At 44.3% G+C, this 106,582-nt stretch overlaps 1 protein-coding gene and 1 long non-coding RNA gene across 6 annotated transcripts; both read right to left on the reverse strand.

Annotated features, from left to right (window-relative positions):
• Positions 1-2,773: 2,773 nt before the first annotated feature.
• SLC15A2 (solute carrier family 15 member 2) lies at positions 2,774-65,335 on the reverse strand. Of its 5 annotated transcripts, none has more exons than XM_071810821.1 (24): positions 65,249-65,335; positions 55,006-55,540; positions 40,712-40,758; positions 37,083-37,170; positions 36,317-36,458; positions 34,377-34,469; positions 33,368-33,467; positions 28,247-28,337; positions 26,032-26,109; positions 23,331-23,413; positions 22,009-22,095; positions 21,588-21,677; positions 21,191-21,235; positions 18,918-18,950; positions 17,766-17,854; positions 15,953-16,034; positions 13,969-14,094; positions 13,006-13,170; positions 10,522-10,568; positions 9,214-9,324; positions 7,735-7,831; positions 5,158-5,304; positions 4,057-4,161; positions 2,774-3,208 (listed from the first exon to the last, which is right to left on the reverse strand). In XM_071810821.1, the coding sequence occupies exons 2-24, from the start codon at positions 55,070-55,072 to the stop codon at positions 3,029-3,031; spliced, it is 2,193 nt and encodes a 730-aa protein (XP_071666922.1). In that variant the 5' UTR covers positions 55,073-55,540; positions 65,249-65,335; the 3' UTR covers positions 2,774-3,028. The 5 variants fall into 5 exon arrangements, with proteins under 5 accessions (XP_071666922.1, XP_071666924.1, XP_071666923.1 ...); XM_071810823.1 differs by lacking the exons at positions 55,006-55,540; positions 65,249-65,335 and adding exons at positions 43,808-43,995; positions 45,743-45,802; XM_071810822.1 differs by lacking the exons at positions 55,006-55,540; positions 65,249-65,335 and adding an exon at positions 45,743-45,853.
• A 21,623-nt stretch (positions 65,336-86,958) lies between these two features.
• Positions 86,959-92,088, reverse strand: LOC139828351 (uncharacterized). Its single transcript, XR_011739862.1, has 3 exons — positions 91,973-92,088; positions 91,640-91,709; positions 86,959-87,249 (listed from the first exon to the last, which is right to left on the reverse strand). It is a non-coding gene; the product is annotated as an uncharacterized lncRNA (long non-coding RNA).
• Positions 92,089-106,582: the final 14,494 nt, after the last annotated feature.

Consider the following 106,582-nt stretch of genomic DNA (forward strand, 5'->3'; position numbering starts at 1 on the left):
AGTGCTCCAATAATTTTCAATTGTTGCTTCACCACATATGCCCTTGAATACAAACACACTTCCAAATTCAAGGCTCATAAAAAATTAAATGCTCCAATAATTCTAAATTGTGTCTGTTCAGTGCTATTGGAGCCTGTCCATTCCTTCAGTTCGGGAATTTTTGTTTTGTTTGCAGCGGGGGAGGAAGAAATGCTTTCTATTAGTACTTCAAATTGGACGCTGCTCAAACAGCATCATAGCAGAATGATTCAGCAGGCTCTGAGCTGATTCACAGTGTGCCATAAAACAGGATTAGGAAAACAACAATGTCTGGAGGAGAAAGAAGCCAGACAAAGAATGACAGCAGGAGAACAATACCAGAAAGGAACAGAGGGAATAATCCTCACTTGGCTTCTGAGGAGCAGGTTGGATGACCTAATAGATCGCTTTGAGTGCCCTTCATTCCCCACTGAGTCATAGAGTTTGGCTGCCCGGATCCAGCCACCACAGCTTAATAAATGGCTCTGCATTGACTGAACCACATGAAGTGTTTCTGTGTGCACGCCCGCAGCCTGGTGTCATTTATCTGAGACCACGGTCCCCCTCGAGCACAAGACCCAGAAGCTATCTCACAGCAGGCAGGAGCTTATGCAGAACTTGTGGCGGAAGTTCATGGTCACTTGGGACAAGAAGCAAAGGAAACAATCTGAGGTTGCAGGTCTTCTAGTTATAAACCAAAAAGTGGGGCTTTCTCAGCCTTACTCAACATCACATTCAAGGTGGCACACTACAGTAGCAGAGATGCCAAGCTAATTGTAATCCCTAGCACTGTCCTGAACAGGAATGTAATTAAATTTGTGTTTCACAATCTCCTGAATCAAAGCATCAGTGACCACCTATGGCCAATGCCAAGATGCAAGAAGAAACATCACTTAACATCTATTCTCCATGAGCCTGAAGATCCTATTGGCCACCTTGTTGTGCTGATGACACTAAGCTGGGAGGAGTGGCTGACACGCCAGAAGGCTGTGCTGCCATCCAGCGGGACCTGGACAGGCTGGAGAGTTGGGCGGGGAATAACCTGATGCAATTTAACAAGGGAAAGTGTAGAGTCCTGCATCTGGGCAGGAACAACCCCAGGTTCCAGTATAGGTTGGGGAATGACCTATTAGAGAGCAGTGTAGGGGAAAGGGACCTGGGGGTCCTGGTAGACAACAGGATGACCATGAGCCAGCACTGTGCCCTTGTGGCCAGGAAGGCCAATGGCATCCTGGGGTGTATTAGAAGGGGGGTGGTCAGTAGATCGAGAGAGGTCCTCCTTCCCCTCTACTCCGCCCTGGTGAGACCCCATCTGGAATATTGTGTCCAGTTCTGGGCCCCTCAGTTCCAGAAGGACAGGGAACTGCTGGAGAGGGTCCAGCGTAGGGCAACAAAGATGATTAAGGGAGTGGAGCATCTCCCTTATGAAGAAAGGCTGAGGGAGCTGGGGCTCTTTAGTTTGGAGAAGAGGAGACTGAGGGGTGACCTTATTAATGTTTATAAATATATAAAGGGTGAGTGCCACGAGGATGGAGTCAGGCTCTTCTCAGTGGCAAACAATGATAGGACAAGGGGCAATGGGATCAAGCTGGAACACAAGAGGTTCCACTTAAATTTGAGAAAGAACTTCTTCTCAGTGAGGGTGACAGACACTGGACCAGGCTGCCCAGGGAGGTTGTGGAGTCTCCTTCCCTGGAAACATTCAAAGCCCGCCTGGACACATTCCTGTGCGACCTCACCTAGGCGTTCCTGCTCCAGCAGGGGAGTTGGACTAGATGATCTTTTGAGGTCCCTTCCAATCCCAAACATACTGTGATACTGTGATACCTGTTACAACTGCGGCCTTGGAGCGACAGGTGAAGACAGGGACTCTTAGGAGTTTTAGTAGATCAGCAATGACTGAATTACCTCTATGCAGAACACGAAATCACAGCTTCACGCAACCGAGGAAAATCAGACAATTATATTGCAATTCCAGTAAAATAGCTATATCCAAAGTTTGGTAGAGAGACACAATAATAGAAAGGAAAAAGAAACATCTCCTATGCCGTGGTCTCCTCTTGTAAACAGAAAAAAATGATAAAGTGCATCCTTGTTTAATTCACTGCTGGATGCCTGGAATTTTATAGAAACTGCTGCAACATGTCTCCCAGTGGAGAATAACTGAAGCATGAGATAAGAAATCAGCCATAACCTAACAGTGGCAGGTGCTGTAAAAGGAAATGCCCAATAAAGGCTTAATATATAGAAAGATGACAAATAACTGTCTGGATTTCTGAAATAAGAAAGCATAAACCAATACTGTAATTGTATCTAATCAAAGAACATCATCAGTTGCTAAAAACTTATGGAAAAAAATTGGTATCGGACGAATGGTTGCATGAATATCTTCTTCAGTAGTGTTTTGGGAATATTTTAGCCTGCAGAATTTAATTCCTTGTTATTACTTCTGAGCCTGGAGGCGAAAGTCATAAATCAGGACCATTCATAACATGCAATAACAGGGTGGAAGTACTCATAAGGAGAATTACATTATTAAATCCTTTGGGATTGTGTGTAACACTTCCAGTCCTTGATGATAGCATTAAAAATTCTTCTGCCAGTAACATCTATTCTTCCCTAATTCCTATTCTGGGTGTTCATTATTTTCTCCCAACATCTCCAATTTTTGCTGTCATATGGCATTCCTTCCACCCTTCCTCCCTGCTGCCCTAAATATAAGTTTAGAACAAAATCACAGGAAAGCATTCCATGGTTAAAAAGGATGGGCAGGTTTTGAATTACACTGTATTTACTCATAAGGGCTTTAATACCAGAGGAGCGTTCCCAGAGAGTTTTGCTCTGATTTCAGGACCCCCATTGTTTTTATAGAGGGCTATTTGGTCCCATTTAGAAGGTGGTTACATTTTGAGTAATAAAGACTGCAATGCTATAAAATAAAATAACGTTGTGCCCACCCTTCATTTACCCTCCCATCTACTGAGTTAAAAAAAAAAAAAAAATCCCAGTGTTAGAGTTTTGTTTTCTGAGTAACAAGACTGATCATGTTTCCTCTGCTGCTTGCAGTTTCTCTCTTTTCTTCCTTTTCTTCCAGGTCCTTCGGATCCACACTGACATAGAAATATCCCATGATGGAGAAAACAATGCACACAGCAAAGAGGAGAACAGTGAACAAGACAAATTCAGCCCACTAGGAAAGAAAAAAGAACAGCAGGTCAGGAGACCCCAGACTCTCAGTCCGGAGAATTTCTCTGCACTTTCAAGTGCTTTTTAAAGTGTTGAGTGAAAATTATGTTTCCGCTTCCAAGATTGCTTACATGATAGAAACTTTCTCATCCTTTTTGCTGGTAAACCCATTTACGTGTAATATAATTATTAATATGTTATATACCTTGAAACAAACCAGTTAAAATGGACTAGTTTCAATAAATCTTTTCTTACGAATCTGTCCTGACTCGAACATTCCTGTCTGGGCTTTTTGCCCACAAAATAGCTTCAGTAGAGGCAGTTTCATGTCAGCCAGCAACAAGCCGCTGTTCACACCTTGATGCCACCATCCCAGAAGTCTGATAGCCTGAATTTAGCAAGCTCTGCACCACAACCTGCCTGTGGAAGCCCAACACCTCAGGGATGCCATGAGTAGCTGGCCCTGAAGGAGTCCCAAGCTAAACAGCTGAGGAGGCTTCTGCCCACTGCAGAGATGAAGACAAGCTGCCTTTGGTGAGCAACTGCAGCACACAGCTGGCAGTGTGTCCAGGGTCCGGACCCAAATCCAGCCTGCTTCTCCAGAGCTGAGCTCCAGCAATGTCACCAAGCTGCAGGTCACAGCATTGTTGACTGCCACTGGGAGGTTTAGGGAAAGCCACTGCTGGGGACAACGCAGAGCCCTGGCTGGGATCTGCTGTGTGCAGGTTGCCACTGCTCATCACAGGAGCCTGGGCTGTGTGGAGAAGCTCTGCCTCCAGGACATGGACATCCAGAAGCACCATCCAGGGTTTGTTTTAAAGTATTACCGCTGTTTTGGAAGCTGAATCGTACCTGTGCCATTGGTGCAGCCTGGGCAACAACGAGCACAAGGGTATTCCCAATGGCCACCGTGAGCAGCCAGCCCGCCTGCAGCACCGACTTCATGCTGGCTGGAGACTGAAAAGAGGAAAAGGGCCTGATCAGTGGATGTCACACTGTGCCCTTCTGCCCTGGTTCACCCTTGCAATGTCCTGTCTGGTGTAGGTGTTCCCAGGCTCAGCTTAGGAGAAGATGGTGGAATTTCCTCTGTGCAGAGTGGTTAATCTTTGTGGCCAATCTCAACAGCTCCAGAAAGACACATGAAGAAAATGATGGATCCTGATCATCCTCAACCTACATAATCTGAAATTGTAAGATCAGGAAGCCCAGGGAGCCCCAAAACAAGCCCTGCAGCTTGGAATCTGGTGACATGTGGCTGTAACACCTTTGGAGAAGAGACTGGATCTTGATGTTGAGCTTCCTGCTGATGATAAATTTTCCACACCACATAACAGATTGTCCCACAGTATTAATTGCCCCCATTAATAAACATCTGCACTTTGCTCCAACGATAAATGTAAGCAGCTTTAGCTTTTTGATCTTGTAATGTCTCAGTCCTCTTTCCTCACAAACCATCTCCCAGACAACACAGTATACCACAATCAAATCATCCCTTGCACACTCGTTACCCTTTGTTACAGACTTGGTTAGGCTTAGACTCCTTCAGTCTCTCAGCAGTTTCCAAGCCCCCATGCCACTCTGTAGCCCTTGAGATACCTTTGCTTTTCTATCTCTGGAAAATACCCACCACAAAATATTTCACCGGGAGAAAAATCTGATATTACAGTGTTTAGAAATTACACATTAAAACGCATTTCTATCTAGTTCTGTTCTATGTTCTGTGCTTTACCAGAAAAGGAGTTTCCTGAATATAACTGAGAATGGATATCTTCAGAGCACGAATTAATTTAGCTTAAGGGCACCCAGCAAGTGGTGTTATAATCCCAATTTTAGCTGAAACACAGATAACATTGTCAATAATCATCATGCCAAACAACACATTACAAGTCAATGGCAAATGCAGGAGTAAATCCTGAAGTCTAATTGTAAGCCCCTTATCTTTAAATGGAGTACCTGAGAATAGGAGAAGGCCAGACCTGTAATGGAGAACATCACCTCCCCAGCAGATATCAATAAGTATTGTGGTATCTGCCAAGCCATATGGACATTGTTGGCTTTGATGTCTTCTGACTTCCATGTCTTAACAGCACCTCCAGAAACCTAGTGGGAAAATAAAGGTACATTGATTAGCTGCTCAAAGATCAGATCCTTCTTAGCCTAGACCGCAACAGCCAATTTACCAAAATGAAATTTTAAGTAAAGGTGGAAGCAAAGCCCTGCTCTGGAAGCAAAACTCTGGTTCTGGTCCCTGCCATTTCCAAGCCTGTTGGGAACGGGCTGACTCCTGCATCCCAGATCATTCATGCCAAGAGTTGCATGACTTATTGCAAACAAACAAGTTGCCTCTGTAGTGGGGCTGGGAAAAGCCTGTGGGGTACTTGTCCAGAGCCTGTGACCTGCTGCTGTCCCCAAGGCCAGAAGAGGACAAGAGGATAAACGGTCATTGCAACCATATGGTCACTGCTCCCATTTCATCAGCACTGTACAGCTCCCCTACAATAACTCTGACACCCAAACAAATCCAGTTCAAGAGTAACAGAGACTGTTCCATGGCAGATCTATTCAGATAGTTATGGTAACCGTATTCCTAATTATTTTTGTTTACTTCCCCAGGTGTAATTAATACTGCCTCTGATGGAGAGAGGTGGAGAGAGATTTGACAAGTAGCCAGGAAAACACTAGACTGAAATGACTTCAGGCAGAGAACCCCATGTTTAAGAAGCGTACTTGGTAAAATACAAGAGATGTTTACAAGACCTACTTAATCACCACGCTGGGAGGCAAATCAAGAGACTGTATTTTAGCAGGCTAAAAGGGGTGAGAAGAGAGCTGTGCATTGCTCTTTAGCCCATAAAGAAATGTCACAAGCACCGTACTATAATTGCACACTGAGGAAGGCTGGGTGGAAGGCAGCATCCCCATGATTTAGATATCACAGTTCAGCCACATTAGCGGACTAATATATTACATTCTTGTTTCTTCTATATAGCACTCCTGGCAGAGGAGCAGGGCTCAGTACAAATCACTGCAATAATTAAAGATTATCTTAGTCTCAGAGCAAACTCACTCTCTACAGAAGAAGGAAACAAAAAGGAGAGAGGTGGAAAAACAGAGGGTCAAAAAGATTAAAGGACTAGCATAGGATCCAGGAGAGCTGAGGTACAGAGCCACCCCAGAGCAGCCATGGCTACTGCAGGGGCTTTTGTAAACGGGACCACAAACTGGAATCCTTGCCCTCAGTGAAATGGGATATACCTACCTCAACTGGCCCTGATTCAGTTGCATTAGCAGAGGCTCTGGTGCAATATTCTTAGTGTAATATTCTCCATGCAACTTCTCTGCTCTGTTTCTCATCTGGTAAAAGAGGCTTACAGCCATGGAGGAAGAGTCTGGCCAACACCACTTCAAGTGTGTATGTGTTTTACATTCATAAATCTCTGCACTCACAGATGGCAGCATCTGTCTGTTCCTTCCAGGACTGTGCCTCCCACTCCAGCTACTGGAGTGAGGGGAAAAAAAAAAAAAAAAAAAGGCAAAAAAAAAGGCAAAAAAGAAAAGCCAGGTGCTTTGCAGCTATATTTCTTCCCCTACGTATTTGGACTCTGCAGACATGAACAGCTCCCATTAATTGCCCAGCAGGGAGATGTTACTGCCAGGGAGTAGCTGACAGCACTTTGCTCTGCTCATCACAACACAGCAGTCAAAGTCCCAGAGGGCAGCTTAACAGTGTGTCCTGTCAGACCTGGTTTGTCTGTGTGCCTGTGTAGTGGAAAGGTTAAAATAGGAGCTAAGCTGATCACGTTCATCTCCATGGCTCCTGCCAGCTGGACCAGGGTTGGAGCAGTGTGCCTAAAAGGCTGGCAGACAGGGAAAGGAATCCACCCTCTCAGCAGCGCTCACACCCCATCAGGGCTAGGTTCATAAAACCATGCCTTGACTTTACACTAGGCTCCAAACGAGCTGTACAGACAATGAGGGGAGGAAAAACAGATGCTCCATCTCACCAACCTACTCCCTCAACAGTTTGTCCCTCTTCCCTTCATGCACAACCCACAAGTCTTGGAAGATCAACAAGTTAAATGCAAGGACGCAGCAGACTGTTTCTGCAGAGTTTTTCAGGAGTGAGGTACCAGATAGAGTATTTTAAAGACAACAAGCCCTTGGCAGACAATAATAGTTATTTGCAGTGTGATGGGTCAGTGTTAACTGAACAAGGGTGGCATGAGACCAGCACAAACCACAGATCACATGATTTTCCACAGAGGATCTCCATCAAGGAAAAGATCTTGCTTCTTGTTTAACCCATGAGATCTGACAAGATCACAGTCTAAAGTGGAATGAGTACCCACCCACCTCACTTATGTAGGTGGCAAAACCTTTTATTGGCCCTTGTATAATGGACTGCCTTCAGACGGTCACTGACCAGGTCTCTCAGGGTGCAGATGGCAAGTGAGAGTCACAAGCATAAGAACAAAAGCACTGCCAGAGAGTAGAACAGAAAGAGTTTGTTACCGTCACAGAGACACTTACGTTAGTTATCACAACAGTGTATGATGCACCGAAGTCAAGCAGCCCGAGCTCCAGGGTGAACTCTCCCATTTCAGTTATGCATTTTCCATTATTATATCTAGATACAATGATGAAATACAGTATTTCCCAGTTAGTCCCACTGACTAAGAACATAGAGCTATCAAACAGGCCTTTAAAATGGGGCAAAGCTGCGGTCATGTTTATATCAGACAATTAATAGACTCCTGTCATCTTTTCTTTCCAGAAACACATGGGCACTGACTAGAGTTCACCTAATGACCTGGGCTACCGCTAACATTTTCAAATGGTTTCTGCTTCTTCCTAGCACTGATTTTTTCCCCCCTTGGGTTTAATTTCCTTCCAAAGTTTTCTCCACTCCTTGAGGAACTGTGGGCCAGAGAAGTTAGCCAGGCTCACACAGCCTTCAGGATATCAGACACATGCACCCACAAGCCACTTTGTTTCCTTTCAGTAGAGCAAATTAGCCTTCATATTTGATCTTCTGATGTTGGATGTGTGAGATGGCACAGAGGCTCAGCAACATCGCCACAACGGCTGCTGCATCCTACTAAATTGCAGTAATAAATATTTTGGATGGAGCTGATGCTGAGAAAAGCCATGAAGCTTGTTTTGAAACATTGCAAATGCCAGAAATACCCTACAAGAGCCAACTCCAGTGCTGCCAAATCAAGGCCATATGGAGTCCGTGTCTAACGAGCCCAGCCTGCAAAGCCATGTAACGTTACATGGTGTTACCAGCCCACGTAACAACGCTTTGTAGCGTGGAATATATCAACTGGCTTTTCCTGAGAGCATCCTAGCACTATGAGCTTGGGCTGGAGAGAACATCAAAATAGAGCATGCATCAAACGGTAGAGAGGGCTGGAGCATGTCCCACCTGCTGTACTCTGCATACAGATGCACAGGAATGGCCCGTTTCTTCCCTTCAGGCCTCAATGTAATGTGAACAAAAGCTCATAGAAAGTTAAGTGCTATATCTGGACTTCTTCAAAAGGCTTTTGGGGTTTTCAAAATTCCCCCAACCTGACTCTGAGAAAAGTTGAATTATAGCCTAAAGTACACTGTCATCATACTCATATCATGGAAATAAAATTTCCGTGCTTTGTCCCTTATTGATTTTATCTTACCCAATCTGTAATAGCCACAGGAAGGGAACTACCCCAGACAGTGTTTGGAGGCTGAATCTGTTCAACTGCATATCATACACAGAGATACTGATTTGCTGTCCTTTGGCTTCAACACTTTGCAGACTAAATGCATGGTGCTTCTGCACACGCACAAGTGGCCTGGAGCACCTGCTCTGTGCAGAGCTGATAATTCTGCTTGTTTTACAAACATCTGTCCCAACAACCAAATGTCAAGACAGTAGCAATTAAAGTTTTGCTTTTCACCTGAGAAAAGCCCCACTGTATCCAAGCAAAGGCTTCAGCAAGGACCTTCAGCACAAGGGAAACTTACTTGTCCCTCTCCAGCAGTGAGTACTCAGAAGCACTGTAGTTTTTCTGAACAGCAATGAACCGTTTGCTGTCAATAGTGAGGTTGACATCTTGGCTCAAACCATTAATGAATCTGCAAAGAAAGTATATTTCATTGGGTTGTCAAACAGGGCAGGAGAAACATAGTATCAGACACCCTAGAAGAACTGTGCGCCCTCTCCCAAAGCATTCTCTAGCTCCATGAGGGTATGACAGCCTCTCCTGCAAGCTACCAAAACATTCACCTGATTCATTGCCCATTTTTCAAATTAAAATTAGTTTTCCCTGCTGTGTGATTTTATTCTTCTTACTTCTGTGTAAAGTGACCCTCCTTTTTTGCGGGTTAGGACTTCTAGGCAATCTCTTCTCATAGACCTTCAAAGATTGCTCCAGGGCTGTGGGAGAGGACAGAGTGCCAGCCCACCCCAGGAAACTATAAAGTTGTGTGTCCTGATGAGTGTGCACACCACACTGGCATACATTCCAAGGAGTTTTTACCAGTGGGTAAAGAGTTTTCTAGAAAGATAAGATATTTTCATCAAAAAACCAAATCCTTTCATTTGATCTATGATTTAAAATATTTTGGTTTTCAGTTCTTAAAATGAGTGTGAAACCCCTGATGATAGGCAAGAGCTTAACAAAAGTAACTTTTCAGTGGAAATTTTTTTCTCCTAGTGAAACCAATAAAAAATTTTTTTGAAGGGAAAGTTTTGGGATTCTGTCAAAAATGTTCATGGTAAAATGATATCTTGGCATAGACCAGAACAGGACTATTCACGGACTAGCTCAAATTTGGAAAGCAGACTAGCTGCTTAAGCAGAGCCCAATGCCCAGTTGAATTATCTATGAGGATGTAAAATTGTTGCTGTATCCAATTTAGTAGGCACTCGTGCATGAGGTTGGGTGAGATGAATGAACGTCATGGCTTGGCCAGTTCACAGAGGACAAATGGCAATGGCTCCTTTCCAGTTTCCTCTTCCTTTTCTTTCCCAAAGTGGTGGGACAGGGTGAGGCGAATTTACCTCTCTTCCAAGAGAGGAGATCTCCCATGTTGCCCTCTCAGCCCAGACTGTCCTAGGCAGTAAGCAGCAATAATGCCCAGCTCTGCACAGCAAATGTGGGAGCTGACACGCTGTCAAGCCCTTACAGCTGACACCCGAGTCTTGCATGACAAGTGTGGACTAGATGCCAACCTGAGAACATCTGGGTTATGTTACACGCAGTTTGCATTAGACAAAAGCAGCTTCCCTCACCCCACCACCTCCAAATCCTCAAAAACAGTCGTTCCTACCTAACAGCTGCCAAACCATTTTCTGGCTTTGCTTCCAAGTCTGTAATCTAAAGAGGAGAACAAAACAAAACAAAACAAACATATTTATTAAAGTTGTCATATAAACAAGACGTAGCAGAAGATACTAGTGTCTGTGGAGTTACACATGTGTTGTAAAGCCCATGGAAAGCAGCTGGGCTCTCATGTAAGCTGTACATCAAGTCACAGCAGTGAAGTCCTGGTACAATGAAGCCAATGACAAAGTTTCAGCTCCACCAAGTGCTTAAGTTGAGATCATACTTTGTTTTCCTCATCTCCTGCGTAACAAACGCTACAGAGTTTCAGCCAGTCACCCTTATACTGAGACATGTAACACCCTCCAAGAAATATTTGTCTTGATCTGAAGTCAACAAAGGAGCACTATCCATATTAGCTTTTTTCAATGATTAATTACAATTAAAAATGAATGCCTTACTCCTACAAAACATGCAACTGCCTAACTTTCAGACCTTGGTTTGTGGCACAGTCATAGACTTCACAGAAGCTTAAAGCCAAGAAGAACCACTCGATTACCAGTCTGATCATCACTCATTTTTTCCCTGACCCTCAATACTCAAAATAGGGTTGTTTGAGGAGAACCTGTTTGGTGTACAATGCTGAAAAAATACAGTAAAGACACAGCCCTGCCCTTCACACAAAAAGAAAACAGAACAAGGCTCTTGGCTGGTAGAAATCCACAGTTGTGCCATGTCCACTTAAGCTGGAAGGATAATTTCAATTTGCACTGCACACAGAAAGAACCCAGGCAAGGCAAAAGAGACCAAATCTACCTTCAGAAACTGGTTTTCTCTTAAAATTTTATAGCCCTTTCTCCACACTTTCTTCCTGATGTTAAAACCCTGAGCTTCTGAGAGCAAGGATCCAGAACTTCAGTTTGATATGCTGATGCACAAATTAAATATACCCTAAATAATAAATAGCCAGAGTGAATAATAAGTGTCAGAGCAATAAATAATAAACAACAACATCTTTTTTCCATAGGAGACACATGAGATTAATACTCTAGTTTGCTGCAGACAGGCCAGCCAAATTATTACTTGTTTTCATTAATGATCCCCAGAGCTCTCTACTTCATTTCCTCCCCTCTCAACAGCCCACAAAGGAGAAGAAACCAATTTCAGCTTGGGTCCTTCTGGGAAAACACCCTCACCTGAGTGAGGGGGCCAGATCTGGCAGTGAGGGAGGCTGGCATGAGCCATGGCTCCCCCAGGGCAAGCCCTGCAACACAGCGGTGATGCTGGCAGGGCCTTCCTGGTGTTGCAAAGCTGGAAAAGTGAGCATCGCTTACCACAGCATCTTCCGCACCTCCTTTATCTACAGCTGAGGATGATGGGTCAATAGCACCGCCCAACAGCACTGCTGGTCCCTGGTGCAAGGGAATTTGTCCATGCCAGAGCAGGCATTGATTTAAGCACACGCTGAACAGCTAGAGCAGCACAGGGAAATACTGGAGCTCAGAGACTGCACTGCTCCATGCTGTCGTGGGCTTTCTCTTCTTAAGGACTGTATAATAATCACTGTATGAGCATCCATTTCTTAAGTTAACAGCACACAGTCATCAGGGTCAGAGGGAAACTTAACGACGTGTGACAACAAGCCCCAGGCTTTAAGCCGCAAAGCAGAAAAAAACCCCAATGTTATAAAAAAAATACATTCTTAAAACTCCTCATTTTTAAAACAGTTATGTGATTTCTACTAAATAATACTGAATGCTTAGTATGGCAACCCTGCAAGGTAGGAGTCTGAGGAACTGCAAAGAGAATTGATATTTTAACACAAAGGTAGATTCTGATGCTATTTACAGAGATACATATACACCTGCCACAATGTGAAATAACATCATACATGTCAAGATTGTTTCTTGGGATACGGTTGCATGTAAAATAAACCAGAATCTGACCCTATACATCCCATATGCCTCTCTCTGATTGTTGCAGCAATACACGGAAGTCCAAATGCAGCCGGCTCTGCTGCAGACCCCAGAATGAGCTTAATAATTTATTCTCTTCATCAAAACAAATGGGCCTCCCGTGCATTTTCAATAAACACTTGCAATAACTAAACACAGAATCATTCCACTGATGTTTTTATTCTATGCCCAACCCTAGAGCCTCTTTAACATCTTTGCTTTATAAAACCATCTTCTGGGGAAAATCTCCAGCTATTTCCTCGGCTTTCTCGAGCTCTGCTGCCTAGCAGGCACGACTCTGCTCTCCCACTGCAGCGTTCACTGGATTAAAGTGTGCCCAGCAACTCTCAGATGCCATAACGCCTCTATTAATCAACCAGCAGAAATGTGTACAGATCCAGTGCCGCTAGCTAAGAAGTCAGGCTTAGAGCAATCAGACACTGCAACTGAGCAAATGAATTAATGAGCCCATTACCCCATTGTATCATCACAGCCATTGAATTAATACTGTATTTACATTTCACTCCCACACTCACTAAGCGGCTTGATAGGCTTCCTTCTGCCTCAAAAACAATTAAGCTGTATACTGATTTTTCCTTCACAGTGTAGTTAAAAGCAAGAGACAATCCTTGATGTCGCAGGGTGAAACGAAGGCTCTGTTGCTCTCCATTCAATATTAATTTTGAGTACTCAGCTGGGTTCTGTAGAAAAAAACAAACAAATTTGGTTACACTCTTTCTTCCTGTGGAAAAGGATCTGGCTCTTCCCACCAAGTGCAACCCTGTAAAGGGAGCCCGTAAAGAGCAGCTAACAGTCAGAGCTGCTTTCTACAGTGAAGGATCTATGTTGACCTGTGGGTTTCAGGCTGGTCAAGCCAGAGCTTGGAGGACCTTCCCTTGCCAGATGCAATCCGAAGGCCAGAGTGCACCTTCTGTCCGCACAGCTACTCTTCCCCTGGCCCTGCTCTGCCCCAATGGGACCACATCCAGAACACTGCAGGCAGCTGGTGGCTAATGGACTGCTGGGCTGAGTCCCAAACTAGTCTGACCTGCAAAGTAATCTGGAGGCTGAAACAGGAAACAGCCCAGTGCGCCCATGCCCAGTTAACTACCTTCCCTTTTCTCAACTCCCTTGCAGCTAAATACTTCTCAGATGCCATCCAGATCCCAGCAGCAAAGCCCGGTCTGAGCACTGAGAGTTATGAGCTGAATGTCTCTACATGCTCATCTCAGGACAATTATCCTTTATTCCTAATTAAAGGTGAATGTATTCAGCCATTTCCCCCTTTGCCAAAGAAATATGTCTCCAAACTTTCTATTTCTTTCTCATCAACAGAGATAATATGCTCCATTTCCAAAGCTATTCTCATACACTTCTAGTGCTGTGGAGAAGAACAAGCTCTAGTATCTGTGGGTTTTATTAGAACTTGTCTGAAAAAAAGCCCATCCTTTCTTCAATGAGATGCAATTCAGGCCTTCCAGCCCCACATATACACTTACTTGAAAAGCCTTCACGGGCTGCTGAAACAGGTCCTGATCTTGGATCGTCACTTGAACAGGGTTCTTTGCCAAATTCAGGACTCGAATTAAACTTTCTTCTGGGACAAGTCGAGGCATATCAGTTTCCTAATTAAAGTAAAAGGCTTTAAGTGCCATCTGTATGCTTTGTTAGCACTTTAATAGATGTTCATTTTTTAGCCAGGAGAGTCTTCCTCTTTATAATGACACTTTTCCATCCCTTCCTCATCAGAAGTTGCACTCAAGGAAAACTGAATATAAATCTTCTTTAAGGAGGTTTCCTCGTAGTAGCTCAATAGCCAACCTATTGTTCCTCCCCAAAACTGCTCTTCACACCACTAAGCATCAGGCTCCACAACTGCTGGGCAGGTAGAACAAAGTTGCTGCTTTTATTATACAGCTCCCTAGTGCCTGGATTTAACCAACTGCCATATCAGAATGGAAAAAATTGTGCTTAGCTTTCAAAAGCAGTGACCAGAATAATTATTTCCCACTGCAGTCAGTGACTGGGAAAAGAATTAGGCCAGAAGCCATGCAGTTTTGCAAATCCCAGTCCAACTCCATGCCCGTAATCGGTGCTTTTGCATCACTCAACACAGTGTTATCTAACAGCCAACTGTATAGATCTTATTGCGTGTTTTCTGAGAAAGGGAGGATGATGTCTTCAGCACAGAGGTACCTCTTGCTGTTGGGAATCACTTCCTAGAAAGAGTACTTCAATCAGTGTCAGCCTTGTACTACCTGCAGATCTAAAATGATTTTTGGTTTGTTTGTTTTAAACTTCTCTTCTCTTTTTATCACTTTATTTTCTAAGGTAGCTGCCAGCAATACTTCAGAGCTTTTGCTGTGTGGGGAGACACACTGTCAAAGAAGATAGGGCAACACCAATTTCCCTGTACCCATATGCTGCTCTACACCAACAGGCCTGTTTAATGCTATCTAGCAAATCCCATTACTGTGGTTTTTTGCCTGCACTACCCACAGCCAAGCCAAGGTGGGCCATCCTATCCCCATCTTTGGTAAAGCTTTTAGTGGCCTTCAGAGTAAAATTTCCATGCAGAGGTGGGAAGAACGTCTAACTCACCTTCCCTCTGCCTGGAGAAGTCACCCACAGCCAGAGCAGAATTTCAGTGCTCAGCCAGAGCTGCAGTTGGTGGCAATGAGAGCATTTCTTTGCTCACATAAGGAGATCAGGAAAAATACTTGAACCCACCAAGTCTGATTTCAGCGGAAGACTTGTCAGTGGGTTCACCTGAGGAACCAGCAGATGTTAATCCAGGGCTGTGCACCAGCCACTCTAACAGAACATTTTAAGTATACATGGAAGTGTTAAAAATTAATCCTACAGCAACTTGTGAGCCAAAGATCAGCCAAAGTCTACAGAAGCCTGGTCATAGACCAGAAACAAACAGTACAAATCTGCAGGGGCTAACAGTGAATTTATAAGAGATTTGCTGCTGTCCTGTCTGGGATGCCTGACAGCCCCTGATGCCTGTGACTACAGCAGTGACTGCAGTCATCTGCCTCAGCGGAGAATCCATTTGGCTTGTAAAAACCGCATCCCCGCCTTAAAGTAGGAAAGGAATTACATTAAAAAAACAAAAGAGCCAAACTTAAACAGTAAAATATAGGCAAACTACAGCAAGAAAAAGGAGAGAGAACAGACTACCTTTTGGGAATTAATCACTAGCATTAACTAGATGTCTGTCAAGCACTTTGACGATGGAAATCTAGAATACAGGCCAATATAGATGAAGGCACAGCAAAACTGCAAGGACTAGAAAGAGAGACACAGAGAGAGACAAGGGGAAAGTAGACAAAGTAAGAATTGTCATTAGCAACTGGATTAGTATGCTTAATTGTAAAGAACACATCAAAATTATAATCAAGGAATACAATGGATAAATGGATTATTAACAGGATATACAGGAAAGTATTTTTGAGAAATTCCTTGTGCTATACTTACATTTATTTTGACTTCTACAATGGCTGCAAGTCCAAACGCCAGCCCTGCAAGGATCATACCTGTTGCCATTTTCCTAATAGGTCTATGGAGCAAATGAAAGAGGTGCCATTAAGTAAAAAGAAAAAAAAAAAGTAATTTAAACTATAGAATGCCATTCCTCAGAGCCAAAGATGTGCCAAAACCATATAATAAACTGTCCAACAGGTGGCACTGGGGATGATGTGCTGTTTAAATTGCCAATCATTTAACTTAAAACTGTTCTATTATTCTGCATGAGACCAGCACTGAGGCAAATTAAAACTGACATGCCATGAAAAAAGCTCTTTGCTTGCAAGTTTCATATTATCTCATTCCTAGCTCTTCTAGTGGGAACAGCTCATGGCATTATGTTAACTTGTGATGTTGGAAGGAGCACTAGAAATTATATATCTTTAAGTCCCTCTTGGAAAGGGCAAAAGAAAAGTAGCATGCTATTTAGCAACAGGAATGAGGAGAAGAAAAATGTACAGTTTGTGTCATCAATGTTTGATGCCACAGATGGTCAGATTCTGGGTTATTCCTTATACCAATTCATTTACATTTCTTGAGAATAAAGAGCTTGCTTCTTAACTCAGAGCAAGACTAGGACAAGTCTACTAGAGTGGCATGAGACAATCTGATATAAAGCAGAACAAAACAGGTTCAGAAAGGCAGGTCCAAACTGTGTATGGAGTTGTTGAGGTTTGAAAGAAATCTGGTTCTAGATTCAGTGGTCTCCACTCTTTGTAGTGGATTCACATTCCAAACTGACTGGGCTGTGGGAAATCCAGATTAGAAACACAAATTCTGCCTCTCAGATCCATATCCTGGGGTAAGAAAGTATTTACTGCTTGCATCTTGTAATTAAAAAAAAAAAAAAAAAAAGAGGAGGGGAGGCAGGATCTTCAATGCTGCACTAGGATTTTGCAGCACAAACTTTCACAGCTGCATAAACTCAGTCCCTGCAAGCTACAATGTTTCCACAGCCACTTCTACAGCAAAAGGTGACAGGAGCCCATGAGCATCCCACACCCAGGGGCCACAGAGAGTGTAGCACTTGATCCTGATGGGTGCATGAGCTTGTGCTGCGGGTGGAACTGGTCTGCGAACGGGCCACCAGGCAGGAACTTTTCTGTGGAGCTGGGGTTCAACCAGGGCTCGCACTGAGGCAGCGCGGAGAAGCACAGCTTCTGATGTGTGTCCTCCAAGGGGCACCACTGCAGGGCTGGACGATGTCTTTACTACCTCTCTAGGTGCAAGTAACTCAGCATGATGGGAGAGGGCCAGCAGGCTGAAGGGGTAGACTTCTGAGCCTCCTTCCATCCCCATTTTACCCTGGTTTTGTCTATCCAGAATTTTAGTTTGGATCAGGTCATACGTAAATTCCCTTTTGTACTTATCGGTTTAAATTTCAGTGTGGAATCTGCTTTCACAGCACCATCTGTAGCCCACGTGAGACAGTAATTTTGGCCCCACAGGCATCTTTCAGGGAGGGAATTATTTAGGAGTAATGTCAGAGATAAGGCAAAGAACTTGTTGATCAAATTCAGAGAGAACTGTTCTTTATCTGCTGCCAGGGAAAAACTGTACAAATCAGAATCCAACATCACTGAATTTTTGCCTCTAGAATTTCCAGGGCCTACGGAAGAGGGTGACACTGCCTGTTGGGGCTGAACTAGGTGCAAGTACTGGAAAGGGTGAATGGAAATTTCTATTTCTTCTCCTTAAAAGCTATTCTGCCACTTGCTGTCAAAGAATAAGAACTGAGGCATCCGCATTGTCCCCAAGTACTTACGTGAAATTAAATTTGCACAGGTTTATCAGTGGGTAGAGCCCAAGATCAAAAATTGGGATGAAGACAAGAATAAGAAGTGGATTTAAGAACTGCAACACAAAAGAATGGGAGTTTAGGGACTAGAAAGCAACTTTCAGTAATTAACCTCATAAAACACTGTCCTCCAGAAATAATTCCATTACAGAAAGGACACGAACAAACACTTTGAAACCTCCTTCTAAAACATAATCACAGTTTGCACTCTGACAGCCTCTGCTATTTAGTTTTAACAGACATGAATAAGTTTTGTTCATATCCTCCCCTCCAAGAGGTAAGCAAGCATCACTGTCCCAATTTCCCTGAAGAGAAAACAGAAACATTATGTTTTTAAGTGCAAAACCCACTGACAATAGAAGCAGGTGACCTTCAGTGCTGCAGTGGGACCTTACAGCAAATCAGCAATAATGGAAACATCCTGGGACTTCAGCAGAAGAACAGGCACTGCTCTGTGAGACTGGCAATTTCTCGCACTTCCACACGTCTTGGTAATCCCCCAGGAACTACATTTCTCCTGGGACAGCCAGAGCTTGTCTGACAGCCCACGGTGGCAGAGCAAGAAAATACAGCATAGAAATACAAGCAGAGAGAAATGCTGTTTCAGTTTTGAATTAAGATTTCAGGAACAGAACAGCTTTGAATTTCCCCAGAGCTGTTCACCATAAGAATTGTAATTAACTGTGACAACACAACACTGTCTTGGAGCCTTCACATTTTCATCTGCCCTGCAGGAAGGGAGGAAGTAAACATATTTCAAGTAATATGCTCATCCCAGAGCAGGGGCATGTTAAAAGGATACACGGCTTGTATCCTCCACATGCCAGTACTGGTTCAAGAACTGCTATGGTGGCATGTCTCCCCACACCTCTGTACTATTCTGCAGGATTCAAATTCCATGCTAGGACATCCTTTGAGTCTTCTGAACTCCAAGACTAAGCTTTCAAAACAGCTAGTGAGCAATAAGGCAGAGTCCACGCCACAGCAGTCAGCAGGAGCACTGCTATTACCTTCAAAAGGAACAGAGAAAAGCCAGCGGTCCCATAAGAAAAATAAAAATGAGAGAGAAAAAGAAAATACGTTTCTGAAGGTTATTCCCTTCCCAATAGTATCTTTTACCTGCATTTGGTCAGGCTGAAGAACATATATTCCCTGAAACAAAAAGATATTCCAAGTGATTCATAAACACCATAATATAACAGGGCATATGGCAAATAAGCAGCCAGTCCAGGAGAGGCCTCAGCAGCAAAAGTTGTTTCCTCAAAGGTTTTATGTTGGCTTTAGCAGCTGATATTGTGCTCTGGACACTTGTCATCTAAGGACACAGTGTTTGATGAGAATCATTTTGCAGGAGGAAGCTACACTCAGACCTTGATATATGGCAGCTGGGACACAGCCTGTAACAGGTACTGAGCCTCATTCTCAGACTGGCTGAGCCAGGAACCAGACAAATGGATGTGTTAGCATCCCAGCTGGGATCTGGTCTTAGAGCTTCCTCCTCCTTCCTTCTGTAATGGGAAAAATCCAAATCCTGCGAGTGCTCTCAAGCTCAGGACCTTCTGAGTTCTGTCACCGTTTCTTCCAAGCACTCCAAAAGGATGACAAAAGACCATCCCTGAGCCAGTGGGCTGCACAAACACTGCTCTCCTCCTTCCATCTGCCCAGGGCACCAAATGGTCTTGGGTCAACTGTCCAACTGTGACTTCTTGGTTTGAGCCAAGAGTCCTCGAGGCTCTAAGAGGTGCCTCCCCTTGCATCACTGTACCCAGCCCCCACAACTGGGCAAGGTCAACGGGGATGGATAGATGGATCTCAGTCCCACAATGGGCTGTTTCCATGTAAGAGCTGGTATTTGTCTGAACTCCATGCAGTGCTTTTCATATGAAGTTATGATGAAGAAAAGAGGGGGGGAAATTAGGAAGGAAATAATATCTTTCAAAGAAAGCTCTGTGGGAAGTTTTCTCCTGTCTGCCAGCCTTGTCCTGAGCTGAATCTGGAAAGTCTGTCTGTCTCTGCCTTCTGGAAGAGTGGAAACCACTGGTCGCAGCAAAGGAGGCTTATAATTAAAAATATCAGGCAAACATCCTCTCCTGCTACTTTGTGCACGCTATACAAACGTGCCATTAGGAAACAAGCCTGCGAAGATTTCATCTCACGCTCAATCATTCTCTGTTTGACTCCAGACTTCCTAGTTGAGCCCTTTTTCTACAAGAGGGAAAAACCTGGAATATTACAAACTTGAACACCAACAAGCCTAATGGCGGGATCACTCCAATATTGCAGTTTATTCTAGCCTTCATTAGTTAGGACAACTCACCAGTACAGAGGGAATGAGACTGACACACAGACCAAAAACCTATACGATTTGCTGTGATAGAAAAAATACTCCTGAACATGTCCTTCTCCACCAGTGAGAGTTTAAGAACAGACATCTGGTGATTCTTAGATGTTCCACTAAGTGCATGTGAGCAAAACAGCAGAAAATTAAGTTTTTAAATACATATCACAAAAAAAAACCAAACCAAACCAAAAAGAAACACACACAGAAAAAAACCACACCACATGAACTTTGTTTTCTCTGTCTGAGGTGGATAAATATTACTCAAGATGTAGTCTTTCTCATGCCTCATTTGAATTAATTAAGCTTAATGAGTGTCACATGCTGGGAGCACAATTTTTAGCAGGAATGACAGAGAAGAGCTCAAATTTTGGGTTTTAAGTCAATTTTAATCTGCAAAATGGGCACTTACAAGCCTAAATTCTGATGTGGGCATTCACAGGCAAGATCTAGATGTCATGTTAAAATATATATCTGTAAACCAGCCCTGTATGGTGGAATTTTTAGGCAGAAAGCTGATCCACATTTATCTGTCACTGCTCCCTGCACCATTTGCCATTCACATTTTTGAAGAACTTTACGGCTGTTAACTAATTAATCCTCATCACATCTCTACCCTTTACACAAAGATTTCTGCTGGTTTTACAGGCTTCATTAGTGTATCACCAAGTAATCCAGATCAGAAACACACAACTACAATAGCTCTACTTAAACCTCACAAGGGCTGTGTGAACTTTTCCTGACTTCTCTGTCCTCAGTGGGAACAGCAGGCTGCCAACCCTGCCTGCTGAAGGTTGCAAAGCAACTGGTTGCCAGTAGACCAGCACTCCTGGCCTTGCAGGCTACTGATGGCTCCCCAACCCTCACTCCTTGCCAAGAAGTGCTGTGATGAATTGAACATGGCTGCACAGAGCCTCTCACTTCTAATCACCAAAAGTGCAACTCACCCAGACTCATCAAGCAGATGCTCTTAGTACTGCAACACTCCGGTTAAAAAGCAAGAGCAGTGATGTTACTATTAGTCTTACCAGCCCTGGTGACATTAAGTACTTACAAAATCAGCATTCATTTTTGTGGCTTGCAAAGTCCACCTGGATCCCTAAGGAGAAAACAGACAGCTGTGAAGCCTTCAAGATGTCCTACGGGACTAGAAAACTTGGGGACAGAGAAGACAACAGTGCTGAAGATCTTATTTTACATCTATTCCTTCCCTTCCCTGTAACACCTGCCAGCAGGCAGGGTACATTCTTACTTCTCACCCTTCTGTGCCAGACACCTGTCAGGACTGTGAAGGGATGGCCAGCAGCAATGGTGGGTACCGCCTTGGCAAGCCGCTGGACACCTGGTAGGGGCACAGCACTCTGTGTCCCCAGGATGCTTTGGTGTTACTCTGGGAGGACAAGGGTGCAAATCCAGGCTGATGGGCAGGCCTGCAATCTGCTGTACTGTACCTGCTGATCAAACAGGGCCCAGAACATTGGCAGCGGTATGAAGAGGAAGAGAACGCGTGTCACCATTTTAACCTCCCCAATCAGCTGTTTCTATAAAGAGAACAGGCAGAAAGGTAAGATGAGGGTGAAAAGCCAACAGGTGATTCAGACCACAGAGCATAAGAGCTCCTTTTTCTTGCTGCATGCCAGTTATTCATTGCACTCATTCAGCATATTGGACATATTTGCATTTCTGCACTTCAGTGCAGCATCTAAACCATACATAAAGGGTCAGAAGAGTACAGAGGTGGGAGTGGACAGGACAAATGAGAACCTGGTGCAATGAGGAGTGCTGTGGCCAAGCCAGTCTTATTGTCTCCCCTGTCCATCTGCCCATCTCCCCACTTGCCCTTTCAATCTTGCCACCTAGAGCATCACTTACCGAGTATTTTTCTGACGCCCAATCCAGCCAGTGATCTCTCTTTGGAATATGACGGGAGCGATTTTTCAGTCTGTTTTTAATAGCAAACTAGGGAAAAAAACAGGCAAGTAACTCCCTCGTTGCATATCTGCCCTTGTCACATTCCCAGCTCAAGGCCGCCCTCTCCATCCTCAAACATAAACAGCCCAAGAAAATTGCAAGAGTTTTGCTAGACAATTCAAAAATCTAGCATTGGATACTTTATGACCAACTCTCTGCAGGAGATTTTCTGTGATATTGGTTGATTAAAAAGCATGATGTGGGAATGAACTACCTCATGGGCTTGTCTTCCACAGACAAAACAAACTAGCCCCCCAAAGAATGTTTCTTGCTGGATTTAAAACCTTCTACATGATAAAGCTTTAAACATAATTTCTTCATTTCTTTTCCAAAGAGCACTTGTTGGATTGACCACTGTGCTGGGGAGGAAATGCCTCATTATCCAAAACAATGTCACAGCTAGAACTCTCCTGTTCTTTAGCCCTCATTGCATACTTCTGGTGAAGCCCATGACTCATTCACTCCCAGATCAGCTTTCAGGTTGGTTTCTCACTGGAGGAGATATCAGCTACACCAGATTTCTAATTTGTTTGTTCGTGCCTGTGCTCCAGCCACTGAACACAGCCATCCTGGCAATAAGAGTGGCAGAACTCAGTTAAAAATCCTGTTCTTAAGAACTGGCCTGTTTCTCCAAGGTAAACCTGTCACTAAGATTGAGCTGGGTAAAAAGAAAACATTTGCTGTTAGCAACAGCTTCCTGAAAAACAAACATCATTATCCACCTAATAATAAGAAAGTATTTATTTCTCATACTATATTCAGCTCACACACTGTGAAAAATAATTGATAAAGCTATAATGCAACTTCAGCAGGTGTCTCTTGCATTTACATGAACATGCTTAATGTGCATAATTTGAACATGGGCTATTACTGTCTGCTGAACTGATAAACTTCGGTAAAATTATTCAGCTGAAAAAACTGAATCATATATCTGATACTCTGTGAGTTTGAGTTTTCCTTACAGTTCAGTCTCCACCAGCTTCTGCCACTAGTGATTCTACTGACATCAACTGAACAGTTCATGGCACTAGGGAAAAACAAATGAAATGTTGAAAGAACAAGCTAGGACGCAAATGTGTCTCTTATTCTTTACAGCTCATTAGCAAGATATCCAGGAGCAGCATACAGAAGAGCTCCAAATGTGACCTCCGCTTTCCCTTTGCACTTTCCTGATCTGCAGCCTCAGAATCATGCATGAAAAAGAGAGAATGGCACACACTTACACTGATGCATTTGCACACTTCAAGTAAGACGTTCCCCTGTGGTGGTGTTTTTCTGTACAGTCCACTTCCAGCAATGAACACAACTGAAAAATATTATAATCCAAATGGGAATTCATGTGACTGAAGCTTGATTTTGCGCTGTCTTCTGGGAAGGATCCCCTACCCCTGTATTCAAAAGAAATCCTCTGGCCTTGAGGCTTACAGGATTTCACTTTGAATAAAATAAATATATAGCACTCCTTTAATGCCTTCAGGTGGAAGAAAACACAACATCCTACAAGAGGCAGTGTGATCCCTAGGAAGTCACCGTCATCTTCTCCTGATCTGCACGACAAGCACCTGCACCCCTGATTCATACTGAGAATCAAAGACCTGAAATTACCCCCATCTATGCTTTTTGTTGGCTAAACTTAAAATACAACCTACATTGAATTGCTGCACCTGATGCTAGAAATAATCCCTGAACTGTTGCAACCATGTGAGATCCAAAGCAGGCTCTGTGTACTTCCATCTCACATGCATTTAAACAGAAACTGCCACGAAAGTCTCTGCATCATACACTGCTGTTAACAGAAATTATGTCCGTTTATGGTTTCCACAAAGGGATATACAATTTCAGATATTGTTTTGTCTTGGTTTTCTCCTTCAAAGCCCAAAGAATATTGGACCGAGCCTTCAAAATCCAATCAGAGTGGGGCTATCCGATGACATATCATTTGTTCTGCTCTTTGAAAGCGTCTGAGCACATTGCAATTCCACAGTCATTAGCAGGGAGAAGCATAATAAAAGCTGAGCATGAAATCCATATAACAAACCAACCTTAACCTTTTAAACTAACCCAATTGTCTGGGTCATTTGGCAGCCAGTGGAGAAAAGCAGGCACCTCTGTCCTAACACAGAAGGCCTGGGACACTGCAGGGAACTCATTTCTCTTTTCTGACTGAGAAGACCCTTTGCCTTCAGTTTCAACTTGCAGAACTGTCAGGGAGACCTCTAAAGTCAGTTTTGATTAGTGGCAGTGAAAGACACTTGTCCAAAGTCCCCTGGGGTGGGTTAGTTGCACTACCTAACTTTTAGCACCTCCCTGTGGACCTGTTGACACCTCTAAAAGGTGCTCTGAAATATCTTCTGGCAATGTCTTTGACTCCTTTGGGAACTGGGGTTCCTGCATAGGTTTGGCTTTTGGAATTAAACAGTATTAATCTTCCCCCATCTTTCAGAAACTGAAGCAGCTCAGAAAATCTTGTTCTATAAGATTTCTTTTCTGTCTCTAAATCTATCCCAGCTTTCCATCACCACAGGGAGAGGGCCAGTCACGGTTGAAAGGGTATTTTCTCCAGTTCTGCATGCTGCTCACATAGTCAAATATATCGCTTCCAAACGCATTTTAGCATGTTACAAAAGAACACGGAGTTGCTTTGCTGGGCAGCCCCTGGAATCTGGCAGCAGGACACCAGCTAAAAGCACATTTCGATTGATGCCCTCACAGAAACTGCAATATTTACACTTCCATTTTCCCCTGGGCAACTACTACCCTGCTAGAAACATTCATCACAGAGGAGCCTGTGCTGCCTTAAACTGATAGGAACAGGTCACAGGGGAAAAGAGGAGCTACTCAGGCCTGTGACCATGCACTTTTTTGAAAATAATTGCTGTAACATTAGCTGTGGTCTGATGACATTTCTCCAGTGTCCTGGCTCTTTTTTCTGGTGGAAGTTTGAGGGAAAAGAGCAATATTCACATTCTGTGGTAGATGAACTTTTCAAATCACGGATGCTGTGGTAAAAATCACATAATTGCTTGGTCTCTCAATTAAGCTAACAAGCTGAACGGTAAGTCACCCCATGCTGTGTCAAAACCTCTCAAATACAGCATAATAAGGGGACTGCTCCCCTCAGCATCTTGCAACTGCGAAACTAAAGCTAATGGGATGTTCTCTGTACTGGCTTCCAAAGACTAACAGTAAGAATGTGGAAATTGCCGAGTATTTTATAAAGGTTGAAGAAGAAATCTTGACAAGTACATTAATGGGGCTAAGATGCAAGCTTTAAGGAGGCAGGGTGATTGTGGCTGCCTCCTGACACTTGGACAATAAGAGCTTTTTATTGCAACATAATAATAACCTGTCACCGTAATTGTGGGAATTACTTCGGCTGAGCAAACTGAGACAGCTCAAAATAAAGTAACATCTCATTCAGCTCCTTCTTCAATTTCTGTGTGGTGCACAGATTCCAAAGCAAAAGCCTGAGCCATTAAAGATGGTCCCAAGCTGCAAAGAGCCTGTGGAAAGGTGAGAAATGGCACACTAAGCTTCTCTTCTGTAAGCTGGGGGACTCTGAGGTCTGCTCAGATTGTAGTTCAAAGGCCAAACCTGCTCATAGGCAAAGCTGCAAGCCATCATAAGAGTCATTTTGGTGCCTTCCTTTGCTTTACAGGGCAAGGCAACTGTGTTGTGAAACATCCACCAGACCACCATCTCATCAGTATCCCAATAAAGAATTGCAGTAAAACCACATTCCGCCCACCACTAAGTCAACTAGTGATTTTTCTTGCTGTTCTCAACTGTGGAATTGTTGGATGACCTTGATCCCTTGAGTTTCCCAACACAGTATCCATCCAGAGCTAGTGAATTTGTACATTTTCTCATCTGCCCATTGACTCAAAAATGGTAATTTCTATTACAAGCATTGTTTCCACTCACCAAGCGCCAACACCATCAGTGCTGCTGGAACACCAAAAGCCAGTGCATAACAATCCTCTCCAAAACATTTCACATCCCCTGAAAAACAAGTCAGAAATAAACACACCTCATTACAGTCAGACTTATGTTACCACGGCCTTTGATTTGCTTCCCCTAAATCAGTCTCTTCCCCTGGTTTTAAATCTTCTTTGCTGGTGCTTGACACTGTGAATTGAATCTCCTTGAAACAGTTGTCCCCCCTTGATGAAGACAATTTGGAAGCAGGGTTAGCATCTGCCAGCAAAAGTAGCAGATAATGGGATATTGATGAGGATGGTAAAAGGGAGAGGGCAGACAAATAGGTAGAAAGAAGTAGTAGGAACTGTAATCGGGAAAAAAAACCTGTAACATATAAAATAAACAAATTGAACCCACTCTGAATTTGCCTAGATCTAAATAACCAGTACTGTGTTTCCATGTTATTTGTGCCAGCTGCATGAATTATTGAGCTAAAAACCTGAATGCGATTTCATAGTGGCCTACAGTAGAAAAAGTGGAAGCCAGTGTCCCTACTATTAATAAATAAGCGAAAGCACAGGGTTGGTCATAACGCTCCAGGTCCCTTTCTCGACACCTTCCCAATCTCACTAGAGGTAGCCTGCTCCGAACGTCAGGTCTTCCAACAACCCATCACAAAGCCACGGTTGTTACAATACAGCTTTAATAGATGTGAGCTGTGATTCACAGAAACCCTGTACCTCTTGGACCAGGTCAGTTCACAGACCATATGAATTTAGAAGTCCAGTTGCAAACAGTAAGCCAGCAGTGGGCTCTGTGTTTGTATGCCAGTGGCTACAAATTACTGCGTGCTTACACGGAGTAATAACAAAATGGCTAAAACAAGCTGACATACTTAACAGGAAACCAACTCATGAAACTTTCAGTTGTTCCTGTTGTCCCTGCTCAGTCACAGTCAGCTCCATAGCTCTGTGTGTGCATAGCCTTTATTTACTCATTCTCAGCAAATTAGCTAAAATCCAACAAAGCTGGCAGTGAGACATTATGGACACACTGAACTTCTGACATGCAAAATGAGTCGGACTTCTCCACCTAAAAGTATGTATTCCACATTTCTGCCAAATGTCTATGAACAGCATTTCTTGCTCTTCCAAGACAAGCTTTCACGCTTAGCAGAAATTTTACTTTTTCCCCATCCTCTCTACCTCATTTCCTTGTTGCAACTAGTTTATTATTAGGAAGGGGACTGGACTTTCATCTGCTCACTACTGTTGGGCAAAAGCCTCTTCCCAACAGAATGCTGACCTGGGGGCAACAGTGAGAGAAAAAGCACAAGATACAGCATTTGTCTTTGCCCATATGCATGGTATAAATATGAGACAAGCACAATTGCCCACAGCCTTGTGAAATGAATGGCCTGTTAAAATACCTCTGAACAACAAAAAAAAAAAGCTTCCTGGAGGCCATGCAACCCAATGAAAAAATTGCTACAAAGTGTGAAGGCTACCTTGTCCCTGTCCCCATCACCTATGGCCTGCTGCTCTGCCTCTGTGTCTGTATTTAGAGCACGCCAACCTCCTTGGCTTCCACACACTGCAATACAATGAAGTAAGTGCAGGGAGACTCAGGGCTAAAAGGAGTTATGCAAGCTGGACAGAATGTAAAGTAGGTCTTAAGTGGGGCATGGGCCTGTGCTTTGTCTTCAAGGCAAGTTGCTCAGGGCTGCAATCTTGCAAGCAGACCCACACAGACACGCCTGGGTGCCATGACAGAGCCCTCCAGAAGCCAGCAACATCCTGTAGGAGAGAAAAGGTAGGACTTCAAAACCAGCCTTGCTGAGTTCTTCAGCCCTGACACCTGCACAGGGCAGCAGAGATCAGTTCCCATCCACAGGCTACCTGCAGGCAAGACAGGAGAATAATGCTTCACTGGCAACGGGGAGGATTAGATGACCATACAGGTCCTTCCACCTTTCATATTTTAAATCTACAGCTTAGGTTGCCTTTGAAATACAACCAGGAATATAGTTTCTGTGACTTGTCTGCTAGTACTATAAATCTGTTATGCTGCTATGGCAGTATTAACAAGGCGTAAGTACAATACAATGGTCACTCCACAGATAATGTAATTTCTGCCATTTGGTTCTCATAAGAGCCTATGTCTAGCAGAGTAGTCAGAAGGCAGCTAATTTATTGTCTTATTCTAAATCAACACTGACCTCTTAATACAGGAGTTACAAACGTGGAGATCAAACTTCCAGCATTAATGGATAAATAGAAGATTGAAAAAAACTGGTTTCTCTCCGAGGTCTAAAACAAGAGAAGACAATATCAATGTCATGGGTAACACACAGCATCAGGCTTGCAAATTGAACACTATCAATTCTCTTGTTAGGAAGGCTGGGTAAATATTGACACACAGTGCATAAAATGTTAAGCAAACAAGCTTGCGTTCAGGTGATGGTAAATGCTCCCACAAATCAGTCTATGTTACTTGAGAAGTGCTTTGGGGCTTTTTGGCATTTCAGAGGAAAAGCCACTGCTTCAAGAGTGTTGTGAGACTGGAAGGAGGGGAGAGCATTTACTTATTCACAACAAGTAGCACGATTCAGAACCTCTGTCACCTAATTCAATCCAATTTGGCAGTTTGACAAGCTCATAGTTTTTTCCCCATGTCTGAGCTCCTTTTTTTTTTTTTTTCCCCCTCTTCTCCTGTGTAGAAATAGAAAAAGAAATCTGTGTATTCTGAGGAGCTGGTAGTGACAACATGAATGAGAGAGTACCAGCAAATGAGAGGTATCCACGAGATGGATTACCAAACTGAGGCCAGTCAACCTCAAACTAATAGCGTAAATTACATCTACGGGAGTAAATTCAACAGCCTGATGGAAGAGGATGAACTGTTAGAAAAAAGAGTTCAGAATTTAACTGATGTTGTAACATATTATAGCTCATACAAAGGATTCCTGTTGATCATCTTTCTTCCTGTGGAGTTCATAACTTGGAAGGAATCAAGAACTTGATGCAGAGTTTGATCCTTTTTGTGAGATTAATGTGTGAGGGTGTTCAACCAAGAGCAGCCTCTCCTTGCTTGTAGGGGAGATGTAGATGTACAGTTGCACACACACACACACACACACAGTGCTAAATCCCTTCCCTGTGCCAGGGAAGGGGGTGGGCAGCAGACTGAACAAATAAGAGCAGGATACCTGACCTACCCCACACTCATTTGCATCACCAGCTATGGGACACCGGAGTCAGTGAAACCAGCTTTTAAGGACAGCCCAAGCCCAGGCAGTCAATACACTCTGTATGTATCTAGGCCTTGCTCCCAGCTGTCACTAGGTGCTGTAATGGTAGTGAGCAAATTCCTCAGAACATGGCTTGGTGCCTGGTAGTACACTCCTTAGAGCACCTGGAGACACATCTCTATGACCTGAGCGTCATTTGAATGCAAAGCTTTAACTAAGCTGAGTGTGACGAAGCTCCTCAGGAGCCTGGTTCTGTCCCCTCTCCTAACATGTCCTGCTTCCTTCTGCTCCCTGAGAGAACGATATTCACAAGGCTAGAAAACAGGAGATAATGTGAAGAATTCCAGGCAGCTAAAAGACAATAGCTCTTAAGGAATGAAGCCTGGGATCAAAAAATGTAACAAACTTTTCTTTGTGTCCCCTTGTGAAGCAGGTACTGGGAATGTGAATGTGAGAGCCCCATCGCCTTCTGCTGGCACCCACCACAAGCCTGGATGTCCCCTCACTCGGATTAAAGACTTTTTACCTTGGTCTAGCACATTTATGAGGACCTCACCAACCTGAGCTTTTGGGTCTTCTGCAGTTTGATTTCTTAACATGTCCCACACAATCTAATCCATACATTACTTGTAAAAGATTTATCACAGATTAAAGGATTACTAGGCCTTATAATAATCATCTCTCTGGCATGTTCCCATACTTAATAGCAAACAGCACTGGATCTTACTGTCTCTTATACTCCATTTCTGTCCTTACCAGTGTTTGAGATTACCTGGAACTTTCTACTGCTAAGCTAGTACAAGTATGTCTTCTACTTCATTCTACCCTTGTGGCTAGTTTTTTGTCATCATAAGGAAATCTAGAGAAATGAGCAGCTTCAGCAATTTCTTTCAGCCCCAGAGTAGCTCTAACATGGCTTTATTTAAGTGGCGCAGTAGAGTCCTCACGGTCCTGCCCCCTTCTGGTCAAATTCTCATGCCACAGCTCTAACCTTTCCTACCTAAGCGACTCAGATTTCTGAGAGCTGAGAAAAACTCATGATAAAGTCTAGAGCAACAATCACCAAAAGAATGTGCTGGTAAGAGGAGCGAGTAGTGATGCATAAAGAATTTGGAGCACCTTATTTCACACATTTTGAGATTTTAGTGATAGAAAAAATAATGGTCAGAGAAAAGCAGAAGTGAGTACAAAAATAATGACCCAGCAGCTTGCAAATTACACTGATAGGAAAAAAGGAATTGCCTCCTCATTTTCTTAATCTTTGAAGCAGACATACATTAACAACACGATTTTGATTAACTAATTTGAGAAAAGGTACCATACACAATAATCCTGATCTCCTTGGCAACCGAAAATAAAGAAACAAAGAGAATGCTATTTAGTACCTTAAACACCATATCACACTGTTCGAAAGCAGCTTTGGTCTTTAATTAATATGCACAGCAGCCTTTGCATTCAAGTAACATATCATAAATAAAATTTTGTTCAGGCATTTTTAGCTTGGACTCCTAATCCTATAGACAAAGATGTTTGGAAATCTCCTGCAGATAAATCTACTCTCCCTGTCTGACCTCCTGCTGAATCAGTCTCCATCACTGGTTGTAGTGGCACTGTTCTCAAAGTGGCAGATCCAAGACTTTTGTACTCATAAAGTACTTAAAAGAAAACCAGACCAATGGTATGCATTTACCTCAAAACATAAATTTGTGTCTACATGACAATAGCAGGGGCAATTTATTTATTCATTTTATATACAGAACTACCATATCCCTAGTTTCCAGATGGAACAACTAAGCCTGTGCACTTAAGGGCTCAGCTGAAGTTTATTGGTGTCCTGAAAACTAGAGGGGAATCAAATGCATCATTTCATTTGCAATTTTCAGAAACTTATTTCATCCTACCTGGAGTGGAAGATGAAAAACATGATAAGTCCTCTCAAACACCACTCTGGAGAGGACAAATATTCTGGTTGGCCCCAAACCTTTCACTCCTTACAAAATCAGAACTTCTTGTTCCAATTTTGAAGACTTAAATTTCCTGTCACATAGCATAAAACCTTTTTTTTTTTCCTTCTGAAAGGCCAACTCATTTCAAAATGGCAAAATACAAAACTGTCTATTCTGAAAAGAATGAATAGAGTAGAATACATTGTCCTTATCACAAGGCCTTTTAGAGTTTTCTTTCTCTAAATTAGTTTTTCTTGAAGGCAACACACAGGTGAATGTTTGAGCCTTAGTATTTGATAAATTTGCTGGAGATGTGTAGTCTGAATGCAGAGAATTTCCACAGGTTCACACAACTGCAGGCAGCTTAGGTTTTTCTCTAACTCAGTTGTGGTCGCAAGTTTCAGTAATAATATGTGTGTGCCTGACTGGGGTGCTGAGATTCATTAGCTGAAGTCTATAAAACACTCTGAAGATAAGTGGTACATATTATCACACTGTAATTAGGTGGTAATTGAAAGATGCTGGATAAACATTATTAATCATTAATATTCATAGAAGCAGCACTTCTGAAAAAGTTGCTGTAACACCTGTTAGAATCCTTTGGGGACAACTATCGGCATTGCAAGCTGGGATGCCCACATGCTGGCATGCACACAGCATATTCCCAGAGCACGCATGCTGTATTGCCAGCCTGCTTTTGGTCAGAATTGTGCCAGCTGGGGAGGCTGGTGACCACCACATGATTGCTGCTCCCTCTTCTGCAGCTCCCCTGAAAGCACCAAGTCCAACTGACACCACGGCATGGACTTGCCCGCTGAAGGATCTGCTTTGAACAAGCGACTGTGAACCATCTTGGGCTTTGTTATTCCTTAATAAACATGAGCTTCATTCAATTCAACATCACACAGTTCATGTGCAGAAAGTGCAAGTCTTCCCAAAATTTTAAAATAAACATTCTAGTCTGTATTATTCATTCATTAAATGCTGACTACATGACAAACACCAAACTACCCTATGAGGCTCCCATCCCTTGTCCAACTCTACTGGTGCCTTCCCTGACAGACAATTAGTCCACTGTCCTTCAATGTCTCCATTGTTGGGAATTTCCATCTCCCAAAGCTCCTAGTCTTTTCCAGTACTTCTCTAGATCTAGTTCTGGAAAATTTTTCCTATTATCAATCCCAAGTAATCCTCCTTGAATTTAAACCTACACATAACAAACCCAAACAATCATTTTTTTTCTTGTAGCAGTGGCCTTCTGCATATTTGAGAACTCGTGCCATGCACAGGAGTTGCTGATTTGAATACTGTCATTCAGAAAACGGATGTTTTTATTTGTGTATTAGGTAAACATATACTTAAGTGTTAATTTTGTGTCAATTTACAATCTATGCTCTTTTACTGAGGATTAGTACTTCCTGACCTGCTCTGCTTCTTTAAGAACTACCTTATCACTGGTTGAACCATTGTACTGCATAATTAGAGTTTGAGATTAGCATGGGTTAAACACTCATGTTGGAGAATGAGGTCACAAAGCAACTGGACTACGATTCACAGGATGCAGAGCACAAACAGAGCTAAAAAGAAAGATTTTTCTCAACTCTTCAGAACTTTCCATTTTGGAATATCTAAAAAGCATCCTGGGTAGATTTGATACCAGCACTACTTTCAAATGGCTGGAATTTCCTACAGTTCATTCTGAACAACATCTAAAACACAGGCTACAATGATTTTGAGGAAAAATTCCCAAGGAAGTGCAGGCTAGTAATACAATTGTCTCATTAATTTGCTGTATTTCATTGCAGTGCATTATAATCATCCCTGTTAAGCTGGTTCAGAAATGGCTAGAGTTGCATAATACATTATATAGGATCTTCCAACTACTCTGATGTTCAATTAATATGTAGATGATTTGATGCAATTATGACTTATCCTCCCCAATACAAGTCCTGTTCTGTGGTCATTTTCCTTTCCTGAAGCATCCAGATTCTCTCAAATCTTATACAAACCACCCTACCTCACATCTTACTACATCTTTTCTTAGAAAACTGGCCCTTATTCCAGTACAACAGGATTTGATCATATAAACAACCTCATAAAGTAAGTAGACACTACAGATTTTATGAAAGAAAAGACATCTTACATGTTCCTCTTCAAACTGGTCCCCACCAAATGCAGAGACACAGGGCTTGATACCTCCTGTTCCAAGGGCAATCAAGAACAGGCCAACCATAGACAGAATCCTTCATGCAAAAACAAAAATATCACGATTGTAGAACCTTTCCAGGTGTTATAAGAGCATTTTAGCATCACCCAACCATGATTCCTCTGGTATCATTGTGTTTTGCACACAGGTAGCGACAATGAGCCAGATAAGTGCGAAAAACAAATTAATTATCCTCATTTCTGCACTCAGTACCAGCCAATTAACCAAACTGTTTTTGTCAGTTTCTTACTGTTCTGAAGTCCAATGGACACACTAGAGATCAAAGATCCGTGGGATTGCTTTTCACTCATATGTGAACAAGATTGCAGAGATCAATTGGGAGAAACAAACAAAAAAAAAGGTGTTTTCCTGTAGCGTTTTGAGGTAAGTTCAGACAAACTGAATAATTGAATTAGGTATACTCCTGGGTGCTTTCTACCTCCTCATGCTCCTCAAAATACTATTGTTGGCCTGATAGATTACATCTGTAGGGAACAGTATGTCAGGACTGGCCAGGTCTGGGACATAAGGAAACCGTCACATCAGAAAATGTATCTTTGGGTTTGCATTTCCACGCACATAAGGGAACCTTGCTGGGCTGGGCAGCCAAGCTGATCAGGAAACAAGAGAGGAATGAGCCAGGTGTGGGCAGCTGGATGGAGCAGACCAAACTCCGGTAGCATAATATAGCAGGGAAGGGTGATCAGAGGTCCCTATCTAAAAGTGCTTAGAGTCTCTGTGATGGTTTCCAACTCCTTCTGGTACATTCACACTCTAGACCCATGCTTCTGTTCTTACTCAGATATCCCAAACCCTTCCCTGATAAAAGCAACCCATGCATAGCCCCCAAACTACTGACTTAATGGAGGTGAGAGAAATTACAGTCCTGGGTAAACCAGCTATCATTGCAACCTACTACAGCAGTGTGGTTTCAACAGCTACTTACACATGAATGACCTGGTTGCCTAGGGATGGAATTGCACCAACTGACTTTATGAGATGGCCAACCACATACACAATGGAGAGGTAGATGATCGTCCTGTAAGGAAAGCAAACAGCAGTGACTGAAGGTGCTGGGTGATGTATGATTTGAACACTTGAGTGTGGCTGTGTTTCCTGTTATGGCAGCTCTACTTGGCAGACACACAAGAAACTGGTTTGTTCAAACCACGGGTATAGCAGGCAGCTATAACTCTTTTGTGTCAGAGTGCATTGGAAGGAAGAGGTGGGCAAATGGGTTCAGACTACAGAGGCATAGCCCCTGCATTCTTTGTAGAGATTGCTGAGCAGAATAAACTGAAAATGTTCTGGTGTTGTCACATGTGAAAGGCAGCAAATAGAAGAGTAATCTTCAGGTCCAGCTCAGTTCCCAGGTTACTAATAACTGACATTTTCTATCATGCACATAAGTGAGTCCCTTGACAAGAAAACATCTATAGGGACTGTTGCCCATATTCAATGCACATGACTAACACATCTGAGCCAGGAGTGTGGTTTCCCCATTACAAGTCTGTTTTAGATCCCAAGTACCTCTGAAGGACTGAGCTCATCTACCTGCCTCCAACATCTTGGAGAGGGAGAAAAAGAAATCTGATTAAGAGGATCAGGCTCTTGTGTGTATTCTATTCCTTCGACACCTTCAGGATTAAGAGATGTTTATGTATTTATATGCAGACTAGACACATACAGAGGGAATGGAAGGACTTCTTTCAGTGCCTCTGTCCTAAGAAGTCCTATGAGCTTTCAGTATGAAAACGATCCTCTACACATCCAAACGCTGGTTTCAAAAGCTAATTGAGAACCACATCAGATCATTCCTAAAAGCCCCTCTAATCTTTTATTCTGTCCTCTGTATTGGTCAAGGTCCAGCTACTACTTCAAGAGCCACCTCCCATTAAGTTATGGGGGTTACTCCAGGGAAAGTCTCCTACCTAATGCACAGAAGTCTGCCTAAGGATTTACCTTCTTACATCATGCTGCAAGACAAATATCCTCTAATACCAATGAACATTGCTAGGTGACCTTAAATAGCAAAGTTAATAAATTGCCACTGTTATTTTTGTCATTCAAGGGGACGAAAGAATGACTACAATTGAGCACAAGGAAAAAATAACATTGATATCTCCTTAAGAACTTTCTGCTCGAAAGGCATATGGCAACTGCTTTTTTGTCATTGAGATTCTTCTGCCAGATGTGTTTGGTTCTAGAGAGAAGAGTTCAACTGCATTTCATCACTCAGAGCCAAGACTCCTCAGACAACAAACAAACAGTGCCAAGCAAAGAAAGTCTTATCCAGTTGCTCACCATCACGTTGGGGCAGATGATGGCCCCACAACTTATCAGTGGAAGGGAAGACTGTCCAACTTTGTCAGGGAATGTTTACCTGGTTGTGTACTGAGGGAGATGATTTGAGTGAATCCAGGTTTCTCTGGTGTGCTCACACATTCCTTATGCTGTGAAAGCATAAATAACTATAACGTAGTTAGTGACATTTCTTCTGAAACTGCGAGATGTAGAGGATGACACTGCTTCCTCATCCTCTTTGAATCCTTCTCAGAAGCAGATCTTGGCAAATTGAGGATCAGTTGTCCTACACCTCAGCTTCCTCAAGGTATGTAGGGAAGGACAGTGGAGGAAAAGTGTGCTTGTGACATTTAATTTGTTCCAACTTTGTTGCCTATTGGCCCTTGGGTGAAGAGGAGTACAGAACAACATGAGCAAACAGATCAGCTGTTCATCTGTTAACAGAGAGGAGCTGACCCTTGCAAGTGTGTCTCTGCTGCACTCCAAGCTAGCTCAAAACTGGGAGCACACACAGCCCTGCCCTTGCACAGGCTGCATGGTGCAGATGTATGCTGTCTGAATTAGAGAGTTGTCTTCACTTACTTGTATTTCCCCAGCCATGAGTCTGCCATGATGGCTCCAATGACAGGTGTGAAATAACATAGTGCAGAAAAGGCATGGTACACAGCGGTGGAGAGATTCTCATCCCAGTGGAAGAAGCTTAAGAAATACAGTGTCAGGACAGCTAAAAGGAAACAAACAAATCACATATGATGATTAATGTGTATCTCTGCAGGTAAGCAGGAAACTACATCACAGTGGTGAGAAAACTGCTGATTTGTCTAGCAGCTATGAGCGCTGTCATGGAAAGATCTGTGCTTTCAGATCTGTTCCTCATAATCCCTTATAGACGAAAAGTTAAAATGAGCTATATGAGTATCAGACATTCTTTGCTCGTAAAAATTTATGTTTAGCTGGAAAATATCTTTTCTAGCTTATCTTACCGTAACCTGTAGTTCTGTTTATGCACATTTTCTATTTTCAAATTAGGTGCCTGTACAATTCAGTTCCCATACACACTGATTGCATACAGCTATGGAAGATGTCACACAGTGGAAAGTCAGTTTTGAGACGAATCATATAAAAATTTAGACAGGAAGGTACATTTGGAGATCTCTAGTCCCAACTTGTGCTCAGAGCAGCTATAGCATCAATGCTAGAACACACTAGTCATACCTGCATCCCAAAATACTAATTTACTTTGAAAAACAGCCAAGACCACTTACAGCACAGTACTGGAACACCAGGCCAGTGTGTGTAGAAAAAACCCAAGGAAGGGAAAGTCCCTTCCCAGACACAGGCCACATACCTCTCATGCCATAGTAGGAGAAGCGCTCACAGAACTCATTCACCACAATGAAGGCAATGCTTAGAGGATAGTTGGAGCCACAGAGTTTCTGCAGGAGACAAAAGAGAATGTATCAGCTCTGTGGAAGCCTTTGCACCAGCAATATATCCCCACCGTGCTTGGGCAGTAGAGAGCTTCGCACCAGCAATATATCCCCACAGTGCCTGGGCAGTAGAGAGGAGTCCACTTCAAAAACCAGATGCCCACTGCTGCTTGACTGGGCTGTGGGTTGGACTCAAAGGAGGGATGGGACCCCAGACATATCTTGCTTTGGTTAAGGTTCCCCAGTGAATCAGCCCAACTGATATGGGACCAGTAAGGACCACCATGGGGGCTAGTGGGCTGTCAGCAGCTCACCACACTCGCACCTCCAGGAACTCTAGTGAAAGGTTCCCACCACCTCTCTGCTGCAATGCAAAAACTTGCCAAGATGAAAAAACACCTTTGAATGCCAGTTGTACCACACTTCACATAACGCTGCTACTCTGCCCCAAAACTGCTCCACCTCCTAGCACCAGAGCCTACCTCAGCATCTGGTAGACTCCAGGGAGCTGCTTCCTCCTGTATGACAACCGCCCTCGATCTCTGCACCTCACTCACACCAAATTGTGCCACTGCGTTCACTGAAGAGCATCAACCCTGTGTCCAGCCCTCCACCAGGCATGGCATCCATTTCATATTCCAAGAACATTGGCACAGTTATGGATAATTCAATTTATTAATCAAATTAAAAATTTATTAAATGAAACAGTGAGGGGACTGTCAAACCTGTCTGAGTGTGGTCACTCTTTCGCTGAATCCTGACTTTACTCCAGCTAAAATCAGCAGTTTCCAAGTGAAATACAAGGCTCTTAAACTGATGAGTCTTGGCATGACCTTGCATGGGCTCTGTCCTTCTTGCTACCCTACTGCGGTCCAAGCTAAGCAGCTTCCAGCTGCTTGGCTCCACTGCCTCACAACAGGGAAAGCAGATTTTCACAGCACTGCCTGACCTCTGCCAATTAGTAGGAAAGGGCTGTGCTGGCCCTTCACTTCGTGAGGGATAAAGGGGGAGTTTGATATTAACAGCTGCATTTATATTTGTGGTTCTAAACAACCATGGTACAAGCCAGTGAAGTTAGATGGACTCTTCGCATGCATTTCTGTGCTTCATGTCGGAAATAATGGATTCCTGTATTTCTTCCCAGAGTCCCAAATGCAAATACAGATACCAAAATAGATGTGTTTACTCAGGTTTATTTCACCACCAAAAGAACTGAGCTTATTTGGATTCCCAAAGCAATGGCACCAAGTTTGGAGGAGTCTAGCTGAATGATGCTGTCTTGCTCAACATTATACAAAAGCAACAAAAGAGACTTGCTGTCCAGAGAGGAAAAAACCAAAGAAACAAAACACACCACACAAATGCTTTCTGTTATTTAAACCAGCATCTCCAAAGACAAATGTTTTTGTCCTTTTCAATATATATTTCTCTGTCACAATTTATGGGATGGCTTTTTATTAAGAAACCCTTGGCCTCTTTGCTTTACCAGAGTAGATACATAATTATCCGCTTCATTATTATTTACTCTGAAACAATCATTGTCAGATAGAGTGGGCTCCCTCAGAAGCCACAATGTGGACTCCTGCTTTTAGACTAGTCTAGAAATGGTGGCATATATACCCTGTTTCCCTGAAAATAAGACACAGTCTTATATTGATTTTTGCTTTGAAACTTATTACTTTTTTACACGTATAGCTGCCTGGACACTATTTAAATTGACTTTTTTTATGAGCTATAACTATGGTTTGTTTTTGCATTAGGGCTTATATTTTGGACCATCCTCAAAAATCCTGAAAAATCATGCTAGGGCTTATTTTTGGGGTAGGTGTTATTTTGAGGGAAACAGGATAAGCTGTAAATGCTCAAACACAGAGATATATGCACACATATCTTTCTCCAACAACTTTGAAAAAAAACATAAGAGGCAAGTTATATTTCCTGTGGGTTCTTGGAGGCATTTTCTGAATTTGGAAGTAAAATTGTATAACAGAGATATTCTTTTTCCTCTCTTTCACAGACCTTGCTATCAGCACTCGTGAGATTTAATAACATTTGATGGAGATGCGGAATGTGACTGCTCAAAGCCAGACGGCCATGTGTCAAGAGCCCTGCTACCTGAACTCACCCTTCTGCACCCAGTGTGCAAGCCCTGCTGGATTTAACTGCAGCAGTTTAAAGTGTCACATGCTACACTGCAACCTGCAGGGAAAGAAAATCTGGCAGTGACCCATTCCATCCACCACTGCTCCGGGATGGGCACCTCCTACAGACAAGCAGGGAAAGGAGAGGGGGAGGTGGTGGCTTCCCAGCTAAACCTGCCCAGGTGCCTGAGCCGGCACCCTGAATAAGTGCTTACAAACACGGAGCAGCCACTTGCAAGCAGGGGTGCTTCCATCTGGCTTGTACGTCATGAGATGGCACCAGTACACACAGAAACCCTCATGCATCCTCTCTGCGATATCACTGACCTGCCTGGGGCCTGCCTGGACGTCCAAAAGCAGGCAGCTTTCATCCATGCGGACAGCCAGATGCAGTTTGCTCACTTTCACAGGGGTGGACCTTGCTCAGCATAGAGCCTCAGCAAAAGCAAAGAGGCTAAGCCTGGATTCATGAGCGCACAGATAGTCTGTTGTGCTTAGCTACCGCTGTAAGCCTGAGATCTGCGGGATTATGGAGCTCTTAAGGATACTGCGGAAGTTGATAGACTCTGTCTTTGAAAAAAGACAGGTCATTTAAAGTGCCAGCTACAGGAGGCATTTTTAACCTCTCCTTGCTGACAAATACTAGTATTTCTCAGGAGACCCAGATATCCAATAGTTAATGTCTGCACAGTACTTAAAACTGTGAGTTAACTAATTGGCTTGCTAATGATGTGACTGAGCTTTAGGAGCAAGTATTACCATATTGTCCTGCAAATCAAAGCAGATGCTATACAAGCCCTGTTCTCCCTCAAGTCACTACAGTGTACAGTTTTCAGAGGTCAAGCGCTCAACCAAAATTAGCCTGAAAACCCACACAAACATCAAAGATGCAAGGCAGCAAAGCATTCACCTGAATCTGGCTTTAAACCAGAGCTAAAGATGTAAACCTGGGGCTCTGGCACACGCATCAGTGGCCTGTCCTCAGTCCCTGTCCTTTCTTCTGCTCCGCAGCACCTGGGGACACTTCCCTGGTGGGTCTCAAACTAAGCAAATGCACAGGTCACCTCCCTACCTCCCATGCACAACAGCCCCCTCCACTTCAAAGAGGCAAGTTCTTTCCCACAAGAAAAGTAGTGTTCAGGAAAAAGGCAGTAATCAAAACTTTACCCATTTTCCCAAACATTCAGAGAGTTAATTTTTTTCCCTTCAAGCTGCACTTTCTGAACATAATCAGGTTAGCGTAGGGATTTTTTTGCCTTGATTTGTTAATGCTTATTTCAACCCTCTGCAAGAAAGGGTGTTTGTCTATAGCCAGAGCACAACAGAGGAAAGAACAGAGAGATGTTGAAATGTTCAGAGTAAGCTAAGCAGAAAGCAAAGAAAAGGAGAGCAGCCGTAACACTCACCGGGGATTTTTTCTGAACGGGAAAATCTCCTTTGGGGGAATCATCTCCTGCAGAAATAAAAGTGAACAAAGTTTCCTTCGATTCATTTCTCTGAAAAGCGTTCATCTCCCCTCTCGCCTGGTCTCCCACCATGCTATGTGGCTGTGGCGAGTTGACTGGGAAGATTTCCAAACTCAGGCATGAAGTTTGATTCAGTTTGAGTTAACCCTAATTGAGCACATTTGTGCAGCCAGGGCAGAAAGGGGAGGGAGGTGCTACCAGGAAAAACAACTCCAGAGTTCAAGCAGTCAGGGAACACAGCCTAAATCATTCACAGGTTGGGCTGTCAGCACTTCATGGCACAGACCTCCTCTTTGCTTGGCATGTCCCCAGCTATCCTACATGCACCAGCCCAGCACAGCCCTGTATGCTGAACACATGTGAGCTGAATAAAAATCCCAGGTCCCAGATACCCCTAGAGCCTGTGTATTTAGGAGCAGAGCATGCATCTCCCTCCTGCTGTGGTAATGACAGGTTTACTCTGCAGGGATCTCCTTCCACTCTAAAGACACACATTCATCCCAAGTCATAACAACTAAAATGTTCATCACACCCAGCCCCTGGACACTGGATGTCATGAATCAGCACTGTGTTTAATCATTTCTTTACTATTCCAGGACTGAAGTGACCCCAGCTTCATTCCCACATCAGGTCCCTGGAACAACATTGCGTTTTCCCATCAAAGAGTTTAATCTGGAGGGTACAGCCAGCACCCAGGAGTGGCCCCAAGCCCCGTCTCTACTTTCTATTATCCAAAATGCCACCTCAGGGCTCCTTATGTGGCAAATGCATCCTATGCTCTGCTGGGAGCCCTGGGTTCCCCTCACAGCTACGTCAGCTGAGCTCCCTGCAGGTCCCCTGTTGTCTCTCCTTCCATGCCCTTCCCATAGAGAAGTTCTTCATCAGTATTCTTCCAGTGCCAGCTGCAGTTACAGAGCAAAATTCACAACCTTCCCATAAACCATCCTCAATGGCTGTGGCTCTGTAGTATTCCCAGAGCAGTGCAGGGGATTTTTTTTTCTTCCCCTTACATTTAGCTTCTTTAAAAGGCAAACAGTTCAAAAAATTTTCCCAAATATTTCTCCCTTCTCTTATCAGCAAAAATACAGACTACACCCAGAATCTGCAGTGGAAACAAGGACTCCCCATAAACCACAGGTATCAAACTCATTTTCACCGAGGGCCACATCACCCTCGTGGTTGCCTTTAAAGGGCTGAACGTAATTTTAGTAACTACTAATACTGTAACTATTCCTACATGTATATAGTCCTAAAATTACATTTGGCCCTTAATATGGCTTCAGTTACTGCTAGCAAGACATGGAGAACACCTAGATAAGGTATTCAGCCGTGACAGTGCACAGATGAAGCACAGTTACTCTCCACATTCCGTCATGTGTGTTTTGGCACGGCTTCCCCTGAAGATGTCCTGGAATCCTGTTTCACTCTTGTTAACTGAACAGCTAAACATGAAGCCCAAACATCAGATGAGGCCAGAAAGGTCTACCCATTTTGCATTCCTGTCTTCTTCTACAGCAGTGGCAAAGCAACAGTTTGGTACCTCCCTGTGGTGTCACAGACCATAGAATCATAGAATGTCCTGAACTGGAAGGGACCCACAAGGGTCATTGAGTCCAACTCCTGTCCCTGCACAGGACAACCCCACAGTTCACACCGTGTGTCTGAGGGTGTTGTCCAGTCTCTTCTTGAGCACCGTCAGGCTTGGGGCTGTGACGCCTCCCTGGGGAGCCTGTTCCAGTGTCCAGCACCCTCTGGTTGAAGAACCTTTTCCTAACGTCCAACCTAAACCTCCCCTGGCACATCTTCCTGCCATTCCCTCAGGTTCTGCCATTGGTTGCTCCTCATCTTCAGCCCTCCCCATGTTTTGCACACTAACATGACCTTGTTTTTCACCTGGGTCACTTCTCAGATGCCATGAACAGTCTCCAGGGAACTGGGGTTTGTCAAACCCATTTCATGGGCAAGAGTGACCCAAAAGTGTAACCAACACCGGGAGCAGGGCAAGGGACAGGGCTTGCGCACGTTGTTCCCATCTCCTGCACACCAGGTCTGTATGTACTCATGTCCTACAAGTCTGACCTTGCACTAGAGGCAGCAGGAATATTTCTGAGCCCTCTGGGGATCTCTCTTATCACCCAAAGTATTCCAGAAAACTACCAGTAGAAACCTGCTGAATTCTGCCATGCACAGACAAGTAGAGTGAAAGGAGCAAAGTTATTAAAAGAATAATACAAAAGGAAGACAGAAAAGGTTTTACCATCCCCTATGCAGGGCTCCAACACTGCTGCAGTGTGATGCCTTAATATTTTCAGCATCCTGCAGCTATATTTCCTGTGTGTACACAGCTGCATGTGTCACAATATAAATGATTTTGATTTTATTTTTTTTTAATACTAGCATGAAAAACCATATCAGTCAGTGGGATTAACATGCTACTTGTCAAATACACTGCAGAGATGTTTATCCCATTAAGTGCCAGAAGGTTTTCTGAAACACAAAGGGAGAAAAGGAATTCAAATATCTGGTAATAAATAGTAACTCATGGCAAACAGCAAGAATGAGTTAAAGAGAATAAATCTGAAAGCACCTCAGATATAAATGAATTCAGAATAAGACTTGATAGGAGGAGACCTGTGCAGTTGTGTTGAAAATCAGGAAGGAATTGTACCACAAATGGAAATAAGGTGGCATTTCTGAAGACAAGTAAAAACAAACAGATCAAGCGTAGAGCAATAGAAGCTGCAAAGCTAAGGCACAAAATGAATTACAGGTAGCAGGGGGACACAAAAGGCAATAAGAAAAGGTGTTAGAAATGCTGTCAATATTGGAGAAAGAGGAAGGAAAATGAAAGTCTGTTATTTAAACTAGAAAACGAGCAAACAAAAGCTCATCCAGGGAGGCCAGAAAAGTTGTGTCCTTTTTGTTTGTCTTCACTAAAAAAACCTAAATTGCAACAAGATACATAACGCCATTAAAACGAACCACTATGAATACCAGTGAAATGAGACAAAAAGCTCTTAAAGAATATTTGGGTACCTCAAATGTGCTCAAATCATTAGAGCCTGATGAAGTTCACCTTCAAGTGGTGAATGTAGTTTTTGAACCATTTTCCTTGTGAAGGACAGAAGCAGGACAAGCATCACCACTGCCTTTAAAAAGGCAGGTTAGGACAACTCAGGCATGTTCCTCCATAGCCAGAGAGATATTTGATCCGATAATCCCTTCTGAGCATGATAAGGAGAATAAGGATTACAAAACAGACATTTTGGATTGGAAAAAAATGTTTTCAAACCAAACCATTATTCTTTGGTGATAACATAAGTGGTGTAACAACTAGAGCAGCTGTGGATGTGATATATCCTAACTCTAATGTCTCTGATATCTCACAAGGAAAAGAGGGTCTGACTGAAATACCCATATAGTGGGCAACTGGGAAATCCCTCTCAGCTACCAATGGTCTTCCACCAGATTAGGAGGGCATGAAGCACACAGGTCCTCAGTTTTCCATGAGCAAAGAGAACATCAGCCCAGCCAGCATACTGATCATGTTTGTGTTCAAAACCAGGAGGAAGCAAGCCTGGGGGAGAACAGGGTATGAAATCAAAATGATGTTGCTAAATGGGAGAAATCATTCTGCGGCTCTGGAATGAAAAAGAGGAAATTCCGGGAAGAAGACTACCAAATGCTACGCCTACCCATTGACGGGAAAAGAAGCCACAGAGACCAACTGTTCTCCATTTTCGTTGAGGATGAGCAAAATAACTGACTTTATTGTCAATAAAGAATTTTTGGGGCTGCTTTTGGATAAACTCCCTGTCTGCAAGGATGGAAGAGCCCTGGAACAGAGGTGCCACAGCTGGGGCTGAAGGGTTCTGACAATCCCTAATGTCCATTATACCAGAACATATTAGAGACAGGCTAAATAGCAGTCCTTTCCCAGAGCAGGCAGATGGATGAGGAACCCTCCCAAATTTCTAAGAAAATCACATTTGAAACAACTTCAACTGGTAAACATGAAAGCAAGGACTCCTTTCTGTAAAATTTCTTCTTTTCTGAGTTATGCTGCATGAAAGTGTGGAATCTATGGGATAGTTCATGTTTAAATGTAATATTCAGCTACCAGATGTCTTGCAGAGCCAGAAGTTCCCATGAATACATTTTTCTGTTACTTTCAGTCCAGCATTTAATTTTTTCTGGTTCCCAAATCCACAGGAAGACAATCTGCATTTTCCCTTTACATTTACAGTCCTCAGATTCTCACTGCTTCCTGCTGCAGTACTGTGTACATTAATCTGTTTATACTCTACTGATCTCTTCATTTTTATCTCCATTCTTCTTGTGGTACAATCCCTTCCTTATTTTCAGCTCAGCCACACTGGTGTCTTACTAATGAGTCGTATTTTGAATTCATATACACTGACCATACGTTTAGCCCTTTGATGATATCTGTGTTTCTCTCCTCTTTCTCTCTTCCCAAGATAAGGTTATAAGCAGCTAGATTAATGTGTGCCAGCAACACTCCAGGCTTAGTGACCTGGCCCTGGATGGACAACATAACCTCTTCAGGTCTCTTCTGGCTTATTTTCTCCAATTCTTTTATTACAGGAAAGAGCACGGCTTAACTGATTTAGGCAGATCAAGACTGGTTTCCATTGTCTGCAGACTTCTCTCAACCTTCAAAGTAAGTTAAGAAAATGATGTATCAAATTATTTGAACAACCAGGAAAATATGCCAGAAGTCTTCAGACCTGCATGTCTGCTCTGTTCACCAGCCCTTATAGACTCAAAATTATAAAGGTATTTAGATTAATACTGCTAACAATATCAAGTGCTTAGTGTGTATTTAAGAGCCTGTCATCTGGTTGCTGTCAACCTGCAACAATCAGTAAAGTGTTCTCATCCCTCCTGGTGCCTTTTTGCACTCAGTTTCTTCTACTATTAGCAAGAAGAAATATTTAAAAGTTCTCTCACCAGCCTGGGCTTCCCTCGCAGCCTGCAGTATGCTGTCCTCCTCCGCCATGCCTCCTGCGCATGGGGCGACCTCAGCTCTGCAGCGCCTGAAGACGAACCTCGTTGAGCAATCCTGGCTCGCTCGCTCTCACCCTGCTGTTAATGTTTCACTTCACAACAGCAATCCTTTGGTCACCAATAAAATAGTTAAACTTTCATTTATTTTTTGATCTTGAAGTCAAACTGAAGTCATCTCTGCTCAGCTCCCAGATGTCACAAGGAATCTGTTCTTCTCCTTGAACTCAGCCCCTAAGGCTGCATGGCATCTTTCATGGATGTTCACAATCAATCACTTCGCACCGCAGCTACACCGTCTTTCAGGAAAAACACTACTTCTGGATGAGAACGGGACTGGACCCATGACTAGACAGTATCTACAGCTGGTCATAAATCCAAACTTATGATACCGTACATCAGCTACAAAGTTGGCCTTAACTACACGTCTTAGTAGTTCAGGTTGTGAGGACAAAGGGTTTCATCACCTTGTGACAGACTGGCTTCAGTTCCTGGGTCTTCACCTGTCACGCAGGAATGCAGAGGTAACATTGACATGCTGTCCTCCTAGATCCTATTTCACTGTAAACCCATGAGCTGCCTGAAGGAGAATCAACATTTTTGCTACCACATTTCTACTGTTTATTTCTTCCTGCTTTTCAGCCATAACCTCCTCTAAACTACTGTGACTTCCTTTCAGAGAGGCTCTAAGACATCAGCTCTGCAGGTGAAAGCCCCAGATATTTTCTGCAGCTACAGAAATGGCTCGCAGTAAAATTCTGTATGTTTAGCAGTAGAGCAAAGTAGGGTTTCCATCACCACACGTCATAGCCTTACAGCCACACCCTTCCCCTCTTCACTGCACTGAAATTCCAGTCCCACCTGCTTCATGGCCCCATCTCTCTTATCATCTCCTCAATACATAAAATATATTAAAGGCTACAAACAGATAGGCAGTTCCTAATGAACTCTGCTATTGGTTGAACAAGATTGACTCAAGGGATCTGGGCAGGAGGACTAGAAAGATGCACTAGGGAAAGACTAAGAAACATTCAAACTTTACAGTAAAGAGAAACATGCAGCAATAGCTACTTGTGTGTATTATAGTGAGCAGCCTAAGCTGACCACAGACCAAATTCCAAAATGAAATGAAGAATAAATTCCTACAGGTGTTGAGTCATTTGACAGAGCAATGAGGAATGCAAAGGCTGAAGTGAAAGAAAGACAGCACAAAAAAACTCATACGAAGACAATGGTAAATTGCAAATGGTTTGTGAAAGGAAGATTGAAGCAAAACTTTAATTATGACTATAAAAGAACAGGCTATTCACACAAGATATATTAAAGTGAAGATAGATGGTAAGAGGGATTTAAATCCCGAATGTAGGATGTATGATGTTAGTCATATTATAAGAAGATGTACCACGGATAAGTACAAAGCACAGTATGGCAAAGCTAGCAGTCTGAGACTCCAGGTAACCACTGTGAAAAACAAGTAGAAAAAAAGCATGAGCACTGAAGACCAGACAATGCAACAGAGAAGAAAAGCTGGAGGGAGAATAGTTGTTGGGAAGAATAAAAAGCACTACTTGGTAATGCTTGTGACTTCTGTTAGAAGATTAGGAGAGGAAAAAAAAAGTAGGAAATGGCTTCTCTTTCTGAACAACTTTTTAAGAGAGCGTCATAGCATTGAAAAATTAGGATTTTTCTCTTTATTGGAGGAAATGTCCAAGAAAAACACATGGGAAGCTAGAGCTGATCAGCTGAGGCAAGAAATGAAGAAAACTCAGCACAAATGAAATACAAGCACAAATTTAAATTATCTTCCAGCCTTTCAAGATGGGAGGATCATGAAACTGCAAAAAAAAACCTGGAAATTGGCTCCAGAGTAAGACTTGTGGCCTCATGGAACAGATCACTGATTAACCATAAATGAATACCAAGGAAGCTACATATTGCATAGAAAAATCCGGAATAGTTTAACTCTTCAGGCTGTCAGTAAGGAAACAGGCTAAGTGACCTCTTGAATTCCTTTCCAGGTATTTTCCCCTCCAGTTCTAATCTGTACTTGATGCTGTCAGATAAGGTACTGCGTGCTGACTCAGAACTGACTGGTTTCAGTAAGCTCAAGACATAGAGAATTGAACGTCCAGGTGCCCCAGGCAGTCTGGACCCATGGGGACACATCCAGTCCCTGGGATGTTTCTGTGTTCTGCCCTTCCCACTTGGCTTTTGTTTCTCCTTTATACAGTGATCTAAAGCATTTTAGGAATGCCAACTGCTTCTCAGAGACAAACCCTAGTTAAAACAATAGCCAGTTTTGCTGTTCAGGTAGGTATCTAAAGTCAGCAACAGAGAGAGTGCCCTGAAAAAAACAAATCAAAAAAAGGAGAGCCAAGACAGGTGTATAGAGGAATGTGAGCTGTTTCTAACACACTAGTCAGTGCTGTTTGACTGGCAAGGGTGTAAGCAATCAATTCTGAATGTCTTTTTTATGCCCTTAACAAAAATAGGTGTGCTAGTCCCTCAAACACCCAACACCACAGCTCTCTGGCTCAGGTATAACCCAGGCTCTCTGTCCAAAACCTCTGACCAACAGAGATGAAGAATCAGAAGGTTTACCCGGTCCACTTGCCTGGGGCTGAGGCTGGTGTGTCCCCTTCATGGAGTAAGAAGGTGGGAGGTCCCTGCAGCTGGAAGAAAGATGGATGTGCTGCGGCAGGGCTTTGGAAAAGCACTTGAGGACTGTTTGGTGTCTCAGAAACATTTTCTCCCTGGTGGTATCAGAAGCAGGATCTTACAGAGTGCCTTTCAGGTACAAGTCTCAGGGCATTTCACTGGGAAGATATCAGTATCTCCATTTCAGAGACGAGCAAAAGAGGGAAAAACCATACCAACGAAGGCAGACTCCACTGAAACCTCTCGCACGCCAGCCCAGCAGTCTATCCATTAAGGAGCCCTGCCTGTAGAATCATTGCAGCAGAGAAAAACCAGCTACTGATATTTATTCTGTCGCAGGCTCTGAGGGATAGCTCAGCTGCTGGAGACATCACAGCTTGCAGCAGCGTTGGGTCTGGAGGAACGCTGAAAGACGGTTGCATCCAGTGTCTCAGCCACCCCTTGGGTGCATTGCCCTCCTCTCCGTGCCCGTTTCCAGCCTCTGGGACAGAGACTGCCTTGAGAATTCCCCTTTTTGCACTGACCCCTCAGCTAGCCAGCAGCTCCTTTCTGGTGATGAGTCCCGCACGCTGTCCCACCCGGCTCTGGAGTAAAAAGCTGCTTTTACTCGCTGCTAGCCTCTCTTTCAGTAAGGGGCAGCTGGCGATGAGAAAGCAGGAATCCCATAACCAGCCAGCTCACAGGGATGCCCAGTGCTGTGGGGGGGCATCTATTCAGTAGTGAAGGAGGTGGCTGTGCTGCAGGATCCCAACGTTCAGTTCTGTGCTACTTGTCAGGTGCCTTGAGCACATATTTCAGGTTCCCCAGCCTTAACTCTACTGGCCATAAAAAAAACCACAGTCAAGCAGCACTAATCTCCTCTATATCTGGGGCAAATGGTTTCATTCATTAATCCAGCTACAGGACTAGCAGAATCTCATGGAAGGCATTAATTACAACTTTCTCAATTTTTTCCATACACGCATGGTAAACAGGCTGATTGTTTTATTCTTTGTGAGCTCCTCTATGTCAGGAGACATAACGCACTGCCAATTTCAAATCTTTGCCATCACAGAGAGGGTATTCTCACCATATCCCAGCACTCAGCTGATTTTTTGCCTACAGCTTAAGTTGGATTGCAACTGTGTAATCAGTGTTTCATCAGGGCAAACTGCCAGGGACAGAGAACATGTAAATCCCTAAAATACCTCTGTTCTGATAAAAGATTAAAACAACAACAACAAAAACAACCAAAAAAAACAAACCACAAAAAAATAAGGAAAAAAAAAAAAGACAACAAAAAAACCCCAAAACAAAACACAAACCAACAAAATGTAGATTTAATCTAGAGAGATCTCAGCTCTCTGACTGTGACCTCTTCCAGATGCAAGCATGGATGGATATGATATGACCTTCTGCATTCTAGGGACTGTCATTTCCACCGAGATGTTAATCAGATCTTCCCAAGCCAGCTCTGTCCATTGCCACACCAATGGCCAGTCAGATCAGGGGTTCATCCAAGACTCATTAACTCTGGTTCCCTGCATTTTCATAACGAGCTTGCAGTGCCATCCATTCTTTTCAGCTTTGCCCTGTGGCGACCAAGGGGATCAACCTGCTAACGTGGTAAGGGCGAGTAGCTCTCACCAGCTCCAGTGCAAAATGCAGTCATGTGGGTTTTCCCTGCATCAGGTCCCAAAGAGACAGACACAAAACCAGAGACCTTTTTTGCACCCCCTGCCTTTTTCTTTCTTTTTTTTTTTTTTTTTTTCTTAAGGTTGCTCTAAACCTACAGCCTTTGGGTCTCCAGGGATCACAACACTTTGTAGTACAATTAATTTTGTCCTGTCCCTCCTGTGCCAAGGACAGCACTCCTGGCAAATTCCCTCTGAGTGTGACAGGAGAAAGGTTATATTCATGTAGGAAGAAGAATTAATCTGTGCCTCTTCCTCCTTATTATAATGCCCCCATTCACTTCTTCTAGGAGCTGAGTAGCCTCTGATCCACCTGACATCAGTGGGACCAGGGGTACTTGGCCTTTCCCAGATGCTGCCCCCACAGCACATGTTAACTTCCCTCTGCTCAACATGTCTTTCTCCCAGAAATAACCTCTTCCATCTCGGCAGCTGAACTGGAGCGCATCTTCTGACTACAATCGAAAACTGAATCAACCACTTGCTTCTGTCCTCAGCCCATTACCTTCCTCCTGTGATTTTGCATAGGAGAGCACATTGGTACTTGGTGACAGAGAAATTCATTAGTATCAACATTTATTAACTTTAAAAAAAAAAAAAAAGCACAAAAACTATGCCAAAGACACACACACACAAAACAAACAAAAAACACCCCCCCTCCAAAAAAAAAACAACAACAAAGAACACAAAACACCCTACAGTCACCTTTTTCATGACCTCCAGCTATGCCTAGGCTACATGAGAAGATCTAGCCAGGCCACTCCTTTAAGATACAGAGGGCCACTCAAGAGGTATATGTTCAATTGACTTCAAAGAACCTCAGCAACTTGCAAGATATTTGTTTACAGAAATAATCGCTCTCAGAAGCAAAGTGTACATGGTGCTATTTCTCCATGTCTCATTCATTTTTACTTCTAACAATAGATCACTAAGGAGACCCAACAGGCAATGCCTTAGCATTGTACTTATCTACAAATATTTATTTGCTGTATAAACTCAGATTAATAGTCATTCTCTCTGAAATAAAGACAGCTAGAAATAATTTGAGGAGATAAAACCAGTTTTCAGCATTCCTGACACTTCCCATTGTTAACAAACAGACAATCTTACAACACTGAAGTCAGAGGAATAATTCTTCTCTTATGCTAGATCTGATTGACTAGACATGACAGATGGTGTTTTCAATACTTTCTATCTTTATGCCATTCTAAAAGAGGCCTCATCTAATGCAGCCCAGGCTATGTTTTGAGTCTTAACTTCTCAGATAAGCAAACCCTGTTTCATCAGGTTAATGGATCCTTACTTGATTCAGGAAAGCAATTTTCCTTAATGTTATTCTAATCAAGTATCCGGAACACAAATTGTCCTGGCTGATTGACTGACAGCAATGGGTAAATCTTTCTACTAAGGACCATATTTATTTTCAAAGAGGGAAAACAAGTGATGATTATTATTGTTATTAGAGAACCAATTCTATCCTGTATTCGGTGACTTCTCTAATACTAGCTTTTACTGCAGTCACAGAATTAAAGATAAAAGTTAGTACCAGTCTTCCTCTCAGTAGTTTTATTAAATAACTGGCAGAAAAGTAAAATTAGAGAGAGAGAGATCACCTGTTGTCTATTCATGCCCCTTCAATTAACTCCCCTATGGTAATAGCCCCTGACCCTAATCAACACAAACCCCCTCAAACACAGGCTCACTCCAACTTGTCTTCCTGCATCAGCCCCAAATTGAGGGCTGTCAGCCCAAGGAACTTTGCCACCAGGCTGAGAAGAAGTGACAAAGGATAATCCACCTTCTAAAAGAAAAGCTCTGAAGGAAAACCAGTGCCTTGAGGATGCTCCCTGCAAGTCCCATCTCCAGCAGAGCATCTGGGTCCACAAGCAGAGTTTGGTGCTGCGGGGACAGCCCTCACAGAGACAGGGATTATCATGCCTTGCTGCCTTAGCTCTTGGTTGACTCAAGTCACTCCAGACAGAAACCCTGCCAGCTCTGGGGCTGTCCAGACTGCTTGAAGCAGCAGATGGGAAGCTCCAACCACTCCTATCCTTTCACACCTATTGCAAGGCTGGCCCAGCAATTGAGCTGGTGTAAGGGTAAAGATAAAAAACAATCGTTCTAAGGCTGTGCAGAAAACCAGCCACAGAAACAAGAACGAGACCCACAGCTCCTCAGTGATCATTCAGTCAGTACTTTAACTTCTCAGCACACATACTACCCCCCATGCAGCCTCACGAGCAGGATTGGAAGCCGTGATGCCCCAAACACTCAGTACTGGATTACTTCCTCCAGAAAATCTGACCCCAGGAGCCTCAGCTGGAGTTTACAGGGCAAGCAAAGTGAGCTACTTAACACAAAAAAAAGTTCTTTGCCATTTTCTGAGCAGCTGAGCTGTTACCCTAACAGCTCTGCTGAAGTTATTGATGCCTCAAATGAAACTATCATTCTCAATGATTTTTATCTACCAGACACCAGATTTTTTAGGGTTTAGTCAGGCAAAGTATTACATTGTAATATCAAGGCAAGCATCTTTAAAACAGTGATTATTCTGCAGGAACAATAAAGATGCTGGGGAATACATTAACTCTTTAATTCCTCAGAAGGATTAAAAGGCAAGGATACATTGCCAAGCTATGATACAAGAAATACATAAACCTATATTCCCTTCCTCTTTATAATACAAACCAGCCTTCAAACATTCTCCAGTTGTGCTCATAAGCCAAAAAAACCCAATCAAACAGCAAAGATATCAGGATTCCCTGTCTACTCAGAACTCACAGTATTTGCATTCAAGGGCAACATACATTGAGAACAGCATAACAAATACAACCAGAAGAGCTGCCAGATAACAAGAAGCAGACAGAGACCAAGCAACTCTTATACATATTGTAATTACACTCCCGCAGCACTGCTGTTCTACAAACAAACCTGAGGAAAAATTACCAGTGCCTTTGCTGTAAGGCTGAGGCTTCATTTTTGAGGAGCATTCAACAAACCCAAACCCCATAGTGACACTGCCCAAATAGACTTGTGGGACATGTTGCCTTCTAAACTCACCATCACCACCCAAATACAGCTCAGCTGGGTCCACAGGCATATCTCATTCAATTAATTATCCCATAATTACTTGGTGAAGACTCAAACTTCATTAACTCACATTCTTCCTCATCTCAATCTGAGTTCTTCCCATGCTTGATTCTACAGATATTTTACCTTCCTGTTTTGAAATATTCTTAAGATACAGAGGGGTATGAAAAGTTTTATCTGTGTCTTGAAGCAGTGGCTGCAACTTTCCACTTAGCTTAGAGTGAGGTTGGGATTTGGGTACACAGGAGGAACCCAGGAACAGGGGACAACATTTCAAAAGAACATAGGGGACAGTCTTACAAGATCAGTCATTGTTGCTGTGTTGGAGAACTCATTTTGAGGCAAAATCTTCTGATAGAATTTGATTTTTTTTTTTTTTTAAGACTTGTCACCTCCTCTGGATTGGAGAGGGGACATAGTTGGCTCTAGGCTTGGATACTAAGTTAAAAGTTTGTGTTTGAATCAGAGGCTCCCAAATCAAAGTCAGAAAGCATAGCTGAGCTCAGACTCAAGGATTAAAAATTCCCAAGCTTTCTCAAGTGTCTCTGTTTTGGGAGTTCCGGTGTGGCCCGTCACATTTAAAACACACAGCTGCTTCAGGAGAGGCAGCCTTTTAAAATAGTGCTCTCCTCGAATATTTTTACAGGATTGATTGCAGACACCTTTGGGCTCAGTGCAAGCACCACTGGAAATTGTTCAGACAGGGGATCAATAGAGGAGCACAACTTAAAAAACATGTTACTTGTGGAGACAGCTTCCAGGAACAGCCTGAAACTGTCCCACAGTTAAACAATCCCAGAAGAAGCAGGCATCCGTCCCTGTTAATTACTGCTGGGAAACAAGGCATCAGAGCCACAGGAGGAAAAGACAACCTTGATTCTCACCAGGTCTCATCTGCCTCACCTTTTTTTTTTTAAATAAGCAGCATATGGTGAACAGAATTTGTCCCTGGGCCTGATGCAAAGCCCCATAAACTGGATTAATATAAGCAAAATTCACACCCATGCAGTTTCCAGTGTTTGGGAATAGCTGACTCCAGCTGCCTTGGAGAGAACCACAAAGAGGCTCCGCAGCTATCAGGTAAGCTGCCCCAGTAGGTTTCTCATTGCCTTTATTGAGTGGTGGCTCAGATCCCATACACAGGAGTGTCTGCAATCAATGAACCCCTGATTTGGTGGTTCTGCCCAAAGGCTTATTCACGGTTAATCCAAACCAACCTGACCCATGAAACTGGCTGGAAATCTCATCAGAACAGAATTTGCAGAGAGATTTCTGGCACTTTTGCTTCCAGCATTGGCTGAAAATACAACAAAAAGAGACTCCAGCCTCCTTGGAGTTATTTTGTTAGATCTGGAGATGCGTGATTAATTCACAAAAAACAATAGTATCTTGCTAATTTTCTGCCTTTTGCTTTTATCCCTCTGTGAACAGAAGTGGTTTTTTTCTTAGGTTTATTTGTTTTTCAGAACTAGTTGACAAGCAGTTTCTGCAAACAATTTCAGGTACTTCGACAGCGCTAGTGATCTGCAATATAAGCAGGCACAACAGGACACATCAGTTATATCGTACACTTCAGAGTTTTTCACCTGAATGAACATACATCTTAGAAACAGGTTCACGGTGCACATTTGCACAACTCTCATTCTGAAGCTCTTTCATGGATTTTTTGGATGATTGCCCCAAACAGCCCTCTCCCACAAATGTTCCTCACACAACGTCTGTCTGCTCAAGCACTCCCAGCCAGGGAACGCGGAAAGAACAGGAATACAATCAAAGCACATTACTTACGAAAATATTTGCAGCAAGTCTCAAAGAAACGCGTCGGTGGAGTGTCCTCAGATGGAGGCATTTCCATGGAGGAAGCAGTGAAGTGGTCAAAGACAAAAAAAAAAGAACGGTATGAACTGTTTATACTTCAGGATGTGTCTGAGGTGAATGCAGGGAATTAATATAAGATCATTTCTTCTTGTACCCACAGCAGCACTTGTATACTATGGTGATGTGCAGAGAACAAATGGCAAAATAAGCTCTTGGCCTCACAGTATCATTGTGCTGTTTGTTGTTCCTGAAGGCTTTCAGTTAATCTTCATCTGTGGTTTTGGCCAGAGAAATGTACTGGTGAACCTCCCTTCTCCAATTTCTGTATGCAAACTTAAAGCTTCTTGAGGATTCGTTAACTCTTTAATTCATCAGTCATGTACTTTGGAGGAGTCTTCTGTATTTTCTGTACCACTCAGTCCTTTTATAAGTGCAGAGTTATTGGTGAGGTCTCTTCCCAACTTGCACACGCTCCAGAGCAGGGGTCCTGTAGAAACAGCTGGTCCTACAGGGAGGATAGACAGCTAAAACAGGGATCATGTTATGGTAGCTTGGCCAGACCTGGTCTATCTGAGCCCGAGAGCTTCCTTCTTTTTTCACATTCCCTGTTGGGGAATGGAAAGTAACTCAAAGGATTTGGATGTATCAAGCCAAATTACCAAAAGTCATCAGCAATCAAAAATGATACCATATGTTTTCAAGAGTCCATACTCATCTTCATGCCTACCAAATGACTACCAAACACTTCTCAGGCACCCCCACTTTCTGCATATGCAAGAATTACTTTCCACTGAAATGCAGCTTGCCGCAAACTAGTTGCGGGCCAAGCAGGTAGAGCCTGGTAGGCAAAATAACCTGGGTTCTTGAATTGCCCAAGAGAGGGAAAAAAGTTTTCAATTTCTTCAGCCTTGCCTGCATAATCTGCTGTAAAACTGAAATTTGCTGCTCCCAATGGTTGGTATGCTACAGAAGGACAGAGCCTAATACAGCTGGCCAGGCACCTTTGCCCCCATCCCCAGAGGACCTGAGCATCTCAAAGGCACCAGCAGCTCCCTCACAGTTCAGGCACAGGACTGCAGAAAATGCAATTTTTTCAGCCCCAGTGCTCAGGTTGCTAAACCACCTGTGGCATTTTAGTTGTCAAATAAGGTTGACTGAGAAGCATTCTACCGATCATTTTAGAGGAGATAAACCTGGCATTCAGGATGCTTGTGACAGAATAATTCAGAGGATGAGATTAGATGCCATTAGCTCCCTTGAGATAAAGAGCCTGATTCTCTTCTCATGTCTTTTGGTGAGAAGCAGGAGAAGCTACCTTGTCTGTGGAGCTCAACCTGTAGTAAAATTGTTTGAAAAGAAAAATCACAGCAGCAGTGAGGACATTTGGGGCCCCAGACCTTGGTTCTATTTTGTTGCCCAGGGAATCAGTCTCATTTCCACGGTGAGGACCCTGCAAACCCTCAGTGTCTGGGGGATTCCAGGTTCTCTGGTGTGGAGGCAGGAGCCTGAAAAACCCACAACAAGCTTGCAGTTCCCATTGTTGCTCCTGGCAGGGAATCTCGGGCCTCTGAGGTCTTCTACACACCTGTTATAGGTAGTCTGCTCAAACCATGTGAATTGCCCTTGAGACCTCAGCAACTAGTGTCAAAGCCACATACACTGTCTCATGGATATGGAGCCCTCCTCAGAGTCAGCAGAGAGAGAAGATGAGGTGACCGCAAGGTCATCAAGGAAAGAAAGGAAGAGAAGCAGTACAACACGAGTGAAGCTCAAATTGCCATAAAAAATCATAGACAGAGATGTAAAAAGCTTTATAAAATATTCATTCTTCCTCAGAGTTCATGCACGGAAATAAATCTGTCAAGGGAAACGTGCTCCAAGCAAATGCCACCTGGGAAATGCTGAGACAGTTTCCTGCCCAGAGTCTCCAGCATGTTAACGTGTCGAGTCAGTGAAAACAAGGCTGGACAATACTTCAGCTTATAAGAAGGTCAAGGCTATTTTCAGCCAGCTGTACTTGGTATGTGGAGCAGCCCCAGCTTACCACATCTGTCTGCCCCTAATGTTCTGTCCCTATGGGATTTCAGAAGAGCTACTTTGACCAGAGTCAGTAAAAACAAATCTGTGTTTTTAAAAAGGGCTACGTAGGAAATTTGCAGTGTGCAAGTCCAGAATAAACAGGAGACTGTAGAAAAACTATGTCTATTGGTTGCCACACAGAAATAAACCCTGGGCATGAATCACATGGGGCAACCAAGAAAGGAAGAAATTATCGTAACTGAGACTGAAGAGAGGACACCTCACTGAGACACCTTGGTGGGTATGAGGGTAAGAGTGATTTAGCTACAAGCTTGTGTGGTGGCTGTGAGGCTGACGACACTGCCTCTGGACTTGGTTGGAGGTAGCATCGCTACCAGATGCGTTCACGTCTTTCTGTTGCACCCCAGTACTACCCTCAGCCAGGGAGACAAGCAGGAACCAGCTCACCCAGCTTGTCCCCATGCCAGTGAAGAAACAGTGATTCAGTGTGGAAAGCTGACACCCTGGAGCAAACACCTCCCTCAAGCCCCTCACACCACCAAAGAGAAGGATGGATCATTACTAATAAAACCAGAATGTTTTTGTTTCAAAACCATCTCAGGGAGTCAACAGCTACTGGAGCAAATAGCCTATTTCATAAGAATTTAGCAGGGGAATAATTTAACGGAGCTCAGATAAAAGGCAGTCACCTGGAACTCAGATTTAGAAGAAATTGCTTTTTTTCTGAATTACTGGTTCAGGGGTTAAATAGGGAATATTCATCCGACTGCACTTTTCTTGCACACTTTCCTTGATCAGTGCACTAATGAACTCCAAACCAGCTGGAGAAATGCTTTCAGTCCCTCCCTCTGCCTCCCAAGAAGCAAGTTTTTTATTAAAAACCAATGATTGCTTCTCTTTTTCAAAATTAGTATCTGCAAATTTAGAGGCAATTTCAATCCCAGAACAAATAGGAGCAATTCTATTTGCAATGCTTAGGAGTTCATCCTTCTCCAAAAATCCCAAAGGTCTCTTAAATTGACAGTCTTGTAAAGGTGGGTTTAGCTTTAATTGAGTAATTGGTGTGGTTTGTTATCATTGGTAAAAGCAAAGATTTCCTCTGCTGTATCTTGGCCAGACAGGGGTGCTTCTTTAGCACCTCAGCTCAACCCTCCATGGGCTGAACTGTTAAAAAAAGTGCAGGCAACATATATCATCAAAATGCATATGAATATGTATAGATCCAGACATTTTAACACACTGTCCTTTGAGGAGGCATCATCCTGCCCAACAGCAGGTCACACACCAGGCTGAAGTTCTGGCATAGCAGCTGAAGCTGCAGAAAACCAAGAGGAGCTGCAGGACCAGACCCACAGGTATAAGAGTGTAATTCCACTGATTTCAGTGGTCTGTCACCACCGAGACAGTTTCGTGTGCCAGGGATGCAGACCTGGAGCGAAGTCCAGTTAAAAAACAAAATGTGCTGCAAGGAGTGAATAGATTTACTGTGGTGCTAAGCTGTTAGTTGGCTCATATCCTTGTGCCTCGCATTATTAGTCGAGTAGCTACAAGACCCAGTATGAGGGGAGATGTAGCTGAGAGTAAATCTCAAGAACATACATTTTCTTAAAGCCCTCTATAAGGATTTGGAATCAACGGCTAGTGAATGAGTAGTTAATGTCTTTGCTTGCAGTTAGGACAATAAAACATGTGGATGAGCATATCTGTTTGCCTGATGTCTCACTATCACGTAATTTCTATGTGCTTCACAAGGTTTCTTACTATGATTTCCTGACTCAAACCAAAAACAGAATTACCAGCTTTTTAAAATTGAGCCAGAAGCTAGGAAAAACTGGCCCTAGGGTGAATTTTATGTCCAGTGGTGGCCCCTTTGCCACCATTTAGCATCCAAGAGATAAACTCCCTGACTTTGCAGCTCCACAAAAGCTCTTTCTAATTGAATCAGGCAGATTTAGATTATACCAACTGATTTTTTCTTCTTCTTGTTTTTTGGGGGTTTTTTTGAGCAGGAAGTAGGGATTCAGTTAGACCAGTAAAAAAATGTGGGCTTGCAGGAGTAATTCTGAAGATTGTATTTATGTAATAAATGAGAGAGGGAATAAAGCTTAAAATTATTCAAATATCTAATTTCAAACATTTCAGTTGTTATAGTTAAAAAAACTGCAAACACATAGTAAAACGTCACATTTGAAATAAAACATGGCAAAAATTGAGGCCATGTTTTTCAATTTTTCAAAATGCAGGCAGCTTGTTCTGCTTCAAGATAGGAAGATTTTCTACACCTCAGGTACTCTAGTGGGGTGGAAATACGCATATCTAAGTCTCTAAGACCATTACATTCCCAGGTCTTCCAGAGTAAGAGACAACTGCATTGCTGGTGCACTTTCATGCTGCTTCTCCACCTTGCTAATGGTGCACCAGTGTGGACAAAGCTCATGCAATGGGGCAGATTATTGCCGGTGTGTGGCAATACAGGTTCACACCTCCTCAGCTGCCCCTCCAGTAAGCGCAGCTCATTTACCAGCCAGTCAAGGAGGACAAGCTTTACGGTTGTGTTTGCTGTTAGGGAAAGCCAGAGCAAGAATGATGCCTACTTGCACAGGGTGAAGACGACCTGCTACCAGCATGGTCCAGATCTGCCCCAGCCCTCCCTTGCTGGGGCAGACACTCAGAGATACCTCAGATATGTGCTGGCTGCCAAAGCAAACCTCTACATGGAGAGAGCACACACCACTGAAAACAAAGCCATGGTCACCCAAAAAAACTGCCTATGAAACAGATCTTGTGGATCTACCAAACACTGTGGATTCAGCTGGAAGGAGACTGACTCATTCCAGCTCAAATCTCAAAGGCAAGCATGTCACGGCAGAACCATTGCTTACAGTGACCAAATCCTGCTCTGTAGTCATGCTATTGAAGTAGTCACTTTCTCAGTCTCTACAACAGATCCCAGTGGTGCAGAGATTTGCCAGATGCTGGTCAGCCCCATTCATGCAGAACACATGACTCTGACCGTGCCAATAAAAGCTGTGGCAGATGCACTGGGTGGTTGCCTGAGGTAGCTGATACTGATGTACAAGCCAGCAAAGTGCAGCAGGTCTGCCCAAGTGGCAGGATGGCCAAACACATCTTTGGTAGCACAGTGAGCAGCTCCTCTTCTCCATCAAAGGCTGGACAAATGGCCTGGAGAGGGGCAGGCAAGTCTGCATCACTTAACACTTTGATGTAGAACAAGTAACAAAGTGTTTTCTTGGGCGAAAGAGTTGTTGAAGGCAACAGGCTCCCTGCTTGCTCACAGGCTAAGGAAAGTTTTGGGATCACGGGCTTGGACTGCACAGCTGTATCTGGACAGTGAAAGCAGGCTATGCATGTGGTACCTTCTGCTCTACCATATTTTTGGCTCTTGCCCCACCCCAACAGGCAGCATGGGTGGAAGTCATTTTATATGTGATGAACTAAGGTGACCCAAAAACAAGAAAGCAAAGGAAAGCCAAAACCAAGACAAAGGATTGGCTTACACAGCGCACCAGAGCCAAGCACCTGGCCCAAAGAAGGCTAGGACACAGAAGGTCACTGCTAACACTGTGTTGTTCCTGAAACAAATGTTTTTTGGCTTCAGAGCACACAACAGAATCTCACTTCATTGAACTTTTTGCTTCCAGCACGCAGTCCGAGAACGATTGTCCTCCAAGTCACTCCAAAACCATGGTGATGAGCTATCACTATCAGCTGACAGATGGGTTTGCCTCTGTGTTCTTCAACATGTGGATTGCCATTAATCCACAGACTCTCCACCCCTGGTCCTTTCCCTTTCCATCAGTTGTGGAAATCTCTGTGCTCATTCCAGCCTTGATGGGTAAGATAATCAGCCCTGGATTTCCACACTGGTATCAAAATACAATTGCACAGCCACTCAGTAGCTCTCCAGAAGCCCACCTAAAATGAGCTATTGATTCCATTTGTGTCCCCAAGGAAAAAGCAAGCAGATAAAGCCAGGCCCATTTGTCACTGACTGCAGACAAGATGACTTAAGAGACCCTGGAGACACAGCTCTCTAGGACATAGAAAGGCAGGTTGCTACAGCCATCCTACTATTACCAAATGAACCAAACTGACTAACCAACTTAAGAAGGTGCAGCCTCCTCCTGCCCCAGGAAATGGGTTATTCTGCAAACTGGAACAGGCCTAGAAACTAAGCTGTGGCCCAACCCATCCCTGTTGGTTGTGAAGGAGGCTGTTTCTACATTAGGATCTGAACTTTCACTGATGTGAACTGTTTTAATGAGGAGGGATCCAGACTGGTGAACACACAAGGCTTAACATTTAATTTGTACATCACATTACCATCTCTTGATACGCTGGCCTGGCTCTTCAGGAAAGGTACAGCTAACCTAAGCTGACTTATTGTCATCTTTCTATTCATAAAAAAAAAAAAAAAAAAAATAGACCAGAGATAGAAAGGCCAGCTATAATGTAATGCATGTTACTGCCTTCAGCTACACTGCACTGAATCTGCCATCACTGTTTCTCTCCTTCTGCTTGAAAATTGCAATGATAGCACTTTGCAACCAGCTTTCATGAGATTTTACAAAAGAGCAGTGAGATGGGAGAATGGTTTGAAGGATTACAGACAGAAAAAAACACAGGGCAGTGACTCCTATTTGAGGCAGGTCAGCCTCAGGACCTCAGCTCCAAGCATTCCCCAACACACAGCTGTGCATGCAGAACAGCTGTCCCCTGTCAGGTGGGAGCAACATGCAGCATTCAAATTGATTCATGGGTGGCCTTGTTTTGGAAGAGGATGGCAAGGGACTATCCAGACATTAAAGAAGCAGAAATATAATAATGTCTGTCTAGATGTTTAGCTGAACAGATTCTCGCAGAAGACAACAGGAATTGCACTCTTGACAAAAGTAAAGTGATGATCCTCAAATCAACTGCAAGCATAAATCCATCCAGAGTTTCCAGAGAGACACATGCAGGACATGCTGTGACTGACCCAGGCTCCTTTGGATGGATCTAGAAAACAGGACAAACAAAATCTCCACCCTTGGAAGCAATGTGGTGTGAGCTACCACCACATTGCTTATCTGAGACAGTGCAGCTTGGGAACAGAGTCACGTGGAGCAGCAAGCGTTTCCATGCCATTAGAGCCCTTGAAACTTCAGCGCAGCCAGATCTCAATAATTTTTTTCAACTGTTTAAGCAACTTTGTCAAGAGAATGGGAAAATAAAACTTGCTGCCCTATGTTTTTGATCCCTCTTGAAAGCTTTAAACCCAGAGCTTTCCAGAGTCACTCTTCTCTCTGCACCATGTGCTGGTCACTGTATCACACTAAGATACAAAGCCACTTCCCCGGTCTCCCTCACTTCTCCTACAACTGCTCACAGCTCAGGGCAGCCTGGGGTAGAGGGGAGAGGACAAGGCACAGCTGAGGGACTTCAAGTCTGTCACCGGAGCAAGTCCTCCATCCTCACGTGAAATGATGCCACTTCCGAACACCATTCACCCAGTGGCTGTGCCTCATATCACAGAATTTTCTCCCCATCATTCTCCCTCTCCTCTCCCAAATTCCCAATACACATCCAGACAGAAAACATGCCACCACACTTTGAACACCACCCCAGTCAAGCTTTTCTTTTTCAGCTGCCTGACTGCCATCCGCAGCATAGCAGGGCTGCCCATTTGTAGTATTCAGCACTCTAATTCATTGACCTTTTACACATTATAAGGAATTGTCTATTTCCTACCACTGTAGCCTATTTTAAGTAATTTTCTACAAGTTCTGTTCATTCTTCTGCTTGCCTAAGGAAATATAAAAATTTACACCTATTGTAAAAGCATGAATAAAAGCTGATTGCAGAAAGTAAAGACAATAATGTGCCCATAATACTAACTAGCTCACTTGCACTGCATTTATGTTTAAAGGAAGAATTGTCTGATCATCAACAGGGTGTTGATTTAGATTGCTGCTAAAATTACCACTGTGAAAATAAACCCACTTTTATTGCATTAGTACAGGGAACAGCTATATACATTCTAAACTTCTGTGCCTGTTATTGCTGGTGATCAACCTCTTAATTATTAAGCCAAATAGGTAATGTGGCAGGACATGACATATTTGCACTTGGGATTTTTTTTTAAGAGGTTAAAATTTACAAAATAAAAAATCAACATGGAAATGGAAAAAATGGAAATCAGTGAAGCTGGTAACAGAATCAGGTAGACAATTTGTGTTGTTCTCCGATCAGGCACTTTAAGAAGGCAAATTGAGGAAAATACTCTAAGACTTAAAAGATTCACATTTTACCAGTTATGTACAGACTTCTGGTGTCACTGGAGTCTTTTGGGTTTGGGGAATGCTTTTTGCACTTATATAGTGCTATTGACCCAATATAACAGAGAGAAAGAACTACATTCCTTACTCAGATGTGGTCACCTTCAGCAGTAGCCATATGCATTGTGATTGTTCTTTACGTGGTTCTCTGGTGACCTGATACTTGAGATGCAGGACACAAGTTTTCTTCGGCAGCCATGCCACCCTTCTCAAATTCATGTATCTCTAATCTCAATTATGTAATGGTTAATCACTAATAGCAAAGTACCTCACAAGTGGATGCACAGAGGGTTGTGTGCATTCTACATGTGGTTTGCTGGGTAAACACTACCCCAAGAAACAAAATGGGAAGGAAACAAACAGATAGTTGTGTGGATCTCCCCAGTGTCCAGGTGCCATCACTTTCTGATAAGTGGAGAATATTTAAACTGGAAATTCATCTAGATGCATTCGTCCTTTGGTTTCACCTTTCACCCTTCAGGATGTATTCACTCAAACTACTCAACAAAGATACCAAGATCTGCTCTGGCTGTTAGCAAATTATGTGATTTGGGGACAGTTTCTCATTCAGCCAAGGGGGGGTGTGTTGGCAGCTGGGCGCCAGGGCAACCTGAAACATACCCATTGGAATCACTTTTATGAATCATTTACAGAAAACACATTTACAGATGAAAAGCACATTTAGTTGAAGAGCATTTCCTCAGTCAGAAGTTACTTCAATGCACTGATGGGGAAAGATTTGAAGAAGACTCAGGATCCAGTTCTTTTCAGCACAGCTTCGTTATGAGATTTGCATAGACTGCTTTCCAGTTGGGCGATGCAGCCATTGAGGAGCACTGGTCTGATTGACATTTCAAAATAGGTGAGATCATGTAGATTTAATAACTGATCAGAGAGATTTCTAAGATAACCCCCCCGCCAAAGTAACAGAGCCACCAGCTGACAGACTTTATGAAAGAGAGAAAATCCCGTAATTCAGCCTCTTTCAGTGCATGAGAGATGCCACATGGGGAAAATCAGGTTGTTAAGGTACTAAAGCAGCACTTCTGTTTCAATTCTCAGCTGTGTCTCATCTTCCTGTCATGATCTTAGGCAAATTACTTGGCCTCCCATAGCTTCAGTGCCCCAGCTTTGAAATGGGGAAGATTCTGCTGCCTTGGTTACTTTGCTTTTAAAGAACTTCAATGATCATCTCTTTCTGGGGGTTTGTACACTACCTAACACATGCTCTTTGTGGCTGTTTTGAGGGGGGAAGCTCCATCCTTTCTCTACTATTGTAAACACCACTAACTAATAATCATTGAAAAAATTTCACTGTATCTATATAGTTCAAGAGGAGAGTTCTCATTTCCAGGCCACAGAAATGAGCAGGACAGACTGTGTTCTTCATGCCTTCATCAAAAGGACTTCAGGTGGTTCTCTGGGGGTTAAAGGTTTTCAGCCATCCTTCCAAGGCAGTTGCCTGTGGAGTCTTCAGCCCAAAAGAGCAAAGACCCTCCAGGTCTTTTGGGACTATGAGAAAAAGAAATCTTCCTTTGAATTGAGGAAATCTTTAGAGAAGGGACTTCAGACTTCCAGTGATAAAGGAAATAAAAAGCATCTGCACTGACAGCTCCAGTTAGGAGCAAAGAGGCACAAAGGGCTTTGAAAAACAACCAGCCTTTCATCTTCAATAGCAAGCTCAACAGCTCTGCACCAGCTGCTCTGTAAACAGTATAGCAAGGGAAAGCAAATCATTGGCACCAAATGCATTAAACATGGCAGTGTCTTCAGGTGACATATTTTGCAAACTTCCCCCTTACAAGTTATGCCATTTCTTAAATCTAAAGGATTACCTGCTGTATAGCAGCAGAATCAGTCTTCCGGGCAACTTCATTACCCATGTTTCTTGCCAAGTTTCCCATAATGCAGGCAGACAGTTTGGTTAAGGGAACATCAAATGGAATGTCTGGTGACTTGGGTTCATCTCCTGTCTCGGCTTCACATTTCCTGAGGGACCTTCAGCAAATCACTTTACCTTTGGGACAAGCTTTCCCCTGGAAAAGGAAAGGAACTGTTCTTTTATCTTGAAGCAGGCAGTCCTTTATCACAATCATTTGCAACCTTTTAATGACTGTGGATCCGTAAGAACTTTTTCAGGAGACAGGTAGACACTGCTTGGCAAACTAAAACCTCCTGATAACAGAGTGACTTTTCTCAGCTCTGGACCACAGAGGAACAGTGCAGGAGCACCCAAAACCTTGCATATCACAGGGTGAACTGATTTCAAAGTGGAAGGTCTCAAACAGCAAGTAAGGGAAAATAGGGCCTAGATTTGGCATGCTTTAATTTAACTGAATCACCTCATGTAAGCTATAAAGCACTACCAGCAAGGGGTTAAAAGAAAGTACTGACAATCTCCCTACAGTATTTTGGGTGCTGAAACAGTTAAACACACTCTGCATCTATGTACATGTATAGGAATGGATTGCATCCTCTGAGCAACATCATTCTTGAGATCTATTAACACTGAAGTGACATTTTCTCTAATTTCCAACTCTGTTTCTATTAGGAAAACTATGTGAGAAATAAAGAACAAGCACAGTTAGCAACATCTGATCGTCACTTGTTATGCCTGTGGCAAGGCATGACAACACTCCCACCTTCCCATTTTCTCCTCATGCAGAAATCTACTGGGATTCTCATGACTTAAACTTCCTAAACCTCATTTTGCTAACAGAAGAATAAAAATGCTAGACATTTCCAGAGTGCATCAAAGCTTAACAGTAAGATGATATACATAATACATCTGTACTGCTTAAAAAAACACTACAGGTTCTTTAAGTAACTCTCTGACTTTGTGGGGAAGCAGCTGAAGAGTGTTCCTGCAACTGAGTTTCCCAGTTGACGATGGTAATTCAGAATCACAACCAACAGTGGACAAATCCCACTGAACACCTGACACCCACTGCTGCTGAGCCCTAAAAGGTCCCATTTTTGTAGGCTGCAGCTCCTTCTCACCTGGCACATGACAGTCCCAAGAAAGGCACCTGATAGTGCGCAGTGGAGTGTGTTTGGAGCTCTCATGTGCCCCTCATTCTTTGCCAAGCTGTCATCCAAAAATTTCCTCAACAGCAAACATCAGCCAGCTCTGCCACATCTGGTTAACTGGTTGTTGCTAGGCCAGATGCTTTCCCCTCCACTGAGCATGGACAGGTGGCTTCTCAGGAACTGCCTTCAGAAGAGCACAGCTGTCTCACTGTGCTAAAATAGGCACTTTAATTTGTTCTCCTCACTTCGACCAGTGAAATAGCATATGGCCTTCTGCTTTCTTCTTCAATTTGCTGCAAAGCAGCCTCAGGGTTTCAGGAGACAGCATTTGATGATTGCGCTTGTAATAAACCCGAACACACGTCCAGCTGGTATCTGTACACTCTCTAACCATTCCAGGATGGGGAACGGCAACACTATATCCCACATATCCTCAGGGCTGTAACTCACGTCTTCAGAGCAGGTAACACTCTTGGCTGAACCCTAGGTACTGCACTGCAGAGAAATTATGCTGGCAAAGTCCTCTAGCAGTTTAGTTGCTATTAAATACTTGGGAGGCAGGGGCAGGATTTGTTCCCACTCAGTATAGCCTTAAAAATTTTATCTTCTTCCTTCAAAGTCAATTCCTGAAGCAAGTACAGCCCATGGAAAGCCAATGTTTTACACACCCTGCTGTGATGGGTCCTCATGACTTGAAGAGCTTCCTTCAGCCAGAGGCAGGACACCTTCAAATGGGGACCACAAGCTCTCTGGTAGAGAGCTAAGCTCCTTGGACCTGATGGGATTTGCCTTTCTGTTTTAAGGAAACAGTATGAAGATGTGGCATCATGTGACTAGAGACAGCCACTAGTTTAATGGTAAAGGCAAATCTCCTGCCTCAGTCTCAAAATCAACCTCCTTTCACTCTCTGGGAGTAGCAGCCCCTCATGCAGGGACAGCCATAATGACACAAACATCCTTCCTCACCTCTTCTCTCCCCTTTGTAGACCAGCATTACTATCATATTATTAAAAAAGGGAAACGGAGGCACGGAGCAAGGCAGCAACTTGTCCACAGCTGCTGAGGGCATCAGAAACAGCCAGGAGGCTCCATGAAGTGCTGATGTGTGGGCAGCATCTGTTTGCCTACAGCAGCCTCAGAAAGTCAAGCTCTGTGGCTGGGAGGATGGTTTTTTTGGGTATCTATCTATATGAGGCCTGAAGAAGAGCAGAGTGACCAAAGCCTGATCCTCAACAGGGTTAAGGACCCCTGCCAGAGCCCACCTTCCCCAGGGATAGTCAACAGGAGCAAGTCTGCTCCCCATTGCCTTGGAGGCTGCTTCCCCCAGTCAGGCAGAGGATGGGGAGGGCTCTTCCCTGCTCCCCCAGCCCGGCCTGCTTCTTTCCACGGCACAAATGACCTCAATTCAAGCTGCTGACACTTTTGCTCGGGGTGTTTCAGAGCTTCGTTATTTGTGAATGCCTTTTTGTGTAGCGTCACTGGCACCAGCACAGCTTGTTCCCAGCCTGTTCCAGCAGCTCCCCGATGACTGAGGTGACAGCCTCAAAATGAGGCATGGGCTCTGAGCAGGTCCTCAATGGGGTCAGGGAGAGACAACAAGCATCCTGGTGGATCTTCCTCCCTTTTCCAGTTTCCCCTCCCTGTGCTCCTCCATGCACTCAGCCTTAATTGCTGCTCTTCAAGAGCTCAGTGCAGAGAGCTGCTTGCTTAAAAACACACATACAAGTTTGTAAATCCCCAGCAGCAGGCTGGGTATTGACAAAGTGCACAATACTGGGAGAAAGGCAGCAGAAATGGCTGGGAGGCTTCTGGGACTGATCTGTGAGAAAGAGATGTAAATAGACTAAACATCTATATCCTGACTAAGTAGTGGCCAGGCCTGGGGCAGGGAGCCAGCTGCACGCAATTGGGATGATAAATGCTGCAAGGGACAATCCAGTATATCCGCATTTACCATGAGAATCCTATAGTTAAGAAAAGGAGGCTTCTCCTGTGAGGTTGCTGCATAAACTGGCAGACGTGGACCAGTACCTGAATTGCTCATTGCCCTCTCCACATACAGTCTGGAGCTAATGCAGGCTCAAGTCAAGGAAGGGAGCAAGGTGTGTCCTGAATCAACTTCTCAGCACAGAGATGGGATGGTGAAGGGGTGGGAAAGAAAAACAAGAATAACTGAAAAAGAAGAGCATTGCCAGGATGGTCAGGAGCCTGCTTCCAACTGTGGCCAAAGGCTCAGGGAAAAGTGCAGGAAGAGGGCAAGTGACACATTCCCAAATGCTCCTCCAGCATCTGAGTTTGCAGCTCAGGTGCTTCTGCTCCAGGGGATATCAATGATAAAGACATCGCAGGAGGGAGACCAGAGCAGAGCAAAGTCTCCTGAGAGCTGAAATCCCACAAAAGAATGCCAGGTAGGTGGAGCTCCTCTGAGAGAACACTGCTCTCTATATATGAGCAGTATCACCTATTCAAAGCGAAACAGCCACAACCTGGGAAACAGGCCTTTCTACAAAATAGCCAATATATGATACTGTTCTTAAAGATATTTCATGTTTGAAGGATGTCAAATGAAGCTGTTAGACATGTTCTCTCAGTCCCACATAATGTGGAGAATTGCCCCCATGGCTGACACATGAGCCGTTTTGCACAATATCTGCTTTCTGCAGGGTCTCACCCAGGGCAGTGGCTCTGGCAAGATGAGCTTATGTTTCAACGGGGCTGTTCTGCGCGTGCACACTGACACATACATAATCCAGCTCTGCTGTGTATCTGTCAAACCCTCGCTGAATCTGCAGGCACAGCAGCACTCCCAGATTTCTATTTACAAATCAAACCTTCCTCACTGCCAGAATGGGAATTACTTTTTTCCAACAACAATAAACATCATTTATTGAACATTGAACACAGTTATCAATGTTGGCTAGCCCTGGCTGCTCAGGAATAAAGACAAGGATCTTTCACACACCCAAGTAGGAGGTCCAGTCCTGACTATTCTGTTGAGAGAGGACAAAGCTAAAAAGCATTCTCAGAAAACCACCACAATCAGCCAAGCTTGTTCTTGCTGTCAAAGGCTAAATTTTCCTATTTATGATGCACAACATGAATGTCTTCTTTTTCTATAGAGTGCAATATTTGAATTTCTCTGTTACAATTGACACCAAAAGCTACTTGCAAAATCAATGGAAAACTATTAAAAAATAGGCACTTCAAAATCAGAGCAAAATAATTCAGGCCAAAGCTCAAGAAAACAGTTTATATCATTGCTACAATAAAAATCAGACTCCCATTGCAAAATACCTTATGTTTTTTGTTTTGCCCTGACAGTGTTAACAAATAAATCTATGCAATTGTCCTACTGGTAGGTATCTGGAGGGAAATGCAGCTAAGCAGGTACTCACCAAGTCTGTTGTCGTGGAACATGGGTGATGGGACGCAGAAGTACCGGAAAGCAGCCCACAGTTAACCTTCTGAAGCAGCATAGATCCAAACAAGAAATTGATGCCTTCATTATCCTCAAACCATTGAGGGAGAAGAACGTTCAAACAGTACAGCAGAGTCTGCAAAGTTTAGCCTTGAGTATCAGCAACAGAGCCTTCTGACACAGGCAACCCCTCCAACAGATGTGCACACCACTAAGCACCGAAGTGACAGACTCTGGTGTAAAGAGACACGTGAGGTCAGGCACAAGCCTGGGGATGACTGGGCTCCCAGGACTGTTCCCCCACTTTTGCCATCACAAGCTTCTGCACAGAGAAACCAGGTCACCAATACAATGAGTGGTGAAAAGCGACCCAACGGGTATCAACTCAGACAAACACAGGAATGAAGGACACTCTTTCCTGATCCCAGATGGGTGCTGAGTGACCTTCAAAATCAAACCAGATCAGGGTAAAGGAATGGAGCCTCATGACTGGGGCAGGATGGACAGATGCATCCCTGCTGCTGGTGTTGGTGCTGCCTTGTATTTCATTTCCCTGGTTTTGCTTTGCTCTCCTCTTCCTATGACTATTACACATGATCTAACTTCTTCCCAGTTTGACTGCTTTCAAGCCATTTCTTTTCCCACTCTAACATCCCCAGCTGCACAACTATGAGTGGGAAAGGTAAAACCCCAAGGGACTGAGTTAGAGTCATGGTCACACATATTGCTGTGCTCTCACATTGCATGGGATGACTTTCCAGCACATTAGAGGTGTTGCTGAGTTACAGTTTTAGGACTGTAAGAGTCTTACACGCTCCATTTTATGGATTGAAAAGTCACAGCCCATAGTGCCAAGGGAAAGAAATCTTGTCTTCTTTTTCTCCAACATGATCTTTCCTTAGTACTTCAGTTGCTTATTGTTGTTTTTCACTTTCTTTACCACTGAACTTGTCCACCCTGCACCTGCACTGGACTGAGCAGACCCATCCTGAAGTCAATCACAGTGAGTCATTCAACTCAAAAGGCCCACATTAGAGGTCAGGCATGAGTAAATACCGCTCTGAAGGGTTTTGCATTTAGGCACAGGTAAGTGTTCGTCTTACTGGAAAGCTGCTTTAATTCATTGTTTTCAGCTAAATAAACTCAAGGGCACAAGGAAGCCACTGACACAATGGAGTGCAGGAAATCTTCAGCACATAGCAGAGTGGCCAGTACACAAATGCACTGTAACTCATTCAAGTGCTGAGGCACTGTCAGCTGAAAATTACTATATCATTACACTTTATTATTTACAGGTCTTGAGTGCTCTATCTGGGAAGACAACACATTTAATCTGGTCATTTCTCATGGGTAAAGCCCAAGTTCTGGACTCAGACAACAGCCTTCGTGACAAGGGAAGACAAGAGTTTTATACCCTCCTCCATAAAACATCGTGTAGGGAACATAGACAAATACCTTTCTCTGACACGTAAGTTACAGGCTACAGTGTTGTTCAACCTGTGAAACAAGATGAGCGATTCACCCCCAGCCAAATCAAACCTCCTTAAACCAGAGAGCAGCTGGCAAAGCCCAATAAAGAGGGAGCTAAAGACACCAGAGATCACCTTGCATTGGAAGCTCCTTCCTGCCTCTCTCTCTGAGACTGATCATCTCAGCTTCTTGGAGAGATCAAGCACCAGGGATGTTAGCACCTCGCACCAGTCACCTCTGCCAAGGGATGATGAGAAACCAGCCATATCACATGCACTCCACAGGGTATGCAGAGGATACCGAACATGAGCAGCCCTCCAAGGGGTCAGCAGGCATATCTCACATCTGACAGCAGAACACTAGTCAGCAGGAGATGTAACAGATTGATGTCAACAGTAAAACTCTGGGCACAACAACCAGCAAGGTAGTGATACCAAACAGTGGGTAAGCATCAAGGCTAATTCCAGCTACTGGACTCCGATAGATAAAGTGCCTACTTTATGGCTACCCTCCAAAGTGCTCTGGCAATCAGGCTCTTGGGAGGCTGATTGCTGGCCCTCACAGGGATTTAATACAAAGCCACACAGTTTTATAAGCAGAGAACCTGGAGCTCATGGCAGGAGCAGGCCTGAGTCTGCAGTGGGATTACAGGTTCCAGCAGCTGTAAACCAGATATGCATGCTGCATTCAAAGCACCACAGACATTAAAAGGAAAGTGGACTGCTGTAATTTCAAGCAGGGAGTCATTAAAAAATATATACATATATATATATATATTTCTGATCGTTATTTTTCCCAGATATAAATAAATTGATCTAGTCTCCATCCAGGAAGAGCAGGAAAATGCTGCTTTGTCTGGATTTCAGGAAGAGATTTAGCAGCTTTGTCCCTGAAATCAAAGGGCATGTCAGAGATCATCCAGACATGAGATGAATGAGTGGCTGTGCCCTCCCACAACACCGGTTCAATCAGGCTCTTCCCCGGTGACAGTTTGGGTTAATTGCAAGGGTCAACACCTGAGCTCAGGGCAGCAAGCACTGCTCAGAACAGCTTTCACTGACACTCTCCTGTGGCAGAGGAAATCTATTTCCTTTGCCTGAACACAAGGGATGAGCTCCCACTAAGGCCAGCAGATTTCATAGTCAATGCATGTGATGGGCTGGACGGAGTAGGGAACAACCAGCCGTGAGTGTTTGATTCCTAGATCTCTTCCTAGCAATGTCAGACACCAGCTGCTACACCTCAAAGCTCTGGGACCTTGTCCTTTACATGGTGGAGCAATGGGATTGGGTAAGCAGCAATGTCCAGATGTTGGAGAACTCTGCTGAGCCTCAACAGTTGTTTCTAAACACAGATCCATTACATACCTCTGCACCTCAAACCTCAGTGTCAGTCACACCATGGGGGTAAAAGCCATGTGCTAATAGAGGACCTAGAAAAATGGAGCCTCAATCTCCACTTACACCTCTGTGCGTCATGCAAGAAAAATGCCAACAGAGTACTCCTCCAGGACCAGGTTAGGTTCAGAAACTGGAAAAGCCAGTGGCACACAGAAGGGAGCCAGGGAGGAACTGGTGTGGAGCAGATGTGAAGTGGCTGCCCAGGCCAGCATAGCTCCAACATACATCTCCAAACCAGCTGGCCAGGTGCCAAATTCCTGATGTTACTGAAAGCCCTGGGCCCTGTAGGGTTGAGGGAACAGGTAGTTTGGGGGCAGTTCACAGGGAAGGAAATCCTTTCTTGTAGCTGCCAGCCTGACCTGCATGCTCAGGAACACATTGCTCAGCTGCTGTGGTCAAGAAAAGTTACTTTCTTCCCTTACAAGGGAAATCTGAATGCAGTTGAGTGGCTGAATGCAAGCAGCTCCTTGTGGCCCTAAACTGTGAAGGATGGCACTGAGAAACTCAAAGTGATGCACAAAGAGCAGTTCAACCAACATTAGAGCAGGAGGAAAAACAAAGGAGACCAGAGCCTACTGGTTTCCCAAGGCAACCTGAAAAAAGTCACATCCCAGGGCTGTGCCCATGTGTTGGGCTACATGTCAGGGAGTGGTGGTGACACTTGGCTGCACATGGGCACCAGCTGTTCCCAACACTGGGTCACACAGGGAGGCAAACACAACTCCTGCCTGTGGTTCAGACAAGGGTCTCACCAGACCTTAGGGCCACTGGATGCCACTGGTCACACAGTATCACAGTATGTTTGGGATTGGAAGGCACCTCAAAAGATCATCTAGTCCAATCCCCCTGCTGGAGCAGGAACGCCTAGGTGAGGTCACACAGGAATGTGTCCAGGCGGGTTTTGAGTGTCTCCAGAGACGGAGACTCCACAACCTCCCTGGGCAGCCTGTTCCAGTGCTCTGTCACCCTCACTGAGAAGAAGTTTCTTCTCAAATTTAAGTGGAACCTCTTGTGTTCCAGCTTGATCCCATTACCCCTTGTCCTATCATTGTTTGCCACTGAGAAGAACCTGACTCCATCCTCGTGGCACTCACCCTTTATATATTTATAAACATTAATAAGGTCACCCCTCAGTCTCCTCTTCTCCAAACTAAAGAGCCCCAGCTCCCTCAGCCTTTCTTCATAAGGGAGGTGTTCCACTCCCTTAATCATCTTTGTTGCCCTACGCTGGACTCTCTCCAGCAGTTCCCTGTCCTTCTGGAACTGAGGGGCCCAGAACTGGACACAATACTCCAGATGGGGTCTCACCAGGGCGGAGTAAAGGGGCAGGAGAACCTCTCTCAATCTACTAACCACCCCCCTTGTAATACACCTGAGGATGCCACTAGCCTTCCTGGCCACAAGGGCACAGTGCTGGCTCATGGTCATCCTGTTGTCCACCAGGGCCCCCAGGTTCCTTTCGCCTACACTGTTCTCTAATTTGTAATTTCCCAACCTATACTGGAACCTGGGGTTGTTCCTGCCCAGATGCAGGACTCTACACTTTCCCTTGTTAAATTTCATCAGGTTATTCCCCGCCCAACTCTCCAGCCTGTCCAGGTCCTGCTGGATGGCAGCACAGCCTTCTGGCGTGTCAGCCACTCCTCCCAGCTTGGTGTCATCAGCAAACTTGCTGATAGCACACTCAATTCCCTCGTCTAAATCGTTAATGAATATATTGAATAATATTGGCCCCAGTACTGACCCCTGCGGCACTCCACTAGATACTGGCCTCCAACTGGACTCCGCACCATTGACTACCACTCTCTGGCTTCTCTCCTTAAGCCAGTTTGCAACCCACCTCACTACTCTATTGTCTAAACCACACCTCCTCAACTTAGCTGTGAGGATGCTGTGGGAGATTGTATCAAAGGCTTTACTGAAGTCAAGGTAGACCACATCCACCGCTCCGCAATCATCCATCCCTTCCTGCTTGCCTGGACCAAGCACACAGGGCCCTCCCGCCAGGTAAGGGCTGATGAAGAACCAAGCATTACAGGTCTGCTGCTGAGAAAGAAATCCAGGCTAACCCTGGCTACCCTCCAAATGCAATGCCTGCCAGCAGGTGAAGATCTTCCTCCAGGAATACACTAATTGTCGAGAGATTTGTATTTCAAGGCAAATCAAAGCCCTTAATCATCTCCCCAGCTACACACGACCCAACTCTCACCTCCCAGCAGCCCTGAAGGTAGATGATCCAATCACCCTGAGGACGAGACAGGGAAGAGAAGCAACCAAGCTGGGAATTACTGCCCAGCTTTGCCTCTCCCCATGGGTGCCTGAACACCCACAAGAATGAGGGATAGGCACACTTAAACTCTCCAGAACTAGGCAGCAAAATCGTGATCTTTCCGCTGTAGATGAGTCACTTCCAACTGGGTTATTAAGTTATTACATTGTATTATTATATTAACGTCATTGCTGTTTTCAGGAGAAGATAAACCTAATTTTAATCTGCTCTTAATTGAAAGCTTATCAAGAGACTGGCTCCATTCCTATGCAGTGAGACAGCTTTTTTTCTTCTTTCCTTTCCTCTCTCCATACACTGCACTCTGTATGCTGATGAAAAGAAACATCTCTATTCATTAGAGAAAAAGCAGCTTGGAGTCAATCAGGCCTGTTAACCTACAGCCTGGGCTGTTATCACAGATCAAGCCTTTCCTAACAACAAAAAACTCTTGGGGGCTGTGGTTTGGTGGCTTGTTGCAGTTCGCTGTTCATTTTTATGTTGGGGTACTTGGCAGTTTCCATGAGAGGAAGTGAGAATATTAAAGATATTTAAGCGGCTCTGGGAGAAAGTTAAGTATATAATGCAAGGGGACTGCGCAGATTTTAATTACAGATTCCCCCAAAAATCCATAGAAACTCTGATTAAACTCGTAATTACTTTTAAAGAAGTGAATAAGCAGTCAATAAGATGAACAGCAGTCTTTCTCCTTCTTTCTTTCTCCCATGAGCAAGCTCCACACTGATAGCATGCTGCAGATGTATTATCACAGGCAAGGTTGCTGGAGACCAAGAGGGAAACATTTCTCTAAAGACTCTTTCGAAGGAACTTTTTGTGACATCTTCAATACCAAGGCTGGCCCTAAAATCAATCTGGTCACATCAGCAAAGGATGTACCCGTTGACTCCAGTTGTAACTTCATTTTGGAATATTACATTGACTTTTCCAATGGAGCTCTGCCTCCCCACGCAAGCGCTTCTGGCCTCCAGGGGGCTGTGGCAGGGTGTCACTCCTTGCCTAGCCCAAGTGATGCTCGTGGAGACACAGGCCTTGTCCCAGTGGGCTGGAGCTGGTATTCCTGGCTGTGTTTTACTTACAACCTTCCCAAACATGTCAAATCACCACACTGAGCAACTTCACTTATCCCCATTCTGTCAGAGCACAGAGCTGGCAGCAAACCTCCCTGAGAGCCCTGACTTAAGGTCATGGCTTGGCCATAGCTGAAGATGATGTGGGCATCTCTGTGCTAGGCAGAGCATAAATAAATACTCTGATTCCAAGGCAAGCTCTTACACAGTGGGAAAAAACTTCTCAGTCCCAGACCTGTGGGCCACGTTTCAGTCCCTCCAACCAGGCCCAGCCCTGCAACATGGAGGCAGCCAATTGTCTACTCTCATCCAGAAAAACAGAAAAGGTTTCCCAGTGAGGCTTTTTCAGGTCTGATGCGCAAACATGCTGGATTTGCAAACAAATTTCTTCTGAGCTCAGCTGAAACACACAGTAAACTACAACCCATGGTCCTCAACCCCCTAGGATCACCCCTCTCTTCCACAGCTGTCACTTAGCCAGAGCTTTGCTAGAGTTGCACCAGAGCAAGACATTCCTGCTTGCTGCCTCCAAGCACAACAGTGCTGTAACAGTAGAGATACCTCCCCTAAAGTAATCCAAAGTCTGCAGGTGGGACCCACTCTAAGCTGGTGTACAGCAGCAAGACATGCTGAGCAAGCAGTGACTGTTCCCAGGGCACAGCCATGCTTCATCTTCCTGTCTTCTCTTCCAGCCATTACTGTTTGTTTTGCTGCCGCCAATACCCATAACTTTAACTCTGCAAATAGCTCTCATTTCGCTGTCTCAAAACAGAGAATGTGAGTGCTTCTAGGGGGTCAGCTGTGCCTGCGTTGGAGGGCTCTCATTCTTCATCTGCAAATATCACCACACTCTGCTTCTCACCAGATTTTTCTACATTTTCCCCACAAAGAAAACTCACAGCTAGAAAAATCCTCCTCCTAAACCACTGCCAGCAATTTTCCAGCTAAAGCAGAGGGCTGAGAAGCAGCCCCCCAGCTGTCAAGGGGTAGTAACCACCCATCTCCCCCATCCCTGCCTGCAGTGACAATGCAGTTTGTATTCCATTATTTGGCCAGAACTGTCCTCACTTTATCTAACTGTATCACAGTATCACAGTATGTTTGGGATTGGAAGGGACCTCAAAAGATCATCTAGTCCAATCCCCCTGCTGGAGCAGGAACGCCTAGGTGAGGTCGCACAGGAATGTGTCCAGGCGGGCTTTGAATGTCTCCAGGGAAGGAGACTCCACAACCTCCCTGGGTAGCCTGTTCCAGTGCTCTGTTACCCTCACTGAGAAGAAGTTCTTTCTCAAATTTAAGTGGAACCTCTTCTGTTCCAGCTTGATCCCATTGCCCCTTGTCCCATCATTGTTTGCCACTGAGAAGAGCCTGACTCCATCCTCGTGGCACTCACCCTTTATATATTTATAAACATTAATAAGGTCACCCCTCAGTCTCCTCCAAACTAAAGAGCCCCAGCTCCCTCAGCCTTTCTTCATAAGGGAGATGCTCCACTCCCTTAATCATCTTTGTTGCCCTACGCTGGACCCTCTCCAGCAGTTGCCTGTCCTTCTTGAACTGAGGGGCCCAGAACTGGACACAATATTCCAGATGGGGTCTCACCAGGGCGGAGTAGAGGGGAAGGAGGACCTCTCTCGATCTACTGACCACCTCCCTTGCAATACACCCAAGGATGCCATTGGCCTTCCTGGCCACAAGGGCACAGTGCTGGCTCATGGTCATCCTGTTGTCCACCAGGACCCCCAGGTCCCTTTCCCCTACACTGCTCTCTAATAGGTCATGCCCCAACCTATACTGGAACTTGGGATTGTTCCTGCCCAGATGCAGGACTCTACACTTTCCCTTGTTAAATTCCATCAGGTTATCCCCCGCCCAACTCTCCAGCCTGTCCAGGTCCCACGGTTTTTATCACTCACAAACCTTTCAGACTAGTCCCCAAATCTGAAGAGACCTTAACCAGAGGATGCAGATGACCTCTGGTAAAATTATTAGTTCAAGATTACTAAAGCCGTGTTGTGCAGTTGGTATGGCACCTGACAAGATGGGGTTCTTTGCTGGGTGGGAACTTCCAAAATTATTTCTATGGCAAAAACCCTTGAAAAAGAAAACACAGCTAAAGTAGTAAGGCCATAGGACATGGAAAACCTGATTTGGTTTTTGGCAGAAAGATGCAGCGGGGTCTTCAAGGGGAGAAAAAAAATCCCAAGAGGACACTTCATATCAAGAAGGGAAGGAGATTTTGAGGTGCATTGGAGATCTCAGTTAATTCCTAAGCCTTGAGGCAAGAGGACAGGAGCAGAGAGAAAGAGGTTTGGAAAGCGAAGGAGGGAAGGAGTTTGTTCTGCAACCATGGCTGGGTAATAAGGCATATGTGGCTTCCAGTGACAGTGTGAGAATTTACAGTATAATAAAGATATATATGGCCATTTGGAACAAGCTATTTCTAACATAAAATGACTCTGTATATTGATTGCCCGAGGAATTTGTACAGAACGTTATTTCCAGGCATATAACTGAGTATATTATTTACTCACCATAAAAGCTGGATAAATGGCCAGGCTCCAGGAGGGTGTGAGGCAATGGTAGTTGTTCACTGACAGATGAATGGAAGGAGGTTTGAGCGTGGCAGAGAATGCCAGGATACTGGGACCTATACCACCTAGCCAGCAGCTTCCACAATTCACTGAAATGTGTAGATCAGGTTTATCTGCTTGCTTTTCAAAAAAGTGATGCCACTTTCAGGCTCTCTTTGAGAAGGCAGGAGCCCAAAATATAGGAAAAAACATGATTTGTCCTCTGGTGCAGCACTGAGGCATGAGGAGTCTGAGGCCAACAAATCCAGAAAGCAGAAGGGTCTGAAGCAGAGCAGGCTCTTATACAGCAGCATGTGAGAATCACCTGAGGCTGCCAACCATAGGCACCCAGCTAGTTCTCACATCAGTCCCTTCATGGTGAGGGAGGGACGACAGCAGCAGTTCAGCCTCTGCCTTGCTTGCCACGAGCCCAGGGCCAGCCTGGCCTGAGGCAGGTCCCCTCAGCAGGTGTGAGAGCTACTGGCTCATTTCCAGCTGGATGGAAGTGCCTGAATGGCATCCTATGGCATTCAGAAAGCTGACCCTTTCAGATCGCTGTTCCTCTTTCCAAAAGGACCCATGGCATACTGGTGTCCAAAGGGAAAGGGCTTTGCAGGCTTTCTTGTCTCACCAGCAGACCATAAACTTGAAAGCATTTCCCAGGGAATGTGATGGGCACATCAGCTGGGAATTTCCTTTGAAAGCAGTAAAAGGTTGAAGGAAGAAAGAGGCTTAAAATGAGGGGAGGAACAGAGGAATATCTTTTGGCCTCCCAGCAGATACACAAACAGTAAGGCCATCCCAGAGATGGGGAATTCAGCAAAGTTTAGCAGCTCTACTGCAATTGTATTTAGACTATTGATATTTTTGCCTCAACTTGTGAAACAGGTGAACAAACAACACGGTCATCTTGAGCACTCTCCTCCCCATCTCCTTGCCCTTCACACTCCATCATCATGTCTTGTGTAGGCAACACCAACTCCAGACTGAAATCTCCTAGGCAGGGACTGCATCATTTCCATATTGTTAAGTATTCAGACTGTCCTAGCAGTTACATACAGAGACCCAGAGGACAGGCCAGACAGGTGAGGGGGTCTTGACTTATGACTTCAGCTTATCAGCAAGTTGCTCTAATAATGAAAATAAAAACTCATGTCTGTTGAGCTGTGAAGGGCTGTAAAACTGGCTTTACATTTAGCACACAGCCAAGCCACCATAGCAGCCGAGCATAGAAAGAGGCTGAATATTCCCGTACTCCTGCTGCCATCTAAAGGAAATTTCTCAAAAACGTTCTGAAACATTCTGGCGTAAATACGTTCATGTTTCCAGGCTAGGGTGGACTTCTAACTGAAGAAAGATCCATTTGGAACAAGGAATATTAGAAACAGAATATTTCCATCTCCAGGATTCGGCTCCAGTGTCCTGGCAGATTTCCTGCATCACCATGATTGCAAATGGATAGGATCAGGGGGACTTCTGCCACCAGCACTACAAGGACTGTGACTGTCTTGATGGACACGATCTAAGGTAGGGATGTCAAACTCATTTTCACCAGGGGATACCTCAGCCTGGCAGTTGCCTTCAAAGGGCCGAATGTAATTTTAGGACTGTGTGTATATATATATATATATATATGTATATATATATACACACACACACACACACACTGTATTTCTTTACACTGGTCTAAAGCTACAGAAGAGGGAAGGCTTGTAGAGAACAGCAGTAACTTTCATTATATGAGCCAACCTAAATGGAAATGAAAATAGCTTTAGAGTCATAAAAATATCTCCTTCAAATCATTTAGTGCTCACCACAGAAATACCACCAGTCCTTGTTCACTGTCTCCTTCTGAAACAGTTTTCCTCAAAGCACCTGGTTCCTGTGTTTGAGTTCTCCCCATTATTCAGAGGAGACATCAGGTTCTTGTGTGCTTTTGAAGATCTGGTGACCAGGTCAGGCCAGCTTTAGAACCTGGTACCATGTCCTTTTGGGGTCAGGTGATCTTGATGTTGGCTGCTTACACATCTGACTTAGATTATTCCATTCCTTTGGATTCATTTGTCAGAATTGGGCATACTCCAATGGTGCTGGTGGTAGCTGGGCAAAGGGGAGATTTCTAAAAGGAAATGTTCCCATATTATGTATAAAAGAGCAATAACTTTGTTCAAATTTCTATGCTGAATAAATGCCCAACACCAGAAGTTCTGTACAGTCAGCACTGGTGAGCCCAGGGAAATATTAAATTGCCTTGTAAACTGGAAGCCAAGTGGAAGTATTACTTCAGTGCTCAAAAAGTATAATTTGCTGGTGCAGATCAACAACTTGCCTTCTTAAATAGACGGAACTTTACTACATGAGTTAGGAAATTGGCTTTGCAACTTTAACTATGGAGTTCACATTTTAATAACCTTCTGCTTCAGGGGTAAGAGAATGTAGCCTGTTTAGTTTAACATCACATACTTGCATGAGGATACGCATGGAAAAACGTACATATGACATTCAGAGTGCTCAAGCACAGAAGTTTCATTGACGTGTCAGAGGGTAGGACCACTCCCCATGGGGTAGGGTAGGACAGTACCTCCTATTCAGGACACTGGTGAAACCTCTCCAATCCCAGATGATTAAATAGATGCTTCCAGACATCCTCATGTGAAATTGCATGTTTGTCAAGAACAGGCAGCAGTGCATAAGCTTAAGTGCACAGCAGACCCTGATGTATCATTCCACAACATGAACATCTAGCGAACTTATTACCTTTCCTACGTATTTACTTTTTGGGATGAGTGAACACTGTGTTGTCCTTATTTCACAGCGATTTAAGCTGAAATGCATATGCATTAAGCAATTTGCCCCAAAGTATCATATTACGATGTGTCATTTGATGATAGCTGCTGTTTCCTGGTGTTATTCAGGAAGCCATTTGACTCCCAGGCTGTGACTAATGTCTTGCCTGAACAGACTTGTCAGGAGATGTGATTTCTGTATATACTTTCCTTCTCTCTGCGTTCCACAGAAACTGTATCTACCCAGTTTGGTCTAATCCTTTCTCTATTTATCCTCACTAGGGAATCTTAGCTTCTCTTGAGAGTGGAAGCAGAAGCTGTCTAGAGCACCAGGCACAGACGAGTATGACCTTTTAATTAAGTGTTCTGAAACTGCTGAGGAACGAGGGAATAGAAGACAATGTGGATTATTTTGAAAAAAGAGAATGACATTTTTTAAAAAATATCCTTTCAAAAAGGATCATCTCCTTGTCTTGCCTGTCTTGCTTTCCCTCCCAGACTGCACCTTAGGTCCAGCCAGTATTGCTACAAATCCTGAAAACAGAGGTGGCCCAGGGACACTGGTGTGCTCTGCTCCAAGGCACCGTGCAGCATTAACTCCACAGCAGCAGTTCTCGTGACTGACATCAGAGCATACTTGATATCACGAGATTAAAACCAACAGGGAAATCAGAATGATGGGATTTTATTTTACCATTTTATTCCCAAAATGCTCAAATTGGAAAGACTTTTTTTCCTCCACTATGCAGGAATGTGTACTTGCTGCTTGCAATGGGTGGAATCAACATCTATCCCCAGCTGCCCTCAAAGTGTCATCTACAAAATACAAGAATTCCCAGAGTCTTTAAGTACAGAAGCAGTCAGGTAACTCCCACTAAATATCTCTGCAACTGTGACCACAGGTGTGGGATACATCTCACCTACCTTCAACCATCCAGAAGGGACCCCTGTAGTCCAACCTTCTTATTGAGATGGTCCCTCTAGCCACTGGAGGGAGACCAACTCTTCTGGAAGGCAGTTTGTCTGCCTATCTCCAACCCTCTCCTTAGGAGTTGAAGCCTAGTCAGACCACATTTATATGCAGGCAGAGAAGAGGATACCTGCCACAGAAGATTCACAGGTTGTCTGCCAAAGTCCTGCTGAAATACAGGCTTGGGGAATTATTCAGAACACTCCCCACCTCTGGTTTTGTCTCTTCCAGCAAGACAAATAAATATATACATCAATAATAAAGCATAGAAATATCACACCCCTGCCCCCCACTCCAAGGCAGGAGTATGCATTTCATATTCTAGCCATGCAAAATGTGGCCCTGACGCACTGAGTCAGCATTTACTTCCCAGTCAATTGAAAATAATTTTGCTTGTAACATCTCACAAAACAGCGTCTCTAATGTTTTATTCCACACACTGTGTTCTTACCTACATCTATTAATTTTTGTAACGGTGTCCAGGAAAAAAGGCAAACAGGTTTGCTTGGCACACTGTGGTTCTGCAAAAAGAACAATCTAGGAGTTCTCAGTGCCATTCTCCTCTGCAAAGCAAAAGTCCTCACTTTTTTTTTTTCCAGAACCATATCTACTGTACTACAATGCCTTTATGTTCTACTTGGTCTCATTCTCTTCCACTTTAATGCAAGCTTTGCTGTTTCAAAATTCCAGCAACAAAGCAGAGCAATACTAGGCACAAGGTGTGCTATGCATATGCCAATGCTTGTAGAGTCTTAAAAGCACATCTGTAGCTTCTGCACACCAGAAAGATGGAGTCATGCTGGCACAGCTCTTCTACGATTAAAAAGAGATATAATTGTTCCTCAAGATCCTTGCTTCCCTGAATAACTTCACACTATTTCAGCTAACTGGCCCTTCTTGTGTCGTCAAAGGAAAGTCATCCTGCTGGATTGCTTATTGTCGTTATTGCCACAGACAAAATGTAAAACAGGAACTTGGGTGACAGGTCAGAGACATGGAGAACACTTCATTTTATCTCAGCAAGGTGAAGGAGAAGGGTTTTTTATTTTCACTCTGTTAACATGGTGCTTGTAAAGATATTCCCTTCCTGTTAGCAGTCCTGTGTCCATCTGAAGAACTTCTGCATTACATGTGGAGATAAGCCAAAGTATTGATCAGAGGAAAAGTTCTCTATCTGGGATTAGCAAAAAGTTCTCTGTGGTCTTGACTTTTTAGCACAGCTTGCTGTGAAGAGTCTGCAGACAGCAGTGCGAGTAATACTGACCTGGACATGGATCTCTGTACCATTGTCCCACTGGCAATGTCACAGCCCACAGAGCCACCCCAGCCTGCATGCCAATGCCCAACAATAGTAGGAGGGGCAATGGGCACAGAATGAAGCGCAGGAGGTTCCATCTGAATATGAGAAATTTCTTTACATCGAGGGTGCCAGAAGCACTGGAACCCACTGCCTAGAGGGGCTGTGGAGTCTCCTCTGGAGACCTTCAAAACCCGCCTGTGCAATCTGCTCTGGTGAACCTGCTTTAGCAGGTGGATTGGACTAGATGATCTCCAGAGGTCCCTTCCAACCCAAACCATTCTGCAATCCTGTGAAGCAGGACTGTGGTTCATGGAGGGTGATCAAATCAGTTCTGACATGAGCACAGCCTGACGACTGGGATATAGGATGAAACTTTGCTTGAATTTGTTCCTGATGCTGGAGTAAAGGAAGCTGTGCACATACGTGACCTTGTTTCACATGCTTACACAACTGGAGACTGGTTACAGCTATCTAACACCAGTCTTGCAAATCTTTTATATTTTATATCATTTACTATATATCTACAAAGCAGAACAGACTATCATGAGGATTCACTCTTGCTTTGAGTGAGAGTCTGATCTCCAGAACAGCCCAGTATCCTCTTCTATCCATTTCCATCGGTCATGAATTTTCTGAGTTATTCCCAGCTTTAGTGCAATACTGGGATACCTTCAGATTTTTTTCTAACTTACACATTTAAGGCTTGAAAAGCATCCTTGTACAAAGACCAGTGTTAATTTCCCTATGCCTTAGAGCACACAGTCAAATTCACCCTTCTGCTTCCACTGAGCTGGCATTGGGGTCTCTGCAGATGTAAGCCCCAAAATGAGAGATAACGGCCCTATTAGGATGACCAGGGGGACATCTTTCTTATCTGTAGGTGAGAGGCACCCGCATGCCCAGCTCCACTGTGGTAAATGCCAAACAAGCCTAATAAAAGACCAAGTTAGTATCTGAAATAACAATAGGCCACAGAAAAGGAAAAGAACAGCACAGTCTAAGAGGGGCCTGTGGAGCACCAGAGGCAGAGACAGTTTGAGGAGCAGAGAAACACAGGCTCTCCCCCTGGACATTCTCCCACAGGAAGAGGTCCATGGGTGACTCTGTAAAATTACTGTTTCACCCTCGGTGACCTCAGTGCTCATTACAGGAGTCTAGACTAGGAGCAAAACCTAAGGCATTAGAGGCCAATGTGTTTAGGCCAGAAGGTAAAGAGGAGTACAAGTAATAAAGAGAATAATTTCAAAGATATGAACTATGTAGCAAGGGGACTAGAAGACCTATAAAACCAAGGTGAAGTGAGTTAGGAGGATTATTAAGGAACCAAAAAGAGATATTGAGTATCAGACTTACAGAGAGGTTCCCAGGAAGCCTAATGCACTGTGGAAAAGTCTGTACCAGACAGAAAGTAAACAAGATAATTACTCCTGTAAAAATGATAGGGGTGAACTGAAGTCAGTGGGTGATGAAATGGGGTAATTTATGAAGTGATTTTTTTCCTTCTGCCTCTTCGCAGGGGAGGACCCAATGCCATGACAGGGACTGTATCTCTGGGAGGGAGAGGGATAGATAACAGACAGGTAGCAACAAAGCAGTTCTGGAAAATACAGGGCATTCACCATCACCAAATACATGAAACACCTGGTTAAAAGAGAAAACACACCTAACAGCTGTGTGGGAAATGAAGATAACAGCCTGAGAGTATCAGGTCTAAGGAAGCTATTTTAAAATATCTGGCAGTGCTAGCCAAGGAATGCAATGGAAGACGTATTGTGATTAGTATTGGAATATTGCTACTGCATTAGCACAGTGCCAAGATACACAAGCAGGATTGGGGCAACAGGCAGGCAAGCAGATTCACTGTCCACCCCAGGACTGTGAGTGAGGTTACCAATGAAGCCCCATTTCATCGGGCACTGCAGAGCTCCTGGGTACAGGTGATCCACACAGACACAGGAAGGAAGATCCAGAGCACAGAATCTGGCAATGTGCTTGTAACATAACCTTGAGGTAGCCTTGGACAAATAGGTAAAGTCTTCTCCTGTGCTTTAGATACTGTGGCAGCCTTACGCAGAACAGCAAGAAGGCTCATGCCGTAACCTCCAGTCAGGACTCTGGGAATCCACCATTAGCTCTGCCCATGAGTCAGAGCAGACACTAAAGATTCACTGTACTTGGTGCTTTCCACTAACAGCAAGAAACAAGGCTCTGACAGTGTGAGAGAAGAAACCAAGGCACAATGTATTACAGAGGCTTGGCCTCTTCCTTCACGTAAGAAGTTCATGGCACAACCAGCTATTCTTTCTTGCAGATCAGTAACAACTCTAGCCAAGCCAGTGTTGTTACTAGAATTAAAGGTGAATTTAATTCATTTAACTAGATCTAATTGTCTTCCACATTAGCTCTCAGAAATCCATATTCTAGGCTGCAAGCAAATTTGCAGGGAAAACAAAGTACAGAAAATAGCTGTATTTCACCTATTCCCTAAACTCAGGATGCTGACTGGCAAACAGCAAGCACTGGGGAATGATGATACTAAAACACCAGAGTATTTGCAAAGAAAAAGAACAGTCCCTCACCACCTTTCCTTTTACAAATGCTTCTACGTGGGGTGAGTCCTACTGAAGAACACTGCCCTCACAGAAGTGTCCAGGAAGGAAGAAGTGCAAATATTCTAAGGCCTGATCCTCCCTCCCCTCAACCCTGTACCTTACCTCACATAATGGCTGTATTCCCACAGGCACACACACACAAGATTTTTCCTTAGAAACAAGGCAGAATTGTTTTCCAGATCAATTCCTAAATGTCAGTAGTCCCATGCTTACTAAAAGCAGGGGTTGCACTTTCAGGTCTATATGATCAGTTAGGGAATAAATACCCAGTGCTGTCATGCTTGTTTGGTAGCTGGTTCCCTTCTCATGACCCACAGTTAGTCCTTAATTAGTCCTTAACAAGTCACTAGTGGCAGTGATTAATAAGGTGAATTGCCACTGAGGAGACCTAGTTTTCCTCATGCTTCTTCTCTTGTGTCTATATGGACAGTAAATTCTTTACAGCAAGGACTGTGTGGAGTGTGACCACCTATTTTCAGGTTTTGCACCTATTACCACAGCCATGCTGTTCAGGCTCAGGTCTTCAGGACAAGCGAATGTTTTAAATTACATCTCCCACAAGCATTAGCTCAAGGGACTGTGTATGACAAATTTACAACTCTTTCAATTTGTCTACAGGAAGATGAGGAACATGACTGCTTGTAAATAACAGGTTTGAGGATATAAATCATGCCCCTGCTTCTATCCATCTGTCCCAGAGACTTCGAAGCTAAAAATGCACAGTCCATTACCACATAGCTTGTTACTCAGCCAGGTTTCAAATATTGTTACTATGCATCTTCATGTGTCGGTGACAGAGCAGGTCGATCAGTTCAGGCCTGTGCTGTGCACGGCAGGGTGCTGGCTGGCAGAGGGCTTTCGCAGGTCCTGCATGTGCTCAGGATGGCCGCCTCCGCCAAGCTGCTCCCCGCAGCTCAAGGGCTCTGAACACAAAGGGAAGAGAAATTCAGTTTAAACCAAACCCAGTACAGGACTCAGAATGAAGTTATTGTCCTGCCTTTTCTTTTGAAAAGGGGACAGGACTTAGGCAAAGCTCTTGAACTGGCACCACAAATCTGAGGGATCCAAAGTAAGGATACCTTCACCCAGCTGTACCACAAGCTTCCACCCAGTCATAGACAAGCGCTTCCCCTCCGCCTCCCCCTTCTGCGGTGAAGACTGTGCAACTTCCACCTCCTTCCCCAACGCACTGAGGCTTGGCGTATTGATTTGTGTCAGGAAGAGGGCAGAGCAGACACCACTGGCAGCACAAAGCAGTGTCTAGCAGGCGCGGGTAACCAGCTGAGTGATGGGTGCTACAGGAATGCTTGCAAGTAAATAATAAATCTGTCTTATCTCTGATGCATGCTGCACGGCAACTAATCCCTTTACCTCCACACAGATGATGCTGAAGTGTGGTGGTTGGCTACGTGCTCAGCAAAGGCCTGTCCCTGAACACAGGATAGCAATGCGGGGCCCCATCGCACTATTTTGACATTGAAGAATATTATAGTAGCTTTAAAGCTCTCAGACATTAAAGGACCATTACTCACTGTCTCCTCAGAGCTGATGGAGTCCTTGCCCTACGTGTTCTCCATTTAACAAATGTCACTGATTGTTTTACAACACGCTTCACCGAGGAACAGAGGAATCTTTCGATTCAAATAGAGTTGCGATAGATTTAAACAGCTTTGCACTTGTTTGGGAGCAAAGCAGTTCTGCAGGCTAAGGTCAGGGTAATAAGCCCTGAGAGAAATTGCCCTGCACAGCAGGACTTTCCGCTGGCAAACCCTGCCCATCCCTTGGAGGTGACTGCACAGCAGACCCAGCAATAAGGCTAAGACATGTCCAACATGAAGTCAAGCAGTCACTCTGTGGAAGGATTAGGGCCCACATGCTGCAGCTCCTGCCCAGCTGAGCAGCGCTAGACATGATGACCTCTGGTTATTGCAATCAGGACCCTGGGGTGTCCAAGGTGGGAGGAGAGGCCAGCATGGAGCTGACAGGGAACTCTCCATGCAGGCAGCATCAGCTCCACCATGCTGGTATATCAACTTCCACACAGCGCGAGACTCAGCTGACAGCAAATCACCATCATTTTACACAAATATGTACGTTTCCCCTGTGTTAATCCAGGAGATAACCTAAAAAATTACAAATTTAGTGAATGGTAATCATGAACCTACATCCCAGTAATGTTGCAAAGGACAATTAATAATTGTGCTCCTCTTAATACAGAGAAAATGCTATATGCTAGGGGTTTTTTTTAAGTCTGAACTCAATAAGGATAAAATGGCACAGCAAATTTACGGTATCATAAAAACTGCCATTCCCAGTGCACTATGGATTTAATGTCATTATCTAGAGATAGTACGCATTCCTATTCTTCTGAAATCATCAATTCCTCATCTATGATTAATTACTTTATATTATAGATTCTTTAAAAGTATTTCCCACATGTGGAAATCTTGTATGAAAATGAGAATATTTTGGTTTTGAATCAAAATTCTCAGTAGAAAATTGCTGGGTTTTGCAGGGGAGTGTTTGTTTGTTTGTTCAGGGTTTGGGTTTGGTTTGCTTTGGTTGGTTTGTTTTTCTTTTTCCTCAACTGCACAAAGCACTGTATTAAAAGTTTTGAATTTGTGCTTTCTATGGAAAAATATCAGCTCTCTCAGTTTTTTTCAAGGAAAGCAGATGCCCTCCATGAGTTGCTTTTTGTTATATCAAAACTAAAATTTCCTTTGCATTAGGTCTTACCATCCTGCACCAGTCTCACTGCTACCGCAGCTGGCTAATATCCAAAAGGACTCAGGATCACTGACAGACACTTTGCTAATGCTCTGAAACTGTGCTTTGCTCCAATACCCTGGGTTGTGCTCACTGGACAAGCTCTGTGGAGGGGGGATTGAATTTGCAGAATCATACCCAGGGACAAGGATATCCAATATTTTTGAACACACTTCTTCTGACCTTCAGGATTATGTCAGAGGTAGTCCCACTGTTCTCAGCATTGGTTTCTGGAAGCAGAGGGTTTCTCTGCAACCACAGCTGGAACAGACTTTTTGGCTTTTCACCCTAGGACCAAATAACCTTCCCCCGAGCCTTGTCAGAGCCACCCATTTGTGAAATGGTTGTGCAAAAGGGGCACAAAGAGCAGGACAAACTTGGATGCTATTCCAGCCTTAATGTAATAACAGAGGTGCTGCTCGGGAGCGATGTACTCTATGTCCCTCAGTCCCTCCAAGATCCCAATTAATATGATTCCATTAACTTCAAAAGGTGTGCTAAGTAGTAATGCTCTGGGCCATTAATTTCAACAACGTCAGCATGCTCTTGCTATGACATTTGCCTTAATTAGTACTATAACCCATTACTTGACTGCAAGCTTCACAGGTAATAATTCATACTCAAGTCCCCCATAAACAGAATTTTGCATGTGCTCTGCTAGAAACTGCGGAAGTTGTTACACGCTAGAAGATGTCACAGGGACACAAGATTAAAAATGTTGTAAAAGAAAAGAAAGGGACTTAAAATGATGTTGCCAGAGTTACTGTAACACTTTGAGCCTCAGTTACCCCCTAGGGGTCTATTAGGCTCCAAAACTGACTGTTTATGATGTTCTTCAGAGATCCACCAAGAAGCAATAGACTGGAGGAAGTGTCTCGGGATGGCATTCATCTGTAGCAAGCTCTAGACATCTTGTAAAATCTTTACATGAGTTAAATTGAGCTGAAAAGGATTTGGTCCCTTGAAAATCAGAAGCAAGGTCCTCATCCATCCTGAAAACAGACCCTGAACTACTCAGACCGTCTGTTACCAGAAAACAATGTGAGATGTGTGGTTTTGTTGCTGCCCCAGTGGTAACGAGGTTGTGTGTGGGGAGACAACCCTTAGGGGGGTATTCACAATTTAGAATGGGGCAAGTACACGTACCCTGGGAGGACATATACCTGGAAAGAGGAAAAACAGAAACAGATCCAAATTTCCCATAACTTCTTAGTTTCTGCTGTAATTTCTAACAAAGTCTTCTGGAAAGGAAATGGGGATAAATCAGACCCAAGAAGATCACTGTAAAGAGAAATAGGTGGGAACCACTGATACACAGGGAAACAGCAGCCCAGTGCACCTGTCCAGACCCAAGTGCAGGGTCTTCTCACTCATCCCCTGCAGCAGCAGCCAGAATGCTTGTCTTACCAAAACAAAGCAACTTTCACAGGCCAAAGGATCAGGATACCTAAATTCACATTAGGATCCCTTACACATCTGAGCCTAGTTCAATTTCCCCACACACCTTCTAAAACTCGAGAAGTACTAAGTGATGAAAACAGTCAGCAAAGCAAATGCCAATCTAGACTATATTTTCTAAACGAGCCAACTGCAACTAACAGAAAGAACTGACATGCCCTTTGACATCCAAGCTCTTGAGAAAGACGCATTTTAGACAGAAGTCTTCCAAGGTCAAGTCTCCCAAGAACATGCAGTCTCGCTAAAGGGCCAGATCTCCAGCGAGGCATGCTGGAAAGGTATCAGCACAAGAGAGCAATGATGCCAGTGGGTATGGGCCAAACAGTCATGCAGAAAGACATAGGCTGACTGAAGACAAAATGTAATCAAAGATGTCATCTCCTTCAAAGATGGTCTGTTTGGGATTGGCTCTAAAAAGAGATAGAGATTCAGATGTCTTCTAAATGTTCTCTCTTTTTCCACCTAGACATGACAAACAGATGTTCCTGGTAACAATCCTTCTTGTAGCTAAATGAGATAACACAGATGGCTAAGAGATGCCAAAAATGTTGTTCCCAGACCACTCATTCCTTGTTTTTCCAGCTGAGACTGCCAAGAAGAGAGGCACTGACTGCCAGTTAGAGTTTCTGAAGGCAACACTACTCTAGAAAGAATTCAGATGAGACCAAACCACTCACATTTCTCCCAGGACTTCATTTTCATCAGCAGGAAAGAAAATGTAATACAACCCTGCAGGCCTTTGACACTGAAGTCCGAGGATCTCAGTCTGATCTCTATTATACTCACGTAAATCAGGGCCTGCTTGTGCCACGGAGTCGGTGACATTTCACCACTGTGGAATTAATAAGGGCTCAGATATTACCTTCTGAAAGGAGATGGAAGATGCCTTCCGATAATAATTCACTGCTCTTTGCCTTACATGTGTGACTTGGCCAATTGTTAAAAAATGGAAGAAAAAGTCCTGAGGTCATAGAGGAGACCTGTCCTGGTGCAGTAGCTGGAGCGGGTGTTCACCATGCTAGATCAGTGCAAGTTCACCAAATGAGGAGGTTAACTGAGATGAGAAAGCACATCAGTCCCATCACTCACCTCCTTGCCACAGCACTTGGATTTCACACATTACCAGCGCAGACTCCTGCCTTCCCTCCAGATTCAGGACCTACGAATGACATGAGAGGAACACAGCAATGCCTGGAGTGCTGGCCTGGCCAGCACTTACCCACCCATAGCACACAAGCCCAGCACATGAGCTTATTGCCCACAGAGTGTTCAGACTGGGGCAGCATCCACCCCACCAGACTGACGCCCTCCCCATGCCAGCATCCTTCCTCTTTCCCACCAGGACTGAGAGCCTCAGTGATTCTGGTCATTCTCCAGCTTTCTGCTAGAAGCAGATTGAGAAACAGCCCAGAAAAAAAATACCTGTTTGAACCAAGCTGAGTGTGATGTTTTGATGAAGCACAATGGGTTTTGCAGCCACCAAGGGATCAGTCATAAACATCCATTCCCATTAATGCAGTCACAAGCAGTTGCTCTCAGTAGATCTGAAAAGTAATACAAGACAGCAGCCATCAGCAGGTTAAACTAAAAATAAGCAAAAGACGTGGGCATAATCCAAATTATTACTCCAGACCCTGTGTGTTCAGTGCTAGAAATAGCTCAGACTGAGGTTCAAGCCACAGGAATTCCAGACAGCTCCCTGACCCCTCACACTTCAGGAAGGCTGAGGCTGGCTTTTGTGGCATGATCGTTACTGCCAAAAACTTCTTTCTCAGGGGTTGGTCCAAGTCTGTGGATTGTGCAGGACCTAAAATTCGCTACAAAACACCTTACCTCTTGTTCCAAGTATGAGACCCTTTTCCCAGCACAGCAGGATATTTAATGCCACTCATGCTTAAAGTAAAAAGGCTATGCAGGCTTTTTAAGTTCTCCTTCTACCATCTTCTGCTGGGGAGAGAAGAAAAGTCAAAGCAGGTGAGGAGCTGTTGTTTCATCTCATTTAATGTGGGACTAAAAGGCAGACAGGCACCTCAGCACCACCGAAGGGTCTGATCTCTAATGGCTGTTTGGCAGAACCTGCAGGAAACCTCTGTCCAACCTCACTAAGAGCTCCTGGTCAAAACCACCCGTAAGCATCAAGAAATTCTGATGAGGTTGGCCCAAATGCACAATTTTCCACATCACTCCGGAAAACACCCTATTTGCTAGAAGACAGTCACTAAACAGAAAGGCCACTTGTTTCAGACACACACAGCCAGCTCTGGAAGATGTCAGCTGTCATATAAATTAGTCACTGTAAAATGGAGAACTCAAGACAAAAAAAAAAAAAAGGAGAAAATAATATGAGAGGCTTTTCTTGGTTCATGACTGGAACAGCTACTGTCATTTAAATTTTATTAGGAAAGATTAAAAGGAGCCTTGGAGTGAAGCTGCTGTGATGAAGTGGTCCCAGGGTCTCTATAACTGTGATTGGCACCATACTGATGTGTCAGCCTGACAAAGTTATGATAGTTATTACACTGGCCCTAAAACAGTCCCTTTTAGCTTGAGGCAAAATAATAAAAAATGGGGAAGAAATCTCCAGAACGCAGGAAAACTTAATTCAGTTGGGCATGGAGATAGACATTTACCTCAGTATTATTTTTTTTGGAGGTGATGTGGAGTAGATAGTCAATATTGTCAATCTGTACATGGATGATTCTTCTCACAGATGTCTCTGTAGTCTGGCCGGCCCACGCCTGCCTTCCCCTGTGGAAATGGGGCCCCAGGACCAGGCAGAAGTGGGCTGAGAAGTCTCTCATCAGTTCTAGACAGCGCCTGCCTTGCTCATAGCGTTTCTGTGTCCCCCCCAAAAAAGCACTGCAATAAGCTCCAAGAGTCAGGCTTGGCACTCGCGGAGCAGAGCCTCCGGTTTACACCCATCTTCACTCTTGGCCATAGGTAAGGAGGCAACAAAGGGGCCATGGGCTGGTGCCACCACCCTGAACCACTCTGGAGAGAGCGGTCACCTGAAAGTCCAAAATGCCCATCACCAGCCCTCACATTGCAGCTGTAAAAATCTGCACTTCTACAGGCTGCTGCCTGTGATATCTCTGCTACCCTCAAAATACCTTGTGATGCATTCAACCTACTCACTGACCGCATCACACCAGACATGCGAGCGTTATCTCTGGCCCCAAGAGACACTGCCTGCCTAAGCACAGCTAACAAACAGAAGCATAATGAGCCCTTCTCACCACCTCACAGTTGAAAGTGAGATCCCTTTTTAATAATAGCGTATTTGGAAGGATTTATAGGCTCTGGTTGTCTCAATACACAAATGACAGCATCAATCAGAGCCAGACAGTGGAGGAGGAAAGCGATACACCTGCTAGGTGAGGGGAATGCTGATGTAAGGCACAGGCAGCAGGGGCTGTGACTGGCAGGAGCTGAGGTTTGTACCTGTACCTTCTCATTTGGTGAGAGAGGTGGTAGTTGGCAATAAATATGAAAGAAAAACTGTATTCTGCATCCCAAGCATGTCTGGCTTGTATTTTAGGATAGACTAAGCCCCTCCGATTCATCCCTTCCTGTCTCAGGGACTCTCTACCTGCTTCTTACATAAAACCACAGGACCTCACAAGCCAAAGAAGAGGCTTCCTCCAGGTCTGTTTTCACCCAGAGCCACTCACTGCTCCAGAGGTGGCAGACGCAGGGGGCAGGTCATTGCTAACTGAAACCCTTATGATGCCTCCACCAATTTAAAGGCCGAACACACCAGGCAAAAACAATTTTCTTGTTCAGGGGCTGGAAAACCAGAGAGACTAGAGTTACAATAGCTGCATTCTTTAAAGACACCTTGAGGAAAGAAAAGCACTTTGAGGCAACCAAAGATAGGTGAGTAGATGATAATCCTGCACTGCAGTAAGAACATCCTGAAAAACATTACATATGAGCTCCATTTGGGGCAGGAGGTTACATGCCAATTGAGTGAACTGGTGATCCACAGTACATCTGCACTGGTCCCACTCCCTTTCTGTTCCCACACGTTGGAGGGGAGGAGCTGAAACACCAGCACTAAGAAATATTGTACAAGAACAGGGCAGATGATGCTCTGGAAAGGGACACAAGACTTGAGAGATCGTTTGTTTTCATCCTGTTTGATCTGCAGAGGCAAAGCAGAAAGAGAGTCTTCCCATCCAGTAGGATCATTTTAATTTGGGTTCACCCGGAGATAATTGTTTAATTTGAGCAGGTCAGGGGTTCAGTTTGCTCTGTGCTTGCCTAGTTATTTAACAGATAATACTTAATACAGTTTGAAAGGAAGATTATGCTCATGTATTTTCAAAGATTTCCAGCAAGACTCCTGGGCAACGCTCCCAGTTTAGAACTTATCTGGAAACTAGAGAAACCTATTGAGCTGGGAGTTTAATTGTCCTATTCCATTAGCTACTGTATGCATATGAACCCTCTGTACAATAAATCCTCTATTTTACTCCTGTGGCTGCTCTATTAAAACAATTACTGGGTAGGAAATGGGTTCCCAACCCACAGAAATTTTTACAAGTTTGAAAAAATCACATTTTCGAACAAAACCAAGGCCTCTCAAATCCTTACTGAAAAGAAATGCAGGTGCACCCCTGTGGCTGTGGGTTATCAACTGAGAGAGGGTGAGACTCTTCAAGTCCAGCTTGACTTCTCAGAGGTCTCCTGCAAGCAGGCTGCTGGGCATGCCACCATCTCTGCCGCTGGAGCTTCTTTGCACTCCATAAATATCACAGCTCCAACCAGTGACTTGAACCCAGCTTTCTCAGGGCTAACAAATATTTCTTTCCTACAAAGTAGAACAGTTTCAATAGGACAAGCTGATAAAAACCTGCCCCAAAATACCCATAGACCGGGTGCTTGAAGTTGGAATCCATTCATCCAAGCTGACAAAGAGCAGTCTTTCACAGGTCCTGCCGCTCAGAAAAGCGCTGCATCTCCCATGCAATGCACCGTAATAGAGCCTGCAATCTGTTCTCTGTGTGTCCTGGGTCCAAGCAGAATTTAATCAAAATTACCTCCCTTTTGAGAAGTATTTTCTGAGCAAAACTATTTCTATCAAAATATTCCCAGCCTTTTCAAGTACAAAAGCTCAAACCCGTTCATTGCATTGTGCATACTTTGCAATCTACCAGATCAATAGGCAATCTTTGTCACTAGCTGCAGTAAGAACCCTTGCTGCTGCTGACACTCCCTTTTTTCTGTGTGCTTTTAACAACAACATGTTTGCCTCCAGCTTCCCTTTGCTTCCATGCACTTTGCAGATGCAGTCATAAGCAAAGACATCATCTCATTCATGGAGCAGACACAGCAGAACAAGAACACTGAACATTTGCTTCTCTTGCAGAAGGGAAAGCTGAAGTCTCTTCTCATTCTGCAGGGCAAAAACACCCTCACTCTCCTTTGGTAGCAGCCTCGGTGGCATGCAGCCCCAGAAAGCCACTCAGGAGTGCAGAAGCATATTATGAGCAACTGGGTAGGCAGAACAAACTCCCAAATGGTGCAGGACTGAGCATGTCCACTTATGCTTTGCAAACTGCAACTGATTCATGCCTTCCACAGCACCCCCCACAGGAGAGCCTGCCCAGCACTCCCCTTGTAGCCCTCAAGCACCCTGCCAGGCCCAGGTCCAATATTTAGCTTTGCTGTCAGTGCCACTACCTGGTCAGCCTGGGGACTGGCATGTGCTCCACCAACCTCACATCTGCCGACTGCAGCAGTGGTGTGCCAGATGTGCGGCCCAACCCACAGAGCTCATTGTGAGTCATTTCTGCACCAGGGACATACAGGAGTAGAATCCACCAGGCAGGAGAGACTCCTTTCTTCATGGACATCCACAATCTGATGGATAAGCCAGGCTTTGAAGATGATATTATACATGTTTTCCAGACATTTATCGCTCTTTACTCTTATTAAACTAAGTTGTTACAGAAGGATACATCAGTTTCTCCATCAGCACATTCAAACACAAATAGATATAGTCACCAAGAAGTCTCCCTCAGTTTCAAGGAAAACAAACAAACAAACAAACACAAACAAGAGCAAAACCCCAACAAAACAACAAACAAACAAATGAAAACAAACAAAACGACACACACAAAAACCAAAGACAAACCATCAGCATTTCCCAACATAAAGACTTCACAGTCACCACCAGATCTTGGGAAAGAGCTGCAGCGGTTTCTCCCTCTTCCTCCAGGGCTTTAGGGCTCATTACACAACTAACAGATAGACAGAGTTTGCCTGTTAGGAGCTTTTTCGTAAGACAATCTATTTGCAATTCAAACAGTTTAGTACACAGCATGAACACAACACAATTTATCTTAACTGGAAACAGCTCCAATCTGGCACTTCTTGCCTTAGAAAGTGGGTCTCCCTCTCAGGCTGACTTTAATTACACAAAGCTCTGTGTTACAGGACCTGTGTAGAGAATGATGCTGAGCAGTTGCTACTCGAGGGGCAGAGCGAGACAGGCAGCCCTTCTGGAGGGCAGCTGGGAATATTACAGCCTATCCAGCTGAAGAGCCACAGGAGACAGTCACCAGTTTCAAGCAGTTCTTTGGCTGGAAATTGCTACTCACACCAAGGTACAAGCCAAATTCTTCCTGCAGGTGAGAGTAGCAGCAAACTGTAGCTCTGAGATAAGAAAAGTGTCTGGGAGTCCTCTCATCAGTCCAGGTTTATCATGATGAGCATCTGCAGCTTTGGATGATGGCTGAGCAAAAAAATAATCAAAACCCACAAAACAGGTTGACCTCAGGCAGTTTGAGGCTTTTTTTCAGGCTTTTTTCTGTCAACTCTGAGCTCTTCCCTCCTCCAGGTCACACTAAATGTCTTTTTTTCCTCCCTAGAAATTGTAGTGATTTAAATAGACATCACTTTCTACAAAATGTGTCACTTTTTTTTTTTTTTTTTCCCTAAGGCTGTCAGAACAAAACTTTCCCTGAAAAAGTTCTCTCTCTTCATTTTTGGTGCAAACAATTCACTGAACTCAGCCCAGATGCCCAAACAATTTCATTCCACAAAACTGGGGTTTTTTCAGCGAATTAAGTATTCCTCAAAAGTCATTTCCTCCTCTGCTGATGACCTCTGCCATTTTCTTCATTGATGTGGCAAGTAATAAAAGACCACTAAGTGAGAACAAAACTCTCCTTTACCACTACACAAGCGCTTCTACTCCCAGCTGCTTTTTCATGTTAGATACAGACTCCTCAGGCTCTCAGAGACGTGAAGTTCCTCCAGAGTGGGGAAATGACTTGCCTATTGTCACGTTGAGCCAATGGCAAGGCAAGAGATCTCTTGCATTGCAAGTCTCTATTTGAACCACAAAACACCCTTGAGAGGAAGAGATTTATCTGTACAGTTTCCTGATTTACAACAGAAGCATCACCACAGGGGTTATTGCAAGGAATAATCATCAACAGAAATATCAGAGTTGTGCCTAAAAGCACCAGATACAACATGATTGCATTGTGCAAGGTATCATTCCCATGCCGGTTGAGAGACAGGCCTTGGAGCGCAGGGCTTGCAGGCTGTGGAGGCAGCTGATGGATGCGATGGGAGGTGTTGGTCCCTCTCAAATGCAGAGAGGCAGTGACTCCACGACATTCATTCTGCACCCTCACAGCAGCAGACCAGCAGCTTACCTAGGCCAGACTTTCTTCCTTAATGCACATTAGCCAAGAAACCACAATTCATTTGTGCAAATCTCCCATTTCTCACTGGTTACTGTTGAGACTTCTCTCATGTCCCCACTCAATGCTGACTGCCAGCCGCGCAGAGTGGCAGTGATCAGAGTGCTGATGAGATTCCTTTGATCCATCAGGTAAAAACCATGGAAAGCACTCAAGGCTGAACCTGCATGAACTGAGGGAAAAAGGATGCAGTGCACCTTGCCTATTTCTAATGCCTGGGATTCTGTGAAATCTCAGCATGACTGCTAAATCGTGTTCCTCAGAAACCCAACTTCAGTCAATGCTTTGTAATGGCTGAGTGTGATGCCCTTCTCCTCGGAGGGCACCAAATTCAGGAGGCTGTTAAATGCAAACAGAAAGACCTGTATTTAACACCTCCCCAGACTTCATGGGCATGCCTGCATAGACAGCCACAGGTCCACCAGTCCCAAGCCCTAACCTGCCTGGCACAAGCCAAATCCTGCCTGGAAATATGAGGCAGAGTTGGCGCAATGCTGCCCGCTCCTGTGTCAAAGTCCCTACCCAGCCCCCAGAACCTGTCTGGCAGGGATGGTGCATGAGCACAGCACGTGTCCCACCGCCTTCACCCAGCCACAGCACCTTTCCTGTGGCTTTTTGCAAGAAATAAGATTTGTACATTTTTTTTCCTGCTTTCTTATAATTAGCATTCTGTTGGACAGAGCAAGTCCAAGGAGTCCCGAGGACATGGGGACCATGTGGCACACACTGCACAGCCACGCGAACACTCGGCCATCAGTGGGCAGAGCATTTTTCAGTAGCTGGCATGCACCTGATACGATACAGGTCTCTCTGTTCCTGAACTGTTTGAGAAACACAAGTCTTATGAAGGATAAATGCCCATGTCACCAGGTGAGGAAAGGGAGGGGAGAACAAATCCAAACCACAACATACTGAGTGCTTTTTTGGCTGTCTGCCTCACTTCTGCCAGCAGCTGCCTGCTGGCAGCCAGGAGGGGTCCAGGCAGAGAAGGCGTTGTTGCTCCGGCTGCTCCTGAGCCCCATTTTCACCCCGACTGTACTCATAGCACCAACTGTACTTGGAATTTTCCGTCCCAGCCACATGGAGGAGTCCAGGAGGTGGCGCCGGCCCCTCAGCCATCGCCGCTCTCCGCGCCGGGGAAGCCGCGGGGTTGGGGGCGGGCGGCACCTGCGGGCCGCACAAATAAAATACGAGGGAGGAAAAACGTCCCTGTCCCCCGGGGCAACGATTAAAATCAAATAGCCCCTCGCCGTGCCCGCAGGGGAGCAGGAGCCGTCGTCCGCGCGGCTTTCACTGCAGGTCGCGGTGGGAAAGGCGCCGGCTGGACGGGAACGGGCCGATGCTGCCCGGCACCCGGGGAGCTGCTGCGGCCTCTGCTCGCCCCTCCTCGCCCGCCTCCGGAGCCCCGCAGTGAGCGGCAGAGCCCCGGGGAGCCCTTCGGGCCGCCGCCGACCTCTCCGCGGGGCGGCCGCCTCCAACCCAGCTTGGCCGGGGCGGAGATCCCGGCCGGGGGACACAGGAGAAGGGGAAAGGGGAACGTACGAGGTCACCCCTGGGAGGGAAAACACCAGTTTTGTTCTGGGACCCTTCAGCTGGCAGGATTAACCCATGACCTGGGGAAATCAAGACATTCACTGCCTATAGAATGAGTTTTCCAGCACCAAATGAAGCATTCCAGGGAATCACGGGGTGAGGCAGCCTGTGGACACCCAGGCCTGGACCTCTGGCCAGGGGATGTTTATTTTTCCTTTGGATCAGGCTGCAGAGAAGTGCTCTCCCTGGCACTCTCCTCAGTCATCACTGCCTTTAAATCTTTAAATTGTCGCTGAGCGATTGCCAAGCAGCTTTGGTGCCAGCCTGGTGCTTTCAGGCTGTGACAGGAGTTCTGTCCGGGAAGGTTTGACATGATGGCTGGGACTACGTGCTTGCGACAGACCTCAGGAAATGCAGGAGAAAATAGCCACTTACAAGCAAAAACAAAAAAAAAATGCAGCATAAAGTTTTTTGTTTGTTTTAAATAGCTGGTTCTTTGGAACTGTTTTTCCTTCAGAGCTGCTGTTGGGAAGGCAGCCCTTGGGATGCATGGCAGCCTCTGGTGAAACTGGGGGAGGAAATAGTTCCCTTCAAGAGTTGCTCTTGTCTCACCCATACATAGATGGACACAGATAAACCAACCGTGGCAAAGAACATCACAAGGTGAACTGAAAGAGATCCCACATCCTTCAAAAACAACAAAACACTGGGCAACTGCCTGTTCTGGCACCTGGTCTGAGTGCCAGGGCACGTTATCCCTGCTGGAGGAGCAAGGCAGGAGAAGGTCCTTGAGAAGCAGGGTGGCAAAGTTCACAGGCTTCCATGTGGGACCTGACAGGTAACCAAGCCCCCCAGATACAGCACACATGCAGCTACCGCCTGGATGTTTGTACAACTGCTGTCAGGATTCGCTCAGGGGAAGCACCTTCTGTGGTAGATGTTTCATAAAGCCGCAATTTATTTGTCTTTCTTTGCTTTTCAATTTTTCTATCTCTGCTAGAAATCAGCTTCATCATCTAGGTGCCCAATTCCCAGTGTCTTGGTTAGAGGATCTGATTAAGCAAAGGTTTGCCCAGAGACGGTGCAAACTAGACTTGTGGTCAGGCTGGTCAAAGACGTTGAATTATTTGGAATGCCAAGTTTAGGCTTTTAGGAAGCCTGCAAGCACACAAAATGCAAGCACTTTCACCAGTTGGGGTGACTTAATTGCAGTTTAAAAAAAAATTAAAATCCTGTTCAGATTTAAACTTCCTCTTTGCTGGAGAGCACCTCTACCTCAGCCCATGTCCAGGCACCAAAACCTCCAGGAGAGGGGATGTTCTCAGGGTCTTTACACTCTTCCCATCATCAACACAACTGTGCTAATGCATAGGGGTGAATGATCCTGCTGGTAATCATTAGAAGAATGAAGTGCGGAAAGGCCAACCAAACCACACCAGTCATTCAAAATAAGCTGAGAAAGGGAACTTCAGACATTATTGTATATGTATCTAATCCTGTGGAAATTACTTTTCCATGCCTTGAAGAATGCCACTTGGATATTTGTAAATATAAGCTGTCATTTGAATCACACTGAAGTCAGTTAGAATTTTGCAATTAATTTAAATAATGGTCAGAATTTGAAATCTGTGTTACTACCTTGAGGCATTTAAAGATGCTGTAAATGAAAAATGAAATTTATCAACCATTTCTCTCTTGCACTGAATAAGTTCCCTTCACTGAACAATTTCTGTGTAACAGTTGTCTTCATCCTGTTGAAGTCAAGACCAGAATCTACAACACCAAATGGTCTTTCTTCAGAGCTGCCTGTATCTCAGCTCACACACACAAAGGAGAGTTAACAGCAAGCCTTGCAGACACATAGTTTTATCTTAAAACAGCTAATACATCACCAGCTAATTCCAGGAAATTCAAAGCAGCCAGGTCTCGGACCCTGCTCACACATGTTGCTTGTGATAAGAAACCACACTTTTGTATTTATGCATCTGTTTGTCTGTGTGACTGAACAGGTAAGCTGGTTTACTGCTAAACACGGCCTGGCCATCTCGTTTCCTCCCAGCCCAGTGTCAGCCAGCTGTACGCTTGCCCCTCCAAAGGGTAATTTTGGCACTGCTGGTCACTAACAAACAGTTGTCACGTTCTCGTCAGGGAGAGGCTGCACTGTGGCTGGGGATGAGTGAATTTTATGCTGTCCATACAGGGCCTCACAATTACATGCTTGATTGTATCATACCCTGAAAGCCTCAGATAAAGCCATTCGAGAAAGCAGTGTTCTAATTTCCAATTGGTTTCTTGTTCAAGAACTAGAAATGTTGAAAGCAGGAACAAGATTCTAGTCAGACGAATGCCTCTCTGCAAATTGCCAGAGATACACAATTAATACTAAACTGTTATTAACCCTGTGTACAGCTTTACCAAGCAGACTATAAAATAATCCGAAATTGTGTCCTTGCCAAACTCATCAGGACGTGCCTTTTCAATACAAAGACACCAATTGTTTGAAACAGCTCTTAATGAGTCATTTTGGGCCACAGATAAATGCTTTCTGCCTCAAGGGATTCAACTCTCCTTTGTCATGTGCAACAATAGCAAGGATATAGCCCTGGTTTGCTTTTTATCATCAATTTTGTGGTGTTTCCATGTAAATGCAGATAGACCCAGGCCTGGGATCCCATTTTGGCAGGGTGGCCCAGGATCAGAGTTCAGACATTTCTGCACCAGCAGCACTTTCCAACACCACCAGATCCGTCTCCTTCAGGACAAACTGGGAGCGATACCGGCTTGTTGCTGGGGTGGGTTAGTCAGCACAGCCTCACCTAATCCTGCTCACCCACCCTTTATTTGTGACTCAAACATTTGCATTTTATGTTTTTTCCTTCTTCATGGATGGTAGCGCCAGAGGCTGGAAGACCATACAGCTGGGTGGGTTATGCCCTGACAGGACTGTGAGCTTGGATATGTGACTAACTCAGGCCCAGAGGGAAAAGGACTACCTGGTGTGGTTCTCATGGCTCGCCTCCTTTTTGAGACGCTCTTTCTTTGTGCTTTGAAAGTGGCCACTTTAGGAAGACTGTGCCTCATTTCCTTTTGTTGGAAAGGACGTAGCAATTAAGTAAAATACTGTTGCATCAACTGGACCGATATAGAGAAACTGCATGAAGTGGGTGGGAGAGTCGTGCCCACTGGTTGTGGAGAGCAGTGCTGCAGAGCTGCCCCAGGTATCGCAGAGAGGGGAACAAGGGGAGACCAGGAGGGGGCACACAGGTGCCCCGTTTCTCTTTTCACCTCATGGGCAGCCCAAGCACACACCACCACACAAGGTAAGCCAGGTGTTCCTCCAGCTTGACTTCAGCACAGTCGTGCTTTCAGAGGACGTACCTGACGTGGTCCTTGCCGCTGAGGCTGAGGGACACAAGAGTTGTTTCCACCTCCCCCAGTCCAAAGGCTGTATACGTTGCAAAGGTGATTTTAATTTCCGCCCCAATGCAGTGGGAAGGCAGAGGAAAGGAACTTCAGTGGTTTACCCCATGAGATCAGGCTAAAAGCCAGGAGGGAGTAGTGGTGTATATTATCACATCCCCAAACCAAGCTGCAGTTTACACAATCCTAAATACTCTCTCCCATGGAAAGAGAGGAGGGAAGCTCTTGCTGTCATGAGGGCAAAGAAGCCTCGGAGACCAAGTGGCCTCATTTTCACTGGAACTGTTTTGTGTGCGGGTGAGGGAAGGCTGTAGTAGTGGATCAAGCTGGCTGGGTGTTAAATTGTATGGTTTTGTCACCTGAGAGCCCAGGAGAGGAGTCCTGCTGCCAAGCCACTGCGCTACCTTGAACAGTCACTTCACTTTATTGTGAGATGGCCAAAATATTTCCCTCCCTGCTGAGTGCCCTGCCACTATCCCCGTACACCGGAAAGGTGTGAGAAGTGCCAAGGCAAGCAAACTTGAAATTACTGTTTTCATTTATCTTGGAAAACAAATTTACCATTTGTACAGCCCCTCCTCCTTGTCAAAGAAGTACAAGGTGAAGAAAACACAGCTGCAACGCAGCCTCTCGCAGCTGAGCAGCGGTATCAGGCAGGAGGTCTTTGTGTGGTGTGAGCCGCTGATAAGACCCAGGAGATTCACAAGCCACCACGCAGCAGGGAGCAGTTTGCAGTCTCCGTGCTTCCAGCAGCCAACACACCTGCCTGGGGGTTGCTCTCAAGGTCCGAGAAAGCATCAGATCCATCCACCAGCACCTTCATACACATCCCATGGACACGGGCTCTTTGCCAACTTCCCATCAGAGAGGTGCTCCCGTTTAACTGCAGCTGAAGTTACCAGACAGTGATCATTCCCCAGTACAGCACAGACAACCTCACACATATGTTTGTTAGGTTTAGAGAGCTTTGTGCAGCATAAGCACTTCTTGTTTCCAGAACAGAGGTCATTTGGATCAAAGGCTCTGATGTAACATGGGAGATTCTTTGGCTCACTCAGCTCAGAACCTCTCTGCAGAATTACAAATATAGCTGAGACATTATTACAATTTTAACAAGTTTCTCTCTCGGGGACATCAATTATTCACCTGTGAGTAGCTGTTGTTTCATCACCAAGAGGGAGTCAAATGGAAAGTACAAAGGTAGGGATGGGTTCTAAGCTTTTAGCAGTCATTTTGTTTTACAAATTAATGGGGATAAAAAGTCCCCACTAAGCTTAGTACTCTCCTTCCAGGTGGTACTTTCTAAAATGTACTAATTGTGGCAAGGACTTCTGAAATAGTCTTGCATCCTTGGTTGAACATATCCACAGACACTGCTCATCACTATCCTTGACAAATACCATGTCCTGGTGAAGGCAAAGTCTGATTGTAAGGGGGAAAGGAGCTCAAATAAGGGACCAACACAAGTGTAGCTGCTAATCTGCATGGAACTTTCCCCACCTACACTCAGGTCACATTTGGCAAACATTTTTCATGACCAGCATCTATTAAAAAAAAAAAAAAAAAAAAAAAAAAGAAACGTTAGCTAACTGTTTCTATTGGTAACTATCACAAAAAATAAACAAAACCAAACAAAATCCCACTACAAGTTATCGTGCCGCACAAGAGTGGAAGTTGTTCCACGTTGTGGCTGGAGAGGATCATAAAACACAGGAATCTTTCCAGAAGAGTTACTGAAGGACAGCTAATTCCAAAATAGTTTGTCTGACCCTGATGATCTGAGTGGCCCATTACCTTGTGCTGCCTGTGGTGTGCCCTTGTTATTCCAGCAAAATCAGAAACCAACACAAAACCTGGTTTTATTTGAAGGGAGAGTCTCAATTGGACACTGGCCTTTAAGACAGCCTTAACTTTTAGGAACATTTCATAGTGGGAGATGTTTTAATACTGTGGTAAACACCTGGATCAAAGTTCTGGTAAAAGCCTAGGTCTTTTAATAAATTGTCAATGTGCAGAGAGTCAGGTGTAAAAAGGAAATTGGTTAAGGGACGAGTTGGTATTTCAGGCTGCAATCAGCTCCCATGTCTCTATGGGAGCTGTATATGTGGATGTCCACGAGTATTTATTCCAAAAATTATGGCAATGAAAAGGTGCAGGAAAAAGTGGGGGATTGCAGTGTTTATTGGAAACTCAGTACATTGAGGATCTTAGAAAAGGTACACCCAATTAGGTGAGCTCAAGTTTAATTCGGCTGCTTGCTAAGATGGAGTCATTGTGCAACTGTTTTGCAAGAGCATTGAAACTGGTAGAACAAGGTACACAGCATGTGGAAGTGAAACTAGAGAGATTAAAGAACAGTTTGGGTTGTTGTTGGGTCGTCTTTAATTACTTTTTTTAAGACACTCTACTTTTCTTTAAACTTTAAATAACAGTATGAAGAAGGCTTCATCTCTTAGAGTGAGCAAATAATGCTCTGTCCTGTGTAAGGACACTTATGAGAACAAGCCAGGCATGATTTTCGGAGACAAATGAAGTTACACAGAAAAGACAGCATATGGGAGATGAGAGATGGAGAACAGGTTCTGTAACAAGGGCCCCTGTTCAAAGCAAGTCAAGAGAGGTCTCGGCAACTAACTCACCGGCTATGTGTTGTGCATCAACAAAGCCTTCTCTGTTCAATGAAAGGTTCCTTCATCTTTGCCTCTAACCTCCATTCCTTCCTCACCACAGCAGAGGGATTTGCTTTTCAGAGAAGAAAAATCTGAGAACGCACTCATTTCTTCTATGGATTCAGAAAACCACAGAAACATCTAGAGCCTAGGCCCTCGCTGCTCCTGGCAGGCCAGACCCTGCACTAGAGCAGACGCAGCATGAGCTTTAAGAAAACCCTGTGTAAAGCTGGGATCTCCATTTAGGAGCTGAGCAGTTCTTCCTGCTGACACAAACCCTGAGCTCTGAGTCTGCCCTTCAGAAGCTTTTCTCCAATATGAGAATCTGCAAGCAGTAAAGTAAGAGCCACAGTAACAGATTATTTAGAGTTTTCCACTTATTCAGCCTATTTCCACGCGTGTAGCTGGTAAGCGAGGAGCTGCTGCCTGCAAATACCCAAGCCATCATGAATTATTCTTGTGCAGGAAGACCGAGATCACTTGGACCGTAACTGGAGAATCTGTCACCACAGTTTCATTGAGCTGGGCAGAGTGATAGGTGAGACACACGGGTCTTCCAATCCTCCCCTTGGCTGTGGATGACTACTCCTATCAAGTTTTAGGCCTAAACTGTGAAAGAAATTATCATTTCACTTTTTTTTTCCTGCTCATTTCAGTACATCTTCACCTTTTTGCATTTCCCCTACTTCCTC

The sequence above is a fragment of the Patagioenas fasciata genome, chromosome 7, assembly GCF_037038585.1.
Source record: "Patagioenas fasciata isolate bPatFas1 chromosome 7, bPatFas1.hap1, whole genome shotgun sequence".
NCBI lineage: Eukaryota > Metazoa > Chordata > Aves > Columbiformes > Columbidae > Patagioenas > Patagioenas fasciata.

Bases quoted from the DNA above. Each gene is read 5' to 3' on its own strand.
- SLC15A2 (XM_065841466.2), bottom strand. From the start codon at position 40,843: ATGGTGGGAGACCAGGCGAGAGGGGAGATGAACGCTTTTCAGAGAAAT. The intron at 13,171-13,968 runs GTAAGTGTATAT...TTTTTTCTACAG, and splicing joins AGCCCGTGAAGGCTTTTCAA to AACCCAGCTGAGTACTCAAA. The intron at 9,325-10,521 runs GTAGGAACGACT...CTTTCTTTGCAG, and splicing joins AATGGTTTGGCAGCTGTTAG to ATTCATTAATGGTTTGAGCC.